Source organism: Copidosoma floridanum, unplaced genomic scaffold (genome assembly GCF_036245765.1).
Source record: "Copidosoma floridanum isolate Cflo_tuat_1 unplaced genomic scaffold, Cflo_Japanese_pri ptg000007l, whole genome shotgun sequence".
Lineage (NCBI taxonomy): Eukaryota > Metazoa > Arthropoda > Insecta > Hymenoptera > Encyrtidae > Copidosoma > Copidosoma floridanum.
In genome coordinates, this window is record NW_028321884.1 from 2,901,525 (window position 1) to 3,018,684 (window position 117,160).

At 43.7% G+C, this 117,160-nt stretch overlaps 10 protein-coding genes across 17 annotated transcripts; 5 read left to right on the forward strand and 5 right to left on the reverse strand.

Moving 5' to 3' along the window:
* Positions 1–7,086: 7,086 nt before the first annotated feature.
* Positions 7,087–35,564, reverse strand: LOC106636822 (zwei Ig domain protein zig-8). The gene is made up of 6 exons (XM_014349354.3): positions 35,270–35,564; positions 22,874–23,037; positions 17,128–17,338; positions 14,525–14,652; positions 12,159–12,327; positions 7,087–7,801 (listed from the first exon to the last, which is right to left on the reverse strand). Exons 1-6 carry the CDS (start codon positions 35,307–35,309, stop codon positions 7,695–7,697), a joined length of 819 nt encoding a protein of 272 aa, XP_014204840.1. The 5' UTR covers positions 35,310–35,564; the 3' UTR covers positions 7,087–7,694.
* Positions 35,565–46,550: 10,986 nt separating this feature from the next.
* On the forward strand, positions 46,551–49,015 carry Pngl (N-glycanase Pngl). Its single transcript, XM_014349531.2, has 5 exons — positions 46,551–46,784; positions 46,873–47,195; positions 47,264–47,461; positions 47,565–48,168; positions 48,241–49,015. The coding sequence occupies exons 1-5, from the start codon at positions 46,563–46,565 to the stop codon at positions 48,817–48,819; spliced, it is 1,926 nt and encodes a 641-aa protein (XP_014205017.2). The 5' UTR covers positions 46,551–46,562; the 3' UTR covers positions 48,820–49,015.
* On the reverse strand, positions 48,831–53,376 carry hop (tyrosine-protein kinase hopscotch). Its single transcript, XM_014349519.2, has 9 exons — positions 53,022–53,376; positions 52,639–52,937; positions 51,989–52,561; positions 51,273–51,902; positions 51,028–51,187; positions 50,841–50,962; positions 49,906–50,758; positions 49,492–49,829; positions 48,831–49,414 (listed from the first exon to the last, which is right to left on the reverse strand). The coding sequence occupies exons 1-9, from the start codon at positions 53,121–53,123 to the stop codon at positions 49,051–49,053; spliced, it is 3,441 nt and encodes a 1,146-aa protein (XP_014205005.2). The 5' UTR covers positions 53,124–53,376; the 3' UTR covers positions 48,831–49,050.
* Positions 53,377–54,060: 684 nt separating this feature from the next.
* On the forward strand, positions 54,061–54,899 carry Atox1 (Antioxidant 1 copper chaperone). The gene is made up of 3 exons (XM_014351581.2): positions 54,061–54,254; positions 54,370–54,445; positions 54,631–54,899. Exons 1-3 carry the CDS (start codon positions 54,243–54,245, stop codon positions 54,762–54,764), a joined length of 222 nt encoding a protein of 73 aa, XP_014207067.2. The 5' UTR covers positions 54,061–54,242; the 3' UTR covers positions 54,765–54,899.
* Positions 54,900–54,962: 63 nt separating this feature from the next.
* Positions 54,963–56,683, reverse strand: Poc1 (Proteome of centrioles 1). Of its 3 annotated transcripts, none has more exons than XM_089588659.1 (6): positions 56,536–56,683; positions 55,989–56,345; positions 55,689–55,899; positions 55,427–55,626; positions 55,213–55,363; positions 54,963–55,147 (listed from the first exon to the last, which is right to left on the reverse strand). In XM_089588659.1, exons 2-6 carry the CDS (start codon positions 56,331–56,333, stop codon positions 55,128–55,130), a joined length of 927 nt encoding a protein of 308 aa, XP_089444785.1. In that variant the 5' UTR covers positions 56,334–56,345; positions 56,536–56,683; the 3' UTR covers positions 54,963–55,127. The 3 variants fall into 3 exon arrangements, with proteins under 3 accessions (XP_089444785.1, XP_014207080.2, XP_014207089.2); XM_014351594.2 differs by having other exon boundaries at positions 56,478–56,683; XM_014351603.2 differs by lacking the exon at positions 56,536–56,683 and having other exon boundaries at positions 55,989–56,358.
* Positions 56,684–56,996: 313 nt separating this feature from the next.
* LOC106640040 (uncharacterized) lies at positions 56,997–66,254 on the reverse strand. Of its 5 annotated transcripts, none has more exons than XM_089589182.1 (16): positions 65,158–66,254; positions 63,998–64,247; positions 63,826–63,906; positions 63,551–63,745; positions 63,010–63,457; positions 62,698–62,934; positions 62,407–62,622; positions 61,963–62,332; positions 61,628–61,884; positions 61,394–61,557; positions 61,111–61,319; positions 60,881–61,031; positions 58,525–59,181; positions 57,902–58,414; positions 57,524–57,825; positions 56,997–57,438 (listed from the first exon to the last, which is right to left on the reverse strand). In XM_089589182.1, the coding sequence occupies exons 1-16, from the start codon at positions 65,451–65,453 to the stop codon at positions 57,435–57,437; spliced, it is 4,350 nt and encodes a 1,449-aa protein (XP_089445308.1). In that variant the 5' UTR covers positions 65,454–66,254; the 3' UTR covers positions 56,997–57,434. The 5 variants fall into 5 exon arrangements, with proteins under 5 accessions (XP_089445308.1, XP_089445307.1, XP_089445306.1 ...); XM_089589181.1 differs by having other exon boundaries at positions 63,551–63,742; positions 63,998–64,262; XM_089589180.1 differs by having other exon boundaries at positions 63,998–64,262.
* A 417-nt stretch (positions 66,255–66,671) lies between these two features.
* On the reverse strand, positions 66,672–69,310 carry LOC106636363 (dim gamma-tubulin 6). Of its 2 annotated transcripts, XM_089588706.1 has the most exons (9): positions 69,238–69,267; positions 68,960–69,161; positions 68,574–68,868; positions 68,341–68,497; positions 68,122–68,264; positions 67,865–68,061; positions 67,405–67,795; positions 67,099–67,323; positions 66,672–67,008 (listed from the first exon to the last, which is right to left on the reverse strand). In XM_089588706.1, the coding sequence occupies exons 2-9, from the start codon at positions 69,050–69,052 to the stop codon at positions 66,743–66,745; spliced, it is 1,767 nt and encodes a 588-aa protein (XP_089444832.1). In that variant the 5' UTR covers positions 69,053–69,161; positions 69,238–69,267; the 3' UTR covers positions 66,672–66,742. The 2 variants fall into 2 exon arrangements, with proteins under 2 accessions (XP_089444832.1, XP_023246833.2); XM_023391065.2 differs by having other exon boundaries at positions 68,960–69,310.
* Positions 69,311–69,393: 83 nt separating this feature from the next.
* On the forward strand, positions 69,394–70,212 carry LOC106637486 (mitochondrial inner membrane protease subunit 2). Its single transcript, XM_014350287.2, has 2 exons — positions 69,394–69,904; positions 70,006–70,212. The coding sequence occupies exons 1-2, from the start codon at positions 69,599–69,601 to the stop codon at positions 70,210–70,212; spliced, it is 513 nt and encodes a 170-aa protein (XP_014205773.2). The 5' UTR covers positions 69,394–69,598.
* Positions 70,213–70,277: 65 nt separating this feature from the next.
* Positions 70,278–72,358, forward strand: LOC106636370 (KICSTOR complex protein ITFG2). The gene is made up of 5 exons (XM_014348759.2): positions 70,278–70,454; positions 70,545–70,776; positions 70,874–71,759; positions 71,835–72,069; positions 72,168–72,358. The coding sequence occupies exons 1-5, from the start codon at positions 70,278–70,280 to the stop codon at positions 72,348–72,350; spliced, it is 1,713 nt and encodes a 570-aa protein (XP_014204245.2). The 3' UTR covers positions 72,351–72,358.
* Positions 72,359–80,892: 8,534 nt separating this feature from the next.
* LOC106636378 (uncharacterized) lies at positions 80,893–96,499 on the forward strand. The gene is made up of 5 exons (XM_089588846.1): positions 80,893–80,900; positions 80,984–81,067; positions 89,695–90,455; positions 94,203–94,357; positions 94,466–96,499. The coding sequence occupies exons 1-5, from the start codon at positions 80,893–80,895 to the stop codon at positions 95,558–95,560; spliced, it is 2,103 nt and encodes a 700-aa protein (XP_089444972.1). The 3' UTR covers positions 95,561–96,499.
* Positions 96,500–117,160: the final 20,661 nt, after the last annotated feature.

Consider the following 117,160-nt stretch of genomic DNA (forward strand, 5'->3'; position numbering starts at 1 on the left):
GATTTATCTTGACCTACATACACTTGGGGGGGCAGAGAAGTGGTACCGATCACTCGTTATCTTTCATCCCACGAGAAAAAAAAATAATAAAAAAAAAAAAGTGACCAAGGTGAGAGTACGAGAGACCTCGATAAACCTAATGTCCGTTACAAACTGTTATATTTAAGAAAAAAAAAAAAATGTACATCGTACGGAGCTATAAACGCAAACAAATGAAACGAGGGGTTGTACATGTAATAGTATATATGTTGTATGTGCTCTCGAGTAGAGGGAAAAGCAGTGGGTAGAATATTGGTGTGCACGTTCGTTCGTGCACCCTTCCTCTGGCTGTTTGCCGCGATGCGCCGACAAACAATTAATAGTCATGAAACCCGAGGAATAGCCTCTTCTCGTGCTCTCCTACCCCCGTTCTCGTTGTAGATGTATAGCGAGAGTGAGAGAGCGGCTGGCAGTCACCCGAAACGTTCCACATGTATACATATGCATGCGGGAGGTTCCGAGGGTTAAGTAAATGAGGTATGCCACGTTCAGGAGACAGACTCGGTTTTGGAGGGAGAGACATGGATACGAGAGGATGGATTCGTGGGGCAGGAAGGAGAGGGAAGATTGACAAGCGGGTAGTTAGTTTCATGAATCGAAGGAACCATTAGGTAGGTATAGACTCTGCTGACGGGTGAGGACGAGCTGCCCGTGTGGAATCGATATCGAGTCGAAGGGGGTGGGATAAGCCCCCTGGTGAGAAAGGGGTTGGAGGGGGGCAAAAAGGGTAAGCGGAGGAGGGTGGAAAAAAAGGTGGTCGAACGCGTGACGGAGAGCCCGGGAGGAGGGAAACCGGACTCGCGCTTCGACTGCTCGAGTTTCCGGTAGTACCTGTATGTATATATGGATACACGCGAGGAGCCAATCCACCCTCTAGGCGTGCACTTTATTTTCTAATGATGCCAAAAGTCAACGTCATACTCGACTTTTCTTTTTTTTTTTTTTTTTTTTTTTTCTTTTTTTTTAGTCATATACGTTTGGGCTACTCTCGCGAATATTGATCGGGAAACAAGATCTAATTTCTCCGCTTTATGTGATTACGCGGCGTAAAGTGTGAAGAGATGTTTCTCATTGGCTGTTTGTATTTTTTCTCTGAGAACGTCCCTCCAGGTGAACAGGGAGGTGCCCCTTTGGAGTGAAAAATTTACCGGGAATCACAGCTCGGGGCTTGCAGTGAACGGGGCAAGCTCGGCCCCCTCCGGTGCTTTGAGCAATTTAAAACGTTACTAGAGCGGAAGCGCGACTGCTGCGGTTCCCCTTGATTTTTTTTTTTTTTTTTTCCATCCCTCCCGATGTATACGTCAGAGGTGCTTATCGAGGGAATAACCGGAGTAATGAGGATGTAAATAGGAGCGCGGTTGCGCCCCTCTGAGCGAAAATCCTACTTCGCCGGAGCTGTAATTTCGTCTTGGTCATACGATCATTACCTCCACCTCCTCCTCTTATTAGCCTCCTTTCTCTCTTTCCTCTCGGTTGAACGTGTATTTGCTCTCCCGGCTGAGGAAGGGGATGTTTATTAGGGATTCCTCTTTCGCGTCGAACCTCCTCCCCTCGCCCCACCCATGAGTAATTACTTGTCGTGAAAAATAAAAAAATCGCGTGGAAACTCTGGAAGGGACAGCTCTTTAACGTGAAAACGGGATACGTGATGTATTAATAATCTGCCAGTCCGGTTGACGTTGGGAAAAAAATTGAAACTAAAACAAAGGGGGAACGAAGAAAAACTTGGTCTTTCCGCTGTAGTTAAAATCAATTGGGAGCTCTAACGAATTTTCACGTAAAATATCAAGTACAGCAGCGGCGAGAGGCAAAAGTTAAAAAAGAGTCGGGGGAGGAAGAAGAGAGGAAAAAAAAAATGCCTCCCTCGCACGTGTAATAAGGTCGGAAAATTCGAGCGGCTCTCTCGCCTCGTCAGCATATACACTGTACCTATACTTCCTCAACTTTCGAATCTATCATTCAGCAGCTACTGACATGAATTTCAATTCCTAGTCCCTTTTTCACCCCCTACCTGCTATACCCGTCTATATATACATGTATATATAAGCTTCGTACTCGCAAAGTATCCTATCCATCTCTCTTTTCCCTCAAGGAGGGGGAAAGGAAATAAATCAAAGTTACAAGGTGATACACGCTCAAATATCACTTCCCTTTCTTTTCCCCCACCCCACCTAACTTCACGTGTATACATATACGTAGGGAAATCCATGGCTAATATTATTTCGTTAGAATACAACGTACGATGTGTGGCGCATCGGAGGGGGGGGGTGGTGGCTGGCGTTGCATCGCTGGAGGCAACCGAGGGAAAAACATCAGCCCCGAAGAAGCCGGCAATAAAGAAAAGACGTGGGGCTTTTCGAATTCCCGGAACGAGCTTTTCCACCCGCTTCGCTGTGTGTATGGGTGTGCGTGCACGAGCGCGCGTGTATATAAAAGCAAAAACGACGCTATGTACGCGCATCCTCACCTATACATATATATATGTATGTACGATCGACTGGTACGGCCCATAGGGGCGAGTCCACGGAAAATTATCCATTTGGCGGTTCTCAAAGAATTTATCCGCACGTACAACTTCTTTGGAACTATGGTTGTAAGTATTTATCGAACCTTTTAAAAAAGTCCTCGTGACTCGCTTTTCATCCACACTTTTTGCAAAAAAATCAATTTTTCGTAACAAAAAAAAAATGAAAGGAAACTAATTTGTTTTTTCAATTTTCCAACGAATGGAGCGAGCCATTATTTGTTCTACTCGTGACAAAAACTTTTTCACGAAACCGCTCGTACGCAGCCTTTATTTCCAGCCGAAAAAAAAAAAAAAAAAAAAAACAGAAAAAACAGAAAAAAGAAAAAAAACAGAGCAAGCACAGAAGATATTCCGAGGCAGCAAGCGGAGGCGAGGGCATTTAAATCTGAATTTACGTCCAAGTCGGCGCAGCAGTCCGCAGCATAAAGTACGCGCGGCCGAGCTCTATTTCTCCGACCCCCGAGTTCGCTCGTCCCTCTCTCTCTCTCTCTCTCGATATAATAATCCCCTGTTGCACTGGTCGATTTACCCCCTCTCCCTCCGCCCAACCATCCCCGCACATCTTTTTCTTCCCATCACGGCGCTTTAATTTTTATTGCTCCGCCCAAGCTGCGGTCCACCACCGCATGGAAGATGGAAGAGTCGCCCCGCTGCGGCTTCCGTCAACCAGTGCCGCAAGCCCATTTGTTTTGTCAGCTCCACGGCTCCCCTTCATTTTTAATTTACCATCCCCCAAACGCGCGGAGGACCCCACACCCTTCCTTCCCCCGCGGGGAGATCGCAAAGCAAGCCTTTGACCAGCTATAGCCACCCCTGTCTTTTGATGATGACCCCCCACCCACCCACTCGTATACCTCTGCTGTGACTTTGTGCGCGATAGATGGCTTCCTCCTCTCTCAATCGGCCTACTTGGTCCCAGAAGGGGCGGGCCGAGACGTTATCTCCTCCAGGATCCCGGTAATCCGCGAAAGGACTCGGTGGATTCTCGTTTTAACCGAGAGGGGCCCCCCCGGTGCTCTTCCCGGGGCTTAGATCCGATGCAGATCCCCGGCAGCCCCGTGTACTCCTGTGTGCCAAAGACAGCCGAAATCCTCCCCTACGGCGCCCCTCTTAGCACGGCTCGCGTGCAGGTACGCCGTACAGTCCGGACAGGTGCAAAATTGAGATTTCACCCCCGGGACTTCTCACCCCCGCCCCCCTACCCTCCCCCTGTGCAAGGGTGCGGGAGCTGAATTATAATACCTTGATAAAATTGCGCGCCGAGCCAAGACAAATGTGCGCGTAATCGGCCTCTGTTTGCGATATACCCGTTCCCTGGCCTATATGTGTATAGGTACACGGTGCTTCGCGCCCCGCTGGTGCATATTGTATGCTTACGCCGCGGAATGTACTTTCTAATCCGAACGAGTGAAAGGTCCATTAATTTTCTCACCGAGGGGCGGCTTTCGCTTGCAGATGCCCCTGGAACACGAAAGATGACGAAACGCGTTGTTCGCGCGTCGGATAATTTCTGGATTATTAAAAGGTTTTTTTTTTATTTTATTTTTTTTTTTTTTTTTAATCCATGTGTAATGATTGCGTAGAGAAAAATTATACTCGACCACTGAAAATGTGTTTAATATATCAGCAGTGGCTGAACAATTTTTCCATAGTCCGAATCATGAATAATACTTTGAAAAATAAAAGAAAAGCATCTCGAAGGATTTAAAAGTGATTACGTCTACCCGTGAATAGAGAGAGAGAGAGGATGAGTGCGTGTGGGTGTCTTTTTTCCACCCTTGTCCCATTAGTGTACACTTTGTCGCGGATGAACTAGGATTTTGCCGTCACTAGTTTCGTTTCTTTTTACTCCCTGGCCTCGCTGTCCCAGAAAATTTCTAAGAAGCTCCGGTCACTCTGTCCACGGGAGGGACTTTCTTTTGAATGAAACCCAAAGACAATCGGGCCGCTCGATGGAATCGACTCTTTTGTCCTGCCGCAAAAAGGATATACCACCAACATACCTACTCCGTACCGTACAAATTGACATCGGAGCGATTCGATTAATCGAGCTTTAAAATCCTCTTTTGAGTGGGGAAAAAAGCGCGAGTGGCCAAAGCTCGAAAGCCTTCGTCAAAAACCACGTGTAATCCGTACGCGGCACCTGCGTACGTGTCCCCTTTTTGGAAACGCCACTCCGACCCTTTTGCATTATCTAAGCGAAAAGCGATCGGATCGAGGCAGATTACAGTTGAGAGGGTTTTGAAAAATGTATGCACGCGTAAGCCGGAGACTTTCGGGGAATCGAAAACAAAAAAAAAAAAAAAAAAAAATGGCACTCGCTCACCGTCGTTTGGCACTCTCCGCTCGATCCGCCCGGAAATTTTTAATCTCAGCCGCGGCAACGCTCCCGTTTCACCGCATTTGGCATGGACGAATTTTTTCCGCTTTTTTTCTCCCTCCCTCCACTCGCATAAATATGCCACGTCGAGCACGCAAGCCGGACGCGAGAATAATTAATCTCGAGCCCCACTCGGTGACCCCTAAATTGTTTCAAGTTGTTTACACCACACACACTCCAATAACTAAACGCAAATGGAGAACCAAAACTCAATTTGGAGCGACGAGTGCTACGTTCCATCGTCTTGTGCCATGATTTTTCATTGTTACTGCCCAAAATGTGGTACAAAATGAGATTGGCAAGAGTGGTTTTTTCCCTCTCTCTCTATGAGCCCAAGCCAAACGAAGAGCGCGGCGCTTCGAAACATCAAATCACGATTGCCGAATCAAGCGTAGCGAGTGAGTTGATAACGCAAATCGACATTTTCATTTGTTCGAACGCACGGGAGCGAAACCCTTTTATGCGTGTACATGTGTACATAAGAGTCTAATATCGGGTTGTCGGGTCAAACGTTTCGCGGGGCCATGAAATAAATAGCCGAGCGGCCGTTCCCTCCTTGCTCTCCCCATATTTCGACCTGCGCTCCGCGGAGTTATTCCCCGTCGTAAATTTTCACGCCGCCGACATCGCCGTCTCCGCAGTCTATTGTGTGCGCAATGCTCATCGACCCTTTTTTTTTTTTTGCGCCACATGTACACGTACCTGTATACACATCTGACGTGGGTTTTTTTTTTCTTACGCGCGCGTGGCACTTGGCTGTCGCGTACTTTTTCCCTTCCGGAGCAACGCAGGTGGAAGGCAAATTGATATCGATAGCCCCGACTGCGCGGAGCTGAGGAATAAGACGAGGGGGTGGGAAGAGACTCTCGTCAACTGGAATGCAGCTAAAAAAAAAAAAAAAAATCAGGGGTGAGGAAAAAGAAGAACAAATAACAAGTGTCTATACGCGTGTGTATATATATATGGCGCGGAAAGTTTCGCAGCGCGGAATTTATGTCCCAACTCGTTGATTCTGCCCTCCCGCGCGGGGATTTGAATTATGTGACTCGACTCTCTATAGGTATATGTACACGCTTCGTTGTATCGGATTCGACGCGCGTTTTTTTTTTTTTTTTTTTTTTTTTTTTCATCATTTTCTTCGCGTTGATGGAAAAAACATCGATATCTGCTCTTGGCTTGAATATTGTCGTCGCAGCGTGTACACCGATAATACAATCTTGCAATTTATGTAATTGAAAGTTAACGTATATATTGGGATAGTGACCCGGGATGTATGGTCAATTTGTAATGTCAATGGGAATGAATAGGTAAACATTTGGGGAACACGTTTGTGGCTGATGAATCAACATTTCGAGCAACGAGTTTAATCAAGGGCTGGATATTACCACCGCACGTTTCTAAGTTAATTAATGTCAAATGAAGACGCGCAGGTAGCGCGATTTATTCGGGCATTAATAGCACTTGAATAACAAACATCGACTGCTCATATATAATTATTACGTGGTACGAAAATTTGGGTGCAAGTAATTGGTTTGCGCATCCTCTCATCCCTATACACAACGATGTACCATACGTACACAGTGTGTAGTAACGTTGGCTGTATAGCCCCGGGATTTTCTCGGCGAAAGTCAAACACACGTGTGCCGGGGTGACTTGGAATTATACCGTTGTTTACTTAGCGGAGCAAGTTTCTTACCGACTTACCAATATTGAGACCCGTAATCTAGACTTGACTTTCCTCGTGATTCGTCCTTTGACTTGAAAATACAAGAGGGGGTGTTTCCGTTGGGGAGTCTCCATCGTCGACAAGAGCGAGCTTTGCTGATTTTCGTGCATCGTAAATGACCACTTGGCACAGAATTTGCGCAATATCATCAATGTAGTCCCATGAGTTGAATTTCAAACGGAATAGCAAACAAATGAATATTGTTGTTTGGCTCTGTGCTCAGGCGGTGATTCTGTTGTAGCGTCTCACTGGGGAGGGTGTGTGTTGTCATTCGCGTGCAGCGCCACTCGTGAATGAAAATATATTCTCAAACGACTCGTTGCGTAATTTAACGATGTTGGGGCAACAGCAACAACAAAGAGGAACGAGAGCAGTGGCTTTTGTAAACATCAATTTTTTATTCGTATTTCACATATCATTTGATTTTACATAATAAATAACAGTCAATGAATCAACCGTACTCATGTATATATATATATAATATTTTCGTATCATGTATATATATATATTTAAATGAAACAACTAAAGGTTCGTTTATTTTCACGCTTTTTCGTTAATATCCCATCGGAACGGTAAAAAATTGTTTGTCCCTTTTTTTTTGTTTTTTTTTTTTTATGTTATTTTCTTTCTTTTTCGTACCCGCTCTGTTTTCCCGCGACCTCGTACTCGATCGAGAAAATCAAGAGATCGAACGTTACACGCGACTCACACGTCTGCGGACCAAGACTAGCCTGTTCTCAAGCTGCGCTCGGCACACGTAGGGTACCGGAGAAAAAAAAACTTCATATCCGGATCGAAAAAAAAAAAAAAACTCAAACGTAATCTCATTGCGGGTCTGAAAAAAAAAAAAAAAATGAAAAAAAGAGAGGAAACCGCGAAAAACTGTTATTGGTAAATTGTCGCGATGGCCGACACGAGGAGAGTGGGTGGAGGGACCGACCGCAAGCTCCCTCCTGCGCAGCGCAACAATCTGCTGGCCCTCCCCTTGGGGCAGTGGCAGCGAGAGTCCGCGCGGAGTTGGCTCAGTGGCGATGATTGCGAAAGGCGAGCAGCGTTGCCAGCATCACTACGAAGGGTGGATTGCTCAGCCGGAGCTGACCGCCGTGCTGCATCGCCGACGTGTGCTCACCTGCAACATACACAATCCGTATACAACCATACACGTATACATATATTATTGATGCCTGCAAACAATTTAATGAACCTTGATGTGTCGATCACGTTGGGGGGGGGGCTGATTTTTCAGATTTTGGTACAGCTGGCTGTGCTTGGTATAGCAAAAGGGAGAGGGAAGCTTTTTTCATCCGAGCCTTTTTTTCAGTACCCACCCAGGTAATTTGCATTCGATCGTGCTCATTTTTGGTGGGCACCTACTTTGGTCTTTGCAAGAGAACGTTATGGCTTGGAATTGGAGAGGTTTCGTTGGAAGGGGCGGAAAAAAAGAAAAATTCTCGGTACTTTAGCGCTAAATTCGAAAGAAAAAAAAGTAATTACTTTTTTGCCACAACTTTTTGAATTTACGTGTTACCCACGGCTAGTGTGTTCCAGTTAAAAGTTGTGCATCCCTTTGAAATGCAACTTTTGCGCTTTGTAATTTTGTTTCTCTTACAAGTCAAACGGGCGCTCTAGATTAGAAATCCACAACAAATTGGTGAGCTTACACAGACGCTTTAGAACTTACGTAGAATTACGTAGTGCTTTGAAATGGTGAATGTAAGTGAAACAAATGACAAAAAAATAACAATAGATGAAGATTGACTTTCGACAACATATAGTACTATACGCGAGAGTTTTAGATTCTAAATAATTTCACTTTTATTTTCTTGAGCAATTTTTTCTATGATCAAAACAAAAAAAAAATCATTATGCAGCAAATAATATTTTTACTCTGATAAATAAGATGTATGTCATGTACACAAGCATATTATTTTTTTTTAAATCTAACAAGGTGTTTTTTATTAAATATATATATATATGTACTATAGTATTGTAAAAAGTATATACATATATATTTGACATCGACACTAGAAAGGAAAGTTTCTTATTTTATTTAACTAGAATCTTTTTTTTTTTACTTTAAAAGGATACTGAAGTTTTTTTTAAAAAGCTGTGTTTTTTTTTTTTTTAACCTATACAGTTGCCCGTTTTTGGAGCTCGCATGGCGGAAATACGGCAGAAATGCTAACGATGTTGTTAGCCGCTGTACTAACCACTTTTTTTAATTAAAAAATAAAGACGATACCCACCTATAATGTTAATTTTTTGTTCCCTTTTCCATGAAAAAAATGTATGGGGTATACATTTCAAATTGGCAAAATAACAATGTATTTTCTTCCTTTTAGTCATCGCGTGTATGTTTTAACCAGCGACAGGAATATTTGTTTTTTCAAAATTGAAATTGAAAATTGAAACTTGTAATTTAAAATACTCATACATACAGCTTTCATTTTCCAGGCATTCGTGTATAGATGCGGCTAATTTCACAGCGCTCTCTTTGTTCTTTCACTTTTGACCAATTAATCACGTAACAACACACTTTATGAAACGGCACGCCCGGAGTTATTGTATACTCGAATGTAAATATATCTCGCGGAAACATATACAGCGGACCTTTTTTAATAGAGTAACTTTTGCAATGTAACATTCTGTAATAAAATCCAGGAAGCAATTTATTTTTTATTCATTTGTTTGAAACCTCTTTGAGGAACTTATTGAAATTGTTCACATGCTATAAAATTAACAGACTCCCTTTCCCCACTCGGAAAATTTCGATCGGCGTAATAAACTAAAAAAAAAAAAAAGAAAAACCTTCACGATGCCCTACGAGTAAAAAAAAAAAAATGAACCAGTACTCTGTGTTATCTCTGTTTGCTTAAAATACCAGCGGATCACGTGCAGCGCATCCAAAATAACGGCCCTTTATTGATCAGCCGACTCGAGGCTCACCAAGGATCAGCATACATCGGAGCCATCGCGATAACACCGATCCGATGATACACGTATACGGAGCCGTCCCCTTCGCATCGAGGCCACTACCGGCCAAATTTTCATGCCGTCGGAGAGACCCGCCTGATGGCCATTAAGTTCACGGAAGCTTAGGCCCAGGCCACTGTTGTATCTCCGAAAGAGATTAAACGGAGGCTACACGTATAATATACTTACCTATACCCCCGTCTTCTTTTTATCTGGGCATTCGTATCTGTATGTACACACCATCGGTCAATAAGAGGAGAAAAAGCACGAGGGAGGAGGGCAAAAATATCGGAAATTCTTCGGGTCGCGAGCAGCGTGATCCTCTTAGTCCGAACCTCATCTCAGCACACACTTACACACACATACACGTTATATCGTACACTAAGAAAGATTTTTGCTCAAGAGCTGTACGTTGCACTGCATGTGTATAATACATGTATAGGTACACGGAAAGAGGAGCACACCAAGTGGTCTTTAAAAGCTCGCCCTTTTGTGGGGCGCGACCCTCCAAGTCCCCCCAAGTACGTGTATTTTTCGGGGAAATTGCCAGGAAAGGATAAACCCGATTCGGTGGATGCTCTATTTTTTATACACGTGTTATCATCATCGTCGCGAGCAGACGGCCGTTTTTCCCGAAAGAGCGAGCACAAGATGGTCGCGAGGAGCTTCCCTTTGAAGGCTCGATCTCTCTTCCCTATCCATTCGGCGGAGGAAATAGCCGCCTTTTCAGTTGAAATACACGTTTCCTTTTGGCTTCCCTTTCTTTTTTTTTTTTTTTTTTTTTTATTGCTTTTTTTCCTTTTTGATTAAAAAAAAAGAAAGAAAGGACCCACAGCCCTCGTGGTTTCGCAAACAAGCCATCCTTTGCGGGGCCGTAATTTCATGTAAATGTGACGAAACAACCCTGAGCACCGGCAGCCGCTGCATAATACAATAATTTCGCGACCGAATTAGCCGGCGCGCGTGTCTCTCGCGCTCATAATACGCCCACCCGAGGAAAACACAAACGAAATTTAGCCTCCCCTCAAGGTCCGACCTTCTCTGTCCACGTGGTCGTTGATCAAAGGGTGTAGCGTTGACGTGCCCTCCCCCAGAACAAATGTTGCGTCCTTCGTCCGAGTAAACGATCCGCATATACATGTACAAAGTGGGGCACGATTTTTCAAAGCTCGCACTACGCCTGGCATATTAGATACCTACGCGTGCACGGGATGTACCTATATATATAACGGCTGGCGCACGCCTAACATCGTCATTTACATTCGGATGTGTATACGGGACGTGGGGATCGTTTTATCATTTCCCCATGATTTCATCGCGAAATATCTCCTCGCCATTCGTCTTCCGCTCTACTGTGTGTACGTCGTACGTGTACGTGTATATATATATAGGGTCAATATTTTAGAGGGGGAAAAAAAAAAAGTTCCAGAGTCGAGAAAACCGGTGCTTTTGCTGCTGGTGGCGGTTGGACGGACATTTTTCAGACCACCACAATACATCTCAAAGGTAAACCGGGCGCTTTTACGGTGTGTCCTTTTCTTCCGACAGGTGTCCGGGCTGGATCTCCGAGGACTAATGGTTCGCCGAAAGATGATTCCCCGGCAATCCTTCTCCCCCTTTTGTTCCCTTTCGCTCTCTCATTCATATTCTCCGTGAAAGCTCATTTTTACACCCCCCCAGCCTAAGGAGGATCGGTGTGCTAAATCGACCGTCTTTCGTTTTTTTCCCACGGCATGCATCGGTAAAAAAATAAAAATCGCCTCTTTTGCCCTTCATCTTGCCCCCTCGTAAAATCGCCGAGGTGTATAAACAGCTTCCGGATGGTAGGGCGAGTGATTGGACAGGGAAAAACAAAAAAAAAAAAAACAGCGAAAAGGGCTCCTCGTATAAAAAAGCAGAGTGTACAATATAAACCGGATTGTTTTAAATAACAAAGCAGCGCATCGGAGTCGTAAAGAGGAGAAAACAAGACCGCGCCCCCTGGACTCGATCCAAAGAGCTGCGAGGAGCACTTACTCTCCAACCCCCTTAACGTATACTTGCACGCGGAATTATTCAATCCTCGAATCGTTCAATTATTTAAATCGCCGAGCGTATATGTGTACGTGTGTATAGAAAAAAAAGGGGGGGGGGCACCGTGGGCTGTAATCTTTCCGGCTCCTTTGTTGCGCGGAATAAATAACTCTCGGATCGTTAAGCCGGTGCAGTTTTTTCCGTAACGCGAAGAGTCGCTTTGTTTGGGAAATTTTTCGGTTCGCGCGAAAAAGGATGAAACGCTGCTGATCCTACTTAATAACCAGAAAGAAAAATCAAGCCGACAGGAGGAGGTGGGCTCATTCGGAGTCTCGGGGTGAATCTTGATGTAGTCGCACCATGCGCGAGCAGAGAAAGGAGGAGGGGTCGTTGGGTGCAGGGGTCGGGGAGTGGTCGGTAAAATAATTGGAAGCTCCTGGCACCAGCAGCTATAGAGGAAGGGGAGGTGGGTGTGATAATATACGACGTGAGCCACGCACCATTTAGCACGTGAACCGTGACGGTTTTTGTGTTGGCGTTGCTCGGGTGGCAGGTATACTTTCCGCTGTCGGCCGGCTGGGCCCGCTGAATCAGGAGGTACGAAGTCGTCTGCTCGCCCTTCTCCGTAATCACCGACACCCCGCCTCTCGGGCTATCGTAATTGATCTCCTGTGAACACACACGTACATATACATGAACACATATAGATGAAAAGGAAGAAAAATCCAAAAATATCTCTCTTTTTTTTTTTTCGACCGCGGCTGGCTTTCCACACCAGTGGGCGTGCGGCCTTTTTTTTTTCACCCGCGATAAGAGGGAACGAGCAGCTCTTTCGCTTGTTATTATCTCTGCGGTGTTCGGCTCGCCCTTCCGTTCTCGTGCGCCTGTATCCCTTTATAGTGGCGTAACCGCGACGGGAGCGATCGTCGACGCACACCCCTCGCACTTTCGGCCGGTCCGTTTTTGCGCTCCTCTAATCGGCAGGTGAAAATAAAAAGCGCATAATCTTCTTCCACCCGTCTTTTTTTCTTTTTTTTTTCTTTTTTCTCTCAAAGAGAACTTTTCTGCTTTGCCGTACGGATAACGTTGTAATGTATAATACGCGTTTGAGTCGGTCGCGGCGTCCGTGTATCCGAGTTTTTTCTGCGCTTGACAGGTACCTATTTTTCCACGTGATGCGCGTCCCCTGGGATACATCGCGCGTGCGATCGTAAAAAGTTTTCTTGTCGGGCGAGCTCCGTCCCTGTCGAAGGATTGACTTTTAAGTTTCGGTTACTTTTCATGCGTACGACCATACGGAAGGAAAGGAGATGTGCGTCTCGACGACGGTCATTGAGCGCAAAAGCAGAGGTGTAAAAGGCCGGGACGAGCCGTTTCCTCGGTCTTTGAGGGCGAATGAAAAATGTGAGGGCGCGCGGCTCGATATCTTACTCGAGCGATCGACGGATGGATGAGTATCGTAAAAGAGCTTCGTGGCGCAGAAAGTGAGAGAGAGACTTTTCGAGCGGGCGATGGAGTTTTTTTGACTCGGCGGAAGAGGTATCGGGTTTGTACGGGTGAGCTCTTTGCGAAAAGGGGGAAACATTCGTGCAAGCGTTTTATTGAGAAATGAGGAATTGGGAAAATTTTGTCGCTCCACGAGGAAGAGTTTTAAGATAAGCGAGGCGTATTTGTTTTTCAAGCTCTGGTTGATGCCAAACACGATTAAAGCGGGTACTTGGGAGGGCATGGGGAAAATTTTTATTTTTTACAATCGCTTGCGGAAGGATTGCATGGGCAAGGATTACTTTCATATGAAAAAAAAATTACATTATTATGATTCTTACGAGAAATTCCGGACGGATGATAATTCGATAACTAGTGGAAAAATTCGAGTTTCGTCAGACTAGGAGAAAAAATTGAAGCATGCCAACAGTTTTTGTACATTTTTACTTTTCGTGTGTTGTAATAAAAAATTAATTAAAATTAATGAATCTCATGCCGGCGTTTCACTATTTTACAACGTTACATCGTAAGAAAAACATTTGATTTTTTTTTTTGAAGTTTTTTTTTACTCAAAATTAAAAGTTTAATTTAAAATTTATACAGCGAGTATCAGTTGTGAAATTTTTCAACGTTACAAACTGACAAGAAAACGTAAGATTATACTTTTAAAAATTTCAGTAGGAACGAAAAATAAATATTTGAGCGAGTAAGTAGAAAAATGCGATTTTCGTCAGACCTGCAGAAAAAAGCCCGAATGTACCGACAATTTTTAATTTCACCTTTTTTCCCTTGATAACTTGAAGTTCAAACATCAAAATAAATCCAACTGATGGCATATTGACTAAATTCATAAGATGAACCTGAATTTGAAAAAAAAAAAAAAAAAAAAAAAAAAAAAAAAATTTAAGTTTTCCTCGAAATTTTAATAGGTTGCCGGTGTTTGATACGTTAAAAAACTCAAATTAATCCAGTAAAATCGATTCTTTATTTTTAATGAAACAGTGTGATATCGACGACAAGCATTCAAACTCCAAGTGGAAAAATACCGCTTTGGTCAGACGGGTAAAAAAAACCCAAAACGTACCAACGGTTATGCATTTTTTGTTGCTTTTGACACGAGATTCTTTGAAAATTAAAAACAATCGTACATCAGTTTCCGCGTTTGTTGCACGATAATATTTCCTCATGAAAAAAAAGGTGCACAAAAGGCCAGTCTCGTATAGATACACGAATCAATAGCCGTATATAATACCTACATTAATAGCCCATGCAATGAATATCCACCTCAGCCAGGTACAATAGCAGCGCACACAAATGCAAAGACAATAAAGACATAATATATCCAAAGCGTAAAAATAGAAAGTATAGTAGATCGACTGACCTGCTTGTCGTGCGTCCACACGATGGCTCTCGGTGGCTCGGGGCTGAACAGTACGACGCAGGTTAGATTCATCGTGCTGCCCCGATCGATGAACATCTCCGCATCCCCCAGGATCTTCGTCACAGGCTCTGTTGGCAACACAACGATATATTTCTCCCTTTTTTACTCCTTGATTTTTCATTATTCACAAACTATACTTGCGCACGGCCACTGCGCGAATACGCCCCCAAAGCGAATCTCATCCCTATCCCCAACCCCCGGGTGTTTGCTCGCGCGTATGCCCGATTGTCGGATTTATATTTTAGAGTCTCATCTTTCCTCCGCGCGCGCACCGGCTCTTTCAAAGCCATTACTTCACTTCCATTCGGCCATTACTTTTCACACGCCATTTCAGCGCTTTTTGATTTGTTGATTTCGCGCATACAGCTACACACGCCCGTAGGCAAACAGTGTACCAGCAGCAGCTCGTAAAGCTCCACGTGAAGCTGTTAACGTCTAGTCTAGAAAAATAGTCCATTTACCGATTTTTCTTTTCTTTCTTTTTTGTTTTTGTTTTGTTTTGTTTTTTTTTTTTTTTTTCTACACTTCCCCGAATACACAAATAACAAACATTCGATAAAACACGTCGACGCGGAAATATTTCTTCCCCCCAAACAACAGCCGACCTGTATATGTTATGTTTTTTTTTTTTTTTTTTTTGTCTACCTCTCACGTCCCGGTGGAACAACGCGCACAGAGAATAATTTGATGGACGTATCGTACCCGCACCCGTTTTCCCTCGATTGAAGTGCACTCGGGTGTGCGCGTGCATACGTGCTCCTCTCGACTCTGCATGGCTCATAACATCGTGGACGAATATCGGTATAGTTGTATCGCTAGGGCACACTTTGGATAGTAATACACGAAACGTAGGATATTGATTGGAGGAAGAGCATTGCAATCGGAGCTGCTGTGTACACGCACTTTCAAGAGACTCTGCCGGACACCCTGTAGTAGTAACGAAAGCGCCCTCGTATCAAAAAGGACAGATAAGTTAAATATTGTGCCCAAAAGATGGTCCAAGGTAGGGATCTTGAAGCTTCTTTCGTTGTTTTGTTCCGCTCGTAAATATAAAATACACTCGAGCAAATGTAATCTATATGCTAAATCTCCCGGGGCAAAGTTGGCTCGAACGAGGCGAAAATTTCTTACGGGGAGGGGGGCTTCGTTGGCTCGCCAGCCAAGTCTTTGTTGCGTGTGTACACAGCAGCGCGAAGAGGGTGGCTTTTTTTGCGTCCCTGCCGAGAAAACGTACGCGACCCGCACCGCCGGCTTGATGCGCTTAGCACCGTGTATACGCGTCGGACGGACCCACACAACTTGTTTGTGGAAGCCAACGCGAGGTAGGTCTTGTACATGGGGTTGCACACCACGAGGGCCAGGTAGAAGGTACAATACACGCAGCTCGGATTGTTTGTCCCGCGAGTCCAACTCGAGAGTCGAAATCATTGTGGTTTGGATTATGGCTCGCTGAAGCCTCTTAGCCCCTGCAAAAAGTTACTACGTACCAATAACGTCCACGAGCACTTACTTTCAACGAAACAAACACGCGTTCCGAGCTGTGTACACGAATGAATTGTTTCGAAATTCAGCCGAGCAATGCACATGGCGGAGGGTCTGGATGTTGGGACGAATTTCGCGCAACCTTGTTTTCCTCTCCCAATATCGCCGAGCAGAGCCTCCGGGAGAGCATTACTTCCACTTACCCCCTTAGCGAAACAAAATGTTCCAGTTATACCGGGGACACTTTGTACCCATCTACGCGTACCTCTTCCCTCGCGAACTTGGCAAGCGCCGAAAGTTACGGTGCACGTCGCTCGGCGTGCTGCACAATGCGCGCACGTTATAATCGCGCGTCGGGGGGAGGGAGAAAATTTTCCCGGGAGCCACTGAAATATACGAGCGCGTTTGTATCCATATTCCGTTCTCTTTGAGGAAAGACGCGTCGCGCGAGAAAAAAAAAACACCTATAGTCTTTGCAAAAAGTGTAGGGAGGGGTGGGGGACAGAACGCGATGGAGTAAGAAATGTTTTTTTTTTACTTTTAGTTTAGGTACAAAGTTGGTTACGCCAGCGTCGCGACAAAGTTTGGACAACCGCGAAACGTCGTCTTTGCGGCTCCTCCTCCTCCTCCTCCCACTTGTCGTGTATAACACAACGATATAACCCCGTGAAAGAAAAACAAAAATTGAGAGCGGCATAAATACGAAATCCAGGCTATCCGGGCTCCATCTGTCACCGGGGGATCTTGTGTTTTTGCGCTACGAGTCGTTACCCCACTGAAATCTCCTCGTTAATCACTCCCAGCCGAACCCTTTTAATTTACAATCCGAGAAGGAGACGGAGGAAAAAAAAATAAATCATCCCCCTCCGCTGGCGTATATCCGTACGTCTCGTTATGAATTGCAGGGGGACAGCGAGGCGGAAAAAAAAAAAAACACAGACGGGGAATAAGTTTTTCTTTGAAATAACGAGAGCCGTTTGAGCGAGCGTTTGCGCGCACTCGCCCAAAAAGCGCGGGGGACAAAGGAGGGAAAGAAAAAGAAAAGAAAAGAGTGAACCGACCGACGACGGAGAGGTGCATCGAGTGTCCGATGGGCGGCGTCGTCGAGACCTGGCACTCGTACGTCCCGGAGTCGCGCTGCTGGGGCGACTTGACCTGGAGCGTCCAGTCCTCGGTGCGCGGGTAGTGCGACGCCACGAACCTCTGGTCGGACGTGTAAGTCTCGGTGCCCACTGTCAGCAGGTGGATGTCACGGTGCCTCACCCACGAGACCTACAACCAGACAAACAAACAATTCATCGAGTCTTTTCTCTCCAACACTCGAGCGAGCAAAGCTAAAAATGTCCAGCGCCCAAAAACAACGTCGTACGTGCAAACAGTGCCCCGGATAACTTTTCCCTATATACATTACGTTGCACCAGCCTGTCATTTTAAAGGAGCGCACACGATTCCCCACTGCTATGAATCACGTACACCGAGAGCTAGCGAATACCGGGAAAAATTTACCTATAAGCTCAAGATACTTAATGACCGTATAATAATTTGTTTACAGTGTATAAAATTAAATTGCTGATTCCTCGGCAACTGTATCGTGTACCTATATAAGCTACACGCACTCGGAGGGGGCTGGAGTATATTATGAACTATGCAACGCATCAGCTCTTGAATACAATTTTCAAGATTTCCATTTGAGGGGCAAAAGTGTTTTTGCCCCAAGTTTTCGGAGGTACGAGGGGGAGCTTTTTGCCCCGTCTTGCGCATAATCTGCTCTCACAACCCGTGGAACGTAGTTTGTGCGCGTACGAGTATATTTCTTTGTGCATACCGGTGTTGATGTTTACGAAGCGAAATAGGAATTAGGCAGAGGTACGCGGGATACGCTGTATTTATGTACTCGCGCGCGTTTTTACCCCCTCCGCAAAGCCAGTTTAAATTATTTGCGAAAGAGCATTTTCCCAAACGATGAGAGTATATGTATTTTCGGTGCTTTCGAATAAACGTCTTATTTTCCTCGTCGCGTGGGTATAAACTCTCCAACGTTTCTCGATTGTACTTCCGTTGGTGGTGAAAAAACGAGCTTTCGAGAAAAAGCCCCCAATAGGTCGGCCGAATGGTGCCACCGTTAATTCGCGATGGTAGGCACTGATGGCTCGGCGTTAAGCCACTCTCGGGGCCAGCCAACATAATTTTCCAGCTCAAAGTGGAGAATATTCTTTGCGCTGCTTTTTGCTTCTTCATTCGCAGCTGCAATAATGGCCAAAGCCGAGTTGAGGTACTTTATATATGTATATACAATACGTACGGTACGGAGGTGAGGTGGAGGGGCGTGTAAGGGCGTCGAGAAACGGCGCAATTATTCTTAACGATTCTCGCACTCGGGTCGTATCAATTATTACTCGGCGAATGGTACTCACGCCAGAGGCAAAGGGGCGGGTGGTAAGTACACCGAGCCGGCTCGTGGGATGAGCTTCGGGAATACGTGTTTTTCCGACGTTAATTGCCTCGAGAGAAGCGGGGCAAGAAAGAGCCAAACCCTCGTATCGCCTAATCTGCCTTTCAACTTTCGACTCGCGCGTCCTCCCGCGATTGCCCGCCGGGCACGAATCCCTAATCGCAGAAACGAGCTCGATCGACGTGCAAATTCCACCCTCTCGACGAACAGCGAAAGAGGAAGCATACGTACCTCGCTTTCTCTCTCTCTCTCTTGCTTGCTTAATTAAAAAATTCCAGGAGCTTTGGATTCTCCCGCCCGCAAATTGCGCGTAAGATCCTTCCTTTCGCGAACTACTCGCGTTGACCGAGTACTTCGTGCCCCCTTTTGGCGCCTCCCTCCGATACTCCGCGATACGACGGTGAGAGGAGCACAAGTTCCAGACAAGTAGGCGGTCGTTACCTCGTACGTGCTCCTGTCCTTAAACCACGATCGTTAGCAGAGTTTCCGATACCCATCCGATTTTTATCCCTTCGCCTTTTTTCCCCCCACCGAATAACCCTTAGACGCTGATTGCGAATCGATTCGGCCACGTGGGGATGAATGTACATTTTGATCACCTACAAACGCGTTGATCTACAAACAAACGCGGGTTTCTCTTTTCCGTTTCCCAAAAATCAAAGCGCGGAATCGATCGTACACTTTTAACAACTCGCCGAAGCAAACGTCATTACGGATGCGATAGGTTGCGCTCTAGTTTACCTAATGGGCGCGTAGCTCTCTCTGCGCCACTCAATTGGCCAGTTGATCCTCTATGCATGCGGATCGTGGCAAGGGGAAGGGGTATAATTCCGGAAGCCAGTGAAAAACGCCAAGCCTCTGCTTTCGATCGCCCGAGTTTGTCCGTGTTTTTCGCGCTTATTTCTCCTCGTGGCGCGGCGTGGGCGTCGAATCGAAATTAATAGCTCCTCGATGGGGGGGGGGAGACAAGAGCGCTCTCTGAATATTTAACGAACGGCTGAATTATTCGCTCGCCCGCTCATTGTGCGCCGAGTTAATTTCTACGCTAAAAGCACTGGGTTGAATTGTTGATACTCCCGCCCGATTGCATGCGCGATTTACACTTTTTTTTTTTTTATCTTTCAGTTTTACTTATCTCCCTCTCTCGTTCGAGACATTTACTAATTAGCCGTGATTTTATCTTTTTCGCAAGTAACTCGAGAAAACAAATCCAAGTGATCATATTCCCGCATGCCTTGTATAGCTTGCAACGTGTGTCTGACCAAACTCGGGTTGTACTACTTAAAATTGGTGCGTGTCATTAAACTCAGAGCAGTTGTTGACCGTTGGAGTTATTTATGGCGCTAACCCGAGAAAAGTGATAAAACGAGAGATCGTCAACGACACCCGTGACACAGGAACGATAAAATCACAAGCAGGTGCACAAAATATATTTTATCGATGACTATGGGTCCTTAACAAGTATAAAGAAAAGAAAAAAAAAATACACAAGTACAGCTGACCAGCCGAAGTCGTGCCCCCGCGAGAACGTAAAATAGCCCATTTCCCGAAAGTGCGAGATACGCGGCGTTAAAATGCACCCGTAAACGGTATCGCTCGCATACCACAGCCGCAAACTTTCCGAGCGGCGCGATTCTTACGATCTACGACTTGCTCGTTAAAAAAAAAAAAAAAGGGAAATAAATATAGAGAACGAGCACGAAGGAGGGTAGGAGAAGAAAAAAAAAGCAGCTACGAGTAACACATCATACTTTACACCTCGGCAACTTTTACAGCCTCCCCTCCGCCGGCATAAAGGAAACCCCATCGTTTCCTGCCACACGGGGGCTTATCACGTAATCCATTTTCCGTGGCGCGCTAGGCTAATTCGTCACGGACGCCTCTCTGTTTCCAAAGGTACTTTACTCTCTCTCTCTCCCCGCCACACTTGCGCGTCAGCTGCAGGCGAACGCTCGCGGGGGGAAAAGTAAAAAAAAAACAAAAAAAGGTCCGGCGAGGCGAGCCCTCCACCGACCGAAGATTACTGCGCGGGGGCGCCGAGGAAAATGAGCGGGCTTTCGTTCGCCACAGTTTATTACGAGGGAGCACGGCGTTCCGCTTCCGATTTGAAAAATTACTCGCTCGGAAACAAAAAAAAAAAAAAAAAGAGAGAAAGAAAGAAACGGAGGAAGGGTGGGGCCTGCGCCATTAACTCCGGAACAACACACGCTTCCCTCCTCTTTCTCTTTCAAAGCCCCCGCTTTTTGTATACTAATTGTACGATGCGCGCTTTTCCTTTCACGAGCACCCAAATGAGCTCGCGCATAAATGTACAGTGTCAACTGCGTTGACGAATGCTGCGTGTATATCGCATCGGAGAGGCTGACGCGATTGACGAGGACTAACGAGCCCAACCTCTTCAAGTTAAATGGCCGTACCGAGTAACTAGCTCAGTTATGTATACATATACAGGTGAAATTACCGAGTCACCTACGACATTCAATTACTCCCCCCTTGCTGCTTATTACTCCTGCTTGTGTGCAAATCTAATGGGTATATCGTTAACGAGCGATGTAACCAAGTTTTTCACTTACACTTATATATACACGGCGCGCGATTAAATCCCTCGAGGGGACTTTTGGTCTTATTACGAGTTTAATTAACGCGAGGAGGGCGCGATTTTCCCGCTCAAACTTTTACCCGAGTCGCCCGAGCATTAACGCCCGTGTTTGTACACGTAGTGTGTGACTTGAGCAGCTCACAATAGACTGAAAAAAAAAAAAAAAAAAAAGACAAGTTGACACCCTGTCGGGGATTAATCGCACCCGGTGACGTTGAAGCGAATCCGTACGCACTACGGCTCGGAGTTGTTGATTAAATCATTCGCGCGTGAAAAATCCAAGGGGACGCTTTGCACGAGGGTTATATAATGAGGGGCAGGGCCGGCCGGTGACGCATTTGTTTCAGTCAAAATCATATCCACTGGCTTCGACGTTCAATTAATATTTCATCTTTCCTGCAAGGCTCCTCCTCTGTACCATCCCCCCACCCCCGGGGGTTTATATGCGCTACCCTTCATCGTTCCCGTGATTGATTAACGCTTTGGCGAGTAAACGGACGTTGCGTGTGTGCACGCCACTGCCGCTGACCCGCGTCATTGTGCGACCACTGTGTTGTATGGCCGTTCTCCCTCCGTTGTTCTCGAGCGGCTGTACGGGGGACGAGGGTGGGTGCAGGAAATCGAAGTGGCGACCGCAGATGCGATTTTTTTTCTCCCTGGTCGGAGGGTCGATCGCCGTGTACGGCAGGGGCTCTCGGTCTGTGTGTACAATCGTCCCTTATCTCGAATTAGGGAGGAAAAAATGAGGAATCCGGTATACATGTGGAATGTCGGAGGTTACGGGGTTTACGGAAATTACTGGAGACAGACAGACAGATAATACCGCGAAACTAAAGAGGTACCTTATTTCTCGAGTGGTTTTCAAAAAATAAAGGGCAGATTGAGGATGTTTACTGATTCGATGTTGAACGTTTAGTTTTTCGGCTATGATGTACGAGTGTTCAGTTGGCCGGTCCAAAGACTAATTAGTGCAAAAATTAAGTATACGTTTCAAGATAGCAACGAAGATAAAATTAGTTTTGTCCATTTTAATTCTCCCAACGCTTATATAGTTTCTCATGACAATTTTCATATACATTTCAATAAGAGAGTGTGAAAAAAGGCGATTGTACGATAGTATGTCATTAGTATGTCTAAATGTAATAAGGGATCATCCGGACTTTTATCTTTTTCCTTTCCTGTATACACTGCTTGAAAAGCTTCGATGGACGCGTTGTTTTTGTTCTTCGGTTCGAAGGATATCGAAGGAGTTTTTGTTTCCGGAGGGTGCACGGTTAAGCTGAAAAATAGCGCGAAAAAGAAAATCAGAGGTAAAACAGGAAAAGAGTACTTCGCGCGCACCCCTGCACTGTGCGCACATACACGTGCACCTAATGAATTTACGGGATCGCTTAATCCCAAGGATTTCCGGCAACGGAAGAAAAAAAAAAATTCTCGAGACTCGAGTTTATATAATCTTTCGAGCTTAATTAAACCGGCTGCAATATTTTTCCTCTTCCACCCCGAGCCAACGAGAAGGAGGTGTTTCATTCAAACAACCCGAAAGTAACAACGCCACTATTTTTCTTTTTTTTTTCCTTACACATCAATCTCCGGGGCTCTCCCGGAGCAAAAGCAAATACGTCATACGGCACCACTGATCGTAAACTCGTGGATCCGAGTGCACGACACCAATAAAACTGATCCATTCAAACAGCCACTCGATACAAAAATCTCAATGGAAGAGTAAAAAAAATGATCCAAGATGCTCGCTTACCGTGCGGTCGCCCAAATTGTGCACGCGGCAGTTGAGCTGAGCCGTCGTGCCGACGAGGGCGGTGACATTTTGCGAGGCCGACGGGTCAAAGTAGGGGCCCCTGTCGAGGGTCTGCTGGTGCTCCAAGTGCTGCTCCTCGTCGTCGCTGCGACACCTCGCCGAGCCTGCAACACACATCCCCCATCACTTATTGCGCTATTCGTTATAAATGCAAGTACGTATGTAACTATGGACAGGCAAATTTAATTTCAGCTAACACCAGTACGTTTATGTGGCCTCTTCGTTGATCAACGCGTATCATACAATTTGGCGAGACGAGTGGATCGAGCTATTAAGAGGTAGATGGGGGTGGGGGGGGGTTGAAGGAGGCGAGCGCGCGTTAATCGAATATTGCCCAACGCAGGAGCAACTCTCGACATTCAATCAGCCTTTGATTTTGCTCCGCGCGTGCAAATCAAATGCTCCTCTGGATGTACACGGGAAAAGCTGGTGTACGTATAACAGCGCGTTTTGGTACTCTTGTGTATGTAATTGCAAGCGACCGATGACGACATTTTTTTTTTTTCCTACCCGATACGAGGCGTGTGGATTACTCGGAGGGAGGGTAATTTGGAGTGCTTCTATACGTACACTGTCATCGATTCCTTTATGGGTCGCGACGCTGCATTGCAGATACAGTCAAGAGGATTTATTGCAATTGCAGTAATTTGAATGGCGCTAAGTTGTTTTTTTTTTTTTTTTTTTTTTTTTTTTCACTTTTGTATAGGTACGTAGCAAAGCACAGTTTTGCCGATTGGATCACGAAAGCTTGGAGCGCGCGAATTAGATTTGAGATTCTTTTTTTGCCCCAAAAACCAATTTCCATGTAAAAAAAGTGATGATCAAATTACAAGTGTCGTTGAATCGTACCAACGCGTTATTGCACAACTCCGATGGATCGATGTCCTGAAGGACTCTTGATGTTTTTTTTTCTTTCGGATATCTTCTAAATTTCATCATTAAACAATGAATTCCAGATCAATAAGAAAAGACTGATCACGAGGAGTGACGTACTTGAAAAAGAGGATCCCATTAAAAGGAAAAGAGCTTCGTGAATCCTCATCGGTAGGTAAGTGTATAGGTGTACCAACAATGCCCCGGTATACGTATGTATTATCCATACCCAACGTAGTAACCGTAGTCTCGTGCGAGGGCAAGTTGTACACCCATCGATCGAACAGTACAAACATTCCGGGATCCCGTGTGTGCGGGATTGTTGAACGTCAGTCCCGCCGAGCTTGCCGGAAAGTTTGCTGAACGAGGGAACGAAAGGAGAGAGCGGGGGAGGTAAAATTCCCGACAATTCAATTGCTGCAGTCAAAGAAACACAGAAAAGTCGCGCTTGTGCACACAGACGGGGAAGGTGGAGTGCACTGCACTGGAGCGGGAAGTTGTTAAAATTTAACGCCCCCCCCCCGCTTTCCTCGACTTATCGCGCACTCAACCGAAATGGAACGGCTGCTCGATCTTTCGGGACATCGCATCAACGTACACACACACACATATATATATATATAAATAGTCCACGTCGGGGGCGTTCGATTGTTCTCGGGTTGAATCAACAAGTATCTACAAAATCAGGGGCAAAAGTAACACCAGCGCGTTGACTACAGATCCCCAGACGAGCTGGTTAAATTAAGAGGCCAACGACTGGACAACCACACCGTGTACGTATATGTATGGACCAAGAGTCGGGAATATTGAATTTGCGTGCCTTCGACGGGGTGTCTCCGCGTCACTGGTTTTTTTCACGAGCGAGTGACTTGGCACCAGACGCCCGCCTCGTTTTATCTCCACGAGGGCCAAAAAAACGGGGGTTTGAGGGAGGGGCAGCTAATAAACATGCAGACCAACGTGCGTCCTTTGACGCAGTAGGTCGAAAGCAGCCCGTGAGAGTCGACGAACGGAAGAAAGATCATCGAATTGGCCAGTCCTCCCTCCTCTGGGCGAAATCGCTTGGAGGGGGACGGGGGAAGATGCAAAATACGTGAGGGGGTTGGTGCGCACTGCACCGGACGTAACGAATTTTCACGTATGAATAACAGCCGTTGTTACTCGCACGAGGTGGTAGTATGGGCTAGGTAGGTATACATAACAACGTATGCGTAAACAGGAGAGCGAAGTCTCCTTAAATCACGCGGCTAATGTCCCACCGCGCGCGTCAGAGACCAGAACGAGGAAAGCCCACCGTATATATACCCTACACGAACCACCCCCCCTGTAGACTGTAGAGGTGTCCCCTATAATAACCGGAGAAAACCCCGGCACGTATAACAAAACGACGACCCTCCCCATACACACACGTGCCCGAGTTTTATTCTCGCGCCTTCCTAACTCGCTTTCCATTACTGCGGTACGGAGCACACGCGTGCGTGGATGTGTTTGGGAGGGAGGGGGGGGGGCACAGAAACTGCCGGCACGGATTACTTTTGATGATTTAGGACGGCCGAGTGCCAGAGGCACACAAGCCCGCGTATATAATACATGCGCGTGGGAGGGGGGGGGGTTGTACCGTCGGAGTAGGTCTGGAAGGGTTTGCCTCGCGGCCGCGAAAACACATGGCGCAATTACGGGACGGAGGCGCGCGCAATTGCATCCTGCAATTTACAGGCTGGCGTTGGCTAGTTCGGTCTCCGATGCTGAGCAAGCAGCGTGCGTTATATAGCAACGGGAAATCGACGGAGAGAGAGAGCGAGGAGGAAGCGGATTAAAAAGCGGGGAAACTAGCTGAAAATATATAGAGATTGGCTCCCTCTCTGACTCGTTTTCTTTTTTTTTTTTTTTTTTTTTTTTTCTTTTGCCACTGCTGTTTGTTGGAGCTGCTACGCCGATGGGCTAGCGGCGACAAGAGATATGGCTCGGGACAAATGAAAAAAGGGGGGACCTCGAGGTGGTAGATATCGGGAGGAACCAGGAAAAAAAAAATTAAGGCGCATCGGGGCCAGCCCAAACCACCGACCGTCGTGGAAGGAGTTAAGTCTATCGGTAATCCCCTGACGGATCGAGGGGTGTACCGCGCTGCCGAGCGTTTTTCCTCCAACTGGCTTGGACCAGGGGCTATAGCGATACAAGTACAAAAAGTCCCCCCGGTCGGCGGCACTATACCGGATTGGACACGTAGGTGGCTCGAGCCAGAAGGGAAAATTAAATGGAAGGAGTAACGAGGGGTATCTACCGTATAGACAAAACCTCTCGATTGCGGGGCGAAAGAGCATCGGGTGCCAAGTAATTTTGCGCGGATTCTCGCCCCATTGTATAAGAATATCGATCAGACGGCGTAGCCCCGATATCGCGTCTATCCGTTTGCCCATCTACTCCATGGTCTCGAAAGCCTCGGTTGTCGTATGACCACCCCTTTGCACAATAACACGCGGACCGAGAGGCTTAGCTCCGGTTCGTATACGCGCCCTGGCTGAGGAGGAGTTGCAAATAAACTCCGGATCCAAGTTCAATAAGAGCTCTCCGAGTGCACTTTTTGCCGAGATATTCCCCCCGGGGCGAATCGGAATGCGATGGAAAAGTAATTTTCCCCGTTGGCGCGTTTTATACAATTATCCATTCCTCCGCGGTCTATTGAACACCACTCTTTTTTTTTTTTTTTTTTTTTTGCCTTTTCCGGTCAGAGTCGACCGGTTTTATAAAAATCGAAAACCCAATCTCCATACCTCCGAGCCAAGAGAGTATATATAATATACCTCGAGCGGCCGAAAGGATGATTGGCAGATGTCGAATCAATCGCTCGACTGCTCGCAAGGAGCGCGCGTCCATCTCCCATTTTTTTTTTCCCTCCACCGGCTTGCTTCGGGGATATATATATGAGAAGAGGAGAACTTTCGAGCTACGCAAAGTATACTTAAGGCGCGCGGCTTCGGGAGTCCGAGAAAATCGACGAAGCGAAGGAGCGGGGCACCAACACCGCCACCTAAATTACTGCCTAATAAGACCCTTAAAAGTTCCCAGCTAAACTCAGCGCTCATTTGGGTGACAAGCTCGCCAAAGTTACCAACTGGCCCGTCCCGTTTTCGTCCTTTTTATGTATATATATATGTGCGTAACTTTCAGGGACCGGCCCTCGATTTCACTCCGCTATCCGTAACTTTCTTCCTGCAGGTACAACTGCCGATCCGAGTCGAACTTGTTAATCGGCTTATTATAACTCGGGAGGGGGAGAGAGAGAGAGAGTACCGCGAGTACTGATTCATCGAAGAAAGTTGAGCCGGCAATAAGGACAATAACGGCAAACTCCGAGTTTGACTGCGAGAGGGTGAGGGGAAACAATGGTCGGTGTCTGCCATTGTTTTTCGGTTACGCTATAGGCGGTTACTGTTGGCGGCGCAGTTTTGTAAAATCGTAACTTGCTGGTGACAAGCGCAACTGAACAAAAGTTTTGATTCTTGGAGGTAAACGTATGGTATTACCAAAGACCGGATCATTGTGGAACTACGAAATGGCGCGTCCGACTATAATCGCATCGTACTACTTGTTTTGGTCTGATCCACTGGCCACAACGAAAGATATGGACATGTGAGCTTCTTTTACGCTTATAATAGACTAAAATATTCGATTCCCATATGGAAACGGAAATCAATTTGTTTTGTTTCTATTTTCAAACGAGAATATCGTATCCTCCAGCATGTATTATATTATTACTCTTGTTGTTGTAATCTCCTAACGAGGGACCGAGTAAACTCTCGTCGCAGTTGGAAGTTAGTTCCAACTCGGCCGTGAAATATTCATCAGGGTCTCAGCCTGTCATCCAAGTGAAAGGGTAGTCCTTTGAGCGCTACTTGAAAACAGCCACTGCTTTTTTTTTTTTTTAAGAGGAGCAACGAGTATACTCGCGCAGATCCCTCCATCAATATAGAGTTAGCAAGTAAGTCCCGTTGAATAATTGCCGCCTGGACGCACGAGAAGACGGAAAAAAAGAGACAGAAAGGGGGGGGAGGGAGAAAAAGGCGCAGCAAGTTGACTTGCATAAATTTTCCCAGCACAAAAGGTAGGACATTCTCATTAGGGTAAAAATTGGCCTTGCACCTATATATACACGTATACACTGCTCTTGGAAGGAGAGTGTCTATACAAAGGGTGGGGAGGGTCAGTAAAATGCCGCCGTCGTATAAAACTGTACACGCCACAGCGGGAGCATCTTTCTTGAAAGCTTTTAGAGCGTAAACTGCATCGCAATTTACTTAAACTACCGTAGCCGCTTCTTTCATCGAATATACCTACTCGCGTGTACATGTGTATATATATGTACCAGAGCACAATCTTCGCAGCCACGACCATTACTGCCATTACGGTCTTTGATTCGCTCCCTGCGGAGCATCGACTGTGCCCCACATATACACGTGCTTTTTGTTTTCTCCCTTTCCCACACACACGAGCGAAACAACCCAATCTTCTCCGTTTTCCCGTGCTTTCGGCGCACACGCAGTCCTCTCCCGCTTGGACTTCCGCTCTCATTTCCGGATCTTGCCCCGTTTAGCCGACTCTCTCAGTGGGGGTATGTACCGTGTGTGGCTGCCGATTCGGAGGGGGGAGGGGAGAAACGAGGCCAAACTCCGCGTGTTTATCCTTCGGCTCCGCGTATTCCCTGATACCGTGTATACGTACGCGCGAGAAGCTCAATGAGGATATTCCCCTTTGGTGCGGCACCTCAAAGCCCAAAAGTCAATTTACTCGGCGCGATCGAGAATTTCACGGGCCTTTGCTGCAACCGTGCAGCTATAACTTTCACATCTCACGGATGACGCACAAGGATTTTGCTCCCCTTGTATTATATATATACCTCTTAAAAGCTCGACAAATCGGATCATCGGTTCGGTGCTCTCGAGTGGGATATCCCTCGTGCTTATTACTTGAAACGGTGTAAACAAGCGGTTAACAAAAAAAAAACAAACAAAGGAATATATCGTTATATATAGAGTGCCCGTACATATATATATATATGTGTGTGTAAAAGTTGGGCTGTTACACGATCCCTTTCTCGATCCACTCATCCTCGAGCAAATCCGGCGCGTAAACCGAACCCTTTTTATACACCAAAGCGCTCCGAAGCCGCGGTAAAACACAAAAGCAACAAACTTCTCCAAACTCGATCCAGCTCCGTGTACATGCGCGTGTGAACAATGCACCGTGTGCATACCAAAATCGATCCCCCCCCCCCTTGGAAGTCAAGTGTACGCATACATCGGAGGAGTATGGGGTCCGGCGGGGGACGCGGGTCGACACCAAGAAATCAAATGTTTTCGAAAGTTTCCTTCGGGGTTGGAGGAAAGTCAAAACTGCTGGTGTTGCCACGGTCGAGCGTAAAAACGGAGCCTCGGCTGTCGCCCCGATATAGCTGTCGGGGGGAGCCCGTGTATGGATCGCTTTCGGAAACTACTGTAAATCCGGGGCCGCTCTCGACGAAGAACTCTCGGGCGAACCGATATCTGTGCTCACCTCCCAATGTGTCCAGTATTGATAAAAATGTAGCCAACGCCGTGTACAGGTATATTCAAGGTGTATACCGCTATGACGGGTTACGGCAAAGCGTGAACGAAGCGCGTGTAAGGTACAATTTAATTAATCGATGATAAAACGCTGGGCCGAAGCGCGGTGTGTTGCTATAAGAGAGCGTGGTATCATAATTTATGGCTTGGGTATGGCCATCTCCACCGCAGCTGGTGCTCGGAGGGGTGAGATCGGGGAACTCGGATTTTTCCGTTTATTTAATTAATTCGGCACATTTCTTTTTTTTTCTCCCCCGGCGTAATCTCCTTTGCCGAGCTTAATTTCGAGCTATTTTTCCCGCGAGTTTGTATCTCGGCTTATACGCGTCTCTGTTTCGCGGATCACCGAGGTGAGCTCTGCTGATTGCGCCGGATACGGCCGATGGCGCTGATTTATCATCGAACCCAGCAGCTACTGTCTTGATTTTCATGCCAGGTATTTTTTTTTTTTTTTTTTTTTTTTTTTTTTCACAACCATCGAACAAACTGGAAATCAAATAACCTCCGGCTGCCTTGGCTCGACTTCTTTTATCATGCATTTTTTGCATAACGATCGATTAAAACTTTGCTTTTTACCGATCGCCAACGATACTAATGACAATCATGTATATAAATGAGGCTCGAGAGGGAGGAATAAGTCCCGGATCGGAAGCAACTTTCTTCAACGCTTTGAAAAAAAAAACCGAGTAATGGAAAAGTTGTCGGGGAGCAAAATAGTTATCCTCGAGGTTCCCTTTGAAAAATTTATACGGGCGGTACACGCACGGCGAATCCATCCGAGGAAATAGGACCCTCCGCGTCATTATTCACTACAAGGACGTCTTTCGAGCCACTTTCCACAAATTATTTCATTTGCGAGAGCCCATCGAGGGTATGGCGAAAAAAAAAAAGATACGATTCCAGGGGAGTGAAACTACGAGCCGATTTCTCCTGCGGCTCTCCTTCGCAACGACATTACACCGGATGAAGCGTTTCGGTGCTTCTTGAATTTTATAATCGCACTTGGAAAAAAGGCCTCTGCCCTGCTTTTTCTTCGATTTCATTACCACTTTGCGTTGTCATGGCCTCCTTTTTCCGAGGGTTGTGGTTACACGCAAAATTAAAAAAAGCGTGTAAGGTGTCACGGGACATTACTTAGCGAAAGCTGATCGTTAAAATCTCACTTGGCTCCGGAGAGCCTAATCATACGGAGGAAAATAATTTTGGTTGTCGCGAGATGAAAAATTATAAAGCTAAAGTATACATCGATCAAACACCCCTGTTATCGTAACGTTATGTATAGGTTTCACATCTTCAATAAATGTGTATTTGCTTTACAAAACAAACGTTACATCGAGTCGACGAAGCTGCATTACTTTAGAGTACAACGCAAAAAGTCATTTACACGAAGCTCCAGTGCAAAGTAGTTCAGCAGCATCGTATAAATATTGTCGTCGCGTATACACAAGCGGAGCTCTTGACATATAGGTATACACACAAACGTTGCAAGCACAACAATCGGAGCTCCTAATGCCAACGGTATCGCTGAATATATTCAAGTTTTATCGAGTTTGGAGTTATATTACTTGCTGCGTTGCCCCTCCGTGTAATATATTGTCACTCGAAACGTAAAAATGTATATTAAAACACACGATCCGCGTATACCAACAACTTCGGCAGTTGCTACAACGAGAGCCCAATAAATTCCAAGAGCGCCCTCGAACGCGCAAAATGTCCATTTTCATTCGAAATCGATACGGCATTAACTCTCCCGTTTCTCCGTGTATCATCACGGCCAGTCTTTTCGGCTCCCCATCTACTGTATATATAACAATATACGGAATATAATGATAACTTGGCTCGCATTATTCACCGTGTAAAAATATAAAAGTCGATCTCCCCCCCCCCTCTCTCTCTAAGTATTTGTTCGAGCCGATTTCGCTGTAAAAGCTGCAGCAGAGCTCGTGCAATTATCCACTCTGGGTCAAAAGCACACGTGTGAATGTGTAGCTATGCTTTTGTAAAAATCTTTCGTAAGTACCGACGTATGTGCAAATGAAAACGGGGAATGCGAGCCAGTGAAATCCATTACTTTTGCGCGGGCGTACCCTTCGAACGTTCCGTGCATACACACCACCGGCAATTCTCTCTCTGACGATCCGTGCAAATGTTTCCCTTGGCCAAATTCAACCACCAATAATACCCCCCCATCCTTCTCCTGCCCCTCTCTCCATGCCTACTCCGTTATATTCACTGTGTGTGTGTGTGTACGAAAAGACCTTTGTCGGCGCATCGTCTCTCGGTTGGCGGAGTGGCTCGATCTACCGATATGTTGCTTGTTGTACATTTTCCAGGGCCATTGTCTCCCTTTTGGCGCCTCTCCCCGAGTAGTGCCAGAAACATCCAACTCGGCGAGCCCGACAACTTTCCCCCCCCCCCGTCGCAAACTCCCTCCTCTCTCTCTCCCTATATACTGTTTATTCCAAATTTTTCGTCTTGGCTATCGCACGTCGCGAATTTTCCATCCCAAAGTGTCGTTTGTTTTTTTCCCCCCTTCAAATTCGCGAGAGGGGGATGGAGAACGTACGCAAGCACCAGAACAACTGGAGCGCGAGTTTCTTTCCCTCCCCCCTCAGCTCGGGCCACTTGTTTCCGCGAACAACGGACCCATTGTCCGCGTCCGAGTCTCCACTTTTCGGTCAGCGTGTCTTTACAGGGGGCCGACCCGCGCGTGCTATAAACCCCCCCTTCCATCCCCCGTCGTTCCCGGGCGCTTCTTTTGCCGGCCCGATGAATGCGCGAAAACTCGAGCCCCCCTCGGGGGAAAAAAAAGAGATGAAAGTGCACGAAAGAAAACTTGTAATTAGAGTGGAAGAGGATGTAGGAAGATGGGTGGGTGGGGGGTGAAAAAAAGAAAAGATACGTGGGGTGGAAGAGGGCAGGCGGACGTGTATAATAGGGCGACTCGAAAGCCCGTGAAGACTCTGATGCCGAGAGTGATGATGGGCAAAGGGTGGGTGCGTGCGTGGGCGTACGAAGAAAAGACGAGCGCGCGGAGAATTTCGTCCCCTGGCCTTTGTTATCATGCACATAGGGGAGAATTTTCTTTCTTTTCGTCCGATTCCCCGAGTTGTGTGTGTGTGTGTTTTTTTTTTTTTTTTTTCAAATCAGTATGCAGCTGGTATCTACACGTAGACACAAAAGGCAGGGTCGCGCACCGCTGGAATTTTTTCATACAATGCGCCATCCGTAAAAGATTACAATAATAATAAGGGCGCAACTTCTAGTTATCATATTTAGAAGCGTAATACCCACCCCCGGCACAAGGGAGGGGAACGATATATTTCCGGCTTCTTGGATGAGTGTGTGTGTTTTATCATTTTTTTTTTTTTTTTTTTTTTTCAGCTCCTTCGGCCGCAAAGGTGGGCTTGAAACAAAAAAAAAAAACAAAAAAAAAATAGCCGTGGCGCGGGTGATGAAGCGTTTAGCTCGAGAAGCATGTACGTGCCTAAAAGTACAATGCAACGGGGCGCGCGCGTACAAGCCGATAAGGGGAAAACGCTCTCCCGTGCACTTTTCGCGAGAAACGCTCATTAAGGACCCCCCCCCCTCGCGCCGAGTCAGCGAAAATGTAACGGCGTGTTTATGCGAGGGGGTAAGTAATAGAAAAAAAAAAAAACGCGCCGTATATATATATATCATGTGTATTTAAGGAGGGAAAGGGGAGGAAATAATAACGGCAAGTGTGTGGCGCAGGCCGCTCGCGCTTTTAAAAAGATGAAAATACTCGGTTTGTTTGAGTAAAAATTTTTCACCCGCCGACCGCTGGAGAGCAAAAAAAAAAAATATATAATTCAAGCCCCCGCACCGTTGTGCCTGCACGTATATAATGCCGAGTGCTCCCCAGAACAAGTTCTTTTCAAATTTAATTTTGAATGGACGCGCACTCCTCGATCGCGATGTTGCTCTGTTTTCTCGTTTTCAACCTCTACGATGGAGATGGTGAAAGTAGCTCCTCCTCCGAGGATCGGGAGTTTTGGGAAGCGGAGGACGACATGACGTAATAAACAAAATTAAAACGCAGTTAAAAAGAGGAAGGGAGAGAGAGGGAAGGCTTTGTTAAAACGAAATTAGGTCGTCGGCGAGAGGCGCTAACAGATTTTTTTTTATTTTTTTTTATTTTCCCAACTCCCCCTCGATTGCTCTCTTTGCCCGCCGTCGTTGTTGTCGCCGACAGCACTAGGCGTATTATGCACAGCGCAAAGCTAATTGGTGCTTTGAGGCGCGCTGCGATTAGGCTTTAAAACCGCACGGCGCTCGTGATGAAATTTCACGCTCGCGACGCTGGGGTGCGCGGTGCCGAGGGAAATTATGCAAAAACCGGCGCGTGTGATGTTGGCTGCCTCCACCCCTTTTTTTTTTTTTTTTTTTTTTTTTTGTTTTTTCATCACCGCGGTAACGCGATGTTTGCCCCAGTCCCGAATGCTCGTCGAAAACAAAGTCATTTTATGCGCCGTCGGGTGAATTTAGCTGCCCGTCGGCAAACATTTGCCCGCCCGCGCGCGCAAGACAAATATCAGGAGATCGACGGCCAAGGCGGGAGGGGACGATTTTCTCGCGCGCCTCTGCGCGCTAATTAAAACTTTTGTCGGACCGCGGGGTGAGAAGGGGAAACGTCACTCGACCTATGGTTATACCGCTTAATATGCTCCCTTTTTCTCTTCGTCTCGCACGCGCGGGGGAACTTGGCTTTTTAATGGAAATTAAAGCTTTTCACGGGATCCCTCGGCGTGATGCCTGGCGAGGTATTAATTTCTTTTTCTCCTTTTTTTTTTCTCTCTTTACCACCCCTCCCCCTCCTTCTCCTCGTCCTTTCAACGAGAGTTTGATAAGTTTCCAAGTTCCGTGAATGGGAAGGCTAATTACAAGTCCGATCCTCCCCCCCGACAGTGCCAGCGATGCCAATATATATATGCACCTTTTTTCCTCCACCGTCCGAATGGAATCCCGTCCATATTTTGCGCGGGTGGTTTTATCGGTTTAAAAATCCAGTTACAGCTCTCGGGGCGGGGGGTTGCTTTTGTGATTCAAGCTATTTCGCACGTGCGATGGATTTTGATGAGTTTGCTCGCGAGCCGAGCCGTGTTTGCCTTTCCCCGGTGTTTACCTGCACTCGCGCGCGAGATTAGTTAGGCAAAGTTTGCCCGCGAGCGTAAAATTTTTTGGGGAGGGGAGGGGTAGCGACGACTTTTCGTACGCAAACAAAACGCAAATATGGGGGGGTGCTTTAAGGTGCGGATCGATTATTCGTGTTACATGTGTTTTTTTTTTATCTTCCCATCCCCTTGTTTTTGAAAACCAAAGCGTTTGCCGTGGGCCAAGCGATTAAAGGAATTTACATGTATTTGCATCGGCTGCCTCTGCACCGAACGGAGGGGGCGAAAACCAAATCGTCCCCTCACGCTCGTGCTCCTACTCGAGCAAGGGTCTCAGATGTGTCAAAAGGCTATACATGAAACTAAAACAAAAAAGGGATCGCTATTTCCGCAGTCTTAAATTGAGCCGCGGAATGGAAAAAGCGCCGGAACTATTTTTTCGGCTTAAAACAAAAAAAAAGAGAAAAAGGGGAGACGACAAAGGATGTGGTAGTATCAAATCCACGGGTATGACCGGAAAATTGAATGGTTTTTCAATTTCGGGTTGATGGGTCCGAAACTCGAACAATCGGCGTATATATATATATTGTACACAGCCCCCCGTGAAATCAGCCTAGGGCGTATATTAGCCGGACGTGAAGAAAAGAGGCAGGAAAAAAGCGTCGGGCCGCGTACGTGGGAGGCGTACGCGATGTATGATTTTTTTAAGCGAAAAAGCGAAAACTCACCGGCGAACAGAAGGCTCAAAGCAAGAAGGATGCTCCTCATATTTCTAGGCGCTCTTGTCGGCTCCGCGGCCACTTTGTCAGCATCGTCGACTTGTATTTTTCTTTATTCCTTCTTTCCTCCCTCGGTCCTGTGCGTATATAGCCGGCTCACCTCTTCCGTCTCCCCTCCAAAGTGCCCATGTCCACCTGCACTCGGGTCCTATAACGGTATCGGCCAACGACAGAGAGAGAAGAAGAAAAAAAAAGCTCTCTCTCCTATCTCCTCTGCAGCATCAGTGGTTACACTCGCGCACACACACAAATCACACACACACACACACTGTTGAGGTATGAAAGAGCAAGGAGCGCACACACGCGCGCACTTTCTCGCCGCTCGTCACGCTCGAGCACTTTGGACAGATTTTCCCCGTGGATTTACCGAACGCAGGCGGAGAGAGCCAATCTCTCGTGTGCCGTCGAGCACGTAATTCCTCCCTATCTCCCCCTTCTTCTCCTCTGTTTGTATTCAACCTGCTTTTTACCGGGCTCTTAATTTCCTTCGACAACGGCGCGCCGGCATCAGCCGGACGCCAGTCTGGCCGGCTCGGATTTACGGGCGAGCGCGGGGGAGGCGGCCAATTTGTTCTCCCGTCGAATTAGTTCACGGGAAAACGACACACGCGCGAGAGAGAAAGTGTTCAAAAAAAAAAAAAAAAAAAAAAAAAAAAAAGAGAGAGTTCGAGTTTGACTCTGCCACCGACCTCCCTCTCTCTCTTTTTTTTGCTTCTGGCCCAACGCAAACTCACTCGCGTGGACGCTTCGTTAGTGCCGTGAGGTCCTTTCTTGCACCTGGTGCTTCCCTCCTCCTTCTTCTGCCGAGGCCAAGCGGTGCACTCCGATCGTCTCTCTGCAACACATAACACAGAGAGTGCCGACGGTGAGTCAACTTGAATACAATGTCTACCCTGATGTACTTGGATGCGCGGGGGCTGGAGATAAATGACGGGGGGGAAAAAGGATGATGCAAGGGCTCGCCTACCCAAAGTTTGTACGCCCCGACCGTGTATATCAGCGAGTTTAATTTTAAACCCTGCACTCTACTGTACACCTGCTTACTCGTATATACTTTGCAAGGCCCCAAAGATACGTATCCCCGTTATTTTCGAAACAAAAGGGGGTGGCAATGCCGAAACTTAAATCCATCCACGAGCAAGAGGAAAAAAAAAAAAAAAAAAAAAAACAACAACTAATGAAAAGGATCCATCGCGGACACAACGAAAGGCAAGTGCATAAATTTCCCTCCACCCTCGGGTGCCGCGCGAGATCTCAATAACGCGATCCAGTAGGGCATTAACGTCGGATGAAAAGGCGGTGGGGGCTGACACGCGTTAGGCAAAATATACGCGGAGAGGTACCCTTCGAGGATCACAGGAGGAGGGAGGGGAGGAAACAATGGCTGGGCCAAAAGGAAAACAGACAACGGGTGGAAAAGCACTCGATGCTACATATATACTACAAGACACTCACACGCGTCGAGGTGTACAATAAATCACCGGCAGTCGGGCGAAACTTTCCCCGAAGAATAAGAAGCCATCGAGAGGGCCACAAGCAAACAATAACGAGGGGGTGGGGGTGGGGGGGGAGGTACGCGCGCGTGCTTCGCACCTATATAGTTGGGTGTGCGCTGTGCGCGCGGTCGTGTATGTATCTGTCGTCGGGCCGGCGCGAGCTCGCGCGAGTACCGGATCGTGCGACGGTGCGGCCGAGACTGGGGCGCAACCCCGGTGGTACACCCGTGTGGGTAGTGGGCTTGCGCAAGCGCGCGGGCCGCCCGGATAATCTCCGGGGGTGCACGCGCCGGGTGGAGGTATACGCCTGGTACCGCGTGGACTCGCGATCTGCGATTTAACAATCGGTCGGTGTGCAGGCGCGCCTATAACCAAACTATACTGGAGCTAGGGGTAGTACGTGAGGGTCTTGAGGGACAGGGGCTGCACTTACCCGAGGGTGTGTACATCTTTCATACATTGTTTAGCGATATCGGCGGTTCAGGGCGATCGACTTTCGAGAGCTTACCTATGGGGTTTCCCAAATATTGGGGGTTCCGAATATCGAATGGAAAGGGGGAAAAAATGGTTTTTCGTTCTCAATATTCGAGGTTTCCCGGGTAAATTAATACGTCCCGGAGACGGACGAGCTGTCGAATGAATTTAATTTGTTATTTTTCGTGCACGAGCGCGTGCGAGCTCCGCGAGTAAATAAATAAGTAAGAGAGGCAGGTCGAGAGTGAAGAGAGGGAAGAAGGGATGGTTTTAAATTAAATTCCGCTGCCCACTCGGGTTGAAAGGGACATCAAAACAATGGGCGGGCTTATGAATTTTTATACTTACACACAGGTTTGTATACGCATGTATAAATATATTCAGGAGCGAGTGGGGCTCCAAGTAGAAAGAACCAAGTATTAGTCGGACGGACCTTAACCGAGTGCTTCGTTATGCTTTTATAATAAACCATATAGGCTTATGATAATTGTTCTTTATTTCTTTGTTCATCCACATTTGTTAATTTTAACGGTAAGTTGTCCTTTTCAAAGATCGATTCATTATCTTTGCGAATGGCACACGGGCCGAATAAAATAAAAAAGTTGTGCATTTTCTTTGTTTATCCAAGGCATAAACTGTTTGGCAGGTAATTATTTTCGAAAATTGTGATCTCGTACGTCTAAAGAACACTTTTAAAATGAATGCACTTTTCGGAAAAAAAAAAAACACCAAACATTGCTGGAAAATACCATTGAGTGTGGGGGATTTCCACCTCGAGTCGTCCGAAATCCGTGCAACCGGCTGTTTTTCGGTGAAAATAACCAGCTTTTAAAACAAACGGTAGTATAACACCCAAGAGAGAGAGAGAGAGAGAGAGCTCGAAAAGGGTTTAAGTTTCAATTAATTCCACCGCGATAATACCACGGGATTTCAAGAGCAGCACTATTATCGGATTAGGTTCTCTCCCCGGCTATCAAGCCCATTCTTCCTCATAATGCATGCATTATGCTTAGATTACGTGAATTTTCAGGGTGTAAGTACAGCCCACGCACCTATACTCGAGAGCTCGAGGGGTGAGGAGCCTATACCCACGCGCGTTTTATTCGACTCAAGTTGGAATTAGGTGCTCCATCTTTCGCTCTTTTTGGCTTATTTTTTCATCTTTATTATCGAGCAAACGCACGGAGCGTAACTGCACCATGTTACTGCCGGACTTTCAATTCCAAATTAATCCGTGCTCGGTTAGCAAAGATCTGGAATCCCTTTGCACGAATAAGCGTTCATGTACCTGCATTACGTTCAAAACAATTAGTTTGACCAGCCAGCGTGCATTAGCCGACCGTAAGATATTCCTATACGTACTCCTAGTATACACGGACCAACCCAATATCCGAGGACCATAGCATACACACCCACACCTTGGCGGTATACGTATCCTGTTTGTATTGTCACGGTATCCATAGCCTCTACCTCTGTCGATGACAATGCACTTAGTGTTTCACAGAAACGTGTGTGTGTGTCCTTCTCGTGTGATTTTAATTTTTTGATTCAACGTCATGCATTCGAGAGAGAAAAAACCTTGCTAGTTTTTCGAAACGTGTAAACTCTCGCAAAAAAGAAACGGAAAAAGAGAGGGAATACAAGCACGTGATGGAGTAGGATTTGACTGTGACTCCTTGGGGACGGCTACAAGGTATACCGGCACTGATGAGCGTCATCCAAGTATATACAGCTAGGGAGACGAGTAAATGCCGCCGATGTGTATACATACAGGAATGAGAAAGCGTCGCGTCCGGGGACGTTTTAAACTCGTCTCTTGTGTGACTGAAGGGGGGAAAGCACCGCCGAAGCGGGTGGAAAAGAGGAGGAAAGAAAAAAGTAAAGTAATGAAATCGGGGGGAGACTGCAAATCAGCACATACCTATGTACAAATGTAGGATGAGGAAAGTTGATATCCATACGTGCTTGCAAGCTCGGCTGGAAAGTGCCAAAACAAGGTTTTACCCAAGATTTTATTGTCAAACCACGTACTGATTACTCCCCCCCCCCTTCCCCCACCCATCTTTTTGTCTTTTAATTCAAAATCAGAGTGGAAAGACGCTAATGAGTAGTGGATTTCTTCCGAGACTTCTCGGAGTAAAAGAATATTACGATTTGGTACAAACCAGAATTCATTAAGTACCTTATTTAATTTCTATATCAAGCTTGTATAGTACCTAACAATTTGAATTTAAATTACAGATAACATGAACGAGAGCTTGCACATCCATGCAAATAAGACTATTATGTGTATACATTTGTTACCAAAGCAAAGAGTGTTTTGAAATCTCGAGATGTTTAGGAAGTTCAAAAAACCTGGAAATCTCAAAGTTTGATGTATCCAATTCGCTCCGTACAACATTATTTTTTTTTTTTTTTTCTATATTATACACGTGAGAGCAGTATAAGTTTATATTATGATGTCAACCAGAGATTAAAGCTAATGAAAACGTGCTTTATTTCCAAGAGAAAGCTTTCCCTCCGTGTAACATCCCTTATGTAACTTCTGTCTCTTCCGACTCCCCTTTTATTTCATCAAAAAATAACAACAATAGCTACCACGTCACGGATTGGCGTAAGCGCGACACGATACAGCCAACTTTTCGTTCGTTGCGCAATATCAATTATTGGCGTTAATTAAGGGACGCACGCGTCATTGTATATACACGTGATGAACCAATCCGCGCTTCCCTACATGTGATATGTATGCGAACGTGCAGGAGCACGAGGACGGATAATTTTTCGAGCACCCGAATTTTTGCCGTGTTTTTATTTCACTTTTCCAAACAGCAAAAACAAATAAACTCTAATTTCATTTGGCCCTTCTACCGCGCCCCTCTCCGATGCTCCATCTGCGAGACTCTGTGTGTACGAGAAATATATTGCGTTTCACTGTTATCATTTACCATTCCACGGCTTTGTTTTTTTTTTTTTTTTTTTTCCGTTGTTAAATATATTTTTTAGCACTGCGGATCGAATAGTTGATGAATTTCCAGTTCTGAGGTTCAAGTCGAGGAGCAGTAGAGCGAGGAGTATGTAACATATAAAATTGGAAAAAGAAATTTAATATCGACGAGGCGCGGCACGTGTGTGTACGCGTGCTAGCACCCGCAGAGTACAATATGTACCTATTTGCACACGCGGCATACCACGTGGTGGTAATGTTTTTTCAGAGCTCTAACACATGTATATATGTATAGAGTTTGCGCTCGAAATATTTCGCTATTTTTGTTTTGTCCACCCCCCCCTCTCTCCTTTTTATCGATGGGTGTTTTCCTCATTTCGAAAATCCAATTTTCCCGGTAATCGATTTCTCGCCTGTCTCGAGAAGTGCAATTTGTCAGACATCACGCATCTCTGTTGAAATTGCGAAATTTAATCAACTTCCGTTTTATCTCGAATATAATTACACACCATACTCCGCGGTAAAGGAAACAATATCGTGGCGTTGACAGGCAGCCGCCGCAATAAAAATGGAAGAAAAAAAAAAAAAAAAAAAAAAGAAAAATAAAGAGCTCGAGGCTGTCCGCGTGACATTTATATTAATTTAGCAAAGCTTATACGCGCGCAACTGTTAACAACAAGGAAAAACAGTGAATGCAGTTTCTTCCTCCCGCGCGCGTTTTCGCTGGAAAAATGTTTTCCCCGGTCCACTTTGACGAACCATCAGCCCACTCGCCGTTCTTTCCTCGCGCTTTTACGTAACGCGAGAAATCGCATACCCACGCGCTCACATGCAAAAAAAGGGAGATAGAACAGAGGCGCAATAATGAACGTATAATTGCTCGGGTCGTTTTATTATAGCGACTCCGGTGCGTACGTGTATATTCATGTATAACGACGCGGTAGCGACTTTTTTTTTTTTTTTTTTTCTCGTCATCTGCAATAATTCACAGTCCCCTGCTCCTTTTCAGTCGCGGCGCTACAGAGTCGCTCGAAATTGATGGAGTTATTATTATATAACTCTCGAGAGCTGCCGCAGAGCGCAAAGTGTACGTATAAAGGAGGGGAGGACCGTACGTATATATGTATAGACACGCACTTGCCGAGCTTCTTTTGCTCGCATAATAAATGTCCCTTTCATGTTGCCTCCCTCGCGCATTGAAAACCTAACGATACTTTACTCCCCGCACACCACTGCGGGCGTTATTAATTTCCCGTACAATGTGTACTGTGCTTTTTTAATACTTCATCGCCCATCGATGATTAAATTGACGGGGAATACCGAAAAACGCTACAACGAGGAGGAGTGACGTGAGCGGGAAGGGGGAATAACAACGGATAAAGCGATACGCAAATGTCGAATTGCGGCTGAAAAGAGAAAAGTTGTCGAGTTGCGGCTCAGTAACAGTCCTATTCAATTCAACATAAATTAGAAAACGAAGCTTATCGTTTAGCCGCAACTCGACACTGATTAAACGCTTACTTTTACTCGAGCCGCAACTCGACATCAGCCAAGCGATAACCAGGGGATTAATTAGTCGAACTTGTACATGCACGTTTTATCCACCGATGCGTTGTGTTTTTTCAAAAGCACGACTCCTATCTCTCTTTTTTTTTTCACGCGCTCTCGTTCCCGACACGAAAGTACTCGCATCAATATACGCATTAAAAAAAACCTTATCAGAGACGCGTAGGTGCCCACGTGCATGCGTATATAAATAATATAAATACCGGTCGCCCGCGTTTTGCAAATATTTATTCCGCGATAATAGCCCGCGCGAATTTATTGCGCCCCGTAATTATGCGCGCAAATCGCTCGCGCGGCAATAAAACACTCGCGAGCCGATAAGTAAACAAAGGGAGGAAAAAATAAAAAAATTTGCCCAACTGCAGCACAGTATTGTACGGGTACGGGGGAGCAAGTTCCGGTAACTCGCTTAGAGGAGATTAATTTATGCAGAGAGTCTCGCATTTTCAAAAGTGATACCCGGCCGGAATTTCAGTACAGTCCCGAGCACTGCCGGCTGATTTAAACCAGCGCATTAGTCAGCCCTAATCCAATTAAGACCGAAATTTTACTCCAACCGGAGAGCAGCGAAGAAGGGGGGGGGGGGTAGAAGAATGATCACGATCATGTAAGGCATCTGGAGACACACTCGCGATATTATACATCTCTCCACGGACTCGTTACACGTGTGTATAATGCGTACGATTCGTCCTTGTCGCCGTATGAAATTCCAGGTCTTACTCTTTCTCGTGTAGGTAAGTATATACACGTCCTTTTCCCTGCCTCATCAAATTTTTCTCGTCCTCCTCGTGCAGCCACACACACACACACGTGTGCGTATGAAATACGTAAATTCGCGATTCCGTGGAAATTGTCGGGAAGGAAAAATGTCATTGTCAAGCTTATACGCGGGAGCGGTTGGAGGGTAGGGGGGGGAGAGAGAAAAAAACGTCGGGCTTGGATACTAGCCAACCACTTACAGCCATGTATATATATGTACGTGGAGCTTTTTGTTATGCTCTGCTATTTTGCCGTATGTCCATGTGTGTACATACATACCACGTAGGGGAGGGGGGGGGAGGGTAGGTAAGAGGGTAGTTATCCAAAATATCAAACTACCTGAAACTTGTTCTCTCCTTTGCCCGCAACCCCATAAAAATTTACAACCACCTTTCTCCCTTCGTTCGCAGTAAAAGCTCCGTAGCGGGATAATATAGTCTTTTAAAAAAAGATCCTTTATTTTTACTTCCCCGACTACTTTTCCGCGCATCCCGGTGTATATACATCAAACGTCCCTTTTTCCCATTATATTTTCTCTCTTGCTCCCCCCGCACTCGGATGGAATATTATTGTTACTGCCTCTCGTCGCTTTACCGCTACTCCATTATACAGCCAAGGGAGAGGACAAACAAAGTTAGAGATTGGGTTGATGCGTGTTTTTCAGCGAAACACCTGCACTCGAAGCTTTTTTTTTTTTTTTTTTTTTCCGCAAATGGTAAAACAAAAGATTTTCTTGTTTTTCACCAAGGGCAGTAACAAATCACAAAGCGCATCGAATCATGATATGCCTGCCCACTTGTTTGACGCCCGTGAATGAACGAACAAGGCCTTTTTCACCCGCCTTGTCGAGGGTAGCTTTTTTGCGAAAAAGAATTTTTCCCTCGAAAATCAAGACCAAGTGCTTTTTTCCCGCAGGACAGCGCGTGAAAACACGAGTGACAAACATTTTGGGGCTTTTTTTTTTTTTTTTTTCTTTTTCGAGCTCACGCCCGAAAGAGGACACGCGCGCTGATGGGTTGTGTGTGTGTGTGCACAGCAATCTCCAGTACACATGTGTGTGTACACTGTGTCCGTGTCGTCGTCGCTCAAGCTCTCTGGCAGAGGGTCCGCTTTGGTAATTGACAAGTTGACAGCCGAGCCTCTTTTCATACGTGTACTACCTATATGTGTACATGTACGTCGAGACCAAGAGCTACTGTACTTATATATGCGCGTGTGTCAAATGCTAAAGAAAAACGTGTGCTTCCTCTCCCTCTCTCACATCACTCCCATCGAGGCCCTTTTTCAATTATCATTATCATTATTGTTTGCCATCGTGCATTACGTCTAAGTAAAATGAACACGAGTAGTGCCGTATTATTATTATTATTCTCATTACTATTATTACTATTATTATTATCATCATCATAAACTATGGAGTTATGGCTTTTTGTTCCTTTCACTCGCGTCTACATGATAGATAATGCATTACCTTGTTGTATACTTAAAGCCGCTTATGTTTACAGAAACTAGTATGTCGATCATATATTATATTAAAAGCCATTACCGCCCTCTCGCAAAAGTATACCGTGCAAAATGAAATATGTACATTTTAAGCTGTTGCCGTTTCGTACTGTGATGAAAATAAATGTCGAGGGTAATCGGCACCAATTTTTTATTTTTTATTTTTTTTTTTTTTTTTTGCTACTATTATTTGCTTACTCGTTAAAACTCGACGTGTACGATCGTTTGCGCTCGGACGACAAAATACCACGTTTCCATAGCGAGAGAGTTGTTTAACTCTTTTTTTTTCTCTCTCTCTATTGATTGGAAAACATTTTTATTTCTATAAAATTCAATGGCGCCAAAGCTTTTTGGAAAAATTTTACCAAAAAGTAAGTAATAGTGTAGAAGTTAGCGCTAAAGGCAACACACGTACCGACTTCTTGTTTGCAGCGCGATAGGTATACCTATACATGAAAGATAAATCTCAGCGATTTCCATGGTGTTGATTGGCATGAATTTAATTTTCATAAAAATCTTCTCTATACGTTGGTACACCTAACAAGTCGAGTGGTTAATTTTCATTCGTAATTACCGATGATCGAGCGAGTCCGAAATTTTGCAACAATCAGGTCCTCAGTTGACCGATATTTTGTTTTAAAAACTACCTGTAAGTACTATACCAATGGTTCGAGTGACTTTTTTTGCATAGATGAGCTCTCCCGGGGCCATTATCATTTAGACTCTGTGTACAAACCGACAATTCAAAGTAGCAAAAATGATCGCGTACAAATATACATATAATTATGTGGTGTACCGACACGTCCACTTGAGACAAATACGCGGAAGTTTTAATCGGGGAAACGAAGCGCAAAACATCTCCCTCTGCAGGTGTTACGACCCTTCGGAGGAAACGAGGCAAAGAAAACGGGACCAGATGAGGGAAAAAAGCGGTATACCAAAAGGGTACGAACACGTCTATATAGGTATATTATATGTACTTACGTTGGGGGGTGGGAAGGCTACAAAAATGTGCGTCAAACTCCCGGTGATTTATAGCACCCCATCGGAGGAACAAGCTTTCCCTCACACTCCCGTGTATATATACGAATGGCGGTACGGGGGGTTCTTTGTACGCATGAATTGTAAAGCTCGTTTCTTTTTCCCCGCCATAAATACACGGGATCTTGCGAAGGTTTCGATAAAAGCAATAACAATTTTTGACTTCCCCATTGGATGTCAAGTTGTCCGATAAAAAATGTTATTCGGCTGTTTATGAAAATCGCACGCGTAAAAAAGTACATTACGCCACCCTAGGGAAGGAGAGCGGCCGTTCCTTCTTCTCGAGTTGATCGGAAATACCATGGTGATCCTCGTAAATTTTTTTTTTTTTTTAATGGGTATAACGTTACTTATACAAAATTATCGAAATCACGAGTGCAGTGATTCGTTTATCTTCTCATTTAATCGAGTGTACCCAATAATGTTATTTTGATCAATTTTCCAAGTTTATTATATTTATCAACGTGATGACTAATATTTTTTTTTAATCATTTACAGAGAAAAGAAGGAAATCAATATACTTTCCGCACGTATCAGAGTTTATTTTAAACAAGTGATTATATATCCGTATAAAGTGTAGCGATGACTCTAAGAAAAATGTCTCTAATTGTATATACACACGTTATAAAATATATTTTTGAATGTTGCATCATTATACTTTTGAAAGATTAGCACGTTTATCAACACTTAGCTGTTTGAAACTATAAAAAACATATCCGGTTAATCATTCTTGGGAATAAGTACTTAGTATACACACGTTTTGAATGTATATTATCTAATTTGTTTTTTATAATTAACCAGCAGAAAATCCATCCAACGAAATACTCAATGTTTTGATAATGCAGGAGGTTTGAAACTTGCTGTTTAACGCATTTTTTCATTTTTCAAACAAATCCTTGAATGTTCCTGAACCTGCGCCTAATTAATTGAACAAAAAATTTTTAGTTGTGAATATAATCTATGTGTTGCACTAACTTATGAAAACTTTTTTTTTTATTTTGTACAAATGGTAATTCACTACGATATCAAAAAAAAATAAAATAAGATAAATTTAAATAACAAATGAAAAGTTGGCTCGAGTGTGGAAAAAACCATATTTAGGGCGCATTTGCATGGACTGTTGTCAAGTTCGATTTGAGCTACGTTTGAGCGAACGAGCAATGTAAACGCACCTTTGTACAAGTTTGAGCTGTCAGTTTTCTTTTCTGATTTCATGGCAAGTGTTACAATCAAATTGTTCAATCTTATCGACTTTGCATGACGAATAAAAAATTAAAACACGACTTGACCTGATTTTTACCATTGCATTCGTTAAGTTTTTTAATAAAAAAAGTGAAAGTGAAGTAAAAAACGCGATCAAGCTAATAATGCAAGTCATTTTGACATAACATTTGTTGATTTACATGAATGTTTAATGGTGTCTAGGTACTGATTTGGATGATTAAAGTCCTTGAGAAAAATGCCAGGGAATTTGCAGTATAGTATTAGCCTTTTAAAGGACAACGAAGAAAGTGTGAGGCAAGATGCTCAGCGAGTACTTTTAAAAATTTGTGATAACATTCTCAAATTTCCAAAGGAAATTAAGTACAGAAAAATCAATTTATCAGATACTATTTTTTCCACTCAACTACTGCCAGCTGCTGGTGCTGTCGAATGTTTGTTTGAAGCTGGTTTTGAAGAGGTAATTTTTACTACTGTAGAGCATTTTATTGTACATAATATCCTAGTTTCAAAGGTATGATAAATTTTTCTATTTTTGAATCAACTAGAACGATGATGAATTCATACTGCCACTAGATGCTTCATTATCAAGTGTTGAAAAATTGTACAGTTTATTGAATAATCAATTAAAACCAGCGTCTACTCCATCAGCTCCAAAGTCGGACTTAAATTCAAAACAACCATTGTCATTATTAAATATTGGGCTTGTAGAAGAAGAATACAAAAAGAAAAAATTTTTCCAGCAAATACAGGAGATGTTTAAGAGTGTTTTGAGATACGAAAATGAAAGCTTGCAGAGTAAGGTGAAATCCATACTACCCCTTCCAGCCATTGAAATTGCAGCCATGGAAAAATTGAGAGAAATACAAAAGTAAGTGACACGCTGTATGATAACTAAATTTTGTTAAAGCTAAAGACAATAGATTGAATATATTACAGAGAAGTGAAAACAAAAAAAGTACCTGACAATAATGTAGTTTACGAAGACGCGCTACTAGCCGAATTACTCAGTTGGTTCAAAAATAAATTCTTCAAGTGGGTCAATAGTCCTGCATGTGAAAACTGTATGGGGGAATGTTCTTATGAAAAATCATTAAGCTCCACAAATCCAAATATATCCAGGATTGAAATTCACGAGTAAGTAATTATTTTTGCAATGCAAGGAGGTAGCCACTTGATTTGGTTATTAACATCTGTTGATATATAAGCCAAAATATTAATTTTAATCCACTTGATTCAGATGCACAAGCTGTGGAAGCAAAAATGAGTTTCCCAGGTACACAGATCCTGAATGCTTATTATATTCAAGGCGGGGTCGATGTGGCGAATGGGCCAATTGTTTCACTCTGATATGTCGAACGGTCGGATTTGACGCGCGACTCGTTCTCGACAAAACCGATCACGTCTGGACTGAAGTCTGGTCACCAGCGCACAACAGATGGATTCACGCAGATGCCTGCGAGAACACGATGGACCGGCCTCTATTGTACGAAAAGGGCTGGGGCAAAAAGTTGTCGTACGTCATTGCCTACTCCAAGGATGAAGTGCAAGATGTCACCTGGAGGTATACGCGCAACTTCCACGATGTCATGAAACGTAGGAAAATTATAAGCGAGGCAGCTCTGTCCTCATTTACTCATCAGTTGAATCATCAAAGACAAAACTCGAATGTATACAGCAGTGCAAGGAAAAAGTTTGTTAATAAACGCAGTGCACTCGAACTTGCGGAAATGCTGACTGCACCACCAGGTTGCAAGAAGCCCAGTGAATTGGAAAACGACACAGAGTACGGTGGTAGAACATCTGGATCCTTGACTTGGAGACTGGGTCGAGGGGAAACTGGTGTAAGTGGCAATTACACTGATGGTGAACTGAAACGTTCTTTTTTTTATTTTAAAGTTTTTTTAATTTTACAGAACAGAAACGTCGAACCGGCTCAATGGACCATACCTCAAGGAGTCAAGAGTTATGAACTCGTCTACTCAATTGTTTCCGACACTTACGTAGCGAGAGATTCTGGAAATAACAAGGTTTTAACGGAAAAGCAAAAGTGGCAAGACGGTATTGCGACAACAGATGGTGGAGTTTTCAGAAAGGAAGAGCAAGACTGGAATATGGTTTACTTAGCAAGGTCGCCTGGATCGGCAGCTGGCGAGGTAACTTGGACTCTAGTGGTTGAAGATACTGCTAACGTACACGTAGATTCTGTAAAGTTACAAGCTGTTACAGCAACTTTCAACGGAGCGGCTCTTCGATGGAAAATTACAGGCATTATTGGCTCAAATGTAGGCGAGAGCAAGGTAGTGATTGTTGACAGCAGCGAAAACTTTGAGACAAAAGATTTGAAAGGTGCCATCAAGCTTAGTGTAAGCGTTACGATGTCGGGAGGTGAGGGTGACGTAGCGTGGCAGCATGCTCAGCTATTCAGACAAAGTTTGAAAACAAGCTCGATGCTGCCTTCTTTGGTGATAAAAGTAAACTTGACGAATACGTGAATTTCTTCACATTAACATTTTTTACATTGTTATTTTTTTTTTATAAAAAAATCATACGAGTTTATTATATTCCATACATATTTTAAATATAGTCTGCTTATGTACAATGAAAATCACCTACTACTTCGATATTTTACAAAAATTTTTTCAATTCGTAGTGTAAAAAATTTGAATGTTTCGATAAAATGCGATGATAAAAAAATGGTCAAATACAATGGCACGCGATAAATATTAATACTTGCTTTCAATTAATTCCTTGATATCTGTACAGAGTTTCGCAAAATCAGGCCGCTGATTACTCTGCATGTGCCAACATGGGTACATTATTTTTACATAGACGTCCTGTGGACAAGTAACTGGACAGGGTAAGCGCGCTCCTCTTTCTAGAGCTGCTATTATTTCGGTGGACAGTATCTCCTCTACTCGTCTAGTTCCATTGACAGTTTTTCCAGATTCCCCGGCATTTGTCTTTTTTATTAATTCGGGTAATATAGGATCCTCACCAAAGCTGAAAGTCTCGTACAATGTCACGCCGAATGACCAAACATCTGATCGAGGTGAGAACCTGCCGTCCTTAAGACTCTCCGGTGCATACCTGAAAAAGTACAATTCAAGTTATTCGTCATTGTGAACAATAGTTTCAGCAATTCAAGTATGTTAAATAGACAGTACCATTTGACTGGCAGATCTCGATTGGTCTGAAAAACATAGTAATCGTTCTTTTCAATAACTTGAGCAAGACCAAAGTCGCTAATTTTTACTCGATTATCATCGACAACGAGAATATTTCTTGCAGCGAGGTCCCGATGTACGATTTTTTTACGTCCAAGGTAATCCATACCAGTGGAAATATCCAGCCCGAATCCAAGTAGTTTTTTGTGAGTAAGCCTCTCCCGGTACAAAGCCAGATAAGTCAGTAAAGAGCCGTGCTCTATAAATTCCATTACCAAGCATACCTCTGGCTCTAATACGATCCCTAAGATTCCCACAATGTTTGGATGCTTGAGAGACTAAAATTAAAGAAAGAAAAAAATGTTACCTCGTAACAACTTCATGAACAATTTAAAATTTGAAATTTTACATTACCTTCATGATATCGATTTCTCTTTCGAAATCTCGCAGCTCCGCTTCCATCGCACGCATTTTCAATTTTTTCACAGCCACCCTCTGAGGCTCGACGTCTTTCCCGTTGTTCCTCTCCAAAGCACCTACGTACACATCCCCGTAAAAACCTTGACCGATGCGTCCTTGCAATATAAGATTGACGTTAGCGTCCAGCTCGAAGATACTCTGCATTTGTCCGAGTAAGCCATTGTCGTTATCATATCCATTCTCACCGGTATTGTCACTGATACTACCCTTTGCCCACCAGCCCAAACAAGTCGAGAGTATGTTGTCAGAATCATCAAAGATCATGCCATTTCCGTCAGCACCCAATATCCCAAGACTATCGTCGATCTCGTCCCACGGCAGACTCGTACGGTCTGTGAACAAACTACTAGCTCTCGACTCGCCGTCGAAGGAAGAGTGTCGCTGATCGGTCTCGCTTGCATCGTCTTCTATGACATCCGAGTTCCTGTGCTCTGCTAGTTTCGGAAATGCTGAGGCGTACGCGTGATTCTTTCTCGAGTTGTGCACCTGGAACTTGATTCGGTTGATGTCTCGCATAATGGCTAGCGGGGTTTTTCTCGAGCCGCCGATTTTGCCCCAACATTCGGTCATAAGTTCGTAAACTTCGTGTGGACAGCCATTCGGGATTGGAAGGCGCTTGCCACTGGCGTAAAACTTTTTGATCACGTTGGGATCATTGTCGCACGGTATTATCGTACCTCGCGAAAAAATTTCCCACATGGTTGTACCCACAGCCCACACGTCCGCAAGCGTCGTACGCCTAGCCAGATCGGGATTTTCGTAACACTCGGGCGGCAGCCAGTGAACACTTGAGAATAAAAGAAATTTTTCCGTGTCAGCTTATTGCCATTGAATTCAAACTTTTGGTAATTTAATAATCAAACACTCACTCTGCCGGCTTGTAACTGAAAATTCCCGGATCAGCAAGTTTAACTTGAAAACTGTTGTCAGTGTGCTCTTGTACCATTAATTTTCGACATCGAATATTGCCATGAACAAAGTTATGATTTTCCTGCGCAATTATCAAGAATATAAAAATTGTATCCACCGTGACTTTTCGACATTTGTGAACCTTACCAAGTACCACAACGCAGAGGTGAGACAGGCCGCGGCATCAACCATGTCGATGGTCTTGATGATTTGTTCAGGACTTTCACGCAAGTAGGCGTCCAGAGGTCCCAGATTTATAAGCTCCAGTAACATACCCAATGACGGTATCAAAGTGAAACCATACAATCTACAAAAACACAAAAAATGTGACTTATGAAATATACAGAATTTGCTAATTGTTTTATTAAATAGACTAGAATCTATTTTCTCACCTAACTAAAGCACTCGACCGTAATTGTCCCCACTTTGCTTGTAACTTTAAAAACTCCCTTGTCGATTGCTTATCATCTTCTTTCAATAACTTAATTACAGCCTCTACTTTTTTACCCTTAGCGATACGCCAGACTGCCTTGTAGAGAATCGTAACTGAACCGCCACAAGACGCTGCATTCACGCGTGCTTGGCTTGCCTTACTCTTGGGAAAAGGTTGAGCTTTGTATACCTGCAATTCGTGTGGTAGTACGCTGCCCGGCCTTGCTTCGAGTACACCTGTAATAATTTCTTCCTCGGCTGTGACGTCACTCTTCATTCTTTCGGGCGCACATAACAGCAACGGAGATACGTCGCGTTCCGATGGAAACAGGCATTCGTTCAAGTACAGTGAATTTTCGGGGTCCTTGTGAGCAGATAGCAACTCGGCAATGGACTTGAACCGCTGCATCGAGTCCGACAATGCGAAATCTTCTGGTCCAAGTTTTTCAATTCTCCACGTTCGAGGCTTTAAATCTTTCCCACAAGCGTCCAAGTAGTACGCGTTATACTTAGTTTCGCTCTCACGCAAGATGAACGTGCCTGGCCTATTAGAGCGCTCATTGTCCAGTTTGGCATACGAAAACTCTCCTCTAGAGAAAAAATTATAGCCATGTAAATGGGTTTAGATACAAATTTTATGATAGAAACAATTTGTACAATGACTGTCAAGGCTTACCCAACAGGACCATGACATTTCAGTCTATGCAATCGTTCCAAGCTCGGCGTTACAGCATCACCACAAAGATTGTAGGTCCACCTTGCTGCTAGGCGATAGTATCCATCAAGAGCAGAGACAAATGACATTAACAATGAAATTGATTTAAACATCAAATAAGATGGTATTCCATTATTTCTGGATACTTCTACAACATTGTCATCTTTCCTGATTGAAATAAAACACAGGTCTTCTATTGAGCACAATGTTTTCCATTCGCTGTTGTTTATCTCCAGTTCATTGTATCCTATTTCTTTTGCACTGATTCTCAGCAACACTCTAGCTGGTGGACTGGGCATTCCTTTCTCCATCATAGCCTTGTACTCTTCACACAGATAATTGGGAGCCATATTTTCAAACTGCTTTAAATATTGCTCTCTCACAAACGAGGAGTCTTGCGCAGATATTTTGCCAAGTGCATCGTGGATAGGCTTTTTAATGAAAAAAGAATGTCTTTTAATACATTCTTTTGGAATGTACTTTTTGTAGTCGGATTCAATAACTTCCCTGGTCATTTCTTTTTCCAGCATGACCCTGAAATTACACGAAAAAAAATCATGTATTTTACAAGATTTGAAAAACTCATTCAAAATTGTTTTTTAAATACTCACCGATACATATCACTGACACTAAGGCCAATTAATTCTTTCTTGTGTTTCTCGTACACAATATCAGGAACTTTGTTATCCAAAACATCACTCCTAGCCTGTTGGAAATAGTAATCATGCGCTTTGACATCGACTCGCTTTAATCTCTGAAGACTGGAAGGCTTGAACCTTAATCTAAAATCTAATTTGTATTTATCCTTGCCATCAAACTTATAACTAGCATGATACCAGTTATCTGTTGCCTTGTTCTTTAAAGCAAAAAGATGCCTGGCAACAGGTCCAATGCCCAATTGCTGACAAATCTATAAATTAAGAAAAATGTAAAATTGCACACAACGATTTTTTAATGCAGTTTAAAAACAATCAAACACATCGAAAATTATAACCTTCATGCACAAATCCTCGGCAGTCGATCCATTGACATAAGTAATAATTAAAATCTTTACTTCTGTAGCCACACTAATAGAGGCTATCCTGTCCTCCTCCATAATTGCGGATTACTTTGAAAGGAATCCCGAAATATCCTCGGAGGATGGTTTATTCTTCACTCATCGCGCGCACTTTTTTATTCATCAATTTGTTCGTTAAATGTTACATTGTTGACCACAATTGAGTATTTATTATTGCATAATTTTCACTCTGGCTCCAGCATCATTTTCAGTTTAACCATTTAGATAAAAAAAAACTTTTTTTCGCACAAACTAAGTTTTGTTTTGATCAATGTACTTAATGTAAGGTGCCTTAATTATTTTATCTAGATATCGAGGATTAGATTTGTGCTTTCGAGCTCCGAGCTGACCGAGCTCTGGGGGTCAGGTGGGTAAGGTAACGCGGGGTGAAGCGTGAGGCTTCATCACAGCTTCACTACATATAGGTTAATAGGTATAGTGGGTAAACCAGGTACTCCCTGGGGTAAACATAAAAAAATATATCTATATTTAGGCCTCCGAACATCACATCCGAGGATCCGTGCGAGCGGTGCGAGTGACGATCCGAGATCTGATCGAGCCGATCGATCTAAAAAACAACATGATCATCTACTTACTTATACTACCTATACTTACTACAGTACTATTTTGTAAATATATCAACAAATCAATGAACCCGACTGGCCCGACTGCCACGACTGCACCTAACTTATAGCACACACACATCACATGTGTGCACCTGCAAACATGATTGGTTGTTCTCACTGCACTTGTCACATTCAGCTTTTTTTCTGAAAGTATACAAAAACGTTTGCTTTCTTTTTATGTATAAGTTCAGATAGTTTTTGATTATTGAAGAAAGAAAAGTTAGGAATTAAACGTGCGTGTTGTTTTTTTATCAATTATCAAAAAAAAATAAATAAATAAAAAACACTAGCCGGTAAGGTAGATATTTTAAAGAGCCATCGGTAAAATTCCATTTCCGTTGACCTACAGTCTTACAGTCTATCAAATCAAAAGTAATCAAGTCTATTATCACCGTCATATCAAAAAGATAAGAGCAAAAAGTAAGGGTTTAAAAGAAGCCGGAGAGAGAAAGGAAGACTGATCAGACTTTTCATTCGCGCAGGTGACGTGGAACAGAAGTCGTGCTTTCTTGAATACTCGTAATAATTGAAGATGTCCGAACAGGTAGGAAAATTTGTTTTACTACATTTCAAAGTGATTTTAATTTTACTACTTTAATAGCGCTCTCCCGTACCGTTATTTCAGATGAGTGCTCTGATAAATTATTTGTTTTTTGTAGACTTTCGAGTACAGTGTCGCTATGACGTGCGAAGGCTGCTCCAATGCGGTAAACAAAGTACTCGGCAAAATATCAGGTTAGTTGTTACGATCTTTTTTTTAACACATAGTATTGATGATGCAAACAATTTTTTTTATTAATCACTGATAGCAGGCTCACACAGCTGCTTAATTGGCTACAATGCAGTGATACAAAGAATAATTGTTAAAACAAAGTTACGCTATACCTACAGCTCAAACCTTTTTTTATGATTTATTACAGCTGTAAAAGATGTCAAGATTGACCTCCCTGCCAAAAAAGTATTCGTAACGACAACACTGGACCACGATGCAGTGCTGGAGTCATTAAAAAAGACTGGAAAAGCTTGCTCTTACATTGGAATAGCAGCAAAGTAAATATGAAGTAAGATATTAAAAAAATAATAATAATTTTTTTTATCAAACAAAATCTGTATTATACACTCTTATACATATTTTTTTACAATGCGCCGCAAAAAAGTACGACTGGTATTGTATTTTAATGAATTCAAGTTGTGATACATAATAAAAATAACTATATTTAAAAAATATACAAATATATTACTAATATTGACTGAATTATACTGTCGTTTCATTTGAGAAAAATAAATATTCGACACACATACTTTAACATTGATTATAAAGGCACAATCCTGTTAGTATGATCTTATAGCGATATTTCTTGATAGTGCAATATCAAACATTAAAACTCACGTAACACTTAATTTTAATTTGTATGAATTATTTCTCAGGCACGAGATCTAAAAATTTCAATTGTTCAGTTTTGAGATCAGTTTATATTTTCAATATACTTTATTATATTTACCTCTGTCAAAATTTGATTTCCATACAAACAAGTGACTGTCAGAACTACCAGAAGCAAAATAGTTTCCATCCTGTGAAAATGCAATGGATGTAACACTTTTTGAATGGCATTTGAGAGTGAATATTGGTCTGCCTTCTAACAAATCCAGAACCTACAAATAAATGTTTAAACAATTTATACTAGGCTCATTCCAAAAGTTATTTCAGTACCAAACCTTCATTGTTGCATCTTCTGCAGCTGTTAACATGAAATTTCCACTTGGATGAAACCTGGCTTTGTTTACTGCACCTTGATGAACATCATAACATTGTCTTAAAACACCTGATTTTAAATCAAAAATTTTTACACAACCATCTGTAGTAGCCGCTCCAATCAGTGTTCCATTAGGGAAAAATTCAGCATCAGTGTAAGAAGCTGCATAAATATTTATTGATTAATAGATCTTTTCAAAATAAAACGTTTGAGTTGAATTTTACCTTTTAACTCATTAAATGTTTTAATACATTGATTGCTCGCGATATCCCAAACTTTTAAAGTTTTATCATCACTACAAGATACAATTAATTTTCCGTCTGTGGAAAATCTAGCACATCTGACCCAGTTTGTGTGTCCTACAAAGGACATCAAAAACCTTCGCTGACAGACCATCCATAGTTTTATGTTTTTATCATCAGAGCTGGTTAGTAACTAAATTAACATATAGTTTGCCATACCATAACAAAAAACAACAAATAAAAGAAAAATGAGAAATTGAAAAAACAAAAGTATATACACACGTTTTCACCATCCGGACTAAACTTAACAGACCTCACAACGCCCTGATGTGCCACGAAATCCAAAAATTCCCCTCTAATCGTAGGCACCCATACTCTAACTGTCCTATCTTTGCAAGCACTTGCTATGACTTCTCCGGAAGGTGCAAAATCAACATCCAGGACTTCATCTCGATGACCGAGAAATCTTAAGGCTCTACTTGTTGAATCAGCAATATGCCATGATATCAAAGTTTTATCTTTGCTGGATGAGACTACTTTTTTAGTCTCTGGATGGAATGACAGGCTAGTTATTGTACTCTTGTGCCCCTTGTAGTGCTTCTCAATCACTAGATCACACTCCATCATGATTTTTATTTTCTGTAACAATTACTTTACTAAATTTTTTTTTTTATTATTCACCTATAATGACAGTTTTGATAATGGTGTTTTTGTTATAAAGTTTCGAATAATTAACCGGCAAAACGATGGTTTGTAAAAAAACGTACTAACCTATAAGGTCTGTAATTTATTTATTAATTTTCGAAAAAAATTGACAAACACCTTATACGCACTACTTCAGTGAGGCAAAAAAATAATTCTGAACAAATTTTACCGACACTGAAAAAAAATCAATAAATTGTCTTTTTGCACATGAAACACTGATTTTTCCGTATTTTCTACTGTAAAACAAACACCTTTACTTCAACTCATTGATTATCTCGAACAAGTGTAAGTACCACACTGCCGCACAGCAGAAATAATGCTTACACTGTTTACAAATCAACTAGACAAACGATTTTATTTGAAAATTAATGAAAGCACGCCTCTAGTGTGCGATATGTGAAACATCGATTTTTCGCGTGCTCTTACATGAAGTATCCATGTCCTGTCAAACTCATTTCGAGTCACGTCTAACATTTGTTGGGTAGTACTATAGGTAGAAGGAAACTTTAAGGGATGGCACAATTAATTGAACATCGTTATTTATTACACATAGATTTTTTTTATTATTGTTTGGATAAACAAGGAAATAACAAATTTATTACGTACTACAAATGTAGGTCAATTGAATTGTAAAAAATCATTGAGAAAAATGGATGTAGTCTATAAACAAATTACTGAGATAATTATTTGTTCCTACAAAGATAAAATATATTTAATTCTTATTAACGAAGAGCATGCTACATCCAAATTACATTAAAATAAATTTGAGTTTTTTCTCACCCACTTTTGAAAATTTTATTTTTGTTTGTCACTCTAACTTGTACTTATATATACAATGAATATATAATTTTTTATTAAATATTTGGTTGTATTATTTGTTGTGTTGACTACGTACAGTTAGCCGCGATTACTATTCGCACAATGAGGCAACACGTGTTTACACACACTCCGCACTAGTGGTTTTTTCACACTGACTGATAATCACTCACAATTGTTAGACAAAGGTTCACAATCAACGAACTTTCAGCTGAAAGAAAAAAAATACAATTCGTTACAAAAAGTTTTTTTTCATCTTAAAGCAACAAAATAATTTAGTGCACAAAGACTCTTACTTCACATTTGGTCTTCGTGATGGTTCTGAGGCAGTCGGTGGTGGAGGAGGTCCACGACGAGCTAACTCTTCCAAGTAACCCATCAACAGCCTCGTTCTCTCCGATGCTGCAGCATCGAGCACCAGAAACCGTTTATCTTTTTTCAAAATGTCTTCTATTTCTGTCAAATGCGTATTACTCTCTTGCACCTTTTTGAAGGTTTTGTCCGTGATTAGTTTTGTCTCCTGAAGAAGTTCCCTGAAATCTGCCTTTGCTGCCACTAGTTTGTCTTTTATGTACTCCTTGAACTCTTTTTCACATTTCTATGAAACAAACGTGGAATTGTAGTTCATCGAAAATATAATCGACACAAGAAAATTCATAATTATTATTTCTTACCCTATCACTGGAAGAAAATTTGAGGTATCGCGGATCATCTTTCAACAGCTTTTTGATATCCTTCCAAGAAGCTGTCAAATCGGAGGAGGCTCCAACCTCGTCAAGTAGTTCCCTAAATTTATTCCTCTTCTTTCGCCCCAACTGTTCAACGTGTTCATTGAATAGCCTCTCCTTCTCCTCCCTATCCAATGTGTCGACAAGTTCCCAACGATGGTCCTTTCTCAACTGTCTCTTAGCCTCACGCCAGGCGAGATCACCATTTCTTACCAAATCAGCCAGAAGCGCGTTGAAGTGTTGTACAGCCTCGGTGTGCCGGTGATGCTGTCTTTCTTTGTCCCGGTCCCGCAAGTGAGTGGCCAGGGTCCTTTGCACCTCCCGTTCTCGTTCCCGCAGACTAGCCTCGGCTCTCCGCTCACGGTCCCGCTTCTGCTTCTCTTCCTCCTCAGCTGCTGCGGCTGCGGCTGCCGAGTCTGGCCTGTCATCTTCCTCGTCATCTTCGTTACGATCGCTTTCCTGTATGCAATCATACAAAATAATATACGTGTGGATGAAAATAACATTACAATAAAACGAGAAATTACTATTTTTTTTCATTTTAACGGAGCAAATAAATCCATACTAACGTTGTCTCTACTCGGAGAGTTTTTGTGATTGCTCTCTTCCACATCATCAATTTCACCAATCTCTTTCTCGTCATTTATCTCAACGGCCTTTTCTTTTTCTTTCTCCTTTTCCTTTTCTTTCGCTTTCTCCTTATCTCTTTCTTTTTCTTTCTCCTTTTCTTTCTCGTGATTTGCTTTCTCTTCCAATTTACGCTTTTTTCGCGAAGAAGAGGAGCTCTCCTCATCTCTGTCCTTCTCCTTGTCCCTATCCTTATCCCTATCCTTATCTTTCTTACTCTTCTCCTTTTCTCTATCCTTATCCTTATCTTTATCCTTCTCCCTATCTTTTTCCCTATCGCGATCCCTGTCCTTATCTTTCTTTTCCTTCTTCTCCTTCTTTTCCTTTCTCTCCTTGTCCTTTTTCTCTTTGTGATGCTCGCGTTCGCGGTGCCTCTCTTCCTTGGCTTCGCGTTCGCGCTCTTTCTCCTTCTCTTTTTCTTTTTTACGCTCGTCCTTTAGAACGCGTACGTAATCGCGGAACCAGTCCTCGCGTGTACCGGCCGAATCGACGTTACGATAGCGCCAGTCGGACTCGAGGCGTTTCTTGCAGTCAGTCCAATGCGAGTGACGGTCGATGTCCTTATGCTCGCGCAGTAGCGCCAAGAAATCCTTTTTCACCTGTAAACAGTAATTACAAAAGTTTTGGGCTTGGTTCATGTCAATGCGCTTAATTAGTGTTATCTTTAAAATCGAATACACTTGAGATCTTGTGATATTCTTACTGCGTTTGATTCTTGCTTAAATTGTTATTGTGTAATAATAGTAATAATTAATGTAAATATATGGTTATATTTATTTTTCTGCTGGGCTCGTAACTGAAAGGAATGTTATTATTAAGCTGGAAAAAAACAAGCACATTAAATATCTAGTTTCAAGTTTTATGACGGCTGTAGTTATTTCAATGAAATTTTATGTTGTTACGTATTTATTTAGATTTTAACTTAATTATTGACGATCAGGCATAAAACTTAAAACTTCTTCATTTACATCTAAATTTAATTATCACGCATGCCTCTTCAATTCTGTAACAAACATATTATTAACATCCGCTGAAAAAAATATCGATTAATTTGGAAAACAGCTACACACTATTTTACAGTTTTTTAATTTATGGTATGTATTTTTATTTAAAGCATCATTTTATGAAAACAGAACACCTAATTCGTTATTATTTTTTAAATCTACAGAATCTGTTTATTTTATGTAGCTGACTCAAATAATTAGAGCTCTAAATTAAAACAATACTTACAGCAAGAAATTTTTGACCCAAGAATAGTTATTAAAATATTGTAAAATTTTAATTTAAAATTAATTGTAATATTTATTATTGTTGACCACAGAGTTTTCTAATAATGCGTCGTTTTTAATTGAATTTAATCAATTTTAATGTTAAAGTATCAGTTAAATCTTTCCCCTACGTCTGCTGTTATTAGCACGTGGTAATTAACTTGTTCTCGAATTTTTACGAGCATTACGATTAATATACAAATACCGAGTTCGTTCATTCTCATGACATTCGACTATGGAGCTGAGAATGCAGCGCGCTAAGATGCGTTGTGCCAAAGATGCCAGTGTTAGTGTGTATGTAGCTTGAAGATGATTGAATGGCATCTCATCCGACCGGCTATAGAGCGACCAGATAGAAAGCCAATCCTGCCGGACTGTCCTGCCTGCATCTCGACTGACTGACTGGTGGAGAGTTCAGAAACACATGAGTATACACGCACAACGAGCCGCGAAAAGCTTACTAGCAATTTTTTAATTTTTCTTTCACTTTTTCCTCGAATTGCTCATTCATTTTTCGGTGTTCTTCAACTTTGAATGAATAAAAAATCTTTCTTTACATTTTTGTGCACAAAAAAATCTCGCCCTTAAGATTAATTTAGTATTTTTATAGTTTTACTCTTTAAACAAAGAACCAAACTAGTGGAACAAAATATTTCAACATACCTACTCAACCTGAAATGAAACATGTAATTATATCTGAAAAAAACTGTAATCTTAAAATATGGTTAACATACTTTAATGCGACCGATAAACCAAGATGATCATGTATACATGAAAAACAGTAATTGATAGAAAATATGGTTGTTTTTTAATATGGCAAATGAGATTATTTACTTGGAGTTTCATGAAATGATAACATTCGGCATGCATGAAATTGGGCATGAATTGAGAAATTAAAAATGAGATGAGGTGCCCTTGTATTTTCTATCGATTTCGAGTTAATATATCGTTGTTTCTTCAATGTTGAATCAGAACCGCTAAATTTGAAGAATTTTGATTAATATGTTTTTCTGATAAAAAATAAAAATACCTGTTCTCGTTTAGCTGCTTTCTCCTCCTTTTCCCGTTTCCGCACCTCCAACAGATATTCATTGAATAAACTCTCACGCTCTCGCATCTTTTCGACGTTCTTAAAACGCTCATCCCGGCCATGTTTTTGTGCAAAATCGCTGAACGAAGATCTGGAGTAATAAAACAACCATGGTAGTTCATTGGTAAATTTTAAATGCTTATAGGACAAAAAATAAATCGAGTACATACTTTCCATGAAGGTTAGCTTCTTCCAGTAATTTTTGGAACTGCTCTTTCTTTTCTTTCATTTTATTTCGTTTTTCTCGTCTCTCTTCCTCTGCACGTTCTTTGACATATTTTTCAAATACTTGCCTTCTTTCTTTCGAGGTTAAAACCAAGTAACGGGGATCAAATACAATTTTATGCAATTCCTTTTCCCATGTACTAAATGCTGATACCTAATTATTTCAACTCATGGTAATGAAATCATAAGTATACAATCCATCTTAAGAGCAAATATAATGTTTCTTACATCTTTCTCCATGAGCATATCCTTGAAAGATTTAATTCTTGTTTCAAGAGGAACAATAGCTCTTTCTCTTGCTGCTCGCACTTCCGCATCCATGGCTGATTCCTTGCCGATGTCAATTGTCTTTTTGTTATCCTTTTCTTCTTCCATTTCTTTCACGGAGTTAGCTGCATATTTTTAAACAACAATTAATATATTTTTTTGTGTATTGTAATAATTACTTGAGTAAAAACTTACTTTTAACATCGTCAATCTTAATTTTTTTAGCTGGAGGAGGCCGGTCCTCTTCACCACTGCTTTCGCTTGATTCTTCTTTACGATTTGTAACTTCGACTTTCACTGAAGTACCACTGCTTGCGAGTTGATCTGGTGGCGTGGACACCATTTTATCCACGTCCGCTCTAGCATACAAAATGTCTGGTCTCTCCCACACTGAGATCCTTGAAGACGGATTGTAATAAAAAACTCTCGCATCACCCGTCCATACCACACACCTGAAATAATTTCATTAATTAACTTTTTTTTTCACAAACCGATAGGTGGCAACTAAATAATTAATCAACTAGTATTACCAGGGAGTACCGGGAACTGGAGTACTGGATACTGGTCTAGATTTATCTTGGGGCTTAGTAGAAACTTCTTTAGTTGGCGTCTCTTCTTTCTTTACTTTTGTTGTATCAGTACTTTCTGATGAAGGGCTAATATTATTTTCGTTGCTAACTGAAGTTTTAGTTTCAGTAGCAGCTTTTGAAGGTGAGGCATTATCGCTAGTGTTAGTCGTCGTCGTCGTCATCATCGTTGTCGTCGACGTCGTCGATGTTATCGTTGTGGCTGTTTCTGAACTTGCCGATGTCGTTGTGGTACTAGTGGTAGTAGAAGAAACAGATGAAACAACGTTGGTAGCTTCTTCGGTTTTTTTTCTCATTATTGCGGCTTTAGCAGCTGAAAAAACAAATTTTTTGTTACTAAGATTGGCAACAATTGTCAAGTTTATTATGTAACTTAATAAAACATACTTTCAAAATCTTTTAGAGCTTGAGGTTTCTCCCAAATGGATTCTTGTGCTTTACTATTGTAGAAGTAGGATCGACCATCTGGTGCATGGTGTTCGGTCCACATCATTGCACTAGACACAATATTAGGGTCTATTTGAGCCAAAATACTGGGATCTTCATTGGGCATGGCAGCAGGTACCATAGGTTGCTGCATTGGATGTGGCATTTGTGGCATACCTTAAAATTAAATATTTCATGAAACAACAACTTAAAAGGAATACATGTAAACCACAATGATTGTATTATCCTTACCCCAACCGGGTTGAGGACCGTAGCCTCCTCCATAAGGCTGGAAGTTTGGGGGAGGCATTCCATATGGTGCTCCTGCAGGAGGCCCAAAAGGGGGGGGCATGCCTCCATACTGAGTCGGCATACGATGCTGCATTGGCATCATAGTAGGTGGTTGCATTATTGGAGGTGTCGTATTCATGACTGCCGTGTTGACGACCGGCGCAGTAGGTGCAACAGATGCTACAGTGACACTGGTACCTATTTAATACACATAAACTTATAAAATTTTCAACGCAAATCAAGGTTAAAAAAAATGAAAGATTGAATAATCACCATTTGTCTGTTGAGCCTGTCCCATCTGCTGCGCTTGGACATCATTAGTGGACGATACGGTAGTGTCCATAGGCTCAGCAGATCCAGTAACAGGTGTGGCAGTGGTACCTGGAGGAGCTGTACTTACTTGACTCGAGTCAGCTTCGTTAACATTGGCTGGAGCAGTAGGGGCAGAAGAGGGTGTCTCGCTACCTTGCTGCTGCATCCTTACCTCTCCACTAGTGTTGTCACTTCCTTGTTGCTGGGGCGGCTGCTGCTGCTGTTGTGGTTGCTGCGGCTGTGGTGATGACTGTTGCACCTGTGGCTGTTGTTGGGGCTGCTGTTGAAGTGGTGGTTGTTGCTGCTGCTGCTGTTGTGGCTGCCCCATCATGGCTGCATTCGGCGATGATGCAGCCATTATTGCACCACTAGCCGGCTGTTTTGATGTCCCATGTACTAACTGTTCCAGCTTAAATTTTTTTTATTCAATATTTAGCAAGAAATTAATTGTAACGACCGAAATTGTCAACACCCATTGCATTGATAGTTCAATTTGTCATACCTGATCTTGCACCATTACTTTGACATTTGGCCCTTCTGGCTTGGTCCACGTTGTTTCTCGAGATCTTATATTGTAATAATAGCATTTGCCATCTTGTGTTTTAGTCTCTACCCACACCTCTCCGTTAAGATCGATTCCTGGAATGTTGCTTTGCTGCTGCATCTGCTGATGTGCTTGCTGCTGACCTTGAATCTGCTGGTAAAATTTGTCAAAATATAAGCCTTATGTATTAGCAACTATCTACGAGTGTGTAAGATTTATTTGGTGTATCTTACGTTGTTCATATTGGGAGGCCCCATGCCAGGTGGCCCATATGCTGCATTACCCATAGGTCCATTCATCATGTGTGGAGGTGGCTATTTCGTAAACAATCATTCATTATTTCACATTTTTTTAAACGCAACAATGAGCCTTAGTGTTGGAGAAAAAAAAAAAGAAAAGACTTACCATTCCTCCTGGAGGACCCATCATGTTAGCCATATTAGGTGGTGGTGGGCCCATGGATCCCCAGTTAGGGTCGAAGGGTCCGCGAAAACGAGGTCCCGCTGACCCGGGTGGGCAATTGGGCCTGGGCGGTCCGTCGTAGGAATAGCCATTTCGGTACATAGGCCGAGGTCCAAAACCTCCTCTGCCACGAAATCTCGGAGATACTCCTCTCTGGGAGTAGTCAAAGCCTCCTCTACCACCTCCTCTACCCCTTAAATGGTTATCGCTTCGTTGTAGCGAATAAATGTTATGAGATTGCTTGTTTTCAAATTTTTTTTCTTGTAATTTTACTCTACATATATAAATAAGTCTATACTTATGTGTGTATGAAGCGTGCAGTAGCTATGGCAATCGTGAAAGCACGCGGACAAGTTTTCGGTTGTTTGTGTGACTGTACTTTTGTATACTTATTTAAATTTTAAATTCAAACGTTGATATTGTTATTTCAAATGAAGGTAAGTATTGTTTTCTTAACAAATTCGACGATAATGAAATAGACGATAGACAATCCGACTGCAGATATCCGACTGCTTGTGTACGAGATACGCAGGACAACAGAATAAGGGAATCGTAACCTTACCAGGCAACCTCTATGATAATTATAATACCTATGTAGAGGATTTTACATATATATAGATATACGGTAGGGTTACTCTTTATTGCTGCGGTTGAGCTGTCGGAGCTGTCGACTCTGTCGAGTGTCGAGGTTTATACGCGCACAATATATAACTTTAGTGTTGTAAATGTTTGTACTGCAGACTGATATTTGAGTATAAAATACAAAAATACTAGAGGTAAGTACGAGAGGTCTTGAAATACTACAAGTTAAGATAGTTGGATCAGGTTGGATGAGTTAGATCAGAGAGATATACAAATAAAGAGTATAAGAAATGGAGAGGGTGAAAGAGCACTACTTATAATATGAATATCACTGTAGTGGTTGTTAATGAGATGTATTATGTATAACTACATTGGTTGCCTAGGAAACTCCCAAAATAAATTATATAGAATGTAACGAGAAAAAAAAAAATGAGCATGCACTCGTTCGATACTTGGATGCTAGAGTAATAACAATCAAGAAATATAAAAACAAAAGAGAAATATTGTACAAAACAACTTACCTAAATCCACCTCGACCTCTGGGCGCAAAGTGCCTATATTCCTCAGCACCACCTTCGTAGTAGAACTCTTCGGACTCATCCATGCCCCCGACGTCATGTTCCCCATGCTCAATTTGTTGTTGTTGCTGCTGCTGCTGCTGCTGTTGTTGTTGAAGCTGATGCTGTTGTTGAATTTGTTGCTGCTGCTCGCCATTACTATTATCCTGCTGCTGTTGATTTTGTTGTGGCGGCATCATAGTAAGCACGCCGGCTTGCTGGTGCTGTTCTACGCTGGGATCCGAGTTCATCATTTGCATTTAAGCTCCGTTATAAAGGAGCTCACGTAAACTGTGTTCTCGACGAGAAAAAAACGAAATTACAACTTGGAGAATTGTTTACAACATCGTTGTGACAGATGTATGGAGCTGTTGCTCCGAGACAATCCAGTCGAGAGGAAAGAATGGCTCATCGAGAGTTAGAAGCCGGACCCGGACGCGCTGCACCAATGCACGTATGCTGCATCAAAGTAGGCCGTATACTTGGCACTCTTGGTAGACAAGACAGAGTTGTTGCGTCGTCTGGAAGTAGTACAACCAATGCTATTCTTTTTCTTTACGCAATAATATTATCTTCTTTTGACGCCTCTCTATATTATTCTTAATTATCTTTCGATCGATAAAAAATAAGTTATACAGTATAAGGAACGCGCGGAAGACATAATTCTCTCTCTTTCTGTCTACCGCTCTGATTCAATCGCACATGCACACAATTCCACGGAAGCCGTGCCTATGTGTCGCCTGATGGTTTAACTTGATGAAGACGCTGCATGGAGCAGTCAGCGGCCAGCGCTACACTACACTGCATACCTATTCGGTACAAGAACAAGCTTTAAAGATTTGTATCGAAGCTGCTATGTGTAGAACGAGATGGGACGATTGTGGAAGAGAGATCGCGTCCTTATTTTAGGTTAGAGAGCTCTAAAACAGTGTCTCACACTGACGTCCGTCGGATATGATGATCTGTTCGTGGTGGAAGGGGAAAATAACTATATGGAGTTCGGTGCTCATCACTGCTCATTATAGACATTATAAATTATTTGGAAAAACGCCATGTTTGTTTCAATTTTAAATTATTACTTCAATGGCAGATTGGCTCCTGACCGGAAAGGCCGACTTTCGTCTGCTTTCGGAAAGACTGGCGATTGGTTTTTTTTGGTGCAAGATGCGCGTGAGCACACCTGGTGCTGCCATTTGATTTTGTAACTACAATTTGAGAATTTGGAATTTGCTATTTGCAAAACCTATATTGGCTGAATTGGCTTCATGAACTGTTGATTAAAAAATTCACTTCTAATTCATTGAAATAAAAGTCAAAACACTTGCATACAATGTATTTAATAAAATATGTGCTTTCTGTTTTAAAGTACTCATACCATTTTTTCTGGTTAGCAATAATTAAATGATATACTTAATTGTAATTTACGATATTGTATGGAATTTTTGAGAATCAGTATGATTTTATTGGTACAAAAAAAGTAAAAAAAGTTTACATAAATAAGATTTGAACTGTACATAAAATACACATAATTCAACAAAGTAATAATCACTTATGTTTGCATATCTCGCTTCTGTACAAGATTTTTGTACCTCTCAACTAAATCGCTTATAGATCGCCGTTTATGACTTTTTGGTGGTACTTTTTTCTCCAACTTTTCCATCACGGTAGTTGAATTTAAACGTGGATGCGACAGTAGCGGTTCTCGAGAAAATTCTTGACTGGAGTTACACGAGTCTATCATAGATGTGCAACTATTTTTAGGCATTGCAGGTAGAATTGAGTTTGTAGACATTAATGTCATCATACTGTTATTGACTTATTTTTTCCATGAAAAGTATCATAAATTAGTAATTTAAAGATACATGAGGTGAAATTCGCGTAAGATGATACTGAACGATTCTTTACCTCTGTTATAATTATGTCGTAGTGTGGAAAATATTCGTGAGTATTTGTTTCCTTTTTTTGGAGGCGTGTGAAAGCGCTGCGGTAAAGATAATGATTTGAAACTGCTTGTGTCATTGAATGTTTCATCTTCAAAATCTATTCGTAGGCAAGGTAATTTTTTTTTTGTCAAAAAAATTCCTTTTTTATTGCTTTCTGCATATTTTCCAAATAATTCCTTGTGAGCATCTAAAATAATTCATAGACATTAAAATCATTGTATTGTATTGAACTATAGGTTGAGTAAGTAATATAATAAATAGTGATTACTTTCTGATGGTGTTAGTTTTAAATCATTTTGAGAAACGGTTAAGCCTGCTTCATAATTATTGGTAATTTGAATACATGGTGAAGGCATAAAAAGTACTTTAGCGTATTCTGGAGCATCTGTTAAAACTTCTTGGGTATCCTTTAATTTACGATTTTGTGTGAGTTTATTTGTACGAAACGTTTCCATTTCTTTGTGTAGATTTTGAAAATCATTCATTGCGCTTTGTAATTGCCCATTACTAATTTTTAGTTGCTCAGTGCAACTAGACAACTCTTGGATACATTTTTTTTTAAGACTTGCCTTTGCACATTGTTTAACTAATACAGTGAAAATTGAAAAAAAATTATTTATGTTCAATGAATCTTCTTGGTACAAGTTGTATAAAAGAATCTAAAAAAATGTAATAAGTGTAATATTATTTAAATATAAAAATTAAAACATCTTTAGACTGATAGTTACCTGTATATCTGGTGGTACCAATTTGTAAAGTATATCAGTATTTATTTTATCAAATGCGTGTCCATTTAAAGTTTGCGAATTACCCGTGATATTTGAAACTACATTGTTTATATATTTCAATAATTCATCCAGTTCCTCTAGAGACTCACAATATTTTTCTATAGTTTGTGAAGAGCTGACCAACGACTTAACCCATACTGAAATATTTTATAAAAATTTCAACAAATTAATTGACCAATATTGCTCTTAATACTCACAATTAACTATTTCTTTGTTATCAATATTCAACAGTTTTTGTTTAGCAGTTTTATTGGCTGGTGCAGCTTCAACAATATTTTTCAAATCTTCCATTAACTGTAAAATTTCTTTTTTCAAATCATTCTGCTCTTGGTTTTTTTCACTAAAATAAATCATAAATTGCTTTGATGATGTTAACGTATTATGATCAAGGCTTATAGAAAAGTTAATGCTTGTACCTTAAAAATTTCTTAGCTTCAATTTCTGCATTTTCTCTATCATTGCGTATTCTTGAAATAAAATTTGTATGCTTTGTTGTAACATTTATCAAGAATCTCATTGCTAACTCTTGACATGGACCTTGCTTTGGTGCATTTGAAAGAATACTCTCATGTTCTGAAAGTAGTGATCAGAAATTTAATAAATAAGTAAACAAAACAATTTTAATCTTTGTCAAGCCAAGGGTAAAAACCTTGTCTTAAATAAGCACGTAAAATCACAATAGACAATTTCCACATGATTAAAATGAACTTTGTGCCTCCAGCCAACAACAAGTGAGATGCAAGTATTGGGGGAAAATTGACATCAATATGTTCACTTGCAATGGTTGTGAGGCACTTTTTTACGTCATTTCGATATTGACTCTCTGTCTGTTTGCAAATTACTGGCCACGTCACTTTGTTCTTCAAACTGTCCTTGTAGTAAATACTCAACAGGTAGTAAGAAACGTGCATGAAACCAGAGGTGTTGGGCTTGTCAAACATATTCTGAAACATGAATAAAATATCACTGTCACAAACATGTACTACATTCGTATGTAAATACAAGGTGTATACGATCGAAATTATGAAATAGTACCTCTTTGAAGTGTTTCTTGAAATCGGTATTGGGTGGCACAGACTTTGTGAGCAAAAGTACATTTTTGTGAAACGAAGCAGACACTCTGTCCATTTTTTGTCAGCTCGTTAGCTCTTGGAGGATCTCTCCAGCAAATTGTACTATTTGTTGTTGCTTATCAACGATAATTTCGAGCTGAAATTATCAAACACTGATGTACCCACTGAAATTGTAAAAAAAATCAAATCATTCGTTAACTATCACAATCGTCAGCTACTATCGTTCAAATCAAAATAAACGTTTGAGTCGTCTGCCGAAGTCGAAGACCGTTAAGTATCCGATACGAGAGAGTTCACGACTCACTCTCCGTCGTCTCCGGACTCGAACTCGAAGTGTTCCTCGTCAGATGTCTCTAATAGTCTACTGATGAATGTGGACATCAAACAAAAAAAAAAACACTCCCCCATCCCCCATTTCCACCACACACACAGCGCACACAGCTGACGAGTCTGCAACTCTACAGTCTGCAAGTTCTGCAATGATCAGATCAGAGATCATTTGGTTTGCGTGTCAGGCTTTTAAAAATTTTTTTTCGAAAGTCCAGGTTATGTTTTCCACTCAAAATTTCGGAGTTCACACTCGTCCGTTTTATCAAAATTAATGGGAATCCCAAAAACTCTCCGTAGCGTCGTCGTAGGCATACCCGTAGGTTTTTTATTTTTCACTCAAGTCGGTTATGTGGCCCGCGTCGAGGGTGTCTCAATGCAACCGGCCCTCAATCCCGACGTTGAGCAGGAGGACTATGTATTTCTGAATCGCTGGTCTGTCAGGAATAGGAGCATCGAAAGAGGCGATATCGTCACCTTCAAGTCCCCCAAGTATCCAAATCAGAAGCTGATTAAGCGCGTCATTGGCCTTTCGGGGGATGTAGTTCACACTATTGGCTACAAAAAAGACATTCTCGAGGTTGGTACAACCCATACGTGTACTTGAACCAATCATTTAATGGACACATGTTGTAATTGTTGTAATTATTTTCATGCCAATTCTTTGCTTTGCTCTTAAAGGTGCCAGACGACCAATGTTGGGTCGAAGGAGATCATACTGGCCACTCGATGGACTCAAACACATTTGGACCAATACCAGTTAAAATTATAACAGCAAAAGCTACTTGTATAGTGTGGCCACCAAGTAGATGGCAGAGTTTAAATAACTATGTGCCAAGCAATCGTTTGCCTCTGAATAACACAAGTTTTTCACCATTAGCTGTTTGATTGTGGCTGTGTTTATCTAGACCTCTACTGTGTGTATGTTTTGTGTGTAGAACTATACTTATTATATGCCAGACAAAACATTTATTGTTGACAAAATGAGAGCTGTGTGCTTTGTTAAGAGACTGCAGTGGGATGTACCTGGGACGCTTTTTATGCACGGAATGACCATTGGTGATGTAGACAATGATGGAGATAACGAATTGGTTGTTGGAACTGCTGAAGGAGACTTGTATATTTTTAAGGTAACGATATTTTAGTGGAAATGCTATTCTTCTTTCTATTGTTCTCTATTTTTATTACTTTCTTACTAAGAAAAAAATGATATGTTCAAGGGTACGGAATTGTGGCAAAAAATCACAGGTCTTGGATTAGTGACAAGTGTTGTCATTGGTGATATTTTTAATTATGGCAGAAATGCCCTGATCGCGATCTCTGGTGATGGTTGGATACACATTTATTACAGCCCACGATCCGTTAATCCAGGTTTCAACACATTGCATTCTGAGAATAGTACTTCTGAAAATGGAGAGCCTTTGGATCACAACGTTTCTCGAACCAAAGCAGGTAAATTTTCATGTGCAATTTGTGTTAAAAAAAAAAAAAAAAAAAAAAAAAAAAAAAAAAAAAAAAATTTTTAAATAATATTGTTTCCAACAAACAGGAAGCTTAAATAGCACAATCGATTCCAATACATCTGACCACAAAAACAATGTGGGTAAATCAGATGAGTCAACTGGAAAAATGGAATGTGTTCACGTTCAAAGAATACCTGCCAACACAAAAGTAGTTCTGATTGCAGACGTAGATCAAGACGGTGCCAATGAATTAATTATCGGCCTGACCGACCGTGTAGTGAGATCCTACAGGTGGTCAAGCAACGCAGACTTGGGCTCGGGTAAGCTTGTGGGACTGAATAAGTGGGAGTGCACCAATCAAATCGGATCTGTGACCCTGCAGGACGACTCGGAGGGTAAACCCACGTTACTGGTTGCTCAGCCGGGCGGAACTTTTATGCGAATCAAGTGTAATACCGATGACTGCCAGGTGGACGACGAATGTTTCAATGATAGTAGTAAAGCTGCCGCTAGCATCGACTATCAAACACTGGGTAAGTCGAGGATGCGCAATCCAAACATTTCTACCGAGATACTCGGAAATCTCAAGCCCAAGATCAAAAGTTCTCCCGATGACGATAGCATCAAATGCATGTCCTCCAACGATACCACTCGTCATTCGTCCTTTTCCGATGATTTACGAAACAAATGTACCGTATCGGAAGATGTCAGTGAAAACAATAGCCCGGGTGTTGATGATGTGGATGGTAACGTCGTTGGGGGAAACATCATTTTTCAAGACTTTGATACTAAACGAGATGGTATTGATTACTTGGAGGATGGAAATAACAATATAAGAGGCAGTGATTCAAAATTGGATGACTTGAAGAAACAAATCAATAGTGAAAGTCAAACAAAGAAAAATTCAAAATCCTATGCTTTGGCCACACTCGATGGTACCATAATGCTTGTCAAAGATGAAATAATACTATGGTAATATTTCGTTTATTCATTGTAACGTTTGGTTTTTCAAATGCCGGAGAATGCAAAAATTTGTCGTACTTTTAGGGCAATGCAGGTGGACCATCACATAGCAGCTCTGTGTCCGCTGGACGTGACTGGAGACGGAGCCGATGAAATAATCGCGTGTAGCTGGGACGGTCAGACCTATATCCTCGATCAACAGCGAAACAGCGTGCGATTTCAATTCGAGGATCCGGTAAGGGCCTTCTGCGCTGGAATGTACAGCGTCTTCCCACGATCGTCAACTCCCTGCCTTGTCTACAATAACTTTCACAACAAGGTGATGAAGATGATCTGTTTGGGGGGGATGAAAAAAATAATAAAAGAAAGAAAAAAAATTCAATAAAATAAAAAATAACGATGAAATATCTCAACTAGATTTTCCTGTATTACGACGTCAGTCTTCCCAGTATGATGGTGACGGCGCTGAATGCGGAAGGCTTGCTTGAGCAAGAGGAGCAAAAAGAGATGCTTAGAAAACTGCTGACCGGTAGCTCGGACTGCGAGCGCGAGGCGCAGCTTAAACAGTTGACGGAGTGGTTGTTGTACGGAACGCACTGATCGTTGCAATAAAGATATATGTATATACATATTTTATCGTTAACGTTTCAACAACGGCCTGTCATCCATTCTCCTCTCATCTCCATATCCTAGCTCTGTATACACACATATAAACTCATGTGTATTGGTAAGACACTTCCCCTGATACACTTGAATCGATCGTAATTTCATTAGCTTTTTTTTTTGTTTTTTTTTGTTTTTTTTTCTTTTAATTCGCCCCCCTTTGCGATTTTTTTCTTCTCTGCTTTTCTAAGTTTGACACCTCTCCTCGAGTCCATCATTCGGAAAGTGAAAGAGGGGCTTATTATCAGCACCGGGCATCATCGTCATCATCATCATCATCATCATCATCAGCAGCAGCAACATCTCAAGACAGTGAAGAAGAACCTCGGGCTTGTTTGCATATATATACGTATTTTATATAAGAGTATCGCAAGGGCAGCCGTTAATCCGCTTAGCCGCGTATATTTGTACAGGCGAAGAGAAGGAGGTAGGTATAAAGATACAGATATATATACAGAAGGGAGGTAGGTCTACTCGCGACTGTTGGGCGCTTGTTATATAGACTTTTAATGGGGAACGATCAGGGCTCCGTTTTGTTGCGCGCGGGCGTGTGCACAATAGATATTATGTACCTTGTATTGGGTACCATATATCTATACTCTCTTGCCGTCATTTTTTTTCTTTTCGGCGTTCCAAATCGAGCATAAAGAGAGAGCGGCCGGCTAATTCACTTACTTGATTTTTATACCTCTATAGGTACGACCATGCATCCGTGGGTAAAAAAAAAAAAAAACCCTAATAGGTATACGGGGCTATATGAAGAATCAAAAGAGGCTGCCTCTGTAGTTAGCTTTGTTCGTTGATGCCCTATGGCCATTGTGTCGACGCGGGCTCGTTGGCCGTGCAGGGTAAACGTTGGGGCATATCGTTTCTATATATATGGGTATACAGAGCTTCAAGACTAATGGCTCGCGAAAGGCAAGAGAGACACGAGGCGGGGGTAAAAGTACTATAGAGAAGAAGAAAAAAACTGCCTTCACGAGCTGGACGGCAAATGCACTACTTACAGCCGTCTCGAGGAAAAAAAAAAAAAAAAAAAAAGAAGAGCACCGGGGGATACTTGCTCGAGGAGAACAAAAATATAGCAATCATGAAGACAGGGGTACGAAAAACAAGTAAAAACGATGCAGGTCGAAAACCATAATGTACGATGTATCGGTGCAGGAAGCAAAAGTCGCGTATCATTTTTTTTTTTTTTTCTCTTCTCCGCATTCCTCCGTAGGGGGAGAGAGAGAGATGTATATCGCGCGCGCGCGACCCATTTTACATTTTTCAACAAGGCCCCCGCGTCAGGTGTCAAATAGTCACTGCATACAATATCATATATACGTATGGGCATAACAGAAACAGCACGGAGGCCACCTACACGAGCTCGATCCGTTTTTTTGTTTTTTTTTTTGTTTTTTTCCCCTCGATCTTCTATACACCTTCTGCTTCGGTCCGATGCACTCGAATCGCTCGCGAGGCGCCTGACAGCTCTTTGACACTTTGCTTCGGGAGGACGGGGTTGGGGTGTCGAGTGACAGTTTTTCGGAGAGGAACAGCAGAGTGGCCGCAGCGCATGTATATACATATAATCCATCCTCCGGCTGGCTAGCGATCTCTCACTCCTCCTCCCGCATATAATATTAACGCGCACACATATATACAGATGCACGCTCACGGAGCGAGAGAAGAGAGGAGGAGGAGGGAACGCGCTCTCCGGGACGAGCAATAAAAGGACGTAGAAAAGAAAAAAAAAAAAAAAACTCAGGGAGGGAAAAAAAGAATGCTAATGGGGCGCAGTTCGCCTCGTAGGTATATAAGTATACTGTACACGTAGTCGTACACTCGATGTATGGGGGTAGGAGAGTCAGCAAAAAAATATGCATCGCGAGAGGGAGGATGGGCGGCGCCTCGGGAGCAGTGGCACCGCCTCGCGCGCTTCCGACGAGCCAATGGGCTCTCGAGCCGGCGGCCATCTCTCGAGCTCGCGGGGTCCAGGCACCGGAGATGATAGGCTCCCGGAGCAGAGGCTGCGAGGGAGACTGCCTTTCCTCGTGCGTATATTTATACCGGGGAGAGTAGTAGCTCGTTCTCGCTCTTTCGCACTGCGACCCATCCACTCCTGTACATGTGTGTGTGTGTGTGTGTCTATACGTTTCTCGGCACGGCCGGGGCTCCGGGGGCTCGGGCCAAACTTCCTAGCTGCCAGTTTGCGCCCCACAGCTGCCTGTAGCGCTCTGTCTCGGCGCTTGTATACGCACCAGCAACCGAGCACCACGACCCGTCGTTCTCTTTTATTTTGGTTTATTTATTTTTTTTGTTTTCCTTTCGTTCGTTCATTACGTTGTTTTTTCTGCTTTTCCACCTGACCTGTACTTTACCAGCAATATTTACACGTGTGTGCACATACACTGTCACGCGCCATGAACGCAAAGTACACGGGGCGATCGGTTGCCGATCGTCGGATCGTTTGCACGTCTCGTTCTTCGTTGGAGCTCTGCTGTCGGGGATCATGTGTTTGCTGACGATCATCATCATCATCATCGTGATCGCGAGTGTGCTTTACCACCCGGATACAATTAATATTATCCAAGAGCGACGTTAGACGATTCTTCGATTCGTTGCGGCTGACAAGAAGCTGCATCGCTGCCTCGGAGGTGAGTTTGTGTAACATTATCATTCGCGCACTTGTCGCCGGGACACGCAAACACAGGAGCAATCAATGCATATGGACCAAAAGACGGTGTACATTTATCGCGTATAGACGTGGGAGAAAAACAAGAGAAGGTATAGGGAGGGAGGGAGGAAAGATCGGTATGGCTGTAGCGACGACGACCCCCCGGGACGGACTGATAATCAGGACCCATTGTCGTTTGCGGGCCAAACAAGCCCCCAGTACTCTCGAGTACACGTGTATATACATATATATGTGTGTGTATGTGCATAATATACCTGTGTACAGCCGGGCGCAGCTGCAGTGCGAAAGGTGAGCTTCCGAAAGAGCTGGATTTTTGCGGGCCTCCTTTTCAATTAGCCATTATTTTTTTTCGGCTCTGAAAGCTCGGGACGGACCGACCCAGCGGGGGGCTCATCCTTTCGGAGCTCCATACCCCCTGTACATATATATGTATATGTATACAACGGGCCCATATACATATACATATACACGTCCACTTTACCTTATTTGTATGTACTTATGATGTACACGTCCTGAGGTGTATACCGGAAAAACACAAGGCGTCCCACTGTCGTCATCCCCCCTCCCCTGGAGACTATGATTTCCAGGGCGTAGTTGTCGCAGTAAAAGTACACATATCTCGCGCTCTCCCTGGAGATTTATGTGAAATTCTCTCGTCGTACCGTCGTCATCTTCACTCGCTTGATGCCCCACATACTCTTTCGTTTTGCCTTCCGTCTCAATTCGAAATGCTACCTCATATATTTATAGTATGATATGCTATGGCCTGTGTATACCATATATACACGATATATAATGTGTACCATATACAAATGCCACCAACGAGTGGATACAGATTCGTATCGATGTATAATATAAACACATATAATGGGTCCTCAGCATCTCATGATCAGCCAACAGTATAATATATATATATAGGCAATACATATGATATACATATATAAGGTACCGAGCGAGCAAGCGTTTATAATATCACACACGCAAACGGGTTCTCAAAGTGCCTTCTCATGCGCTTCTTCGCTTCTCCGATTCTCTCACTTTTTTTTTTTTTTTTTTTTTCATTTCATTTCATTTGATTTTTACATCTGTCTCCTCCTCCCTTTTTTCCCTCGGTATATATAGAGGGGCTCTCTTTTTGGCAGTGCCGCCGTCGTTTCGCACACTCGTACCCCTATACATATATAATACACGTGGGCTCCTCGCGCGCCTCCTTATTTTTATTTACCAGAAATTGGCCGAAGACGAGGAGACCCCCCCCCTTTTTTTAAAAAACGATCCCTATATTATAAAAATATGTATACATATACACCTCGCGGTATAACAGTATGGGTGTACATCCATATGTACACTCGAATGCGAAGAGAAAGAGAAGAAGCTCGTCTCGGAGGAATGTGTCGCGAGAGAGAGAAAGAGCGTGGGGGCACAAAGGTGTTGAGCTTGGTTGTATATTTCTCCTCGGCACTCCAAAGCAGAAAAAGCAAGAGAGAGAGAGAGAGAGACGGTGGTGGGCATCCTCCTCCCGAGTCTCTTTCTTTATATATATTTTTCACGGCAGCCACGGCAGCTCGAATCCCGAGGCTCCCTGAAAGGAGGGACATATTTTATATTTATGGCTGTTTGCCGCTACTGTGCCCGCCGAACCGAGCCGAACCGGCCAAACGACTCGGCCCATGTGTCATCTCTCCTTTCTCGCTTACACCTCCTCCTCCTCCTCCTCCTCCTCCTCCTCTGCACGCACGGCATCCTCAGAAGTATAATAGCACCTATATAGCATCATCAGGAGAGAACCTTATATTTATACATATATGTACACGCATCGTTATATGTACACATATACATATTTTTGTACAGGTAGCAGGAGGCCACCGATGAAATCGAGCGTCGGAGGCCGATAACCGCGCTCTGGGGCTAATCACGCGCGAGGCCTCCCCCGTGTTCCGCCTAATCCTACCCGCGATAAGCCACTCGCCGTATGTGTATATACCTATATTAATATGGCCGACTAATGCTCGCTCGGGTTCTACCAGCACCCCCCTCCCTCCGATATTATATAGAGGTATGTATTCCCCGTTAAAAAGGGAAGAAAAAGCAACTCCTCTCTCGCGGACGCGACGAGGCGTGAGCCGTGCTTAATGCGCCCTAAAAGCATCGGCTCGTTCCGTATACCATCAGTCTCTCGTTTTTCAAAACCACCGCTTCAGCTTGTTCCCTCTCTCATCCGTGTATAAACAACAATACGCGCTTATTCCCTTGCTCCGGCAAATATTTTACCAAAAAAAAGGCACGGTAGCGCGCCCACAGAGCACACGCTCGGAAAAACTCTCGCGCATACCTTTTTTTTTTTTTTTTTAGTAAGTATATGCGCGCAGAGACTAGAGGGAGACCAAATGAAAAGAATCACCGGAGCGCGTAAACGCGCGCGACCTCGCGCGATGACGTGCGCGTTGGTGATGGCACCGTGGCTGCACCGCAGGCGTCACGGAACCACCACCGAAAGCTCAACGCACATATATGTATATGAAACAACCTTATACGCATACATGCATGTATATACATATATACACTATATATATATATCTTAAAAATAAGATCGGCTGCCCCCCCGGGCTGAAATCTCCCCCCTTCCCCCGGTCGCTCGATGGCTTTCTTCCTCTCCTTGGAAAATCCCTCATCACGAGCGTCCTCGCCCTCCTTTCGGGGCTCTCCTTGCGACCTATAATACCTACACACACCTTTCTTCTCTATAGGCTTCGGGTGACAGCTACACGCACCAAAGTGCGGTAACGAGTGCACAACGCCTCCACTCGGAAAACCGATCTCGAAACGGGTAAAGACATTTGGAAGGGGGGGGGGGGAGAAAAAAAAACCAATCTCCGGGGCACTGGTCCCCTTTCCCCCTGCCCGTGTATACACCGAATTGATATCTTGAGACTCGTTCGCGGTACAATGTATAATGTATGCATATACATATATACAGATCCCACGGGCCGAAATCTCCCTTTTTTTTTTTTTTTCACTCGTATACTTGGTCTTTTTGGATTATTTCGTCACAACAACAATAATAGTAATAATAATTATCGAGCCAGAGAGCGAGAAAATAAGCCCTAAAGGAGGCGTCTTCGCGCTCGGCTCTTTTTTTTTTCCCCCCCTCCGACGTATCATCGCTGACGTTGATGCGCTCTCCTCCTCCCTGTTATATACCTATTATACTTATCGTGGCGTGTATAGTGTGATGGGGTACATGTATACACACACGAGGCTGCGCGTTTCCTCTTTCCTGTCAGTTTCGACGTGCCGTAAGGTACAACGCATGAAGAAGGAAAAAAAAAAAAAGAAAAAAAAAAAAAGAAAGAAAGAGAGATCAAACTCCGAATTCTTCTTCTTTGCCTCCCGGTGTACAACAAGGTATCTGTATATATACACTGCCATTGTGAAGAATAGACGTGGGGCGGTGTAGTGGCGCGAACGGGGGGGCTCTCAAGCGCTCCGTCTTCCTACGCGCGACGCAAGGGTGGGATGGCAAAAGGTATATACAACAAGGAGGACCTCGTGTGCCCACAATGCCGGGCGTTGACGTGTGTTTATGTAGCTGCAACGAGAGGAAGAATAATCGCGGGGTGCGCTCCCCCCTCTCTCTCTCTCTCTCACAGATCGGCGTATATAGGTAATTTAGTTTGTTACGATTTAGGCGCTCCCCCCTCACTCCTAGGGCGCGTGTTTGCACATCATCAGCGTCGGCGATGATCGACGAGTTTGTAAACGGCCCTCGGACCCGCCTCCGTCCCTCGGTATACTTTTATCGTTTTACTTCCTTCCCCTTTTGATCTTTACTGCGGGCTGATTGTCTCTCGCGCTGCAAACGCGGCCGTGCAACAACATAATTTTCGATGCATAAGCTCGTACGGATTTGTGGCTTATATATTAGCCGGCGCACACACGGACGGTGATGGTCCTTTGGGCCGCGGCGGGGGCAGTATATATTATATATACAAGTTGACGTCTCGGTTGCTCCATCGACGCGCGGTGTTTCAGATAAGAAGACGCGTGGCCCATTGTACGCGCCTAATAATAATAATGTATTGTGCGGGGGTGTAGGTGTAACCGGTGTTACTTAACTCGTCGGCGGTGCGGCTTTTGTGCGAAAACGAGGGGTTTTCGCGTCCCCTGATCCTCTGCAAGAGAGAGGCACAACAACAAACCCTCAGCGCCACCGTCGTCATGATTATCCGCCCCTCCCCCCCTCTGGGATTCGTCCGTCTTTCTTTTCGCTGAAAGGGCTCTCCGGGACGACGACGACGACGACGACAACAGCACACGGCAAAAAATAATATACAGATCGGGGGAAGAGGTACCAAGTGGCCACGCACCCCCGTCAACGTCCATACGGCTACCGCGGCCGGAGAGCCTTTTCCTTTCTTCCTCCCCGTCCGTCGTAAAAATCTAAAGCAAATTGCTTTATTATGAAAGGTATATATAGGCAGGGCCCAAGCGTATATAGGTACGCCGAGCGACGGCCGTCGCCTCTCTCGTGTATACACTCTTTCCCTCTCTCGGCCTCTCTTATTTCTTCTGTCTGCCTTATACTCGCCGCTGGCCGACGGATCGACAACCGGCTGTGGCCGAGCTGCTGTTTGGGATTAAGTGCAACTCGAGGAAAAATTTCGGGTGACCGGAAAAACACATTTTCTCAAACACAACCCTTGTATACTTTCGGACCAAGAGATAATTCATTCGGCTTCCGTGCATATGTTACTCGCATCTGTCATTGTTGCGCGTCGCGTGACAGGAGACGCGTGTGGATAATACACCGCGTGAGTGATCGATCGTCTCTGCGCTGTGGGTGCGCGTGTCGTTACTTACTCTGCTTTTTTTTTTTCATCCTCGATGCACCGCAGTTTGACGGGAAAATAATTGGGCGTGTCTCCATCGTGACTTTTTTGAGACACGCGGGTGGGTATAATAAACCATAAAACATGAAACCGGTGTCTCAAAAGTGTCGGTGCTTCGGTTTACAAATCTCGCGATTTGTCCCTCATTGTGCAGGGATAATTAATCAGAGAGGAAACAGGGTCGAGTTTATAGCACCACCGTCCGATTAAAACATCCAGGAATGCGTTAGCGCGCACGTGATATATCATATACCCGCGCGCCAAACACGAGACGTGGTCGTCCTCTGCGAGGTCTCATTATGGGGACGAGGAGGAGTGAAAAGGAAACAGGAGTCGAAATGCTAGAACAAATTGGTTGTTATTTTTTTTTTTCCTCTCTCTCTCTCTCTCTCTCTCTCTCTCTTTTCGGTAACACGATAGAGGTCGTTAAAAGTTTATTTGAGTGATTTGTGCCTTAATCTCCGCTCCAAAGTTGCGGAGGCATTCCTGCCCCCCGCTAAATCCTCGCTCTTTCTTCCTTCTCGCTGATTTACTTTCTTTTTTTTTTTTTTTATTTAGATTAGCTACCTGTCTCTCTGCTCTTGATTCCTGAAACATCCACACGCGCTCGCGCGTCTTTTGTATCACTATGATGCATAATGTATGTTATATACGGTCACTATGGGACATGCGATATTTCACGTGTCAGCGTTTGGAAAGAATATTAAGTCGCACGAGTGTTTTTAAACTTGTCGCGAGCACGTGTGATGGGTAACTCGAGCTCAAAAGTTTGGGTGTGACGTTTTAATTTACAAGATTAGCGACAATGAGCGTAAGCTTTTTTTTTTGGGGGGGGGGGTTTAATTAAATAGAGAAAAATAAAGATATTGATTATTCTCATTGGTGTTTAATTGAAACGTAATAGGCAATGGTTTCGTGTGTGGATATAACAATTCTGTTTGTTTGAGGGGGTGGGGGGTGTATGCTAGTCCACGCGCGGAGATTATCTGATCTCTCAGTCAAGAGCATAAGTCTGGAATTACACGGATTGTCCGCAACTCGGCTGAGCTGCCGCAAATCTCCGGATCTTCATCATTGTGCGGGTAACTATTTTTAAATACCGGTACCTACGTACATGCACGTGTGATTTACACGTGTCTTTTTTTTTCGCGTACGTAAAAAATAAATAAAATTTACCGAAACTTTTCAAGTTTTTCGAGGAGCACAAAAATAACATTCTTCGGGATACAAAGTTTTTTTCACTCGCTCTTTCTGTCGGGGTGATGTGAAATAAAGTTTGGGATATAAATCTACGGGTGCAGTGAACAATGATTTTTTTTTTTTTTTTTTTTTTTTCCCAACAACGTGAGTTTACGTGGACAAATTTATGGCGTTAATTTATAATTTTGATTTGAATGCATCCGCTTTGAAACTTGACTGATTTCCTAATCAATTCGAGGTGTGATTCATCCGGTAAAAAGGATGACTTTTTTTCTCTCCCTTCCCCTCGAACGGGTTACCGTATAAATTTAAACGATTCGTAATTCGTGGGCATGGAATTTCCACGGGTATTAAAGATCATTAAGTGGCTTTTAACGAAATTTATACTTATTTTTTTGTCAACATTCCGATACTGAGAGAAATGGCCTACTGCAAAGTTAAGGGGGAATCGTTTCGTAAACTGATATTACCGAAGAAATTACAAAAAAAACGTATACCAATGTACGCATAGTTTAAATGAAATTTGCTACTTAGAAAAAAATAAACCCTAGATAATTAACAGTGTTATTTATTTTTAGTTGGGACAACCATATTCTTTAAACTTGACAAAAATTTTCTTACAAAATTTACGTGATCTGTACAAAAGCCAAAAAATGTATGACACATTTATTGAAACACAGAGGTGGAAAATAAATTTGTTCGCATGATTGGGAAAAAAACTGACATAATTTCTGCACTTGTATACATCAAAGTACAAGAAAACATTCAACAAACACTTACGCTTCGTCAAACTCGGGTGGTGATGCTTTATTGAATTCGACGGAGCTTAGGCTTGAGATTGCGTTTATCGAATTACGAAAAGCACCTTGCGATGAAAACAACCTTATATACTTACGTATACCACATAATTCTTGCAATCCATTTGTACGTGCAGTTTATCTTGTAATGGTGCCTTTTTTTTTTTTTTTTTTTGCTTATTTTCAATCGCCTGTACGAATAAGACTGGAAAATAACGAGTTTAAAACTTCAGCTGAGAACCAACTCATTACGAGATTAGATTTAAGCTCCGGCAACGCGTTTTGTTGCTCTCTATATAGGTATACTTTGCTGCTTTTGTTACCATATTCCGGCATAAAGACAAAAACTTGGGAATCATTGCACGAAAATGACTTTGAGCAGTACATAATATTATGTGAAAAAAAAAGAAGAAACAAAACACCCCCCGCGCGTGCAAAACGTCGTCAAGAGGAGTTGTGTGCGCTCGCGCGTATACTGTATACACCGAAAATCCCGAGTCACCCGGATTACCGCGCGCGGGTCGTAATTTTTCGAAAATTATTCCCCGCGCCCAAACGTCACGAGCGGCGACACTTGGGCGAGACACTTGTTGTCCAATAAACTGTTTGCCATTGCTGTGGTTTTATAAGCCGGCTGAGAGAGAAAGAGACGGAGGGCCCCCGAGCCAGTAGCCGCGGCAGCAACAACAACAGCGACAAAACTCTCCCGCGGGAGGTTACCGGTTTTCCAAAGGGTCTCTCTCTCTCTCCCTCCTACTTATGCCCTGCTGCTCCTGCTATCGCGGAAAAGCGCAGTACCCTACCCGAGTGTAGGTACACGGATTTTGCATGGCTCCGACGGTGAAACTATGCGGCTGTCGCCTCCGCAGATGTTGGAAAAGACAAAGACACCGTCCCGTTCGTCTGTCTTACCCGTGTCGCCTGATGGCACTCGAGGGCGCTAATGGTCCCTTGGGTACCTGTAGTTTTTGGCTCCGAGTCTGCCTCATCGCACTTTGGGGTTTTTCCTTATATACATACACACTGGACTTCTCCCCTACCCCCCATTACTCCCACAAATACATCCTGCATACAATAAGTACATACCTATACTTACACCTCGCCATGATCCGAAACCAATATAATATGTAAGCGCGAGAGAGGGCGTTTACAAAGTAATAACAACTATTGCGTCTCGAACAAGCGCCACTATCCGTTATCGTTTTTTCTTCTTTTCTTTTCATTCCTCAAAATTCATCTTTGCGGGAGCCTAGATATTTCAAGCTATATTGCAGGCTCGTTGTAAAGGAGGAAGAAAAAAAAGAAGCAATTCCCATCGTATAGGTATACATGGATATTATAATATATCGCGGTACCTATCTTCCTACACATATATATATCCAAGATGCCGCTTGCTCATTATTACTTTATTTTGGCTGATTTTTTTTTTTTATTTTTTATTTTTTATTTTTTATTGCCGCGGCTGTAAAAGTGGCGCTATTTCTTCCTTTTTTTTTGTTCTCGTATTTATCGCGCTTTATTGGCGATGGGCTACCATATACACGTATATATACGTATAGGTACAAATACCGTAGCCGATCGTAGGTTTTATTGGTTGTAAGATTCCGCATTCCACAGCTGTCGGGCTTCGAAGGTGGATTTGTGCAGTTTTATTCCTCGTTGCCGTTTTTTTGTTTCCCTTTTCTCTCTCTGGTTTCGATCTTATATACTTGTTGTATACACGTACACCGCGTGGAATAGCGCGTTGCTCTCGGGAAACAGGTTCATCCGACGAAATCTCGCCACAATAATGTGGATAATTGTACCGAGTGTATAAGCTTTGGACGCCAAACGGTTCAAGTGCATCGGCTTTTCGGATTATTCCCTGGTTAAGCTCCAACAGTTACCCATGAGACAATGACTTGGTTTAGACTTATACCCCGTGCGAAGTTTCACGTATAGCCGAGTAACATTGCGTGTGTACACATTTTTCGGAAGAAGAACGTTGCATCGAAAAAATTACATTCCAGAAAATATGACTCTGTGAAAATTTCACAAGATCATGACGATGGATCAGCTACTCATTTATATGTATTTTCGATAATTTTTAATGAACGATGATTCAAAACTACACCTTCATGATTTACCAATATAAATCAAGTAGGTGCTGATGTAATTTACTGCGTTTAATCACTATTTGTTTTACATATATATTAACTATTATTATCTATACCTCAATCTCGTATAGTCATTGAAAGATTAGACAAAGACAACTATCGACTTATTGATATTATTTTTCAATAACAACCCCCTTCAGATGAATCACGTGATTCAAAATGTTTATTTCAATCGAGCCGTACATTGATTCTCCGTAAATTTTTAGTGCAACGATTTCGGTAGTTTTTTTGCATTTCTCGTCGAAACGGAATCGAGACGAGTCACGTGTGATATCAAAGTTAGCGGCCGAGGGAGAGAAAAAAAGCCGGAGGCTTCACGCGTCACAAAGTCGCACCTCCCGATGGTTCGCGCGAAGCTGCGCGTAATTATAAAATTCGCCGAGCGACGTGTTGTCGAGTCCAAAGATTTTGCGCCCCGATAAAGCCCAGCACGGGTGTATAACATTTCGAACCAACGAAGCGGAGCCAAACGCGTAACGGCACATTATCATTATACATTACATACACCGCAAGAGCCATATAGCAGATGTTACTAGTCGTTGTGTATACTCGCCATATTATTTATTATTGTTATTATTATTTTTAAATTTATTTATAAGCGCGCATTTTTAGCAATTCGGCTGTTGCAACGAGGAACCCATCCGTACCTGGTTGTCTTTTTTTTTTTTTCCTTCTCCCTCCACCCCATCGCCTCCGAAAGTATATATAGGCACACACATATAATATGCGTTTTTGGCCGAGTCGAGGGACGAAAAAAAGCGCGAGTTAAATTATTGTAGAAAAGAATTGCTGATGCCTTTGCCGTCTACGCGCGCAGGCCCAAAGGAATCTCTACCTACCTCCTGCACACTCCTCTTGGGGATATTATACAGCCGATGATAATTTATACGGGTTGTTTTGCTCGGGAAGCGCGATTATTGTTATTGGTCGTATTCCAAGAGAGGGGAACAGTGGGCTTTTTTTTTTTTCATCGGAGCAGAATCAGCCGCAGCAAGGACAGATCGAAGAAAAGAAGAGGAGGAGGAGGAGGTGTGCGTGTATACATGTGTGTACGTGCAGAGCTGCCGAGAGAAAGGGGGGAACGAGTTGAGGGAGCGAAAAGGCACAGAAGCTGCGGAACGAGGTGGAGGAGGAGGAGGAAGAAGAAGCCCAGAGTGGTGGTGCTCTTTGTTGGGGAAAAGGCTGGGCGCGCGGCCATTCGAAAGTCAATATATGGCCCGCGATCTTCCATACGCGTGTGCATCATATCTATATATATGCATGTATAGGTACCTACATATGCAAAAGTGCTCGTGTGCAAGAGATAGAAGGCGGTCGCACGTATAAGTATTATTAGCCCGAGTGCAGCGACGGCGGAGCGCTGGCTCTCTCGCCTCTTAATGATGATCTACGGTCGGCTACCGTGCACACCACCTACATATATGTATATATATAGACTTGCTTATAAAGCTCCTAATTCTCCTCGTGTATAAATTCGTTAGCGCCGAGACTGCATCATATAGCTATACGGGAAAGCGAGAACTCCAAGTATGGGATATTTTAACCATAATATCAAATCAAGAGCACATGTATATAATATCGAGTGTGAGACGAAGAAGATGTACATGAGTATGAAATCACGGTCTCGTCGTGCCCTCACTCGTGTATGAACATACATGCGTAAGAGCTCCGCTAAAGGGAAGCTGACGAGGGGGTGGACTCGAACATTCGCTCGCGGAGGGAAGTCAAGGGCACACCGGGAAACCATCATCGGAGACGGAACAGAGCTCCCGGAGTATCGTATACGTTTAGGGGTACTCGAGAGAAATTGCGCGTCCGTACCCTCTGCCCCACCCCCAGCGCGTCTATAATATGTTATAGGTACACAAAATAAAGGGCGGAGCCTCGAGAGAAGAAAAGAGGTGTATAGGGGCGCGACGCGCGTCCGCGTCGGAGAGGAAAAGGAAGGAAAGAAGAGTATACCCATATATAATACAGAGGAAGGAAGCTGCGCTGACTTTCTGCGCCAAGGTCCCCCTTAGTTCATCACATATATATATATACACGTCTCCCTCTTCATCCATCTTTTATATTATTATAACAATATTAAACTCCGGAAAGTATAAATATGTACAACATTATACCAAGTGTAACGAAATTCTTTTTTTTTTTTTTTCGTATATCTCCCAAGTGGTCGTCTCTTGTTGTTTTTTTTTTTTTCATTGTCCCTTTTGGCGCTTTCCCTTATACATGTCTTTTGATCGTACAAATACGCGCAAAGCCGGAGCTCCAAAAAATTAAAAACAACAAGGTAATGGACCCTATACGTTGGTGTATACACCACGTGTAGGCGAGTGTATATGGCTCCTCGGAGGAATTTGCTTCTAGGTATAATATACGGTTTCAACTTCAAAACTTTTCTCCTTTAGAATCGCGCCAGTGCAGCATACATTTATGCACACATAGTTGACGAGGTCGCATCTCTCTCGCCCCAAAATACCGTCTATATGTGCACGCCGCACTTACACCGTAGTCGTAGTAGTCGTCTTTGTGTTGTTGCGGCCCTCGTAAATTTCATCGCCGCGACAGGGGTGATTAGTGTGCCCCGGGAGGTGCGGTTAGCTAAGACAATGGCGCGCAGCGAGCTTTACCGAGAATACCTTGGACCCATATAGAGGCGAGGGGAGAACGTGACCGAGAAGGAGAGAAGCGACCGAGCTATCCCCTCCACGAGGCGTTTTTGCGCTTTTCCGATGGCCATTGGACAATGGGGTCCGATGGGCCCGGGGACACACTGTGTACGAACCGATCAATGTGTATACTCGCTTATACTTTGCCCATCGCAGCTCGGCCAGGCTCTTGTCTGTAACCATTGGTCCGTCCACCTGTACGTCCATCGGATCAAAGTAAACATTTTTCGCAGTTGACGTTACGAGTGCCCAGTTGTGTCTCTACATGTCGGACAATATCGCATTTCCTTGGGATAGTTTTTGTGTGTGTTTATATGGTGTACAGTATATTTACAAGGGTATGGAAATTTATCCGTTTGTCTGATAAAGTTAGCCGAATGTAAGAGAGGGAGAGGGAACAAAAAAATAAAGTACGACTGTCGGAAAGTGGCGCGGTCCAAGGAGCCTTTGGAGTGCGGAACTTGACAGTAAGTTGAGAAAACTCTCGTTTCATGTACAATATACCTACACTGGACTACGGGTGTTGCTCTTTCCTCCGTATGTTCTTGCTCGCTTATTTTTACTCTTTACATGTCAAATAGTGATGAGTATACAACTTTTTCAGTCAATATTTAAACAGTGAAACAGTCGATTTCACAAGTTCAAAATTGTATACTTATAAATTATTTGGACTAAAAAATATTCACTATCTCTACCAACAAGTTAACGTTTCGCTATTCGAATTAGTTGGTTAACTTGTTGTCGATACCACTTGGAATAATGTGTATATGGGTCGGAACTGGATTACTGATTAATAGTTAGAAATTCAAATTTTTATATCGACCGGTGCGAATAAGCATCCCTAATATTATTCACTACTTCGCCAGAGAAAATTTTTTGCAAAAAGTGAAATTTTCACTGTTTCAAATTTAGAGAGATATACACATCCTTTCCCAGAATCATTAAAATCCCAATTCCATAGGTCACGTATGCGGGTGTACGTGCTTCTCCCATACACAACGTAGATTACTTTTAAGTTTCAGACTCATAAATGGTGGGACAATTAAAAAGGCTTATACCGTACGGTCTCTGGTGAATCGCGCGGGTCCAATCGTTGAAACCATCTGCACCAAAATCGCTGTTGTACTCCTAATGTAAAGGTTGAATTGGTTAAAGGTTAAAACATAAGTACCAACATTTACGGGAGTAACAACGTTGATAAATTATTTGATACGAATTTTAATTTTTCAAGTAGAAAAGTTTTCACACATAAGATCTTCGGAAAATCCATCGTGCCCCACAGCTTGATCACCAGCAGACGGTATTATTTTACGTTCATGTATTTAAAGTAAATTAATTATCCGTTGACGTTTAGATTAATGCATTACAACATTTTTTCAACCGCATTAAAGTATCCTTGTATTTGTTGTATGTTTTTTTGGCACATAAGATTAATATATTTCAATGTGTTGCAATTTCTAATTTCTTTATTGTTTTTTAAATCAAACGATTATTCGGTAAGATACAGAAAAAAATTTACATTGCTACTCGATAGTCTGGAATTCTTCTTGGTGACGTACTACTGAATTTATAAAAAGCACGTACTTTGCGAACAAATTACAAAAAAAATCATATCATCAGTCAAAATCATCAAACATCTCAATCAAGTATCAATTTGGTTGTTTATAAAAAAAAAAAAAAAAAAAACCGTACAATGTGCAGCGTTTATGAGGATAATTTTGTCGCCCTCGTTGGATATTATCGTCGAGGTTGACCGATAAATCGGTAGCTTACAACGGATGATACATATTACAACCTAATAGGTTCAACAAGTGAAAATCCCCTCGCTCCATCCGCCACTCGACTTTTTCGAAAATTCCATTACGCAATCAAATGCGATACCATACACAAAACAACTCTTTTTTTTTTACGAGATTAAAAATAGAGAAGAACGGATGATCCGCAAAAATATACATTGTACAGAAATAATGTGTGCGGCGCACACCAGAGTCCCACAGATCGGTATTGTTATACATAAGTACTATTTTCTGGTGTCTTTTACGCAGAGCAAACATATAATACAGCATGACGGGTTTATTTTGACACGACGACGCGGTGTCGGCGACAGGTAAAACTGACTCCACGGGATACGGGTGCAACGATGCTACCGTGTAAATCTTTCCGTGCCGATCTTAATAGTCGTGTCCTCGAACAAATATCGATTTCCGAGACTAAAAGGGCCCGCCCGTCCGCGTTAAATGAAGTAAATTGATTTTTCTGAAGAGGCCGCACACTACAACACAAGGGGACCGGACAACGGGGTAAAAATGTGTGGGGGGGGGAGGGGGCGAGTATCGAGGGGTCTATATCAAAACAAAAAGCTTTTGTGGGGTACGGGTACACGATAATATACATGTATGTATATATATACACCGTAGGCGCGCAGCCGAGCGGACACAAGTGCAGTGGCGGCGAGCAAGATGTTAATAGGCTCGCCTCACAATATATACGTATAATGCACCGCATTGTATTTAATTGCTGCGTCAGGGGTGTTATTGTGCATTGATTTATATACGTGTTTTGTACTCTAAGGATATTTGGGACACGGGGCGAAAGGTGTGCAGGTACTTGCGGTGATTCCCTCTATACAGTCGGGTACACGAGAACTGTAGACGTGGGCGTATAACCCCCATCAGGTATATATGTATATTTGTGTGCGCATTCGCAGGCGGCACACAAGAGGATCGTTAGAGGAAAATATGGGCCTTGGGCGGAAAAAACAAAGAAATAAATAACAGGGCGATCTTGTAATGCAAGGGTATACGTACATACATACATACGTACATACATACATGTATATAAACGAATGGTTGGAGGTAACGGTTGTTGTTGTTGTTTTTGCCAACAGTATATTCCAGGTAGCAGCGATAGACGGGCTGTCCGGCTCGTCGCCCAAGCCAACCACGCTGGAAGGATCCGACGGGCGCAGCTCCTTCCTGGAGGCCTACTCGTCCCCTGGCGCCGACACACCCCCGAGGGGCACGTCCCTCCTCGACTACGACGGCGGCTTGTCTCTGGGCAACACCGGCAGAGCCACCAACGCCAACACGACGAGTACCACCAGCAGTAGCAGCGCCGGGTCGTCCGTTTCGGTCAATCGCAACGATTACGAGAGCTACGGCAGGATAACAACGGGCAATAGCAACGACAGCAACAACAACGACAGCAGCAACGTGGCGGTGGTTGGTGGCCAGGCCCGCATAGCCGGTTACATGGCTATGAGCTACCTGAAGGCGGTCGAGTCGGCGACCAACGGGTCCTCGTCAACCGGAGTCCCGGGCCGCTCGCTGGCAGGTACCACGGCCACCGGCACAACAGGCCACCAGTATCAGCACCACCACCACCACCACCACCAAGTGCCTCACCACCTCAACCATCACCTGAACCACCACCACCACCCGGGCCACGTGTCCTCAACGGCTGCGGCAGCCGCGGCCGCTGCTGCTGCCGCCGCGGCGGCCGCCCATCACTCGCTCGGCATGGGCCATCCTCACCACGCGGCCGCCGCCGGCCACCACCCGGGCCTCGGCACGCCCTTCTTCGCCAGCCACGCGCCCCATCACCCGCATCCCCTCGACGGCCACGGACTCGCCGCTGCCTTCCCCCAAGGTCAGTCTATTGTTTATATCATTATTATTATTATTATTATTATACACCTCTATTATGTACATATGACCCGTTCACTAGTGCGAGAAATACCCACATGTTGTTATACAAAACAACACAGCCATCACGTTACATCACCTAACCGATGTTATATTTATTGCAATATGTATACTATAGTAGCCGCGATCGAAGGCATCGACTAGAGGAAGCCAAACAGGGCAGCGAGGAGCGCGCTTGTGTGTATGAGGTAGCAGCCAGCCGGGGCTTCCGTGTCGTTGTACGCGTGTGTGTGTGTGTGTGTGTGTGTGTGTGTGTGTGTGTGTACGTGTACATCGGGGAAAGAATGGAGAGCGAGGGAGAGAAAGTAGAGAGGAGTGCGGGTAAGCCGCTTATCAGGCTGCCGGCAGCCTCCGCGGGAGCAGCAACTGCCCTCAGAGAGAGAGAGAGAGCACCCGCGCGTCTCCATGGCTACGTGAGTGCGCTCTTGGGCAACCCCCCGTTGTATATGTATACGCCTGCCAACTCCCTCTCTCTGAAGCACACATATCCACACGTAGGTACATATATATATATAGCCACCGACGTGATATGCTCTACTGCACTTGTTATTGGCGATGTTTTCTCCTTCGTAGGAGCAGAGAGCGAAAAAAAAAACAAAAAAAAAAAAAAAAGTAAAAAGAAAAGGGAGATGGTTTCGGTGTCAGCGTCACGCCGTTAGCGTCGTTGGCCGCCACTGTTATCCAAACGCGAGCGCGTGTCAATGTTTATTTTATTAGGGCCGAGAGAGAGAGAAGGCCGGCCTGCGGGGGTGCTCTCGCGCCCCCTCTTGTTCTTCTTCTTCCCTTGACTTTCTCTCGCTCTCCCTATTATCCCGTCAATCCCTGCACCGCACGCACGCACTTAACTCCGGGCCGGGGATACAAGCACTCCATCAGGATGGGGGGGCCAATCGATCGCAATGAGGCGCGACGAATTCACACGCCTGTAAAAGTACCCATATATACCTACACGAGCGGGAAAAGACGGTGTTAAATGTATATATATATATATACACGCGCATGGGGGAGTACGATGATGATGGGTATTGGAGCACCGTGGCGTGACCCGGGGGCACGTGCGGCGCGTGCCGACTCCTCGTAGCCGCTAATTGCAGGGTAAACACACTCGGGGCTAATAGAATTTCCGAGCCTCGGGGCCCTTGCTGCCTCCCCCCCCTCTCTCTCTCTCTCGGCTCATGCTCCCTTGCAATATAGAGCTGCGAAAGAGCATCGGTCGGTGAAACTCATGAAACGCTCCAACCCCCGCCCCCTGACCAAACACCATGCCCATGGGTGGTTTTTTTTATGTATATAACAATAATAATGTATGCACAAGAGGTGAGCGAAGTATAGTAGTAGGAGGAGGAGAGAATTGGCCGCAAGGTGTGTCCGGCCGGCGGTGAAAACAGAAACTCATCCGATTAGCGGGGCCGGATGCGTTTTACCTGTATTGTATATACACCGAGTATGGTGGGCACACGGCAGGCCCAACCCTCTCTCCCTCCCTCTCGAGGATATATATATATATATATATATATATATATATATATATATATATATATATATATATTGTTGTGTGTGCGTGTGGGTATAATATACGTGAGGCCCGGGGTGTTCCGTTACACGACCATATAATACACGTATACGCCTTCGCGATGGATTAACACCGCGACTGGGGCTAATACGCGCGCGTTCAAGACCGGAGACGACCACGCGAGTGATACTATATTACCCGTATACGTGTATAAATGCCCATACCGCCAACGAAGCTATACAACAAAGGGGGCACCTGTACATATAAATATACTTTCTCAAACTCTTATTGTTGTACGCTTTGCATCACGTGCCTCCACGTATATATATACTTACGTTGCAATTATACATCCCACGACTCTCCTTCATCTCGAGTGATCTGTACACGAGATAATAATAATATATACGGCTTCCGCCGCTCGGGGGAGGAGCGGCGCGATAAATTCGTTTAGTGCCTCGATATCCCATTGACTCGGTGTATGCCTTCGTCTGTGTCTCACGGGCGTTTGTACGTACGCGGGGAGCCAATCCAATAAAAACGGGCGAAAACGAATTTCGGCCATTAAGGGGTCTACTGCCTCTCACTCTCTCTCTCTGATCTCTCGTTTCGGGCCAACGAGCTCGAAATCACTGCTGCTTCTCTCCCAAACCTCCTTAACTGCATCGCCACATATACATATAGTTACATCCCTTGCGAGCGAGCCAAGTGTTGGGCGTCGAGTATACATATACAGATATGACGGGGGTGTCGTCGCTCATGGTATATACGTGGGGGGATCGATGGCATTTATTTTAGTACGTGTGTGCTTTGTATACGGGCGGGGGACAACACCAAAGACCCTCAAATTTTCGTCGCCTTCCTTATCGGACTAATTTGATTGTGGGCCCCCTCGAAAAATCGCCCTACTCCCATGTTTTTTTTTTTCACTTTTACATTGACCATACGGAACAATCATCCAAAAATTTACAAAAAAAAAAAAAAAAAAACCGTCGATTCACACGTCGTACATATTTTTATTCCGCATTTACGCACAAAAGGTTCTTTAACAGCTCGCCATGCAGGCTGCAGAACCGTCGTGTGATATATATATGGTATAAAAGATATACACACGGGTTACAAACCTCCGTAAGGGAAGGGGGGAAGCAAAAAAAAGAAAGTCGAGTCGTGTTTTCGCTCGCTGCGCGTTCGTCGATGTACGCAGCCACCGGAGAGCACCCATGTATACCGAGAGGCAGCTGGGATTGAAGCAACGACTCTCTCTATATTTTCCCGATGCCTGGACGCGCTCGTTGCCTCCTCTCTCTCTCTCTCTCTATAAATGTGTATATACATTTCGAGCTACCACGGGTGCACGTACGTACACTACGCTCCGCGGAACCCTCGGGAACCCCCTCGTCGCCGCTGCCGTTCGTATATATACATAAGCGGATTACGCGGGTCCCGAAAACGAGGCAACTGCCAAAGAGAGACGGGGAGAGAGAGAGAGAGAGCGAGTTCGCGGGACCGAAGGGAACTATACTCCTCGCTCCGCTGAAAATTACGCTATCGCGGTCCCGCACACGCATCACTATGTACTATACACGAGCACAATCGACGGCTCTCCATCCCCCAACTCGCCCCTTACTTTTGCCATTTATCTATATATATCTATTTGTTAGTACATTTTTATTTTCTTTTATTTCATTTTCAAGTTTAGAGCGCTAGCTATAAAGGAATTATACGTGCACTAATAACACGCGGAGCGTGTCGTGTGTTACCTCGATAAGTTTTCGCCGCCATCTTGCCGGGGCAACCAAACTCCAAAAAGAACTAATAACGTTTTATACCATATCTCGTAACTGTTTGATATATAATTACGGGACTCGTTTCTATAGTCGTTCTCCATCTGGGGTAATTGTTTTCCTCGTTTGGCCCTCGGTTTGGTGCACCAACATCGGTTTTCCCCAGCTTCCGTCTGACGAAGCGCAAGACACGATTACGATATCCTGGGCACCGTGTGGACCCGATCAACTCATCGTTAGCGCGCGGTGTCCAGGTTTTCGTACGTGAAATTGTCTGCGTTATCATTAATTTACACGAATATCCCATCAGCTATGTTTTTAAAATTCATTCTTACGTGAAATTCGAAAAGAAAGTGATTTCATTCGTTTTTTTTTTTTTTTTTTTATTCAACCATAGGCATGAACCAGAGGAAGCAGCGCAGGGAAAGGACGACCTTCACCCGGGCCCAGCTCGACATACTCGAGAGCCTGTTCGGGAAGACGAGGTACCCGGACATCTTCATGCGCGAGGAGGTCGCGGTCAAGATCAACTTGCCAGAGTCCAGGGTTCAGGTAAACTTACATTACAATAATTAATAAAAAAAATACACCCCTCGAAAAATGATACATTATGTGTAAAAGTAGAGCTAAACATCAGGCATGTTTTTGTCAATGTTCCAGGTGTGGTTTAAAAATCGTCGGGCCAAGTCGCGCCAGCAAAACAGCACGCACCAACACCAACAGGCCCAGAACGAAAAAAAGCTGACGGCAGCCGCGGCAAAGATTGTCGAGCATCAGCATCAGCAGCAACAGAACTCGGCGAGTCTCATGTCGAACGGCTCCTCAGCAGCCACTATCACCAGCCACACCCACAACAACAATAATAATAACAACAGCAGCAGCAACAACAACAACAACAACAACAACAACAATAACAATAGTAGTAGTAACAACAATAACCGAAGAACGTCGGCAGAGTCGCCACCTCGAGTCAAGGAGGAGTCGGGTGCTGTCGGTGCCCACTCGCCGCACGGGAGCCACATCGGGGTGGCGAGCGCAGCCAACTCGGCGGGCGCCGTCTCGATAGCGAATAGCCACGCCATCAACGTCAACCACCACGCGGCGGTTTACCCGAGGCTGGGCGCCACACCGGGTGCCACGAGCAGCGTCGGCAGCAACGTGGACACACCCTCGCCAACCCCGTCGCAGGTATCGACCGGCTACGCTCCCAACCAGATGCTCCACCAGCACCACTCGGCCCACCACCAGCAACATCACCAGCACCAACAACAACAACAACAACAACAACAACAACAACAACAACAACAACAACAGCAGCAGCAACAGCACCAACACCAACAACATCAGCAACAGCAGCAGCAGCATCATCAGCTCGGCGAGGCCGGGACGGGGGCGTCGATGTTCTGGCCGCACGCCAACAGTCCCAGTGGCGTCGCGACGAGCATGAACGGCCAGCACTACTCGGCGGCGGCGGCGGCCGCTGCGGCCCAGGCGTACAACGCCTACCAAAATCACGCGGCTTACGCGACGAGCGACTACTACCAGAGCCCGATGCAGCACGTCCATCCCCAGGCGAGCTACCACGGCCAGTACCACGCGCACCACCACCACCATCACGCGGCCGCGGCCGCGGCAGCCGCAGCCCAGCACATGAGCCTCGCGGGTAGCGTGTCGCATCACCACCTGAACACCGGCCTCGCCGAGGAGTCGCTCGCCGACTACGTGCTACCCGAGACCAAGTACCAGATGGTCTAGCAACAGCGGCCCCAGTGCGCCCGATGAGCCGATGAGCGTCGGGCGTCCCTGCCGTGCCAAGACTCTAACTGTCGTCCGGCTGTGAGTGTTTATTCGGCAGTTGTTGCAGTGCCGTGGTGCGCGGCTCGTGGTAAATTAGTGCCCGATTGACGCGTCCTCCAGTGACGAGCTCGTGTCTTTGCCAAAATTGTGAAACGTACGGGGTCAGTGTGTGCGTGTCGCATAACTACGACGATTTGTGGGACGTTTAATGATTGCGCGACTCAAAGTGGTGAGCGCGACCATCGCAGGTGTGCAGCTGAAGTGCGGATGAAAGTTATCACAAAAGTGCCGCGTTTCCGTGCGAGCGAGGATCGAACGAAATCAATACGCTGCTGACGTGAATTGAAACATAATAATTTGTATGATATTTGTGCACATAAATTTTACGAGAAGGTGATTTGTGCGTGTACGCTTTAGTTTGAACGGTGTCGAGGGACAATTACCGACGCGAGTGCAAAATCTTTCCGATTTTTGTTGTGGGATGACGAGACAAGTTTTACCGATCATTAACGATCATGTCGTCCTATAAACATACGCGTATTGCCACGATGTAAATATTATTATAATAGACAAGTTAGGACAAACAAAATGATGAACTAGAAGCAAATAAAAGAAGAACAAATTTGTAAATATATATTATTATACACGCGTTCGTTTCGATTTTTCTTTCTCAAAAAAAAAAAAAAAAAAAAAAAAAAAAACAGAAAGTTGTGCGCCATTGACTTGTTCACGTGACATGTACACACCTGTATGTATATACCATATATAATTTACAAACTGTGTATGGCGTAGATTGCAAATTATGCGTTATTGTATAAAAAATATCGTCGAGGTAGCACAATATTGAGTCGAAGCGTGCAGTGTATGGGTTTGCCATCGAGCGAACGAAAATATCGAACGAAAATAAAAGTATCGTATGATTATATACATATATATATTTGAGAATCGTCTGTTACTTTGCCTCCTCTTTTTTTGTTCCTTTCCATCGCCTACGCGCCCAATAATCCAACCCTCAACCCTTTTCCCCTCCCCCTCCTTTCGCAGTTGTTCGAAACGCGACCTCGGGCTCCTTAACGACCCCCTCCGGCATTTTGGAATCATAAAGTATATGGATGTGCAATATACTTGGCAGCGATCGGCGAGCTCTCGACCTCCTCCGCATAAGACCCCAAAGTAACAATATACTACTCTACACACCCTTTCGAAAAGATTGTCGAGCCCTATATATTGTATGCGACTCTCCTCCCAAGACAAATGCAGATACAATTTGAGCGAAAGTTATACCGATTCGTGGCACTGTCGTGTATACGTGACACACGAGGTAAATTAACGCGGATCGGCGTAGAGTGTAATCACACACGGTGGGACCCCCGTATAAATATACACGACATAGGAAAGCGCGTACGAAAAGCCATGACGCGCGCCAGCAAGAATAAGAGATCGGCTAATTTTTGTGGTCCCCCCCGGATCGAGTCAAGCTACCGGGACCTTTGACCGTGCGTGGGGGAGAAAGTACAACCGCATGTATCGGTTGCTCGGTTGGTCGCAGTCGTACATAGGTACGTGATCGGGCAACGCGAGACCGGATTTATTCACACACACACACAGATAGCCAGAAAAAAAAACCAAGAGGGAGAGTGCAACTATAAACATACATGTATATCATGGACATAGAGGGGGGAGAACTGGAATCAGTGCTCCTCCCCTTCGTGCAGCGACAATAGCGCGGCGCGCGTGTATGATTCTCGCCTCGAGATCCGCCATTGTTCCGGTATTCCACGAGAATGGGGGGAGGTGGTAAGAGGGAAGCATTGATAGATACCGCCCTGCGTATATCGCTCGTTCTCGTCCCGATGACGCTTTTATTGCGCCCATCAGCTCCATCGTCACGGTCCGACGGTCGCCTATGGGCGCAACTCTCCATCGACGACGAGACCGCAGCTTCCTATACCCGTGATGGTCGCGCCCCCTCGATCATCATCCATCTCCCGTATATCTGTGCAAATCCACGTACGGACGCGCCGAGAAAATAACAAGAAGCAGCAGCACCCATTACACGCTTTCCTTTATATATATATGTGTAACGTCCAGGGTTGGGGGGGGGAAGCTAAGCCGTCGAATGAATTTTTACGATGTGGCAGGCTGCTTCCTTTTCTTTTGTTTCGTTTTTTGTTTTCATTTCATTCTTACCGGCACTATACATGTTTTGCGCCAGAGAGGGGCCATTTATCTTTATTTAGGAGGATGTGACGGGCACGCGCGTGCGGCGACCCCAGGGGGTGGAGGCTTCCCCGGCTGGTGATCGCTCGGGGAGATGAGAGCTAGGTGAAAAGTCGAGTATTAGCGCGATGACAAATTTTCACGGCGCACCTATGTATATTTATACTGCATGCAGGAAACGGGGAGTGGGGAGGGGGTGGGTTTTTATGATCTATAGTTTTCGATATCGGGTGCGAGCTCTTAGCGCTTAATTTATGGCGTTGGTTGGGAAGAAAAAAAAAAAAAGAAAGAAATGATGGAGATACGGTGATTGTTGTGGTAATGAAGGGTCACGTAGCGTACGGGATTATTATTGTTTATAGGAGAGGAAGAGTAATTGCTGCCTGCGGGTAATTAAAACAAAAAAATTTTTTTTTTTTTTTTTTCAAACATGACGTGGTTATAAATGAATGGTGGCAAGGGGAGAGAGTCGAGTCGACACGCGAAATATTTATCGACACGCTTTTACGTTTTACAACTTGATTTTTTTAATTCCATTTGTTAAACAACGCGTTAAAATCTGCGTGTTTTATACATGACATTATGTTACATTTGGTAGTACTTGATAAAAATTTTTCCAGCAAAACAACTCAATGCAACTTGTTTGAGGGAACAATAGAAAAATCAAAAAATGGTCAAAGAATTCGAAAAAGTATTCACACATTGTCAGAAATCATTATATCGTGAGCTTAGTGATATGAATAAAAAATGTTTTCAGCAAAAAAAAAACTTTAATCAGAAAGAAAACAAAACAAATTTTGTTTAAAATCCATAAACTGATTGTGTCCAAGTCTGTAAATCTCGATACGAGCAATGAAAGCGAAGCTCCAAAGATGGAGGAAAACGTATATATACAAGCCCCGCTTGTGTGCGCCGTCGGATCGGCGCGCGTGCCTATATACTGTACATTTTCATGCTATTTTACAACGCTTATCTCGTAATATCGCTCTGTAAGCATTACTTTCAAGGTTTGGCATAAATAATAAATACTTGCGACTTATCGCACAAAATGGTTGAGTTAAAAAAAAAAAAAAAATATCTAATAACAGAGTTTACAATGTTATTAGTGGTTACAACGGGTGTGTATGCGTCAGCATATTGTTGTTCCCTCGACTTTTTGTCGTAATGCACTCCGCGAGCTTTATCCGTCCCCATAAAACCAGATGAGCGACGTAATCAAGAAACAATCAATTTTCTTCGGACCCGAATCGAATATACATTATTCGTACATGTATGCATTCGGAGTATGGTATATTAAACTTCCAAGTTTCCACGCTCGCGTGTCTTGCAAGTACTTCACCGTCGGGCCTAAAAAAACTATGAAAAAAAGTACGCGCACAAAAAATATACATCACGTGTATACGTATAGCCCAAGAGGTGATTTGAAAAGCAGGGCTAATCTTCCATAACAACCCCCGTGACGCGAGCCGAGCGGGAGTGCGCTCAGCCACTTTGGTTTTATCGCATTATCACATTATCGCGTCATCGGTCGTTGTTTTTTTTTTTTTTTTGCTCCTTTTGCCGCGTGAAAAATAATTGAATTTTTCGCCACATTGCACCGAAACATTTCTCCCTCTCATCCTTCAACTCCTCCCCCATGTACATATATTATTATTTTTCTCGCATCTCCTCCGAATCATTGATTATACGTTTATACTTTTTTTTTTTTTTAATCCTTTGCTAATTGCTCGTTGCTTTTAAATAATAATCTTTGTGAAACGTACACGGTGTTTCCCTCTCGTTAATGCTAAAATACAATGGGTTCATGTTATGGGTACCTACAGCGCACGCGGTGGAAGATATCATTACGTAGTCACCCACGACTCAATGAACAGCAGGGGGCGCGCGTGCATTATTTAACTCTTATTGTTTTTGACGTAAATGTATGTATATAAAACCCATAATATATACCTATAGGCGGTAAGGGAGACAACATAAGCAAATCAGCACATTATTATACATATCGGACACTCGGGACGCCTAATAACTTTCGTACCTATGCATGTATATAAATCCTAAGCGGATTAGCTGTTAAAAATAAAACCTCGCGCACTTTCTCTCTCTCCCGTGCCTTTCGTTTGTACCCACATACGTGTGGCGTTGCGAAGAATTTGCATTAATTCTGCGAGCGATTTTTTTTTTGTTTTTTTAATCGTCATATTCTCGAGTCATCGTGCGTATATATACGGCACACGGCTCTCCACCCAACGTACAGTATAGAGGTCAGAGCCGCCAATTAAGTCAGGGCATGTATAGGTATTCGTTATTGTAGCACTCGAAGGTACGTATAGGAGGATACTCGGAAAAATCGGTCGAGCGTCGAGGTTTCGCGATGACCGAGGCGCGCGCGCGCGCGTCCCCCGGAGCGGTTTTTCCGACCACATGGGCCCGAAATACATTTGTCTTTTTTTCTTCCGCATGGCTCATTTTCGAAAAATTTTCCCCGTATTTGTATTCATGTTTTCACACAAATGTATAGGGATCGACATACATACCTGAACAGAAAAAAAAAAAAAAAAAAAAAAAGCCGCCGATGGATGATGGCTCGTCATCCGTGGTCCACGAGAGGCTGCACAACAACAGAGGGAAAGTGACACACGCCCCGTCGAAGAGAGGGACTTTTTTTTTTTTTTTTTCATTTTCTCCCTCTGTGAGGTCAGGCGTGTACGCATGTATATACCATTCCCATTTCACAGATATTACACACACACACACACACATGTGATTTTAAAGCTCCGGTGTGCATCGGCCCAGGGAGAGAGAAAAAATGTTGACGAGGTGTTTTGATGTGTCGGTCCATTCACGAGTGTTTTCACGCTCCGGGTGCGGAGTCCCTCACTCCCCCCCCCTCCAGTTCCTTTCGGGGCGCTCGGCGTCACAATGGCAAATTGGCGTAGAATGAAGGTGCTCCCATCAATGGGAGAAATTGTAGACGGCCAATCCTCCAGCGCGGGATGATGACGGAAGGGCGCCAAGAAAGGCAAAAGAGGAGACTTTTTTTTTCTCTCTCTCTCTCTCGAAAAAGTGCAGCGTGTGGGTATATGGGTATCCGAGAGAGCGACGACAGCGACATAAAGTGGACCTATACGTGCACAATGCAGGGTGTGCAGGGGTATACACATGTACTCCATAAGGGATGATGCATGGGTAAGCAATATACATAGATATATATATGTCCAGGTACGTGTGGAGGAGAAAAATATAAAAGTCCCCGCAGCGGGAGTGAACGCGCGGATATACTGCAATGTAGGGGTATGTGTATTTATACACATATATAAATATGGTTCCCGCGGGGAGGTTCGATGACAACGGGAGATGAGGTATTTTATAAGTACCTATATATACACATACACACGGGTATACCTACGTATAATATATAATGTGTGGATGTCGTGTGTGCATAGGCTGTCTTTCTGTCCCCGTCGGTGAAAAATAGGACAAAAGCAGAGGAAAATCTGTCGGGGCTCGTCGTATAGTTGTACATATATGTGTATACATACGCCTGTACGTATGTGCTATATATGGTACATCGGTAACGGGGGGGTAGGGGTAGGGGGCACACCCGAGAGTTAAGCCGTCGTGAATAGCGCGCAACTAGAAAAGGGTGGCCACCGCCGGAAAGCATCATCCGCGCTCGCGTGTGTGTAACGCGGTTATAGAGCCCAGAGAGAGCTTCCGTATAGGTGAATAAAACGCTCTCTGGATGTGTCTCTCCCCCCCCGCCCCTCATCGCTTTTCTGCCATCGCATCAGCCGAGCAAGGGAGAAAATAATACATGTATATATACGTACGTGCAAGCGCGTTCTCTCTTCTCGCGTGTGCAACATATATAGTTGATTTGTTCCTGGATTATGGCCCCCGCGTGTCCTCCTCCTCGTCGTTGCCGCCACCGCCACACCATCACCACCGTTAAAGTCGTCGCAGCTGCGTTTCTCTTTTGCGGCCTACCTTCTCTCCATCCATCCATATCTATCTCTATCTTTCCCCATCTCTCTCTCTCTCTTTTTGAGAACATTTTTTTTTTTTTTCCCTCTTGGTTGGTGTGTACACCTATATGTATGAGATATACATGCACCATTCCTAAACACTCCACTTTCCTCCCATTTTGCAGATAGAGGATCCTCCGTGTTATAATAGGTATTATACGCCGTGCAGAAAACTTGTCTGTTAAAAAAAAACAAAAAACAACCACGGCCCTTCGTGTGGGGCCATTCGTGTCATATTTATACACATTTATAGATGCGTATTACCTATACATGTATTATATTACATACATATATATAAAATACAAAGCGAGTCGCTGTATATACATATATTCATAGGCTGACTGTGCATACTTACCCCTTATACTGCGAGGATTTGTCACTTCACGTATACACATGATGTTATATTATACATCCGTACAAACTGTAAACGGTGTATGGGTGTATACGACAGCTGTCAGCGGATGCATCATATTTTTCGTCCGCGTGGAAGCAGATCATTTTGGCACCTCGTTCGAGGGTAGGTAGTGTCCCTGTCCCCCGCGGGAGACGTTTATATATATATATATATACAGGTATCGTTGCGCCATACACGAAAACGAGACGGCGATTTTGTCTGTACGGGGGCCATCGATATATATACAGGCAAGAGTCGTGATGATCGTCGCCGTCATCGTGACAATGTGCACGAGAGAGAAAGAGCGCGTGTATGAGCGACAATGGGCCTTAACAGCGACACAATGGTAAACGAGACGAGAGAAACATTTGCCATGGGATTGGGAGTGGCTACACAGGGTACGTATATATAGTTTACACGTATACGTAGAGGTGTCCCATATATATATATTCATCGCGCAACTTCAGCCTTGGTATAATATATAATATACGTACCCTCGGCCGCGCATCATTGTCCGAGGATTACCTACAGGGGTGTTTTTGTGCGTCTGTGCGGCCCGCAAAAATTCTCTCTCGCGACGCTTCCTCGAATATGGATGCGGCAGTACTGATGTATCGTATATTTATACGCATCAACAGAGCACAGAGACGTGGGGGTCGCTCGGATATGCAGGGTTTTTCTTTTTCACCATCATTGGTGTCGTTTGGCTGATGTCCACCCCCTCCCAATTTTCACAATTAAATGAAGCTTGAAGCGAGTGCTCGCTCGATGTGAGAATTTTTATACATTTTTCAACCATAGGTATTTTGCTTTTTATTTGAAAACTAGAAAATCATCGCTGGTTTAGTTTCGAAGGGTGCGACATGTAAAGTGCCCTCGTTGGCAAAAATTCAAATACATCATGGCCGATGAAATTGGTTCGTTGCCCCTCACACTCGTTGCAACTACTTTCATGTATAATATACAAGACAGGGAAGTTCAACGTGAAACGTCAAAGAATGACCCTAAAAATTGTCAAACTTGCCAATGGAGATTGTTCAATTACGAGTATACGTGTATGGTATGCGTCGAGAATTGCCCATCAGCAAAGCGTCTTGGATGAAAAAAACAGAAAATTGGTAGGTCGCCTAATGAAATTAAAAAACAGCCGACTCTGGTTCCCTTTCATCTCTTAACGCTCGAGCAAAATCATATCGCGTCTCGAAGCGCGTACCCATCGAGGAGAAAAGCGTGCTGGCTGTGGCGAAAAAAAAAAGAGGGGAAGCTCTCCCGCGGGGCGCGCCGGTGGCGGCTTTACAACCGCGCGTTTTGGGTAGAGCGCCCCCTCTCCCCTTCTTTTGCTCATCAAATCACTATCATATGCCGGGCGTGCGCTATTAGATCTATCAATTTTTCATGCTTGCGGATCTGCAGCCGCGTATATTCACTCGGTTCGCTCGTTATATTATATAAGAGGACAACGCTTTCGTTTCGTACACGCCACTAAATTTATCCTCTCTCGTTGTTGATTGAAATATTTATTTTTCGCAATCGTATTTACCGTAAAATTACGCTTTTTAGTCGCGCATTTGTCATAAACTCGGTGTACCCACGTGTGGGCATTAAGCGGGGCGATTTGGTGTGAAAAAAAAAGATTAAGATTGCAAACAATGGACTTGACGATTTTCATGATTAATGTGCGCAGTCTACTCGACGAGGCGATGGCTATCTCTGCGCGCGTATACGTGCTTGCGTGCGGATTACCATTCAAGTTGCATTGTAATGGAACATTTTTAATCGCTCGTTTTCAGCAACAGTTGGGGGTATTGAAAAAAAAAAAAAAAAAAAAAAAAAAGGAAATTCAAATCAACTTTCACTCCACTGTAAGAGTAGTAAAAACAAAAATGTATTTTTGTGCTTTTTTTAATGATAAAAAAAAAAACAATCTTTAAACTAAACTATCTGATCAGATCGCCTATTGTAATTATCCCTACACCTGTAATCTCAAAAGATCGGTAGAAAGAAAGAAAGAGACCAAAGAGAGAGAGAAAGTAGGTAATACGTAATAGAAGAGGTGAAAGGAGGCGGGTACGAGTATAATAATAACATAAAGAGCCAATCAGATCATTATCCCGAATATCCTTGACATTGTCGAGACGCGCAACAGTCGGTCTTAATGGAGTCATTCGACTACCGTATACATGTGTATACGCGCACACGTACCATCATCGGTATTATAAACGCACACCCGTCGGAGAGACACATCGCATATATATGTAGAGCACGAACGGAGGCTCTCTCCTATCGAGGAATGCGATTAAGTCCTAAACGGATTTGGGCCATATTAGCGCGAGCACCGACTCCATACGTATATAATATATCTATGTGTATATATTATGTACTTGCACAAAAAAAGAATATTAAGCAGTGGCGCGTGCACAGTCAAATACCTACATATTATGTAGGTACATAGAAAAGGCAAAAGCCAAGCCAAACGAGGGCGAGAAAAATGTTTGACTAAATTACACCCTGCGTGCCTTTCTGGCCCGTACACAAGTGTACACACAGGAGGTACTTTTACCCCGTGTCCTTATACAGTCGGCAAGTGCACGCGCGTCGCTTCAAAAGTCCAAAGAAAAGCTTTACACGTTGCACGCGCACCCCCCGCATATACACGCATCACGAAAAATAGGAGCATCGGAGAAAGAAAAGGAAGAAGAAGAAGGACCCCCCCCCTGCTGGCGTTGCACTTGTGTGTACCCTATATATATCTACCGGCTGCGGCGGTGGTCCTTCTTTTCGCTCCCCCGCACATCGCCACACTCGAGGCTCTCTCCCTCCGATGTATCTTTGTATATATTGAGCAGTCTGTCGGGCTGCCCATCGACTTTATCCCCCCGCCTCGTTCCACCCCCGCCGATCGACCAACGAAATAATGGTACGGGAGCGGGAGCCTCAAAAACAGCCTCGAGGATGCTCGATTAGTCATGATTGCGCGACTCTGTGTGTATGTATACAACAATACAAGGTACACAATACACGTTACACGCGTTACATATATAACGTATATACAGTCCTGCGTGGGGGGGTTACCTTATGGTACTCATTGAATTTATATACGTATACATCATGGGCGCGTATACAGGTGGATTCGTACATACATCCCGGCTAATTGGGCCGTCCGATTTTTATCGTAAGCTCAAAAAGATTTTTACTTCCCCCCCCTCCCAATTCCACCCTCCCTTTCTCCTGTGTTCAACGTAAATACCTCTTGTTTTTACGTTTAAGCGTAACATCAGATAAACGTCATTAATGTAATTGATTTTTTTAATTTTTTTATTTAATTTATCAGCTATACCTATGTTGTATCAATGTCATTCCACTGCCTTTGACCGATCGTGTAGGTGCAACGCAATTCTTTGCTTGTATACACTTTTGGTGTACAAAATGTTATTCCGAGTCCATATTATATACACTTTTGGTTTATCCAAAGTTGTCTATTGTCGTATAGGAACCACACATCAGAGAGAGTATCAGGAAGCCAAATTATAAGAGCAGAGAAAGGAGCCCTTGAACTTGACCAAGTGATGTATATATATATATGTGTGTACACAAGCGCGAGAGGGTTTAATATATACGTACATCAGGCGAAGCTGTAATATAGCTAACTGCATACGGGGCACACCGGGTCCAAGGAGACACCAGCCTATATACATACACACGCGGCAGTTAGCGCCAGCTGATGGCTCCAGGTCGTCGGCCGGTCGGAAGAGTTAAAATCGGCTTGCGTTTAGCCGGATCCCATTATAACAAACTCCCAGAGCCGGCGTAAGCTCCTCTCCGTCTGCGCGCGTACTGTGTCAGCGGGCCACTCGCGCCTCACCTTACACACGTATAATATAAATATACATATACACACACCTGTACTTTGGCTCTCTATGTATATAATATAACGTATACACTTGTCTCACCACACATGTCATAATATCGCAGTTGCACTCGTGCACATTGCAAAATATATACACACACACCATAATATGCATCACCATACATATATTACATACTTTTGCAAGCTCGATGCATATATTATTATATGTAAAAGAAGGATGAGGGAAAAAAAAGAGGGAGGACTCGCTGATTTTCGCGGCCGATCAAAGCCAACGGGCGCTGATTGAATTGTCTAATAAGCGGGAGAAAAAAAGAGAGAACGCGAGGGACGGGGCGACTCGTGAAATCTAATACGAGCGAAAGAGCCAAGGGGTCTCGAATTCGATTGTAAAAGCCAAGAGGGGGAGGAGGGGGCAAGGCTGGCTCGGTTAAAAAAGAAAAGAACGACTCGGCGTGTCCGTGTACAGATTGCGTGTATGTATGAGCTAAAATAAGGCGAGTCAAACCTTTGGGGTGGAAAAAGCGCGCTCCCGGCAAAGGAAGACGAGCCCGTGCGTATATATATATACAGGGGTATATACAAAGGTAGAGAGAAAAGGAGGACCCCGAAGCTGCGAGGGGGTGGTGGGTTAGGGTAGCCGGGGTTGTACAGCTACATATACGTATATATATATACATACGGCGAGGAGGGTCCTATAAATAATTAGCGAGCGAGGAGTCGTTCCGGAGCAACGGCGGTGATGGTGGCGGGCGTATACGTAAGCCGCTTACGACCCCCCTCCCCCCTGCCGCCTCTGATGCCATCCTCCTCGTCCTCCCTCGGTGGATGTATAGGTATATATGCCCCCGCTATAGTTTTCGCTCGCTTCACTCTCTACGATATAATATATTATACCCTCTCATATATATATATATACGTATACGTAGGTAGGACACGATACAATAAATATATATATATATAAAGTTAAGGGCTCTCTTGCGTAAAGAAAGAGAGAGAGAGAGAGAGAGAGATGGATAGATAGATAGGGGCCAGGCATGCGTGTGCCCCGCAAAGATAATAGCGCGGATCGATTTGGCCCAGGAGCTAGGGGCTCCTGTACTTATCGCGCTCCAACCATCATTCCCCGTATATATAGTCGACGTTCTAGTTCTCGTTGTCGGTCGTCATTCTCATCTCTCTCTCTCGCGTAGGTGATGTATAAACGGCCTACCTACGTGCCTATTTGTACGCACATACTCTGCCCTGACTCGGCTAACGAGCCGCACGTGGGCCAATTAGTGCCTATACGGTGTTTGAACCCATGAAAGGGTACATACTGCACGTATATGTGCAGCCCTCTATGGTTGCAGTAATCGGCCGTTGTACGTATACGAGTGTGGCGTTTTTAATTTTTGCTCGGGCCTTTATTTCCGTCCCATGTACTGTACGCTTTTTGACGGAAATATATACAAGTGAGAGCCGATCCCTTTGTTTGTTTTTATCTAATCTATGCATCTTGCATTATTTATATGTACACACATCTCTTTAATGGGTATATCGTGGATGGAGTGTCGTCGGGGACGATGATCGTTTCCTTTGGAATTAATGAAACTGCTGTCTTGGCAAAAGAAAAAGAAAATCCAGACAGCGGTGATTAAAAAAAAAAAAAAAAGGAAAAAAGAAAACTTCATTTCCTCCGGGTCCACGGAGCAACTTCCACTTACATTTTTCTCTCTCTCTTGTCATCGGCGCATTCCTCGAGTCTCGTATATATATTTATGGCTTACGTGCGCGCTCTCCAAGAACAATGGAGCTCAATTTTCTTTTACAACGCAATCAGAGCTCGGGGCTTTGCACCCGCAACCTCTCGAGATGTAAGTACACGTCGTAGGGGGGGGGGGTATCGAGGACAGTGCCCGCGAAGGTGCACGAAATTTTTAGATAATTCACCGCCGGAAATGCAGTATGGGAGGAGGGAGCGCAGCATGTATCTATACATCATAGCGGGTAGTTCTCGCGGTGTGTCCCCGCCTCAAATAAAAAGGAAAAAGGAAAAGTGAAAAAAGCGCACCGCATAAAACAATAAAACCGTCGCGTCGGCCTTTTCAACTAAGCGACGCTGTATATATAGGGAGGTTTTTTAAGCGCGACGCCGTCGCCATAATACCCGCATTTTCCGGCAAAACATCGTGTATATTGTATATACATACACGGGCAGGGGTTGTGTAAAAATTTCGGAGGAGGAAGAAAGGAAAAGAGGGAATATCCCGGTAAAAGGAAAGGAACTTTGCAATAAAATAGCGGCGCGTCAGAACCGGATGGAGGGAAGGGAAAGAAAAAAAAACCCTCGGGGCTGCGCGTTGTGTATGTGTATATATTATACACGCAGCTCGTAAAGACCAACCGAGCACTCGAAAAATACAACTGCGAGCAAATCTGCCCACAAAGCCCGTAAATATATATATATATATATATGATCATGGTATACAAGAGAGGCCCGTGCGCGCATATCGTAATTATATAAGGAGACGGAAAAAAGAAAAGTAATTTCCCCAAAGTGACAGCCAAGGGAACGGATTTGAATGGGACGAAGCCGAACATAATGCTGCTGGCTTGATGAGTGCGACGCGTGCGGCTATTGCGTTTATAGGTACACGCAGCCGACACCACGCACCAAGAAGATGTATATATCTATATAATAGCGCGTGCACGTAAGCATGCACTCTTATAAATATATACTTACTCTCTTGGGCTCTTCTCTCCTTTGCTCGTCGCAAAGCACAACACACAAAGTGAATCTCGGATTACTGGTCTCTCGGGGGCACGGGTGGGTGGGCCACCGCCACCCCGGAAACCCTACACCGTAGCCCAGTGGTGCTTCGTGCTCTCTCTCTCTCGATTTGCGAGCAGGGAACGGGTACTATTTTCTTTCTTGTTTTTTTTTTTTTTTTTTTTTGCTTACGCTATTATACGCGAGTCCGAAGGCTCGTTAATGGCCAAGTAATAGCCTATTTGCCGTTGCTAATAGCGGGCCCCGCCACCCTCTTCTCCCTCGGGAAATCTCGCTAGCTGTCTCTCGTCCCCCGTGTTACACACACACACACACACACACACTATACGTGTATACCACGGACGAGCCAAGGGTCTACGTGTATTATATACTCGGGGGCGGGTACGAGCACGTATAGCTTCCTGTGAGTAACATGTAGGTCCGTATATTATATGTGTATATGAATGGAGAATGAGCAGGTCGTAGCTTTTCACGCTTTTCCTCGTGAACGTGCTTGGGTGTGCGTATAGGTACATTTCTCCGATTCTCGGGGAATCCCACGTCCGGCGCACCGGAAGGCAAATACAATGGGACCTACGGTATATATGTATATGTATATACAAGGGGCAGTGCCCCTGCATGGCAGGTCATCAGAACCAAAGCAGGGCACATACACACAACACACAACACTTAACATACAGTTGGACCAAAATCGCTCGATCGGCTCGCTTTTTCATGTACAACATACTTGTACGTATACCTATAATATACGTGTACACACATTACACGCATGGCCGGGCGATCAGAAACTCGTTAGTCTCGGCTGGCTTCTTTTCTCAGCTGTATATATGTATGCACTTTATACACATAATACCTATATACACGGCGGGTCTCTCCTAGTAAGTTACTGCACGCATCTGTATCCACCCGTGCACGCGCATTACGACCAAAGTGTGGGAAGGAGCTGGGAAAAATTCTTGCCTCGGCGAAGGAGCCGCGCTTCCGAAGGGCACAATAATAAATCTTGGCGGCATTTAATGGGGGCCCCCGCGTCTTTCACGATTCACCTGCCGGACCTGTGTGACACCTACACCGCCGTTATATTACATACACATATATGTACACAATACCAAGAGGAGGGGGGGGGATAGGTACCAATACCTACCACTATATGCACCCTCTGGAATCCTCCTCCTTTGCTCCTCCGCCTTCTCTCTTGCTTTTTACCTTTCGATTGTACGTAGGTATATTGGAATACATGTATGTATGTGTAGCTCTGCAGCTGTACATACACATGTTACTTGTATTGGGTGGTACTTCTCCTTCTTTTTATTTTTCCCCCTCATCGTCGTCTTTGAGAGAAAAAGAGGAGGAGGCGATCGACGCGTCTGTAAGACTCCTCCGAGATGCTGTTACAGCTCGTTCACGTGTAGTATATATAGGTACGCTTGATTTCTTACGGTGTCATCGGACGCACTTGCCTTTTCCGACGCCTCGACTTCTCACGTTTTTTCCTTCCTCCCTCCCCACATTTTTCCTCAATTTATATATTTTTTTTTTCCTTTTCACGAAGGAGGGAAAAGGGCGTACGTGTGTACATCGGAGACTAATGGCTGAGAAAATTTCTCCTTCCGCTTCCTTCTTTACGCTCTTCATATATATACATACATTTGTACGCGATACAGCTCGTATTGTACTCGTCTTTGTAAATTAAATCAGATCGATTTATACGTCGTACATTTATTTTTTACGATTTTATTTTTCCCTTTTTTATTGCTCGACCCAAACTGCTGCTGCTGCTGGTAAAAGATTGATACATCCTTTCCTCGCCACGTGCACGGGAGCGGCTCAACGTTTATTGTCGAGTGAAACCTGGAAATTTTTAGACTGTCCTGCACACTGTAACGTTTTTTTTCGGCTGCTTCGAAAAATCCCCCTTCGATACATTGTTCGGGAAATTTATCATTTTCACGCGTTCACTTTTAACCCAAAAAAAAAAAATCCAAGCATTTCACTTACTTTGCAGTACTATTTCAATGGGTGGATTGGCCCTTCCTGTGGGAGAAGCGAACAAATCGATACTGCTTGCGGGCGCACATGCACAACGATAACACTACGCCTGCAGGTGTCGTGTTTCTTTTCCCCGAGTAAATATATATTTGATGCAACAGTGATTGTCTCTTCGTATGATATACATCACATTCGCGCGGTCACGGGCGTTTAATTTGTCATCAAATTGGAGCTTGCTCGTATAGATGTATACCACGGGCTGATGCTCCGGACGGTGAGTGTATGGGGGTTTTAATTAAATTGATTAAATTGGCGCTGGGGTGATTGAAGGAGCGGTGGTTGCGGGGATCGGCTGAGCCGAAATTGGAAATTGTCGCGTGAAACGCAAGAAGCGCACAATAATATATATGTATGTGTGTATACTTCGGGGGGAGGGTTCGGGTTTTGAAACGCATACTGTTGTTTGTCGAAGTGAGACTAGGTGTGTTTACGTTTCGTTGATTTTACCGTATTGCTTGCGCGCGGGTTATTTGTTGTTGTCGATGATGCATCCAATGAAGGATCGATCTGTCGTTCTCTCTTAAAAATTTCCGATTCAACTTTACGTGGATCTCCGAATCTGGATGAAAATATGTTTGTTTTTTATTGTTTTCATTTGTTGTTCGTTGTAGCGTGTGAAAAAAAATCCACGTTTTTTAGAGCTTAATAAAAGTGTATAAAACGATTTTATTAATGAAATGTTTTTTTTTTTTTTTTTTTTTTTTTTTTTTAATTAATAAATTAAAAACAATGTTTTTGGTAAATTGAATTGAATTGAATTTACTTTTGAAGAAACTGGGAACTGAATAATCACTTGGCTCCGTACATGTGAGAATAATAAATTAAGATTTTTAAGCCCACACGACGAAAAATCGATCAAAACCTAAAATATTAAACACAATTTTTAAAAAATTATCAATTGCAACGATAAAAATGGTAAAATAAAAATAATGGCAAATATGGTACTCAGACAGTATTGATATAAGGACAGTACAAACAAAGTCAATGTAATGACGAGTCCGGCAGATAATGACAGTAAATAGGACACAAGTAATTGATAAACATTATGATTTAGGATACCATACTGAAGATTACCCACACGGATAACACAACCACAGATTGCACTATATCAGGCAGATTTACTGGGGTAAGTAAAAGTGTACCCAGATATGGAACAATTAAATATGCTGTACGAGTAAATTTATCACATGTAAAGGTAAGTTTATAATTATAAGTAACGTATAATATTATTATAGTAAAGTATATTATTTTACGATTTTATATAATTATGGAGAAAAAAAAAAATGAGTTTGAAAAATCGAGGATTGAGTGACACACGGGTGTACGTGTACACTTTGAAACGACAAAAGTGTAAGCGATGAAAGCCATACCCGAAATAATCCGACGAGCGTGTATATAAAATACAACGTAACAACGACCCCAAGCGCAACCGCATTTTCAAAACATATTCAAATTTCAATTTGAAGTGAATTCAAAAGAGGACATGAATGCTAGAGCCGCGTCTAACCACCCATGCGCAGGGAGTTAATAATCCGGTGTCGAATTTCAGCGGTTGGGTGGATCCGTAGCCGTATATACGCAAACTCGCTCATTTGACTGTTATATCTGTCATGGTAATAATATACGCGCACCGAATAGAGCGACACATATTACATACTTGTGGCATCAAATTAGCGCACCTCAACGCATAAGGACCAATAAAAGTGTTGAGTGATTTTTGAATCTCCCTATCTATACTTTACAGTGCAATTTTGATACGGAAAGTAAGAAAATGTAAGGGCTTAGTTACATTTTTGCCTCTTACGCAGTTTATCCATTTTCATCGTTTTAATATTATTTTAGGCTATTTGTGATAAAATTGCATCGATACACAGTTTCGTCCACATTTGAACAAAAATAACGTTGATTAATAGCTATAGGCTACCGGTAGCCGCCTCGGCACCATTTTGACCCGGTAATTCATTAGAGTCATTAATTTTTTTTTCTTTTTCTTCTTTCCTTCCTAAGAACTGTCAATAGGTAGCGGCCCCGCGAGGCTAGCCAGCAGCTGTATATAGAGAGGGAAAGAAAAAAAAAAAAAAAAAAAAAAAAAAAAAAGAGACAGAGAGAGCGAAGGGATTATTGCCATGGGGAACATTACCCTCGGCTCTACTTTTAGCGTAGAATCTGTCTCTTTCTCTCCCGTTGCTGCGGCCAAGAGAGAGAGAGAGAGAAAAGCGACAGAGCCAGCCCGAAGAGCAGTCGACGGGGTCCTTAGAGCATGTATAATCCCCCGAAAGAGGAGCAGACCGGGAGAGGCCATCATCTGATGAAGTGAAAAAATATTAAAAGTGATTATTATTATTACTGTTAAATTCTTTGAAGATTGGCAGAAGACCCGTGCCTCGAGGCCTTTGTTTGCGCGGATGAATGTATACATTTATAATAATTATCGCCCGCACCTTTTAGCTGGTCATTTGTGTAGTTTTCATTTATGTATATGTTCTCATCCAAGTCACGATTTGTGTTTTTCTTTACTCGTCGTATTCATCATACAAAAATTGATACACTTTTTGTTTTATTTAGGCACCAACTAACATTCGTTTGGCAACTACTTTTTATTTTAGCGTATGCACTTTAAAACACGAATTTTCGTAAGAAGTGTATAGGTGTTGTTTTGCACCGGTTTGTCAATATTTACCTAATACTTTTGGATAATTTTAAGGGAACTAAAATTCCCTCAAAGCGATGGAAAATGTACTTTTTTCGCAGCATTTTTTATGGCGGCTGAAAAAATAATGTTTTCTTCCACGAAGGGACAAACGGAGCGAAAAATAAAGACGGGCAATTGAAACATTCATTCGTGGCTGAAAGGGCGACGACGCTTATCGATTCAAGGGAAGAAGGGACCGCCGCAAAGTTGCAAAAAGGAGAAAAATTAAAAATTAAAAGCAGAAAAACCGCTAAAAGGCCGGGGGAATAAGAGAAGAGAGGAGAAGAACAGCTGCACGCGTAGACGTTTTTTTTTTTTTTTTTTTATACAACTCGTTGATCTCGAGGAAACGGGACGAGAGACGCGTGTGCGAAAAACGAGCAAAGCGACCCTCCATCTCTCTTTTCAGAGGATTAAGAAGCGTCCGATTTCAGGATTCGCGCGCGAAGGTGCTCTTCCTTCGCATATTAAAAGGAAAAAAAAAAAAGTTAAAAGATCGGCCAATTGTGCCTTCGTCGAACAAAGGGTCCATATTTATATAATATATAAAAAAAAAAAAGAGCACAACTAATGACAAACAAATGAAGAGAAAACAAGTATACTCGGTACAACGAATAAATACAAACGCAAGCTCGGACACCCAAACAGTATTGTATCAAACGTACAACATGCGCCCTTGTGCATATACGTATTGCGGAGGGGTGAGATTATGTTTTTCCAAATGCCATCTCTCGGATCGATCAAAATAAGAAGAGCGCGCGTGTCACAATATGCATATATTTATAAACGCACAAAGAAAAGGTATTATGTATAGTCCGACAGGTAAAAACCGCACCGTATATCTATATGCTTGTGGAATAAAAGTAAAAAAAAAAAAAAAAAAAAATACAAAATGGCCACGTGATGGGGGATCCGCTCGTCCCGTGCGCCCTCTTGTCTCCTTTATACAGATATATACTCTCGGGTCCAAATCGGGAGGACATGAGCTACAGGGCTATCGAAAAATGTTTTGACTCGCGCCCCGACATGTATATATATGTATACACATACGCGTGATATAACACGCAGCCGTACGGTCTCCGGGACAATGGGGACTCGGAATAATTCGAGGATGACTCTCCCGGGTGTCCCGCGAGTATTACACGGCAGAATTGCAACGGCAGCCGCGTGAATGGAAGAGGACACCGACGATTAAAAAAAAAGTCACAATCGAGGAGTTTGGAGATACGAGATCTCGAATGTTTTTTTTTTTTTTTTTTTTGCTTTCCTGCCACCCGCGGAAGGTTACACTCTCTCTCTCTCGATCGTTATCGTCGCACGCGCACACCTACGCGTTCTAGTTAGCCGCGTAATGAGTTGCCACGGGTGGCTGATCCGGCAGCTACCGATAACGATGTGTTTTTTTTTTTCTTTCTTTTACATATTATATACCTACACAAAAGTGCCAGATACGATGACTGGCGAATTAAAAGTGGTATCCGCAGCGCCAAGAGGAGCGGTCCATTATATATAGGTGGGGTATGATCGATCGTCGGCGGGTCCCTCTGTGCACATAATATATAATATATATAATACGTGTGCGCACCATTTGGATGATGACGACGCCCGCGGGCGTGTGATCGAGCGACGCGATATAGGAGCTCACCTGTAAATAAATGCAAGATGATAATGCCCCGGCTACACCTCCATGATGCTCTCTGCCGTGATTAAACCTCCCGGTGCTGAATGTAGCAACTGTATTTTATCATAACCGGTGTATACCCCGTGTACACCTATACAACGATATAACGCTGGTTTGCTTTGACGGCTCCGATGGGTTTCAGCCCCCGGCAATGGTGTACCGCACAGAGAGCGCGAAATCATTGCCGATGATGATTGAGGGTATATACCACGAGGTATACATATTATACCTCCATCAACCCCCTACGCGGGTATATAATAGATTGCACGCGTATATATATTATACACATGTCGTCAAAGACCGCGGTATTATCGCGTCTATGCAGTAAATACCTTACACAAGTGTGACGCTATCCAATTTCGGCACTTTTACCTAATTGGCTCTTGCACTTGGGACTGTGGTGTATAATACACGCATATTCAATTGATTTTACTTTTTTTTTTTTTTTTTTTTTTTTTTTTTTATAGACCCCGTTCGTCGTGTCGTCGGCATATCATACACTCGGGGTGTATACGTATAAACGGTGAGAGAGGCGATCAATGAGTCAAATTGCCCCGAAGAGTTTATGAATGGGAATAAAGTAGCTCGCGTGTACACATACACACACAAAAGAGAGACACCTCGCTCGTTTCCTCGCGAAAGCATATACATACCTATGTATGTATGTATATATATGTACGAGAGGTGGTGCGCGCGTTAGTGGGTTTATGGAAGCAAGCCGGTTTTAGCCAGGCTAATAGCATAGTAATGCTGGCTGATCTTTTCGGAATCCCGTAAGAGCATTAGCCGTTCGCACGTGAGCAAGTTAAATTGCTATGTTGCGGCGACGACGGCCAGCCAAAGTGAGAGAGAGAGAGAGAGGCATCGGTGCAAGCGTCGGGGCGCCGGCGTCGCCCATCGCATCCTCGTCGGGGTTGTCACGAGAGCGCCTCGTCGTCGACGTTTACCTCCTGTATATAATGTACATAACCATCACGAGCAGTGGAAACTCCATTTCTTTTTTTTTCTTTCTCTCTTCAAAGATGTCCCGCGAGTGCTTATACATATATATATATTTGACCCTCTCGGGGGGGCTTCCATCGGGCCGCTGCGCCCCCGACTAGGGGGTAGGTATAATACGGGAGCATCGGAGGCTGAAAAACCAGGGAAGAGAGGGAGCAGCGCCAATAAATTCGCCGACGGCCCTTTGTTTCCTCCGCTACGTGTATATAATGCAACCGAGGGGTGGTTCGGGCTGCCATATCAGGGGGTGACTCTCTATATATATACTCGGGTCTCGGGGGGTTGGTGCACGTATACATAGGTACGATATACGCCGAAGAGGGGATGTATATACATACAAAGGGAGGGGAGCACACACACACACACACACACGCATATATTTATACACAGAGAAAGAGAGAGAGAGAGAGGCATCGCTGGCACGGGATTGGCGCCCCACTCTATATCGGCGGGCTCTCTCCGGGGCCCGCCTGCTTCCCGAAGCTCGCGGATTCGCAGCCGGCTCTCGCATGCGCGGCTCTTTTCTCTCTCTCTCTCTCTCTCTCGATCTCCCTCTTTCGTTGTCTTCCTCGGCATACACGTATATGTATATACATGATGATGAGCCTATATATCGTACATACGCGTATTTTAAGGGTGTGTGGGTTATTGCGCGCGCGTACATTTTTTTAAGTATACGCGTGTGAGTTTGCGTGTGCACCCTCTCTCTACTCTAGCAGCTATCTCCGTCTCGCCCCCCCTGGTGCGGTTATGCCTGCTGCTGGTCGCTGTCGGTGTTCTGGTCTACGGCGAGTCGCGCGCCAAAGAACGAGCCTCGCCGCGACCGAGCGCCTTTAAGTATACCCACCGAGTAGACG

Bases quoted from the DNA above. Each gene is read 5' to 3' on its own strand.
- LOC106636370 (XM_014348759.2), top strand. From the start codon at position 70,278: ATGCCAGACAAAACATTTATTGTTGACAAAATGAGAGCTGTGTGCTTT. The intron at 70,777-70,873 runs GTAAATTTTCAT...TCCAACAAACAG, and splicing joins CGTTTCTCGAACCAAAGCAG to GAAGCTTAAATAGCACAATC. The intron at 72,070-72,167 runs GTGATGAAGATG...TATCTCAACTAG, and splicing joins ACAATAACTTTCACAACAAG to ATTTTCCTGTATTACGACGT.
- LOC106636822 (XM_014349354.3), bottom strand. From the start codon at position 35,309: ATGAGGAGCATCCTTCTTGCTTTGAGCCTTCTGTTCGCCG. The intron at 23,038-35,269 runs GTGAGTTTTCGC...TGTGTGTTGCAG, and splicing joins TTTGAGCCTTCTGTTCGCCG to GCTCGGCGAGGTGTCGCAGC. The intron at 17,339-22,873 runs GTAAGCGAGCAT...GTCTGGTTGTAG, and splicing joins ACAATTTGGGCGACCGCACG to GTCTCGTGGGTGAGGCACCG.
- LOC106640040 (XM_089589180.1), bottom strand. From the start codon at position 65,453: ATGCAAATGATGAACTCGGATCCCAGCGTAGAACAGCACCAGCAAGCC. The intron at 63,746-63,825 runs GTAAGATACACC...AAATTTTACCAG, and splicing joins GGCCTCCCAATATGAACAAC to CAGATTCAAGGTCAGCAGCA. The intron at 62,935-63,009 runs GTGATTATTCAA...TGTATTAAATAG, and splicing joins ACAGGCTCAACAGACAAATG to GTACCAGTGTCACTGTAGCA.
- Atox1 (XM_014351581.2), top strand. The intron at 54,446-54,630 runs GTTAGTTGTTAC...GATTTATTACAG, and splicing joins AGTACTCGGCAAAATATCAG to CTGTAAAAGATGTCAAGATT.
- Poc1 (XM_089588659.1), bottom strand. From the start codon at position 56,333: ATGATGGAGTGTGATCTAGTGATTGAGAAGCACTACAAGGGGCACAAG. The intron at 55,627-55,688 runs GTAAAATTCAAC...ATATTTATGCAG, and splicing joins AACATTTAATGAGTTAAAAG to CTTCTTACACTGATGCTGAA. The intron at 55,364-55,426 runs GTTTGGTACTGA...ATTTATTTGTAG, and splicing joins CAGAAGATGCAACAATGAAG to GTTCTGGATTTGTTAGAAGG.
- LOC106636363 (XM_023391065.2), bottom strand. From the start codon at position 69,052: ATGGACAGAGTGTCTGCTTCGTTTCACAAAAATGTACTTTTGCTCACA. The intron at 67,796-67,864 runs GTAACTATCAGT...ACATTTTTTTAG, and splicing joins TGGTACCACCAGATATACAG to ATTCTTTTATACAACTTGTA. The intron at 67,324-67,404 runs GTAATCACTATT...GAATTATTTTAG, and splicing joins AAAACTAACACCATCAGAAA to ATGCTCACAAGGAATTATTT.
- LOC106636378 (XM_089588846.1), top strand. The intron at 81,068-89,694 runs GTAACTATTTTT...TTTTGCCAACAG, and splicing joins GGATCTTCATCATTGTGCGG to TATATTCCAGGTAGCAGCGA. The intron at 90,456-94,202 runs GTCAGTCTATTG...ATTCAACCATAG, and splicing joins CGCCGCTGCCTTCCCCCAAG to GCATGAACCAGAGGAAGCAG.
- hop (XM_014349519.2), bottom strand. From the start codon at position 53,123: ATGGAGGAGGACAGGATAGCCTCTATTAGTGTGGCTACAGAAGTAAAG. The intron at 51,188-51,272 runs GTGAGAAAATAG...GTGTTTTTGTAG, and splicing joins CGGTCGAGTGCTTTAGTTAG to ATTGTATGGTTTCACTTTGA. The intron at 50,759-50,840 runs GTGAGTGTTTGA...TTTATTCTCAAG, and splicing joins TTCAGTTACAAGCCGGCAGA to TGTTCACTGGCTGCCGCCCG.
- LOC106637486 (XM_014350287.2), top strand. From the start codon at position 69,599: ATGGGAATCCCAAAAACTCTCCGTAGCGTCGTCGTAGGCATACCCGTA. The intron at 69,905-70,005 runs GTTGGTACAACC...TTGCTCTTAAAG, and splicing joins ACAAAAAAGACATTCTCGAG to GTGCCAGACGACCAATGTTG.
- Pngl (XM_014349531.2), top strand. From the start codon at position 46,563: ATGCCAGGGAATTTGCAGTATAGTATTAGCCTTTTAAAGGACAACGAA. The intron at 47,462-47,564 runs GTAAGTAATTAT...CACTTGATTCAG, and splicing joins TCCAGGATTGAAATTCACGA to ATGCACAAGCTGTGGAAGCA. The intron at 48,169-48,240 runs GTAAGTGGCAAT...TTAATTTTACAG, and splicing joins TGGGTCGAGGGGAAACTGGT to AACAGAAACGTCGAACCGGC.